Genomic DNA, 144179 nt, shown 5'->3' on the forward strand with positions numbered 1-144179 from the left:
TATTGAGCTCGTGACAGTGATGGAGGCGGGACACGTCTTGTTCACAGGAGGACGCAGATAATGTAACAGGGGCCGTCAAGAACGAGACGTCAAGAAAGGAAGATGGCGACTGGCCGTAGACAAGGTAGAACAGCGAGTAGCCAGTTGTGAGTTGTACGGTGGTAATATATGCGAACGTTACGAACTGCAATATTGCATCCTAGTTGGTGTGGTATGGCTCAATGTACATGCTATCACATCGGACAGAGTGCGATGAAAGCGCTCAGTGAGCCCGTTGGTTTGAGGATGATAGCTGGAGGTTGTCTTGTGGCTGGTGCTGGAGGCTTTGAGCAATTCCTCCACAATTTGCGAAAGGAAAACTTTTCCATGGTCATTCAGGATGACACTAGGAGCAACGTGTCGCAAGATCAAGGCTTCAAGCGTAAATGTAGCCACGTCAGAAATGGAGGCCGAATTCACGCAAGACATTTTAGCGTAACTTGTCATGGGGTCGCCAGCTGTTACTATCTATCGATGGCCACTTGGAGTTGTGGGAAGCGGACCATATAAATTGAATCTGCCAACGATTTCGAATGGTGCTAACGGACACGGAAGTGGTAGCAGCTCCCCGCATTGAGATGATGTCGGAAGCTTTCGCCGCTGAAAAACGTTGCAGGAGGCGACGTACTCTTCTACGCTGGCCGACATCCCTGGCCACTAAAAATGACCTTTAATGTGATCATGCTTTTTCTGAAAACCAAAGTGACCAGCAGTCAGGTCGTCGTGATAGGCCTTAAGAATATCGGCTTGAAAAGAGCGAGACACAAGGGGCACCTAGCGTTGATCATCCGGGTGATAGATGTGACGGTAAAGAACGCGGTCATCGAGCTTGAACTGCCTGAGCTGTCGCCGAAGGCGAACATTAGGTGGTTGCGATTTCCCCTGAAGGCAATCTATAACGCGTCTACAGTAAGCGTCAGCGAATTGATGGGTTATGATTGAGCCGTGGTCGTCAGGAGAGGTGTTGTCAGTATCGGCTAAGGACAAAACAGTAGGAGATGGGCTATCCAAGCGTTCATCGCTGTAGTTAGTAGCAGAACCAGTGGACAGTGCCCTAGGAAGTGGGCAGCGAGAAAGCGCGTCTGCGTCCTGGTGCTTTTTACCACAATTGTAGGTAACAGTGAAGTCGTATTCTTTAAGGCGTATAATTCACCGATCAAGGCATCCTGAACAATTTTTGAGTGTGGAAAGCTGCCATAAGGCATGATGGTCTGCAACTATAGTAAAATGACAGCCATGTGGATAGGGTCAAAACTTCTGCACCGACCACACGACAGCTAAAGACTCCTGTTCAGTAATGGTCTAATTCTTCTCGGTGTTAATCAGGACGTGGCTTACTCAACAGCCCTTTCACGTGATGATTCATGATGCTGAAGTTGAATTTCTTCAATTCCGTGACCGATAGAGTCAGTATGCAGGAGTGTGGGTGCTGTTTCACCGAATTATCGAAGTGCTAGTTCAGATGTGAGGGCATTTTTCAGGGGGATCTTCAGGAGAAACGTCTTGAAGAGTTACCACAGAGAAGGGCTCCGGTGTAGCGACGCAAGCCAACGTTGAGCCCTTCGGAACCAGAACTTTTTTGGGCATCGGGTTTGTTGCGCAAACGAATGCGAAGTCATTGTCGAAACGTGTGAGACCTGATGCGAAGGCTATTCCTCTGGTGACACAGCGTACCAAGAGTTGTACGAGCACATAACTGTAGTCAACGACATCAGAAAGAAGTGTAACTATTTGCTGACTGTGCTGATGTAGCTCAGAGTCTTCTGTAGTATAAAAACGAAGTGGTGCGTCATCTGCGTGAAGTGAATAGGCGGTATGGTTCATGTCTATAGGACGCGTTGCTGGCAGCAGATAGAGGCGGATGCCATTGAAAAAAAAGTCCCATCCTAATATTAGCTGTCGAGTACACAAACTAAGCAGTGAAAATTGTGCATAATGCAGACGTCCATCAATGTAGACACGAACAGTGCACATGGCAGAAGGTAAAATGGCGTGTCCTTGAGTAGCGAGCCACATTGGTCCATCGTAGGGCGTAGTAACTTTGCGGAGACGTGCACACGAATTTCTCTGAAGGACTGACAAACTAGCACCAGTGTCTATTATTGCATCCACTTCTATGCCTTCCACTAAAACAAATATCATAATATGAGGATGTTCTGGAGGAATTTTTCTAGCTTTGCTAAATGCAGCTTTCCCCCCAGAAGTTGCGTAATTTAGTTTTCCGGGCGATGGTCGGCGAACTGGGAGATTGGTCGAAGTGGTGACGTGGAGCGACGACAAGGGGATGGCGAGCGATGCCTGGCACTACCGTAGCGAGGAGTCATTTCAGGAGTTACTGATGGCGAGGAGGAGCGACCGTGAAGCATAGCGTAAGGACGGTGCTGGAAAGTGATCGCAGAGACAGTCATCCCAGTCATAAGTGTCAAACCCACGATGCTCGTCTCGCTGACGCTTGCGACAGATATGTGCGATGTGTCCACAATATACGCAATAGTAGCAGGTAGTTCTCCTCGGGCGCCATGGCTGGTAGTAGGGTTGGGTGTTTGGGCAGCGGACTATAGAAGCCAGGCGTGATGGCACGGGTCGTGCATAGTAAGGCTGGTTTGTCGTGTTGGGCGCCAGGGACGCCAGGTGGGCTGGCGTCGTCATCATTGGCATCGATGGAGCGAAGGCTGCAGTAAGTGTGGTGACTGGCGCGTACGCTTATGGGGCTTTGAAGACGTGAGGGTCTGCGGACGCATTACCAGCCATAGCCGCCAACTCCTCCCTAACGACGTCCTGTAAATATGTACTGGGGGTGGCCGAAGGAAACTGACGTGCTGGAAAGCCGAGCGAATGCAGTTTCTCTCACATCATTGCGTGCATCACGGCTCGTAACGAGGGTCAGCAGTAGGGTTGTCAGAGATGGCTGCAGGAGAGTTGTCCAGCTGTAGCCGTGCGCATTCGAGTTCGTCCAGACGCTGGAACATAGCTCCAATGTCAGCAACGGTAGTTGGGTTCTTTGCGATCAAGGCCTCGAAGGCAACAGGCTCTAAGCCTTTGAGCAGATGGTACACTTTGTCTGTCTCGGTCATGGAGGCGTTGACGCGTCGACACACAGAGAGAACATCCTCAATATACGAGGTGTAAGACTCGCCTAGCTGTTGTTTGCGACCATCGAGATTTCTCTTCGCCAGGCTGGCTCCAAATGCCAGAGTAGCGAAGACTTCTCGGAGATGTTCTCTGAAGACGTTCCAGTTGGGAAAGTCAATCTGGTGGTTAAAAACCCAAGTCTTCTCCACACCGGTAAGATAGAAGGAGACGAGGCGGAGCTTGTGAGGACCATCCCAACGGTTTAATGCACTCACTATGTCATATTGGTGTAGCCAGTCGTCGACGTCCTCATTTTGGAGTCCATCAAACAGAGCGGGATCCTGAGGGGGTCCACTGACAATTCAAGAGTGAGTAGCTGCGGCAGTCGTAGCCGGAAGAGTAAAGAGAGAAGCGCCTGAGGGTTCGTCTTGCGGCATGCTGGTGGACACGTAGCCCAAACGGTGACCTGAGCGCAGCTCCAGGAGGTAAAGTGGGCGAGCAGGGACGGTGAATTGAGGAGCAATTTCCACCACTTGCGACGTAGTCTTTTACACGCCTTTATTATGCCTGGAAGACGTGGCCAAAAACCGAATACAGTCACTTTGTTGTGATGGAAAACTACGCGTTACTGATTGGTTTCCCCTGTATGCAACCGAGAATGATCACTGTCTAAAGTGGGGGGGAGATCAGCACCCCCAACTCTTCTCAGGGGGGGGGGGCTCGCACTCTTCTTGCCCCATCCCTGGCCGATACGCCTATTTCTTGCTAGATTCCAAAGCGATGGCTGGAGGGAGAGGAGAAAGCGATTGCAGCAGGCGACAAAACTTTTAACTCTAGTCGTACATTGTGAATTCTCAGAAATTTGGAGTGGTTAAGTTATGAGGGGATTAACTCCGTTAAAGGTTACTTGAAAAGGTGTGGCAGGGCAGTTTTGGGTGCGCAAGAGTCATTCGAGAATCTCGCAATTTCACCTTTCGACATCGATACCTGTCACATACAGAAGGCGACAAGAAGAGTGCGATAAAAGATCATGACGGCATGCATAGCTTGGCGTATAAGATCAAGGCTAGAAGATGAGAACAGCAACGTCAATAATGTAAAAAAGAAGACGAAGCGTGCCTAGGTGCTCTGGGGGTTCGATCGCGAGCGCATGAGCTGGGCGCAATTTCCCGGCGTTCCAGGTCTTGTTATCGTAGGTCATCGCACCGTGGATTGGGGCTTTTCAAGGACAAGTGAGAGGAATCGAATGGGAGTTGCGACAACATGCCGCGGCCATTGAGCGTCATATGGTTGTGTACCAAGCATGGCACCACACCGTAAGTCTTGTCTGAGCTAGTTCCTGTCCCTGGGAGTTGCTGGTCAACGCAAGTAGCTGCGACACATGGATCATGTAACTCGTAGTCTCCTAGCATCACCAACAATGCCAGCTGACATTCCTCACAGGAGTAGCACTGTGTCACTGACTCGCACACCGAAGACAACAGTCACCCGCATTGCTTTGTCTCTTATTGTATCGGGTCGGAACGCATAAATAATTGCCTATAAATTCATACAGAGAAGTTCACTGTTTTGAATGTTTTGCTAGTTTACTGTTTTGACTTGGTTGTTTTGTTTGTTATCAGAGTGATAGCTTTGTTTAGCGCTATTATTACTTGGTGTGCCAGTTTTGATATGTTGGCTGTTCTTTGGGGGATGTGTGTTTTTCCTTATCATCTAAATAAAATGTGCTGTTTAACACTATAACCTTGTCCATTCTCACAGACTGACCAATGTCCTGAGATCTGGGACTATATCTAAACCAAATAAGTGATAGAAAGGTGCGCCGTCAGGAAAATCAGTGCTTTTCCGGTTGACACTATATGATTACAACAGACGCACTGCAAGTGGGTGCTCGAACATGTAGCTTCTGTCATCTTTCAGGTAAATTTTAACTTGCCGCTAGAGTTAAAAACATGCCCCCCCCCCCCCCTTAACGCATCTACCAGTACTTTCGAAGGATCATTGCTAAAAGAGACAGAAACGAAAACCTAATGAGTGTGGCAGCACGATAACACATGGCGCACCCATTGCAGCGCGTCTTATTAGGCGCTTGATTACTATGAGAAGGTTCTGTACAATGGCCTATGCTTGTACGAGGCAAAAAAAGTGGAAAAATTGCATTTTTAGTCTCTTTTTCTTACGCCATGGGAGGAGTGACACAACGCTTCAGTACTAGTTTTCACAAGCGACTTTTTTCCCCCTAATACTCTACATTCAACAGAGCTAATTTTATGCTTTTTCAGTGACATAGCACACAGGCGATGACGCGGCAGTTGCAGTCGTTGATCGAACACTACATCCCATCGCAGCTCTGCACCTAACTCCTGCATCCAACCCCGAATCCTCACAAGAAGTGGTGATTGCTCTATCCCCCATTTTCACTGAGGCCCTGTACGTTCTTTCCGACTCAAAAACCCCAATTCTAAATTTTGCGCGAGGCCGAGTCTATGAGACCACTTTTGGAATACTCGGCTCGCCCCTGAAACATCCGGCTCGCCTTGTGGAGCTGATCTAGGCGCCTGCTCCCTCTGGAAATCCCGGCAATGAAGCCGCCATCGACCACTCCCGAGGTCTCATCAACCGAACGGTGTTGGACTCCGAGTCGTGTTCTTCTAGGGAGCGCACGCATTCCTTCAGCGAGATGACTGAAGCATACCGCGTGGAACGCCAGCTATACCCTCCTTCCTACCGATCCCTGGACAATTTTCATCAAATAATATGGCGTCATCTCGAGACCCGCACGCATCGCTCCCCCTATTAGCTTTCCCCTATCTAACCAGGAGCATAGTCCCCGTTCTGTGCTCACTGCAATCACCCCCATGCTTCTCTTACCCACATCCTCGTCGAATGCCCGGCAGGACTCTCCCTCGCGGTGCCCGCAGCCACTGACCACATGGGAGGAGTGGGAGACCCTGCTGCGCTCGATGGACCCGGCCAAGCAGAAGACCGCCACCGACCGGGCCGCCCACGTCATGGAACTACATTAACTCATGAACGCATACAGCAGTGTGGGTCGTGCGGGCACCCTGGGCCATACGTTCCGGAATACCTTGGTCAAATAGTTTTTACCATTACCACCACTCAGTCTCCAAGTTACGTCAATTTCGCTTTGTGTTAGCGGGCGCCTTCTGATGATTATGCGCCCAAAAAATGCAAGATCTTAAGCGACAAAGCTCAAAGTGTGGGATTTTCAGTCTGTGGTCTTCACACAGCCTGAAAATTCTCTTTCGCGTTATTAGCGACTTTTTGATTTTTGTCTCAATTTAATCTCCTACAATGACCTTGAATTGTGCGAGGAAACTTGGACACGCGGAAAATAAGGTGTGCACACCTTGTATTCGCTGTTTCAAATTCTTCTAAAACGGCTGCTACTGCATTTTAATTTACTAAATTATCACTACGATAGCAATAATTCTACTGGGAAAAAAGCAGCACTCTCTACGTCTCAGCAAAACAATGCGTGAAGATTCACACTTATTTGAAACTGTTCTTTCTGCTGGTGAACAATTAGACCTGAGCATTGCGTGGTGTGTCGGCATTGAAATTTTTCACTCTGCTTGAGTCATATGCTGTAAAACCTGGTGCAATTGTATCCCTGTGCCAAGTAATAATAGATGGGTTATTGGCACTCCTCGGGCTACATGACGCCTTAGGTGTTTTCTACCGACGCTTCCGCTATCTCTTCGGCGTTGCACCTCCAATGCAAGCCACTTTCATTGTTTTTGCGACAATAAATTGTGGGTATTTGGTGAGTTGGTGTGTCAAGCACTATTTTATGAGTTGGGAAATCAGCAGGGGGCCCTTTCTTGTGGTAACGAACAGTTTCATATTTGCTTTTTTGCCCAACTGCCGGAACAAGAACAGGAAAAAAACAATTGATAGTTTTTGCCCAAATACGCAAACAGAGATTGACGAATGAGCTGTTCCTAAAAATGAAGAAATGATAAAATTGCGGACAAAATACAATTGTAACGTTATTTGAAGTCAACCCCAGTCATTGATTCCGGAGACACTTAAGATTGGCCATTGTTAAACCACCATATAAAACAGGAAGCAAAGGTTATGGTGACATTATATACGTTTATATGTTTTGCCAGTGCTCTGCGAAGTACAGAAAGAGAGCGTTACTTGTCGTACCACATACTTCTACGAGAAAAAAATATTATTAACACGAAGGTAATTCAAACTTGTTAATATATCAACTAATGTAAGATTGCTAAAATCGTTTACTGTTAAAAAAAGTTGTACTCATAACAATTCATTTTGATGCCTTGGCTGCATTTTTGTTTGTTATTATCTTTCCTAGGTTTTTCGTGGCAATACGTATGTTATTGTACGCATTATCAGGAGCAGTGACGGTTCCTTTTATAAATATCACTGCATTTTGCACGCATTTCTTGCACGTTACTTTTATTCTTTATACACGCTATATACACAACTTGGTTCCGGAAACACTGCTTATATATTCCTTACTCGAAAACGTTCACTCAGTTGCCTCGTTGAGTATTCGATGTTTTTTATAGCACGTTAAGGTCCCCAAAAAGCTTGGTGTATGTAAATACCCTTGGTAGTTTTACGTCGCTTATACTGCTAACGTGAAAAATGCCATTGCATTAGACTTGTTGGCGCGCTATACTTTCTAGTACTTGGCCATAAAAAGACTACTGACATTTACCGATGTTGGCCAGCAAAGCACCACTGCGTCTTGAAGGCGGGGAGCTTAACGTAGCTATTGTTCTAATGGAATGGCGGAATGATAGATAATGTAGAGCAAAGAACACGATAGCTAAACGAAGTAAGCAGTTAGATACTCTCTAATACCGCTGCCGCGTTAGTACGCACGAAAGGTTGCGTTTTGTGTGATTTGCAGTGGAAGATTTGTGTGAGGTGATGAGATGTTGCTGTATTGTTTCCAATGTGCTTGTTCAGTGACAACTTCGTAGCATGCTTGACGTCTTGGAAACACTGCACAATTAAATATACTTAATTTAGGATGCAAGACACTGGTGATATAGAAGCACTTAGTAAGAAAACAATACTTCTGAGGAGGTCCTGACAATCTTTCCTGTCCTAAAATTTCTCTGTCCTCCCGATGCATCAAAATTACCAGCGTGAAGTTTTCTATGACTTCTTCTATACTTCTGGCTCATCAGTGTAATAAAGTGAATGCTTCTCCCCTAAGTAAGCTTGTAGCATCTAATGCGATTTTCGTACCATCCGACAAATCGGAAACTCAATTTGATTGATATGTGGGGTATAACGTCTTAAAACCACCAAATGATTACGAGATACGGCGTAGTGGAGGGCTCCGGAAATTTTGACCACCTGGGGTTCTTTAACGTGACCCAAATCTGAGCAGCCGGGCTTACACCATTTCCACCTGTATCGGAAATGCAGCCACCGCAGCCGGGATTCGATCTTGTGACCTGTGGGTCAGCAGCCGAGTACCTTAGTTACTAGACCACTGCGGCGGGGCGAAACTCAATTTATTCACTTGTAACATGGTCCTAAATCCATTCATACAAATTGCCATGCAGATAGCAGCTCGCTAGCCACCCCAGATACCGACGGTAGTGCACATTGTTTTGGTGCCACTCAACACCGTCAGCAAAGTGGATCACATTGATTTGATTGTAATGGGGTTTTAACATCACAATACCAGCATATGATTATGAGATACGCCATAGTGGAGGGCTCCGCAAATTTCGACCACGCATGGTTCTTTAACGCGCACCCAAATCTGAGCATACAAGCCGACAGCGTTTTCGCCTCATCGAAAATGCAGCCACCTCATCCGGGATTCAATCCCGTGACCTGGAGGTCAGCAGACGAGTGCTTTAACCACCAGACCACTGCGGCGGGGCCAAGTAGAGTGTGCCACAGTTCTTTGGGCTGCGTAAAAAACTTGTATGCTAGCTTCACAGTTACCATGTTACCATCTTTACCTACTATTGCGCACTCTGATTGCTTTCATCGCTGAAGAACTTGTGGGGTCGCATGTGTCAGTCACTTTTTTGTAGACGTTCAGTAATAATGAACTCAGTACGTTCGCCAAAACCTGATACGACACCAATGCTCTCCTCTCGCTGTCATCAGCCAAATAGTAATCACCTGCCATAGCTTCTTCTTGGGAGTGTGGACTCTTAAGTCATGCCCCACAGCTTTCACTAGTTCAACACCAGATTAGCAGAGGCAGAAAAGCGGACCCTTTTGGCTCACACGAAGGTCTGGGCTCATACAGCCGCAGTAATTTTTGGTGGTTAAAATGTTTGACTTCGAACGCTGTGCTTCATCGACAGCTCAAATGAACACCGCATCGCCGGGTTGTACCCAATACAGCCCGCTACGGGGTGTTCATTGCACAGTACGCAATTCTCTGATAACGGTCTGTTCGGAAGACCAATGATCTGTTCTGGCCGTTGATTTCGAGCGTCTAAATAGCCACTTCTTTTTATTGCGCATCCGCTTCAACGTGTTATTGGACCACAGAAATGAGGATTCGAAGAAGCTTTCCTCTTAGGTACAATTCCGTCAATTAGGGCTAAGAGTTTGTTCTTATATTTTAATTATTTCTTTTGAACTGATCGCTGCTAATTTAAATCAACAAAATATTGTAACTATGTATTTCTTCTATCATATCCGCTTTGCTACAGAATTGGAGAATTTTCGTTGTTTTCTTGGTGGAAACCCGCGCTTTTATTGGTAAGTGATTATACATTGGTCACTAATTATTGGTAGTTAAGTAAGGGGCGAAGCTAGGTCAGGCGTAGTATTAAGTATACTAGGTCGAATACGGAAGCGGAAGCAGAAGTAACGCGAGTCAGAAAGCAAACAACCTGGGTAAAGGTAATGTAGCTACAAAAATTCCAAAATTGCCTGCTTCCAACCGAGTTGTGCTTTAAGGTAAGCGGGTCTCTTTCCCACATGATGTTTAGAAACTTGAAATCACCATGAACGAACGAAGGTGAACTTGTGCATCTGACAAACAACTGATTGAGTACATCGCGCAGGTCACAGCAAAATGATGTTCATGCAGTTTGTCACTGATAGCAAAAAGCAAATATTATTTCGCGAGAATGAATAAACACGCAGACGCAGACAAGTTCAACTGAAGACATAAGAGGAATAAAATGAGAAGCAAGATGATCGCCAACTGCCAGAAGAACACCCCCACCAGACCAATAATTATGACCGCATCGGTAAAATTTGCGGCACTGCTCATAATTCAAGATTTCTTCATTTTTTTTGTTACCTTAGAAGAAAGCCAAGTCGTGTGAGACCCGCAATGTCTGCGTAACAGAAATAAATAGCAGAAGACAGCTCGACGCGTTTATTCGCGACGCTGCGCACATTAGAAAAGAAAAAAAAAATAGACGTTTTCTGCACAGCGATGACACGGGCGTAGCTTTGAAGTGATACACCTGCAGATACAAAGGGTTCTTTGTCCCCAGCTTGTAGCGAGTTCATTTCGCAAACAATGTCGCTTTCTGCGCAGTAGACATAGGTTTCTTTTTGTTCAAGATAAGCGTGTTAACTCGTAGCGAGTACGTTTGCCCGGCTTCTTCGGGAAATTTTATTAGTTTCCTGCTTGAGTTTTGCGAGCTTTTGGAAAAAGCTGTCAATGCCAGGTTTTTCTTAACGAACACGCGTTAAAACTGCCCACGTGTGTTCTCGTCCTCCCTGGGTGATATTGACTGTAAATCACCTGAGGCACATGCCCGCATACCAGGGACAAATACCCACTCGATTGTATGAGTCACTCTTTGGCGGGAAGTGATTGACGACGTGACCACTTCGCTTTCCCATACTAATTTTGGTTCAGGCCAAGTCAAGGGGTGATCACGAGAGCCCCCATACGTAAGCAGCTAGATAGATAGATAGTTTTGTGGTTCATGACGGCGTCCTTTACAAGAAGAATTATTCCGGACAAGGCACCCGTCTGCTTCTGGTTGTTCCACGCACTTTACGGGCTCACGTCTTTCGGTCCTTACACGACGACGCAACCTGCGGCCACATGGGCTTCGCCAGAACGCTTCAACGAATCCAGCAAAGGTTCTATTGGCCCAAGATGCGACACGACATGGAAAAATACGTTGCTGGATGCGAACAATGCCAACGAAACAAACGTCCCACGGCTACGCGGCCAGGACTTCTCCATCCTGTTCCATCTCCTAACTCTCCCTTCGAGACTGTTGGTGTCGATCTCATAGAATCAAGCATAATATTGAAACGCGCTAGCGAAGATTCGACGAAGAGGGGGAAGAGACTCGACTGCCTCGCGAGCGACGCTGTTGAGCCTTGGCTGAGCTACACATCTGCATTACACATCTTGTAAATAAACGCATTCCATCGTCACAATTGATAGATAGATAGATAGATAAAAGGATAGATAGATAGATAGATAGATAGATAAATTCACTCAAAGTCACCGAAGTTTACTGAGAAATGCTTCACATTTAAATGAGAGAAAGAGCGAGCTGGCAACTGCCACCTGGAGGGGCACAACACTTGATTACTCATTCGGGTAGAGGAACGAGAGAGAGGGAAAGAAGATAAGAGAAGACAAGGAAGAAGGAAGCGAAGCAATTAAAAGAAATGAATGACAAAAGCTTAGACAAGCAAAAGAAAACACTAAAAAAGACGTCCATAAACAGGTGGCTATGTACGTTTGGTCCATAAAAGTCAGTAGAACTCAATGATCCTGGGGCGTCAAGGGAGAGAGCCTCTCGGAAGGAGGTAATTGCTTATAATCGCGCAATTTATAGCAATTTATAGTCCGTATCAGAAAAACCAGCTGCGTCGCAAATTTGGGACAATCTACTGCAGCAGGCTCAATTGCTTTACAGGAGCTGGAAGCTGCCCAGAAACACTATCAACACCTCCTCAAAGGTATAAGTGTTCACGCATCAACATAGAGCTGACCCTTAGTTGGCTTGCCTCTTGAACGACGAGGCAAGCCACGACCACGAATTTGAGAGGGGAATGATTCGTTCACGACACGATGGTTTAGGTGCTGCTTTGGGAGATCTCAGTGTATTAGCGAACACGCATTGTCTATCATAGATAAACTTTCCTGACGCTCACAATTCTCCTGAATACTAAACAAAAGAACGTGATCCACAACATAATTTACAGCAATGCCCACGGGGGATTTACCCACTGAGCTGCTTCAGACACCCCCCTTGAAAGAATTTCTTTGGTGGTTACTGTCATTATGCATAGAATAGAGTTGTCGTTCTCCTTTAGGGCGAGTCTACTAACGGAACCATGAGAATCTCCAAGGATGAGAAGCCCCAATGATGGAAATCCTTTTTGAACATATTTTAGAGGGTTATCAACTGCTGCTAGTTCCGCAGTCACTGACGACGATGGGTGCGGTATTTTAAACACCTGCCTGACATCACTTACATAGCCAAAGGGGTGTGCAGAAGCGCCCAGGCCGCCGCTGCATACTTATGCGTACACAAATTATTCAACGTAGTCTCCATATTTTTCAAATAAGTGTCACTGGGATCCTTTGTATAGTGATGATGAAGGTTACTCAGTATGCCATAAATGATAACGTTTGTAGATTTCGAAAATACCAACTACGCCAATTTTCATAATTCTGCAATAAAGTACTCGTTACACATATGCAAGGCATTATATTAACTTTGTTCATTGCGGTGGCTAACGACTAAGACGAATTATGGCTGAGCCTTCAGTAATGGGCTTGACGATTTAAATTACCAACTATTAACGTTATCTCAATTGTGCGGTACGTTATTCCTGTCCGGTCATTACGTTAACGTGAGAGAAAGAGACAGAACAATTTATTGGGGGCTTCAGGAAAGGTATTATGGGGGCCATATGGGCTTTCTTGACAACGGGTACAAGTACATTTCTGAGGTAGCCACTACATCATAAGCCATCTACATTTTCGCAAAGTAGGAAATCATACTACGCCTTGATTGTTTAAATCATAATTTTTGTGAAGTAGGGAATCATACTACGCCTTGAATTTTCATTCTACGGAAAATGTGGTATGGTTTGCTGTGATGTAGTTAACTTCAATGACGTCCTGCGAGAGCGGCTTAACACGCAGTGAGCTGCTCCTGCGTAGGACCAAGAAGTCGAAGCCTTCCCGCCGCAACGGAGGCGTGCTGGACAGCCCAGAGATGGCCCGGCAGAGGAAGGATATTGATGGCCGCATTACACCTATTCGAGTCGTTATCAACAGTAGAGTGTGATCGGGCACATCACTGAATAGCGTCTTCCAACTTACATATTCTTCCGGTGCCCGATGAAGATCAGTAACACATATGCGCTCTAATTTGCTGAGTGAGAAGGCTTACCTTGTCGGCCCAGCTGATGGGACGCATTCAAGAAAGACTGACATATGGAAATACTTTGTGTCAGACGAGAAGTTGACACACGGAATAACATAGCAGTGATACGTAGTTAAAAAGAGATAGCACACAGAAAGGTTCAGATAGCACACAGAAAGGTTCCTTTCACGGGAAACGATAGTCTTAATAATAACAGTCTAAGCGCTTCCCTCCCGTGGAAGTCTCCATAAACACACACACATGCACCGTCGTCATGGTGATTATAGCACCGGGTAACGTGGCGTCGAGTTTGTCGAGGTAGCGTGGACACTGGGAACACTCCTAATACAACTGGCTGGCTCAAGATCGAAGTCGATGTTCAAATGCAAGCGTGTAATTAGTGTTTCACCCACTGGCGCCAGCGCACATTACGAAGCTCACTTCATATTTTTCAGAACGAAAAATACAAGATCAAATTTTCTGATCCCCCTGATGAGAATTTTGAAGCCACATGATAGAGCAAGAAACTCCTCATCTAGTTTCACGGCGCTTTAAGTCGTTAAGCTTCCCAAAAATGAGCGCTAATCGAACATACGTTATGTTTACTAGCTTATCTAAATACATTGTCTAGCGCCCGTCCTTTTACGCGTCTCTTTATTTCGTGTTTTTTTTTGCTACGGTTGCTTAAGATGCACTAGGATTAAAGTAATTTGATGTTTTGCCCTTTGTATACTGAAAAAAAAAACAAAAGAATTATTCTTCCGAAGAAATCACTGCAAAGCGATTTAATTAGTGAAATAGTGTAGTTTTGTGATAAAGAGTATTCAATTGTTGGTGTACTTTTTGGAGTACACTCTGATTTATTGGGCACATACATGAGAATTTCGTAGTAGATCGTCTCAGAGATAGAACCAAATATTATATTAAGAGTAATAGCGTTTTAATGATTGTGTTAGGCTCGTAAAGCTGAAAAAGATATATGATAGGCCGTGTCTGTTGCCATTGTTACGCAACGCGTTAACATAGAAATTGATGAGAAGAAGAGAGATTACGATGGTATAGATGAATGTATGCCCTCTGTCTGTGGGGGGAAAAATGAAAGGGAAAAATTGTAGAATACTGCTTCTGTTTTTATCCAAAAATGACAATCTGGTCGTAAAGAGCAAGGACAATAGCATTGTTGCTACAGCATCGAAGTAAGACTTAGTCCAATACATTATTCTGAAGAAACATATGGTCATTACTCAAAATAAAAAAAAATACTAGTGCCACCCGCAAACGTCGTCAACAGCTGCAGCAATGTGATGGAATTCACCTCCACAATCAAGCAGCGTATAACAACGAAATTTTCATTTTTTGGGAATAATGGTGGAGACCCCTATTCAAAGAGATATTTAACATTGCTGCACTCTCTACTCTTGATTAATCTGTTAACCTACTGAAGATTTACACACCCACGATACGTTGACTGTTGGCAAGAAACTACCTCCGCCTCCCTGAAACTAACAGAGTCATCACGGAAGAACCGGCGGCCATTATGCCTGCTATTATCCTCTACTCATGCGGCTATTTCCACAATAAGCTCGACAGACGGTAACTTTACTGTCTCTAAAAAATATTATTTTGGTGTGGCGAAAAGTGTGGCTTCATGCTTAGCAGAAGCGTCGATGCTATGAAAATTTGCAGTAGATGTTGTATACTTCAGTTTGGTAAATATGAAAACCTTCAGTTTAACCGCTACTTCTTGTACGGTCATATTAGGTTAAAGTTATATAATTAACCAATAACCTGAATTTCAATATCACCTTTACCTTTAACATGTTACGGCAGCCGAATTTTATTGAACTAGCCGAAAATACAGCCAGCACCCGAGATATCCTCATTGGCTTCCAAGGTCTTGAAAGCAATCATGGGCGAAATAATATTTTTTCTGTGTGTCTTTTTGTCAAGAACAAACAACTACATTGCTCTAAAACGCCTGGGGGCAATGCGAATTTGATGACCTTTAAGAAATTCATAAAATAAAATATTTACGTGATTGTAATTCTCCCACAATTATGACGCAAGGGGTGTGTTCTCATTGCCCCTAGAAAGGGAAAGGGACATTTTGGTATTCGATTGTAACTAGAGAATGCACCAGGGTTCACTTTAAAGGCCGAAAATTCTGAAAAATAAACTCGCACTGCATTCGCGTGAAAAGGGTAATTGTAAACTCTTGTAAATTTACATTGCATCGTGACATGTGCACAAAACATTGTGGAAGGCTTGAAGTGTGTAGATATCTCGGTGATACTAAATATCAAATGATAAATTCTGCTGAATAAGTGAAATTTTTAAGGGCAACGCTCCTGAGGGGGTGGGTCGTTCTCTTTTTGCTTTTATGTAGTAGTATGTATGTAGTCACCTCTAGTTTATGAATTGCTCACTAGATGGCGTTGTGTATATAGTTCTATTTTTCAGAATTTTTGGCCTTTAAAGTGAACCCTGGTGCATTCTCTCATTACAATCGACGACTGTATACAGCTTTTGAGGGAGATATACCGAGAAAATACAGTTTGCATAGAGTGGGAAGGAATGCGTAGCAAAGAGAACGTTGAGGTTAGCAGGGGTCTGAGACAGGGATGTCCTTTGTCCCCGCTGTTATTCATGCTGTACATGGTGAGTATGGAAAAAGCGCTAGAAGGTAGCAACATTGGTTTTAATCTGTCACACAAACAGGGCGGCATGATGATTGAGCAGAAGCTTCCAGGTTTATTTTATGCGCACGATATCGTCTTATGTGCGGACAGTCGAGATGATATACAGCAGCTGGCGAATATATGCGGAAGGGAAGGTGAAGCTCTTGGACTAGGATTCAGTGTAACGAAGTGTGGATTGATGGTATTCAATGATCCCTGTGATCAGACGGTGTCCATACAAGGCCAAGAAATACCGAGGGTAAGTGAATACAAGTACCTTGGAGTATGGGTAAATGAGAGTGATAGATACATGGAGGTACAGGAAAAAGCCTCGGCAGCAAAAGGAAAGAGGAATGCGGCAATAATGAAGCACAGAGCGTTGTGGGGATACAATAGGTATGAGGTGCTTCGAGGTCTGTGGAAGGGTGTAATGGTTCCAGGGCTTACTTTTGGGAACTCAGTGGTGTGCATGAGGGCAGAGGTGCAATCGGGAATGGATGTAAATCAAAGGACTGTGGGACGCCTCACGTTGGGTGCTCACGGGAAGACGACAAACGAGGCTGTAAAGGGCGATATGGGGTGGGCAGGTTTTGAGGCGAGGGAAGCGCAGAGCAAAATAAGGTTCGAAGAAAGGCTAAGAAATATGAAGGAGAGTAGATGGGCAGAGAAGGTGTTCCGTTATTTGTATAGGAAGAGCGTGGACACACAGTGGAGAAAAAGAACTAGAAGACTCACTAGTAAATATACGGCTGGTATTGTGAGCCATATGTTAACAAAGAGCGTTAAGGGAAAAGTCAGGGAGGCGGAGAGGATTTACTGGATGGCAGCTATGGAGAAAAAACCGGCTTTGAGTAACTAACGAAAGGGCAAAAATGAAATAAGGAGGGAGGCATTTTACGATAATTCAAGGGGAAGCGCTTTACTGTTTGAAGCGAGATCGGGCTGCCTTAGAACGCGTAGTTATAAAGCAAGATTCAGTAAACAAGAAGAACAATGCACATGCTGCGGGAAAGATAAGGAAACGGCGGAGCATGTTCTGATTGAATGTGGAGATATCCACCCAGGTGTACGTTTGGGCACGAGCCTACAGGAAGCCTTGGGTTTTAGGGACAACAATGGAAAGCTGAACACACCCGCGATTGAAATAAGTAAGAGATGGTTAGAGTATTGGTGGCAGAAAATTAGAGAGAAAGGACAAAAATAAATATTGGAAAAATAAAATATGGACAGTGTGCCGTAAATGGCAGAAAACTTAAGCTGAAAATTTACCTTTTTTCCATTAAGATAGAATTTATCGAAGTAGAGGCTTTAGGCCAACATAAAAAAAAGAAAACAGGTTTTTTTTTGGTTTTTTTTGTCGAGCCTGGTGGCATACTTGTCACCACCCCGTTATAAAGGGGACGCTCATAGCATCCATCCATCCATCCAAAATATACGTCTTTTGATGGCGTTAGTCGTTCTCTTATAGTTGACGACCAAAGAGGATAGATGGCGTTGTTATAATGAGAAATTCTCAGCATATTCAAGGAAGCAAATGATGACGAGTGGGGCCAACTTCCACTAATAATCAATTAGGAGTGGGGCAACCATCCGACGCGTGCTCTAGTGATAGAACTGGACGAACAGACAGACAGACAGACAGACAGACAGACAGACAGACAGACAGACAGAAGACAGACAGACAGGCAGACGGACGGACAGACTCACGGACGGACGGACGGACGGACGGATGGACAGACAGACAGACAGACAGACGGACAGACAGACAGACAGACAGACAGACAGACAGACAGACAGACAGACAGACAGACAGACAGACAGATGGACGCTTTGCCACACTAATCATCATTCACTCCGTGGACATCCTGTGAAATTCTTTTTCCCTTTCGGAACATTCAATATGGCGAATATTCGCTTAGAATAGGTGGAAGCATACACGTAAAACTTTTAAAACAAGAATCTTCATTACTGTTGAACAGCATTTTCGCACCTATTTCGTCAGCTGACAATACTTGACAACAGATATCTAGTATAGGCTACTGCTAAGTTGTGTATGAAAAACCCAGTTCCCCTCCCGTTAACCTTTTTGTGTGTGAGAAGATAAAATGGCATTTACAGGCTCAGCGCCAAATACGTGCAGATAACCTACCTCCCGATAATAAACATACACGTCTGATAAAGTGCTCGCTATGACTGAGTAAGCACTGCTTGCTGGCTTCTGTTACACTTTTCTTGTTCTTGTCAAGTATAATAACTCTATGCGAACTAGAAAATGCAGGAGCGCCAAAGAACATGTAAGTTGGAATGTTGATCACTTCCTTAGCAAGAAAAAAACTTTATATGACCCGTATGACACGCATCCAATACTTATGATCGTATGAGAATGCATAGGATTCACATGTGTTCATACTAGAATAGTGGATGAGAGCCCTGTATGTCATATCAGTATTTTCATGGGATAATTTAATGCGACCCATGACATCTGTACCAAAGTACCTGATAAATAAACTACATGCTTTATCGTTTTTTGTTTGTTGCAGTGCAATTTTCAAAAGGCCATCTTCCAGAGAAGTTCATAAAATATGACACCAAAAGACGTTGCCACGATAACCCTTTTTCTCGGTCTGCTGTCATTTACATATTCGTGTAAGTCATCATTTGTGTAACCCAAGATGAGAACTGCTATTTTATGTAGTTATTACTGCTAATAAAGCCAGTGAGAGAAAATTGAAGCAATTCAGAAGAGCAGCAGTATGGGCGAACTTGTACCCCATAGGATTCTGAATGATTAGCGCAACTTGAACACCATAAAATGGAACAAAGTAAAAAGCACGACGAGACAACTGCGAGGACGGTCACTTTGAGCTGCTTTCTATGAGTCCGTTCAGGATGATAGCGATACGCAGGTCATGTGTAAAAAGCTAAAACAAATTGGCAGATCCCACATACAGTAAGAATTGATGATATGTGAAGCACGAGTAAGGAAGGTTGATGTGTCACTTCAAAACCACCACAACGTTAGGAGGCGCATGAATGTAGTAGTAAGTAAATAAATGTAAAATTGTTAAGCCCTCTCAGTTATCCGGATAAGATGCAAGTATGTTGTTTATAGTCGCGTAATGTTGGCACCACTAACTTTGCAATACCAGCTCCAGTATTGGTAGGCATGTACATTATTGCGTGCATGACTAGCATGTCATGATTATCATGTGTGTGCCTGGCATTTGTGCTCGTTGTCCATTCACGACACGTAAAACCAAATTTGGTGTTTGTGAAGCTAGAGAAACCGCCGCGAGTGCGTTAGGAGCGTAGGATGTAGCCATGTTTTACATGATACACATGTCATAATTAGCAGGTTTGGATGCGTAATTTACCTTCGTCATCTATTATTGTCACGTGATGTTCAATTCGGCACATGTTAAGCTAGCGAAACGGCCGTGAGCGCGTTACGAGCGTAGCATGCAGTCATGTTTTACATGACACGCATATCATGATTATCGTGTTTGAATGTGTCATTTACCTTCCTCCATTAACGTCACGCAATACGAAATTTGGTATATGTGAAGCCAGGAAAATGGCTATGATCGCATCATGAGCACGGCATGTAGTTATGTTCGTACATGACACGCATCTGACAATTATCATGTTTGCACCAGTCATATACCTTCGTCATCTATTCACGTCCTGTAATACCAAAGTTGGTATATGTGAAGCTAGCGAAACGACCGCGAGTGCACCCTGACAGTATGGCGTGTAGTCATTAGTTACATGACATGCATGTCATGATTTGCACATTAGGGCCTGCCACTTATGTTTGCCTTGTAGTCAAGTGATAACATACTTGTTTTCAATATGTCATGTGAACGAAACCCCTGCAAGAGCAGTAAGACCAGGACATGTAAATCATTGTATTCGCGACACACAATTCATGATTTTTACGTTATGACTAGTCACTTATGTTCGTTATACTGTCATGCCATAAAAAATTTGTTAAGATTCTGTCGTTGAAACAACTGGGAGAGCCAAAATGCGTAGGTGCCTACATACATAGATAGATAGATAGATAGATAGATAGATAGATGGATAGATGGATAGAGAGATAAATAGATAGATAGATAGATAGATAGATAAGCTTAAATTCACCGAAGTTTACTAAGAAATGCTGCGCATTAAAAAAAAATCACAGCATATCCATGGAGTGAAGCATGATGCGTGGAGCGATGTGTCCATCCGTCCTTCCAACCATCTGTGATAGCGTCCATCCGCTCGTCCGTTCGTCCATCTGACTGTCTTTGTGTCTCTCTCTCTGTCTGCCTGTATATTTGTGTCAGTGAGTCTTTTTCTTTGTCTGTCTGTGTCTCTCTGTTTCTCTGTCGGTCAGCCTGTATAGCGACAAGCACAAGCTGCCGAGGCCCTCAGTGCCCACCGCTCCGCTAAGTCCATGCCCTACCAACGATCTGTCACACACGATGGTGATCCAGAAGACGGAAAGAGGCACTCGTTCTCTGCGCAGCCAGGCGGAGGCGAGCGCGAGTGACCGCCACCCTCCGGGTCCGCCGCTTTGCTTTGTCCTTGCCCCACCAACGATCCGACACGTCGGGCGACGCTCCAGAGGACTTAGAGAGTGCTCGTTCCTCGCGCAGCATGGCACAGCCCGCGCAGCAGCCAATCTGACAGTAGGGGTAAATCGCCATCTATAATATCCTCACTCAATCAACTGCAGTTTCTACGTGCTTCTATGCGAGAGTACCATTTGTTATACTGTTCAGGGGAAATGCTGCGGGTTACGCCTGACGCAAGACAAGGTTGAACTAAGAAGAGATTTACTCATAAAAAAATTGGCTCCTCATCTGCATGTTTCACTGCAAATGCCGTCGAAAGACGATAGTTTTGCGTCTGGAGAGAGTGAACAAAACATTTATTGGATGGTGTGTGCGAGGAAATCGGTGAATTGTATTCTGGAGGCACTGGATTAGAGAGTCTCAATCCGTGCAGTGAAGGCGAACGAGCGCATCGAGGCACGTTAGACACGAACACTATCTGGCAGTTATCTTCGAAAACGAAGGAAGGCATGCGTCCTATCTCAGAGGCGATAAGGTGTAGAACGCAAGGCAGGTGTCACCACCGGGTCGTCTTAGTGTTGGAAACCCTTTCCTTCTCGAACATCGCGTTGCATTGTCAGCGCAGCGTGACAAACGCTACAATCCTTAGAGTTGCTTATGTATGGCTTCTCTAATATTAAGACACATACAAAATATTCACGTGCTGTTGAGGTGCCTGAGATATGCGCCAGAACTGCATTTGAATTGTCGAACGCACAAGCATGAACGTTGAAACGTGAGTGATATAGGTGGGCGCTTTGGATGGTGTTGGCCGTTTGAGGCATCGTTTAGGGCCGTTTGGGGCATCGTTACGGCGGACAAAGAGACAAATAAACAGAGAGACAGAAAGACAGCCAGATAGACCAAACTTTTTGCGTCGAAGTACTCCAAGGAATACTATCGTCTTTAAAATTGCAGATCCCACGTGTCATGGGAATTGATGTTAGACGGAGCACGCATCAGAAAGGTTATCATTGCGCAATTTTTAAGAGGAAAGCTCTTTAGGATTTCATAATGTGCGTTGACGTTGTTGTCGCAGCTTCTGGTCGGACTAAACACAGCTCTTACACACACCGTACCTGCCCCGCCACGGTGGCGTTGTGGCTAAGGTACTCGGATGCTGACTCGCAGGTCGCGGGATCAAATCCTGGCTGCGGCGGCTGCATTTCCGCTTGCGGCGGAAATGCTGTAGGCCCATGTGCTGATGTTTGGGTGCACGTGAAAGAATTCCAGGTGGTTGAAATTTCTGAAGCCCCTCACTACGGCGTCTTTCATAATCATATGGTGATTTTGGGACGTTAAACCCAACATACCAATTATTCAATCATATACCGTACATAAAGTGTTCATAGCATGGATGCAGGTTTAAAAACGGCTGTACCTAATTCGTGCTTCTGTTGGTCCATGCATCCGCCCACCCGTCCACCTGTCTCTCCTTATACTAGTCGGTGCCTAGAACGTACACATAATGAACGTTAGGACTTACATTCGCTTCATCATCAGCAACCACTTCGTGAATCTACGCCAATCTCGTAGCATACTGAATGGTTCTAAATATACCTAAAAATTGCGCCTAATATACCTAGAAGTGTGGTATGCACAAACATAACTCAGGGAATCTTTTCGTTTTTTAAGATTACCACCATATGGCACTCATGCGTCACGCAGCGCTTACAGAATTCCATTCACCAATTTGCTCGCGTGTAACGTCAATTAAATGTTTTATTCTGTTCAATCTCTTCAGAAAGAAGATTATCGCCTTTCGACAACATTTTCAGAAGAACATGCAAGTACGGGCAAACTTTTTCAAAACGCGCACTTCACTGATTGCAACATCAAGGTAACACAGCCGTCCACAAACAGGCCCAAGTACTCTTAAACCAGGCAGTGGATGGTCGGCCGTCCTTACAGAGTGCTCGGGAATACCAACTCAACTACAATTTTAAAGACATTATATTACCACAATTCCCGCATGATCTATCCACCTTCACATGAATCTCTGTCTCAGGCTCAAAAATTGTTTGGGACTGATTTCAAATGGGCACATTGATATCCCACTACATCGATTCTGGAGTTAACCTGGGTGACGTCTTACCCCAATACCATCTCAGCTCTAGTCTGCAAACAAATTTTATTCAAATATGTAGAAATTAGCCACACAAGCCCAATCTCTGCTTTGAAAAGACTGAGACATAGGAGCGTTAGAAGGCTGCATGCTCTGTGCAGCTCACTACCAGAAAAAGACCAACCCCGAACGTTGGCTTGGCCATGCGGGTCGTGATAGCCCAAGTACTTTCAGCCACCTGGAGGGTCCTCACGGCCCATCCTGTTGTTCTCCCCTGGTCCACTGTGGTCGACATCACTTTTCTCGAAACGATAAATCCTAGGCTTGAATTCCGTTGACAAAACTTTGTCTTCCAGTCATTTGCATTTTAGAGGTAATTTGTTCAACGTAAATCTTTCACTCAAGTATTTTTGGACCCCACCATAAAATAACTTCTTGTAGAAGATCTTTTTCAAAAAAAAATTCCGAGGAAGCTGTAGCGTCCAGAGTGTGGTTCTTGTGGACTTTGTCATTTTGCGAGCAGTACAGCCCTCCCTCTCACTTTGGTGTTGGTGTGCTGTTTATTCCCATCTTCTGTTGAAGCTGCAGACCCATGTGACGGGATACCGCGTGGATGGTTACCGCACTGCGTAGGTTTTGTTTCATATTGTTACGGCAAAAAATGCACCTGAAAAACGTATTTACTGAGGATAAACAAGTAGGCATACAAAATGGAGTCCTGTCTGCACAAGAGGCCAAACATCATCTTCTTCCCTTACGAGTTCATCTGTGGCACCCCATAGCATCACCCTCGGCGGCAAAGGCACCGTTTCGGTACTCGGCTGGTCCGAGTGGTATCTCTTCAGCCGAGTGACGGTAGTAACGTCAGAACACGAGCGCTCGCAGGTGCTGTGAAGTGGTTCAATTTCATACGTCACGATGGTGACTTGGCGGACGACACAATATGGACCCCAGTACGATGAAGTCAGCTTCACGCGCAGATCAACACACCATGATGACATGCTGAAAAGAACCGTGTCACGACGTTGGAACTTGTCGTCACAGTAGGAGGCATTGTAGAGCAGTCGAAGGCATTCTTGCGAAGCAATCTCACATGCCTGTAGAGCTCTAGAGATAACATCACGGGAGTAGTCAGATGTGTAGGTAACGGTAGGAAGGAAGAAGCGTGTTAAAAGGTAACATGGTTTCTCACCCGTACCCGAGAAAAAATGGTGAGAAACCCGCAGTATCATGCCGGGACGTATTGAAGGCAAATATCACAAATGGGAGTGCAGCGTCCCAGTCACGATGGTTGGAGGAAACGTACATGGCGAGCATTTCTGATATAGTTAGAATTAGCCAATTCTGCGTGCCCATTGATTTGAGGGTGATAGGCTGCTGTGAACTTTTGTTTTGTAGCAAAAGAATGCAATATGTCTTGTATAACCTGGGATAGGAAGTAGCAACCACGACTTGTAAGTAGTTGTAGAGGGGTGGCGTGGTGTAGTATGACATCTTCGAGAGAAAGTCGGCGACGTTGTTTGCAAAACTGGTAGGAAGGGTCCGCGTGATAGCATACCGGGAGGTGTAGTCCGTGGCGGCTGCTATTAACTTGGTCCCACTGACCGATAAATGGAAAGGTCCAAGTAGGACAAGACCTACCCTATAAATTGGTTCTGATGGTATTTGAAGGGGCTGAAGGTGTCCCAGTGGATGGGTTGCTGCTTTTTTGCAGTTCTGACAGGATTTGCAAGAAGCGACGTAGTGGTGGACAGTCCGGTACATACCAGGCAAAAAGAATCGACGTCAAATGCAATCATAAGTTCTTTAGGCCCCCAAGTGACCAGCCATTGAAATATTATGTCACTGCGAGAGGGCAGTCTGACGCATGAGTTGGGTATGACCAGCAGCAGCTAAGGCTCGCCAGGAGGCACGCTGTAGCGATATGATACGCCATCTCGGAGCAGGAACATACGGAGAGACGGAAGAGTTGTGGGACCAGTCAGCCGATACATATCTTTTAAGTGAGGATCACGACGTTGCTCATCTCCGATGTTGACGAAGGCGGAAAGTGTCAATCCGCAAGTAGACTCGTCGCTTTCCGGAACGTCGGGTGGGTCGACTGGATGACGCGACAATCAGTCGGCATTTTCATGGTGGTGGTCCGATTTGTAGGCGACTGTGTACGAACATTCCTGCAGCCATAGAGCCCACTCGCCGAGACGTCCACTAGTATCTTTTAAGGACAACAGACAGCATGAGCGTGATGGTCAGTGACCACTGTGAATGGTCATCCATGCATATATGGCCGAAATATACCCACTGCCCAGACTAGCACAAGGCATTCGCGTTCGGTGATTGAGTAATTTTGTTCCGCTGGCAATGACAGACAGCTAGCATATGCGATGACGCACTCGCAGCCATGCTGTCTTTGTGCCAGAACTGCTCCGATTCCATGGCCAGTTGCGTCGGTGTGCACTTCAGTTAGAGCGGATATATTAAAGTGGCCGAGAATCAGCGGCGTCGTAAGTCTGGTGGCCAGTTCAGCAAATGCTTTAGCTTGTTGAGATCCTCACACAAAAGTCGCATCTTTCTTGAGTAGGAACGTGAGTGGGCGAGCGACATCAGCGAAATTCCGCAACAATCTGCGAAAGTAGGAGCAGAGGCCCAGGAATCTTTGAACGTCGTTCACGGAGGTCGGCAGGGGGAAATCTTTGACTGCACGGATTTTCTCGGGGTCTGGACGAACGCCAGCAGAATCAACAAGGTGACCGAGGACAGTGAGTTGGTGGCAGCCGAAGTGACATTCCGATGAGTGTATCTGACGCCATGCTTTGCTGAAAACAGAAAGAATGGTCGAGAGGCACTCGAGGTGTGTTTCGAAAGCCGGCGAGAAGACAATGACGTCGTCTAGGTAGCACAAGCGGACTGACCATTTAAAACAATGAAGGAGAGCGTTCATCATTTCTTCGAATGTAGCAGGGGCATTGCATCACCTGAACGGCCTTACTTTAAACTGATGGACTTCATCGGGGGTTATAAACGCTGTCTTTTTCGGTCCGTGTCATCAACTGCTATCTGCCTGTAACCAGAACGGAAGTCGATGGAAGGAAAACATTTTGCTCCACTAAGGCATTCAAGGGCGTCATCTAACTGTGGGAGGAGATACAGGCCTTTTTTGTCACCTTGATAAGGTTCCGGTAGTAGGCACAGAAACGCCAGCTGTTATCTTTATTTTTGACGAAGACGACAGACAAAGCCCAAGGGCTTGAAGAAGGCTCAATGATGTTTTGAGCGAGCATCTTGTCAACTTCTTTCTGGATCACGTGATGTTCAGTGGAGGATATCTGATAGGGCCGCTGATGTATAGAATTTGCATCGCCGGCGTCAATCCGATGCTTTTTGGACTGTTGTATGGCCGAGTGGTTGGTAGTGGAGATCAACGATATCTTGATACGACGCAAGAAGGCCACGAAGCGTGTTCAAATGCTCGGCCAGGAGATCACAGGCGATCATTTTTATTATGCCATTTCGTGGAGTGTCCAGCTCAAGACTGGCAGGTTACGGTGCATCCTCTGTTAAGGCGGAAATGTAGTAGTCGCTGGCCGGGGCAAAGATTGCAGGCATATTTCTCGGGCCGTACTTGCGAGGAAAGTCCAAAGTTCACAAAGGAGAGACGTGCCACGTTGTCCTTCAATTATTGTGTGCGGGAACGTTACAGGGAGTGAACAGAGGATGGTAGCGTTAGGAGACACGACCTAATCTCCGTCGGCCACGGGTGGATTAGAGGCGACGTTCTTATACATCACATCTCGACAGAATACGTGAATGTAGTCGACAGAGCATAGCCTTGGCGGTGCAGGAGCACGGGAGTCAGCAGTATGTGGTAGAGCGAGCTGAACAACACCAAAAGAACAGACAATTAGGGTGTGATGTTGTGACAAAAAATCTAATCCAAGCATTATGTCATGCGTGCGGTGATCCAAGACGTAAAACAGAACAACAGTATAAGATCTAGCCACAGTGCCGTGGGCGGCACACATCCCTGTGATAGCTGTTGTTGCTCCATTGGCTAATTGGAATACAAATGATAGGAGCAGGAATGAGCACTTCCTTTAGCCGAGCACCAAGGCTAGAGTTCGTTACTGATATGTGAATTCCTGCGTCAATGAGTGCTGTTGCAGGTGTGCCTTCTACATTTACGTTGAACAAGTTATTGTGTCCGGGTAGCATGTGCAGAGGAATTTCGGGTCGGGTCGTCAAGGCAGCTCACCTCTAGGAGCTGGGCCTGTTAGTTTTTTCTAGGACTGGCGGTGGTAGGAGGGTGAGGCTGAGCGGTGACAATTACGTGTGTGGGACGGGCGTGCGGATAGCGATGGTGAGTGGATTTGTCGAGCGGGCTTCTGTAGCAAAGCGTTGTCGCGGTGAACGTGTATTTGCAAGCGGGAACCGATAGGCGGGCACCGGGTGTTGGCGTAGTGCGTCCATGGCTGCCAATTTAAGGAATTACAGAAATGACGTTGAATGTGGCTGACTCGTCCGCAGCAGAAGGAGATCAGTCTGTCATGGGCTGTCGTACGGGTCACGAAACATATCAGGTACTCTGAGTAGCCGGTCGGGTCTGTTAACTGGACAGAGCATGTGTAGTCCGGCGTTGGCCAGTTCTTGGCGCACGGTGGTCTGCATTGAAAAAATTGTTGCACGATAATTATCAGTTGCACGGGTATCGTCAGCAATAGAGATGAAGCTCCGCTTTATTTGTGAATGATGCGCACAATATTGTCGAAAGCAGCAGCGGCAGGTGGGAAACGGGTGTCTTCGCAGATAGATTTGGCAGCTTTGTTGAAAAACCGCAAAAATTGGGGAGCAATACGCTCAATACGCCGACCACTCACGATTCGCAGTCATGGTAGTTGATTGGAAAGGGGAAACAAGAATAGCGGCAAGTATTCGATGTGACCACGCACAAGAAGCGGAGGAAGTAGCAGAGGCGCTCGCACTCACGGATCCGTCATGCACTACTGTCCTCTGTGACTCGAGACAAGAGGTAAGAAAAAGGATGGATCTCACAACGAGCGACCAAAGTCCTGAGCAAGAGAAAATTTTATCAAGAGGTAGAACCACGCCGACGACCGTCATCTATGGGGAAACACCTAAGACCATTTGACAACCTATAACAAAATTACGAAGGCTTTCTACCTGGCCCGCCAAACCTTTCCTCCACCCAGCGAGAAGCTGAACAGGATGCAAGCGGTGGCCTTACGACAGCTGCAGACGCACATGTGTCCCAACCCATCACTGTTTAACAGGCTGCACCCCAATATATATCCGACAAATATATGCCTGATATGCCATATTGAGGTTGCCACATTAAATCACATGCTCTGGAACTGCACCAGAAATTCGTAAGGTATGAAATCCGGATACCTTCCACCGCAGTTGGCCGCTGTCCTGTGCAGCCCCAGCCTCGGTGACCAACTTTGGGCCGTCCAGCAGGCCCGCGAGGCGGCGGTCACGCAAGGTTTTGACGTCGCCACGCGGGAGACTTTAGGCCCAGTTGATGAAAGCTCTGTCGGACTTTCAATAACGCTGTTACCAACTAAGGACGAATTTTCGCTCCTTCAAAGCATCGGCATTCCTTAATGACGTCGTCCACTGTCGAAGAGTTGCGGAACACGAGGAGAGTGAAGTCAGCATACGCGATTCCTTTGAGGATGTGCGCGACCTTTTCGGATTCCGGCATCTTGTCGTCAACCCTGTGGAAGTGGGCGAGCACATACTGAATCTATGTCACGCATGACTCGGTTCAGGACTGCAGTCGGCACGTGAGTCTTTTCGGCGCCGAACGACGTCACCCAATGGGCTTCCCAAAGAGGTCGGTGAGCTTGCGTTTGCAAATGTCCCAACTCCTGATCCCTTCTTCGTGGTTGGAAAACCAAACTTTGGTCGTTCCCTCAATTTAAAAAAAAGAACATTGGCCAACATGAGAGTCGGGTCCCAGTTGTAAAGTGTGCTCACCCGTTCGTATAGCAGAAGCCAATTTTCAACATTTGCTTTCATTGCCGTAAAAGGTGTTTGCGTCATGTGGTTGGTTCAGCACAACGGTGCAGTTCGTGACGGCCGGATGTGACGCTTTCAGGTGCTGCACGGTTGGACGAGGCACCCTTGTTGAAGTTTCCGCGAATCCTCGTTCTTGTTGTGATCAGCCATCGCAGAGGCAGCCAAGTAACGTTCGCTGTGTAGGATCATCATGGATGTTGCTTCTGGGAGGACCTGCACTCTCCACCAAAATGTTACGGGAAAAAATTGTCTGGAAAATATATTGACTAAAGATAAACAGGCAGGAATACAAAAAGGGGCCCAGTCTTGCTTGATGGATCCTGTCTTGTGGTTCTTACCTACTAAGGGGGAGTAGCCAAGAAGCCGGCGGTTAATGTAAGTGAACAATTTACGATTATCCAGGCTAGGAAAATATGAGAACACGAGAGCTCAAACATCGTATTCTTTCCTATCGAGTTGTCTGTGGCGCCCTATAGCAATATGTTGCTGAATTTATTTTTAAAGATAACGGAGATTTCTATACGTAGTAGTACGCAGCTGTCCACAGACAACCGACTGCTCTCTACTAAATTCTTTGTGTGGAGGGGGATGAGTACATTTCAGGGATATTTGGTAATGCGAGATTGCGAATATCTGACAGCCTTGGTCTTCCTCTTAATTTATATGTGGGGTTTAACGCCCAAATTAAACATATGATTATGAGAGATCCCATGTTGGAGGGCTCAGGAAATTTCGGCCGCTTCGGGGATATTTATGTGCACTCAAATCTGAACGCATGGGACTACAATGCTTTCACCCTAATTGAAAATGCAGCCCCTCCAGTCGGGATTCAATCCCGCAATCTGCGAGTCAGCAGCCGAGTACCTTAACCACTAGACCACCATGACGGAGCCGCGGGCATCGTCGCCTCTCTCTCTCTGTGTGTGTGTGTTTTATAGCCTCTATAAGCACTGTTATTTGTTCCGCGCCGTTGTGAGCCAAACAGTTGGCGTATATTCCTACATTGGCGTCACTATGCTGGTTCCCTCTCAAAGTTTTCTGGCCTAGTGCCCACGTAATGAAGCAGCTTGAAGAAGCTCATTTATCTAGCCTAGAGAATGCGGATGGTAGTCGGGCATATGCTGCTGCTGCTCTACGCTCCACGCACATTTTGTGTCGCGGCAACTATTTCTGCAGTGGACTCTTCACTTTGGTGCATTATAGCTTGTGTGATCGCTACTTCTTCAGCCTAGAGGATGCTGTTCCTATTTATCAAAGCGCTGTTGACTTCCTTCAGCTTGGGATCAACAATTCTCCCTACGACCACGGAGTGTTCCTTGTGTGTCTACTGGTCTCATGTATTTTCGCGTAGATTTTTTTGCTATCGAGTTGATTTTAACCACGTAAGAAACATCTGTCGGTATGCCCTTCTAGCGGTTATTTTTTAAAGACGATAGTCTTTCTTGGGGTACTTCGACGCCAAAATTTTCGTCTATTTGTCTGTACATTTGTCTGTTCGTCCACCGTAACATTACTTCAAACGTCTTCGAACGATACCCTAAACAGCCAACCCCATCCGCAGCACCTACCAATACCGCTCAAGTTTAAGCGTTCATACTTGTGTGATTGCCAATTGAAAAGCTATTATTGCGCATATTTGAGGCACCATAACATCACGTCAATATTTGGTGTGTCTTTACACAAGGGAAGGCATACATAAGAAATTTTAAGGATCATGGCATTTATCACGCAGCGCTGACAATGCAACGCTACGCTCAAAAAGGCAAATTTTTCCAACGCTCAGCTAAGACGACATGGTGATGGCACCTGCCTATCGCTTTGTGTTCTTCACTTTATTGCCTCCGAGACAGGCGTGCACGCCTTCTTTTGATTTCGAAGATAACTGCCAGATAGTGCTTGTGTCTAACGTGCCTCGATGCGCTCGGTCGTCTTCACTGGACGAATCGAGGCTGTCTAACGCCGCACCTCCAAAATACTATTAACCAATTTTCTGGCACGTAACATCAAACGAACGTTTTGTTCACTCTCTCCAGACGCACGACTATTGTCTTACGACGACATTTCCTACGAAACATGCAGATACGGGGCCTACGTTTTTTCTATAGCATCCCTGCTGCAGAATACGCAGCCTTTTGCTGCACGTTAGAGTGAGTGTTATTTTGTGCGCAAGAAGATAGACTTCGATGTGTTTCTTGCACTTTGACGTTTACGTCTAGTTTAAGGAATACTTCAATCTCAGAATGTAATGGTATGATCGTTTCAAATTGCTCATTTTTCTTCTCGAGCACGTCAAAGAAACATTTGCTGCTCCTCCTGCCTCATGCGTCCTCCTCCTTCATACCTTATCTTCTTTTGGAAGTTAATTGGATCATCCTCATTATATGCACTGTTGTGTTTTAGCGCTGTCTTATATTGAGGTATAGAAGACAGCTCCTTCGTAACAGAAAAGATGTTTTATTTTTTTTCAATTAAAATCATGAAGTTTTTGTTTTGACAGATATAACCACTTTCGCGATCAGCACATCATAGCCTTGCGCTTACAAAAAAGCGGTGTACAGCATAACAACTATGTCTGCATGTTTCGCTATTAGGAGCGGCCTCCGTCTCCTCAGTGCGAGAGAATCCGGGTCATTGTAGCCAAGGCGTCAAGCTGATTGAGATCACACAAATGAAAAAGCTTTCACGTGGCAACCCAAAGGCCACCCGATGGGGTAGCGTGGCATCGGGAGCGCTTGGCTTCAGGGGTAGCATCAAAAAGTGGTCGCACGGGCTGTTATAAACTCTGTTTCCTAGCAGACGACATCCACTGAAATTCGGGACAGCCGCTGTCAGCTCTCCACTATAGAAGTGCTGTTCTATCGGCCGCGAGATCGAGCAGAGTCACCGACTTGTGGCAACTGGCTGAAGCGCGCAAGTGTGCGCTGCTCCGTGCATCGTCTGCTAGCCACGTCACGTTTCTATGTAGGCATACGTCATGCACGTTCTCAAAGTGTGGTTTGTCTGGTCATGTCGGCGAGAGTGTAAGTGCTTCTACGTATACCTGAAACGACGTACGAAAGCAATTGGTCTCGCTCAGCTGCTAATACATTCAAATATTATCAGCTAGTTCAACTTTCCAGAGTGCTGTTTGTTGTCGTCATACCCTCTATTCGCCATAATAATTTCAGATTGGGTGCCGCTTTATGTTTCAAGGACGTCGTAAAATACTCTTGGCATCCTCCCAAACATGAAGGCTAGAAAATGGTGTGTGAATGCAGCATTTTATTGTGACTCGCTTGTAAGCAAAAACGTGGCTCCAGGCAACGCACTTTCGCGCTGTTGGTCTGTGTAGAACTGCGGCACTGTAGTTTATCAATCTTGCGAGGAGCCTTTGTGGTGTTTATTAGGCCGTGGTACCATTATAAAGGACTATTACTATCACATAAATTGAGACACTTCGTTACCTAAACTGTACCTAAAACAGTTACTGCGTGCTACCGTGTGCTTAGATTCAAGAACGCTTCGAAGAGGCCAAGCATTCAAAATAATTCAGACGGCACACGTTAGGTAAAATGTTTAAAATATTGCTGAAAATCTTGTCAATTTTACCTTGTTTTGAGCGTTTATGTGGCATCGTTAGTGACCATCACAAAGCAGCGGTCATTTTTTCTGTCTGAAAAAACAAAATGAAAACATCCCTGTCCCAATAATCAGACCTTTGTTGTACGGTCATGCACGTAATCCACCAATGGAAGCTTTTTGCGGTACTCTTATACAAGATTGTTACATTTTTACCGGTAAAAGAACATGTGCGTATACGTGGTAAACGCAGTGTAGCGCAAAGCGCCATCAGCCACTGAGCTTTTCTGTGTGGACTTAACGACTGTCCCACATTTTATGAACCGAATGAGAAAAAAAAGCATGGTTGTCTGATCATGAACGTTTTGTTCACTATGCACCAACCGCAACACTTTTGAGCAAGAAACAGTGGCGACATCTAACGCTTCGCCAACAGCTACTTTACGGCACACATAAATTGCTACTAGAGTAATGTAGAGACTCGACGCGCATTGTGAAAAAAAGAAATGAGTCGCGCCATTGCCACTACGCCACGTCACGCCATGTCATTTCCATATGCTCGCTGCGTGGTAAAACAAGTGGTGAAAACACGCCGTTCTGCCTCATGAGCCCGATTTTTTACACATACACAACTTTAGTTTCTTACTAAACCTCGTATCTTCATAATAAGGAAAATTCTAGCGTTCACGAATGACATGGTTGTTTCTAAAAAAATGAGAGAAAACAAGTCCCGTCTACCTATGTGTTGCGCTTCACAAAATGATTTGCTCGAGCAAATATGCCACTGAACGCGAGGGCCTGGTTGGTAGTGCATTATGGTAATGCTGATCTAGCCACCAACAGACGAGGTGGTGGTGGCTTTCCACCCGGACCTTCCTCCACCCTATAAATCAACCCTGGGTTCTCTTCGGCACGAATACTCGCGTCGGGAGACAGGGAGGCGCCACCGTGGACGTGGGTTCTCGGTACGTGGGCTTGCCTTCTTTGGGTGGTTTTTTGAAGAAATTTCAAAAGTTTAGTATGTCTATCTGTCTGTAAGAAGGGGGAGTGCATACAGTTCACCGTGTAGGACTGTATGCGGAGTTCACCTACAGACCTTCGCCGACATAGTTTTAGAGAAGGTGCCAATGTGTCTAGGCAGGCGGGGCAGTATTATAAAGGGGGAAGGGAGGTAGACTATGATGTGAGAAAGTACGCAAGCTGTTATAGAAAAGCTTGCAGTGAACGAAAGCATCGCGCCAGTACGCATACGCATCACAACTTAAAGAAGCGTTGTGTTGAATATGCGTCAGAGTCGCCGACAGCGACATAGCGCAAAGAAGCGAAGGGTGGGGAGACAGCAGGCGGCTTGGGCGCCGCTGAGGGGAAAAAATGACTAGGCATGAAGAGTTAGAGGAAAGAAAAGGGAGGAGGGGAAACACCACGGTTACGTGAAGAATAGACAAACTTCGGAAGAACACGGTGAATATAAGGACAGAGTTGTAGTAGGCGCGTTGCTTATAGATGTACCTTGCCTGTAATCAGCCGAGCAATTTCAAAAGTGCTGCTTTTTTGTAAGATTTGAGGCTCTGATTTACTAGTGTATGAAGTTTGAAAAACAGCAAGTGGACGAAAACGTGGTCTAGCTATTTTTGACAAAAAGACGTAATTCCATTCCCATGCATTCCAGGCAAACTGTGCCTAATTATATTCCTTCAAGCATTGTCCCCATTATGATCCAGGGTCGAGAAAATGTGGAATGATTCTGGAATCATTCCCGTTTCGGAGTGGCAGCTTCACAACACTGATCCCGATACGGTGCGTGCCAAGGAAGCCGCTGCGAAACGGACTCATCGGGAAGCGAACCGCGGAATGTGAGAGCGGAAAGCGGCGATGTTCTCGAAGTTTTGTCGGGTGAGGTTCTCGGAGGATTCACGGTATCACCAAAAAACCTCCGGAGCTTCCTTCGTCCATCTCACTATCATCCACTCCGTGGTGATACTGGGATTTTTTATTTGTTTGTATCTGAATTCAGTCAACGTGCACCTGGTCATTGTCTTCATCTGGGTGTGCACTCCACTCCGTGGTGATACTGGGATTTTTTATTTGTTTGTTTATGAATTTAGTCAACGTGCACCTGGTCATTGTCTTCATCTGGATGTGCACAGTTGGCCAGCTGATTCAATAATAAAGGGAAAGGCATCTCTATTATAGACTGCAGAGTGTGAGAATTACGATTACCATTTTGTTCGCTTTCGGGAGCCAGGGTAATTTGTTGTCATGCAAAGGTTTAAGAAGTAGTTCTGCAACTTTTAGACAAGCATTCAAAAAACAGTAACACTTTCCATTTTCTCTGCAGATTACTGCCCCCTAGAAGTTTGCAAGCTAGGATTAAAAGACAACTGCTACAAACATGATGGACACACAACCTACAGGCGGTGCGGTAAGCTTTCAAATGGGCAGAAACAACTGAGCCAATATAGTGTGGCCTTGAAATGGAGGGAGGCAAATTGTAAACGTTGTCGGCGTTGGCGTTGCCTCGAACGTGGGTCTTACGTGCATAGTGCTTTCAACGTATTTGAATACAAAAGCTAAAAACATCATTCGCCTTTCGATTGTTATTTCAGTACACTGAAACGTATTTGACGGGTAGGTTATGTTTTTAATAGCATGCCTACAATTATGTGTGTATTTTTTACGTGAATAACCTGTATTGCATATACGCATGAACATGGTATATCTATCGCAACTTAAATGTTATAACTTAAAAAAAACATGCAAAACTTACATAGCAGTGAAAATTACGCCTGAAGGCATGAATTGAAACAAGTTCATAGAATATAGTGGCGACCGTGATTGCTGCTGTGAAAGGTTGTTGCTCCGCAAAAGTCACAAACCTTGAACGATGCTTGAGCTTCGTCTTTAACAGTAGAACGAGACATTTAAAGCCAAAGTTGCATCTACATCTCAGTTACATGCCATGGTTTGCTTCTCGGTGGATATTTCACTCTTGCAAAAAACAAAAACAAAACGGACTGTGAGCTCCAATTGGTCATTCCGAATTATTGAAAGACCATAGAGGGACCAGCTATTTTGCAGTGCTACAGTCATGGTTACCACCAGCGATCACGGCAGCGTTCACGCATGGGTCACTGGCATCCAGCAATGCTTACCAGTAGCGTCAGTCAGGTGGATGTTCTGAATGTTGGTGCACATGTTTGAGATGACGTAGGCTAGCTTCTGTGGGTGCCGTTCACCATTTCGCCACTGCTTCGCATCCACACATGGTTCTCTTTAGCGCTAGAAGGCTTGACGTACTTATTTATGAATTTACTTACTATTATTTATTTACTAATAAAGAGCCTTTTGTAAATAACATGGAGACAGCTTTATGGAAGGTAATTTGCATCTGTGATGTGTCACACCATGAGTGGATTGATGCAAATTATACATTAAGAATGATGTGATCATTGTAGGTTTTATTCGCATGGTACAAGACGCAGTCATCAGCATACATGCGAATTTTAACGGGAAAAATATATGGTAAATAATTTATGTAAATTAGAAAAGGTATAGGGCCTAGTATGGAGCTTTGAGGCACGCTGAAAGTTACACTGGAAGCAGATGATTGCGAGGTCTTAAATTGTACGTACTGAAACCGATTAGAAAAAATAAGAAATTCAATTACTTAATACTTGATTGTTCAGGATGACAGAAAGCGTTTCAATAGTTTGAAGTGCGTTACAGTGTTGAATGCTTTTTGAAACATCAATGAAGATTGCGTCAATTTGGTCGCCTACATCGAGAGCTGTGATGATATTATGAGTGAATTCACTGAGCTACGTAGGGTGGTGCGACCACGTCAAAAGTCATGCTGAGCACCGCATAAAATGGTATTTAACTCCAAAAATTTAGTGACCTGTTTGTATATTATGTGTTCGAGATTTTTGCATGAATGGGATGTAAGAGAAGTTGGTCTATGATTCAGTATTGACTGTTTGTTTCCGGACTTAAATAGAGGGAGAATTCCCGCGGACTTCCACAATTGAGGAACATTCAAGATTAAAGAAAGATTTTTGAAAATTGATAGCTAAGTAACGACCACTCCGTAATGAATATCTAGTGAGGAATGCATTATTTATATTGTCTTGAGTACCTTTCATTTTGGAATCTAATTTTCAAATCAGGTTCAGTACTACCTGATTTGGAACAAAAATAATAATTATTGAACTATGAGACTGTTGTGAACCACGAGGAACGACGTGGTTGTTATGGGTGAAAACAGATGTAAAATAAGTGTTAAATGCATCAGCAATGACTGAAGAATCTCTCGTAAGTGTTTCATTTATCCACGAAAAATCGGCTGTATGTTCTTTCGGTATTACGGTGCTCCAAAACACTTTAGGGTTATTGCTTAGCAATGCTAGAAGTTTTATTTGAAAGTAAAAGTCACGAGCTCTATTAACTTTCCTAAGAAGTTCCTCTTTGGTAGAAATAAATTGAGCCGTAGGAATGGCAGCATCAGCACGTTCAGCTCGCTGCAAATGACTGAGTCGTCGCGACAGATGCAATATTTTTCGAGGGATCCATGATAGTTCTGACTTGGTCTTCTTGGTTTTTACTGGAACGAAACCCGCAAGACACGACTTAGCAAGGTCACCGAAAAATTTCGTTAAAGCATTAACATCATCAGAGAGACTAATCATGTCAAACTTGCTGAAGGAAGAACTAAGTGTATCTATGATGGAAACATCATCCGCGTGGTTAATGTCATCAAAAGCAGTGTACACATATTATGGTTTAGGAACAGGAGAAGAAGCGGATGCAAATACTGCCTTATGATCCCATATCCCGTCCACTACAGCGCACTCATACCCACAATCGTAGACCCGAGGGCTAAGAAAGATTATGTCTAAAATCGCCACACCTCTTGTGGCACCTCCAACTATTTGTTTTATACCAGAAATCAGTGAAAAGTGCGATGATTCTCTGTTCACTTGAGAGTCATTATTGGCCGATGACAGTGAAGACCATTGTGTATCTGGAACATTAAAGTCACCCATGCATAATATATCTGGCGCACGTGGTGCGAGTTTTTGAATGAACGCAATTAGGGACATCAAAGGATCTATGGCGTGGTTAGGTAAGTGGTAGAAGACGCCAACAACGAGAGTAAGCGATTCAAAATACACTTTTCACCTAACTGACTCAATTTGCAACAGAGCATCAAGTACGGAAAACTTCAGGTCATAGCGCAAGTTTAAAGCAAACCCTCCACCTTTGCCCTCAGCTCTATCAGTTCTTATAAGACTAAAACCTGACAGTGACACTTAAGCATCAGATATGTCCCGATGAAACCACGTTTCAGTAACTCCAATGATATGGGGGAAGAAAGATAAACTCAATGACAAGATGTAAGAAAAATCAATAACTAAACTTCTAGCATTGATACTTACAATGCAAAGGTTATCAGGGGAGGGATGGGGACGTCATTGACGGTCAGATGTAGCTGCGGTGCATGCCTTGGTGCCTCGCTCTTGAGACTTCACAATCGTGTCATAATGTAGATCCCAGCTGTAGCGCACATCGTCAATAAACACGTGATCGTACACTATGCGCACAGAGGAGCCACTACTGCGGTGAGATTTTGTTGCCTTCCATAGCTTTCTTCAGACCATACATACATTGTCTGAGAAATCCTCTGTTATGCGTTGGCCAGAGCTTTTCAGCTTGGATGCATTCTTCAGAATAGGAGCTCTCGCGCGAAAATCTAGGAGTTTCAATATAATTGGCTGCGTGCGATCTGTACAACGTCTGCCAATCCTGTGACATCATCCAATTTGTGGACAGTATATCTGAAGTGTTTCCGTAAAAAAATGTTGAAGTAGTGTTGGCCAGTGTCGCGTTGTCATCATTTGGAGTTTCTGCAATTCGAATCAGTACCAAATTATTACGGAGCAATGTATTTTCTAGGCCATCATTTTGAACCGTAAGCTGATTAACCATGTCGCTAAGAGATACGATGGTACTATGCAATTCATCTAGCATCACTTTAGATATACCAGACACGGCAATAGATGACTCGAGAGCAGAAAGAGCCCCGCCGCAGTGGTCTAGTGCCTAAGGCACTCCGCTGCTCACCCGCAGGTCGCGGGGTCGAATCCCGGCTGCGGCGGCTGCATATCTGATGGAGGCGGAAATGTTGTAGACCCATGTGCCCAGATTTGGTGCGCGTTAAAGAATCCCAGGAGATGAAAATTTCTTAATTGTCGTTGCTTAGTATTCGAAATAACGTGCGGGGGCACAAGGTAGAAGCCGTGACGGAAATTTCGAGTAATGATAAGCCGCCTTGATATCGTGGTTGAGCCAACGCCGGATTAGATTACAATTTTGTGCCACCAGACCGAAAAAAAATGAACTGATGCAGCTTTGCACTTTCCTGCAGACGTGGAGCGGTAGTTTAACAGAATGGCAAGAGTAGCACCATTTTCCGAGGTACACTGTTTGAGATAAGTATCGGAGTTCCAAGAGGGGGAAGTCGAAGTTTCTGGCTGCTTTCACATCACCTTGAAGAGTTTGTATAACACATCACCAGACGCTGCCCTGTGCACCAAATGCAGTGAATGTAACATATGTATTCGATGTCATCAAGGACGACTAATAAAAGAGCTTACATACAACCTACTACTACAGCTACCCCTCCTCCGCTAGTGTCTATCTCCATGAAAAACAGAAAAACAGTGTAGGACGAGGGGCAGACGTCTTCATCGAGAAAATAACCATGCAGCCAATAATCATAATAATCGTAATGATAACCAATATTGTGAGGAACCGGTTTATTATACCAGGCTCTAGCTAAATCACGCTGGTGATAATAGTTACAGATGAAGATGTACAGGTGATGATGATATCAAAGAGAATAAAGAGTCATTCGCTTGTCGCGCTCACACTAATTCTCCCGCGCGGTGAAAGCGGCCGCTCGGTCGCTTGACAGTATTATGAAATGCGTCGCGCATAAGGCTTTAAGCGAGATACGTGCACTATCTCTGTTCCTCGGCAACGATGATCAGGATTAGCGCATAAAGAAAAAACGCGGTAATTGACAGGAGATGTCTGTTGGACCACCGTGTACGGGCCAATGAAGCGACTGATGAATTTGTCGCATAGGCCGGGGACGCGTATTGGTGTCCGTAGAAGAACTTCGTCACCAGGGGAAAAACTCACCACATGGCGAGACGAGTCGTTGCGAGATTTTCGAGTGTCTTGAGAGAGGCCGGTGTTAGCAAGGGCCTGGTGACGGCAGTGTGCGAGACGAGATAGAAATTCTTCATAGAATAGAGCCGGTGAGGGTGCAGAAGCCGAAAGGAAAGAGACATCCAGAGCGAAATTCGGCGAGCGACCATGGACAAGAAAAAAATGGAGAAAAGCTGGTAGTGCGTTGAGCAGCCGTATTATAGGCGAATGTCACGAAGAGTAGAATTGCGTCCACGTTCGTGTGGTTGGGGTGAATGTACATGGCGATCATGTCCGATAGGGTCCGATGAAACCGTTCAGTCAATCCGTTGGTCTGTGGGTGGTAGCTAGAAGTGGTCTTGTGAACAGTGTTCGAGGTACGCAAAACTTGCTCGACAATGGAAGAGAGAAAGACTTTGCCATGATCGCTAAGGAGAATGCATGGAGCTCCATGACGCAAAAAGATGGGGCAAAGAAAGAAATCGGCGATCTCAGTGGCAGTCCCAGATGGTATAGAGGCTGCTTCTGCGTAGCGGGTTAGGTGGTCGACGGCCGTGACAATCCAGCGATTCCCATTGGATGATATAGGAAGAGGGCCATACAAGTCGATTTCAACGACTTCTAAAGGCGAGGCGGGGCAAGGAAGAGGTTGCATTAAGCCAGCCGGAGCAGTTGTCGGTCGTTTTCGTCGTTGGCAATGGACACAGGAGGCGACATACTTAGCGACGGCTGAAGAGTGGCCAGGCCAAAAACAACGACTTCGTATTTTGTCGTAAGTCTTGTGATAGCCTTGATGAGCGGTGGTTGGATCATCATAAAAGGCTTCCAGAACTTCACGTTGCAGAGAGCGTGAGACGACGGGTACCCACTTGTTGCCATCGATGTGGTAAATGTAGCTACATAAAGCATCACCGACAAGCCTAAATTGTTTAAGTTCTCGACGGAGTCTGGCGTTCGGAGGAGTAGTAGAGCCGGTAAAGCGGTCAACAATGGTGCGGCAGTATGGGTCGACACGTCGTTGTGAAACAAGGATGGATAGGGCGGCAGGTGATGAACTTAGCGCTGCGATTGGAGAGGTGCTGTCGTTTTGGAGTATCAATGGTGAGTGGCCACCACTGGGCAAAGGACAGCGCGATAGAGCATCAGCATCTTGATGCTTCTTCCCAGATTGGTAGGCGACATCGAAAGCATACTCCTGCAAGCGAAGCACCCAGCGGCCGAGGCGACATGATAAGTTTTTTAGCGATGAAAGGCAGCTTAGGGCGTTATGGTCGGTCACGACGGTAAAATGACGGCCGTGAAGATATGGTCGGAATCTTTGCACTGCCCAAACAACAGCAAGGCACTCCTGCTCGGTGATAGTGTAGTTCTTTTCTGGAGCGGTAAGAGCATGACTTGCGTAAGCAACGACGCGTTTGCGTGAGTTTTTGTCACGCTGCAAGAGTACCACACGAAGTTCATGACTACTTGCGTCGGTGTGAAGGATGGTGGGTGCGGTGGAATCGAAGTGGCACAGTACCGGATCCGACACGAGGGCTTGCTTCAATGCCGTAAATGCGCTTTCGCAGTTTTCGGACCAAATGAAGGGAACGTTCCTTGCAAGGAGTTGATGGAGCGGAGACGCAAGTTTCGCGAAGCCACGTATGAAGCGCCGGCAGTAAGAAGATAACCAAAAAAGCTGCGCAGGTCCTTTTGACGTAGTGGACGAGGAAAATCGAGGGCGGCGGCAAGCTTCTCGGGGTCGGGCCGAACTCCTTCTTCGCTGACAAGGTGGCCAAAAACCTTGATTGTCTTGCTAGCAAAGGTACATTTCTTGGTGTTAAGCTGTAGACCGGCTTTTGCAAGACATGTGAGGACTTCGTCAAGACGTTGTAGATGCTGCGAGAACGTGGCTGAAAACACTACTATGTCATCGAGATAGCACAGACATGTTTTCCATTTCAAACCACGCAATACGCCGTCTATCATGCGTTCGAAGGTGACGGGCGCATTACAGAGTCCAAAAGGCATCACATTAAACTCCTACAACCCATCTGGCGTTGAAAAGGTGGTCTTCTCTTTATCAGACTGCGACATTGGTATCTACCAGTAGCCTGACCTAAGGTCGAGGCTAGAAAAATACTCTGCGCCCTGTAATGAATCCAGTGCATCGTCGATCCGAGGAAGGCGATAAACATCCTTGCGCGTCATTTTGTTTAGCTCACGGTAATCGACGCAGAAACGCCCTGTACCATCTTTCTTTTTAAACGAGAACAACTGGCGATGATCAGGGACACGAGGAAGGACGTATGATGTTGCGTCGTAGCATGTCTGAGAGGTTTTCCTCGATGATCTTGCGTTCTGCCTGATACACGCGATATGGACGCCGATGTTCAATACGAGAGCCGTCAGTCTGGAAGCTGTGAATAGCGGTGGTAGTCATGTTGAGGGTGGGCGAGTTCACGTCAAACAGAGAACGGTGTCTATTTAACAGGGCGAGCAAATCTTCATTTTGATCAGGTGTTACGTCAGTGCTTATTGTTGCCGACACAGGTGTGGCAGAGGCATTGAATGGCAGTGATTGTGACTTTGGGACATCAATGTGGTTGTTCTTCGGAAGAGTAACAATCGCAACAGGCTCACTGTCGACCGCGCAAGATACTGTTGAGCCACAGGGGAGCAGTACACACTCGGGCGTTTATCTATGGCGGTTAGGTACGTAGACCCATCGAAGAAGCGAATAAGCCCTGGTGTGATCACAATGCCCCTACGTAGGATATGGCTGTAAGGGAGAATTAGTACGTCACCTTCCACAATGTCGGTGCAATTAGCACTTATAATTTCTTCGATGTATGGCCGAAGTACATAATCTGACATGGTGACAAGGCGGATGCGTCCATCGTGTTGAAGCGGAGAAGAGTCAATGGCATTTAGATGCAGGAGGCGCTGATGACATGATATGAAAGCGGACGCAGAAGACAAGAAATCCCACCCCAGAATGAGAGCGGGGGTGCACTCACTAAATACCGCGAAAACAATGTGATGACGAATGCCTTCTATGCAGACACGAACGGTACACTGTGCAAGTGGACGAATGAGAGCGTGGGTCGCCGCACGTAGAGGTGGGCCGCCATAAGTCATGGTGACTTTTCGAAGGCGGGAATCAGCACGAATAATCGAAACGGCAGCGCCAGTGTCTGCAAGAGCCTCAACGTGTACACCTTCTACAAACACTACTATCAAATATGATGACCGCTCTGGAGGAATTGTTAGCTGTCCGGTGGATGCAGTTTCCCCTCCTAAAACTGCATTAGGTAGTTTTCCGCGTGGGTGTTCGTGGAATGGGAGGTGGGCCACAGAGGCGACACTGAACGGCGACCTGGCGAAGGATACCTACGGCGAGACGTACGGGAATTCCCAGGCATGTCCGTATGGTAGGTAGGAGACAGTGAACGGTAATAGGATGATCGAGAGGGTGGTCATAGGTAGTTCATGGTCGGACGGAAGCTTTGATGTTCTTCAGGAGCGTAGCCGTGTTGCTCGTCTTGTTGGTGCCTTCGACAAAACTGAGCGATATGTCCTGGATAGCCGCAGTAGTAACAGATTGGACGAGGTGGGCGCTGAGGTGCGTAGTAAGGTGGTGCACGCACTGGTGGTGATAACGAAGCCACAGGCGTATGGTCTGATGTTGTAGGCACAGAAATGGTGGGTGCGGCAGAGAGCGTGGCAACTTCGGCGTACGTGTGCGTCTGGCGCACGCAGGGACTGTTGGAACACGTCGCACGCGATGCGGAGACGATCTCTTGTTTAATCAGGCCTCGCAAGCTATCTTTTCCAGAAGGGAAAGTAACTTCCGCAGCACAAGAAGAGCAGCAGCGCCCTTGAAGTTCTTCACGAACGATGTCGCGAATAAGCGCACGCAAGTCGAGGAGTGCAGGCAAACGAATATCGGTGGCATCGTAGCAAAGGCGAAGAGACTGAATTTCGTCAAGTCGCTGACAGATGATTGTCACGTCCTGGGTGGTGGCAGGATTTTGCGTGGCGAGAGCGTTAAAGACGACGGTGTTAATGCCTTTAATAATGTGGCGTATTTGGTCGTTTAGAGACATGCCGGGGTTAACGCGCTTGCACAGTGCAAGGACATCCTGTATATATGAGGTGTAAGATTCACCCGGCAGCTGCGTGCGTTCATCGAGCTTCTTCTGTGCTGCCTCAGTGCGAACTGCAGGGGCACCAAATATCTGACGAATTTGCTGCTCGAAAGTCTCCCAGTCGGGAAAATCCGGGCGGTGGTTCCAGAACCGAGTTTTCGCAACATCGGACAAGTAAAATGGGACGCTGCGCAACTTCTGTGGATTGTCCCACCTGTTCAAATCGCTGACGAGGTCGTATTTCTTGATCCAGTCTTCGACATCATCACCTCGGAGACCGGATAACACAGGTGGATCACGCAGGCGAATGTCGTTGGGCGGAGCGGGTGGCGGTGGCTGCAGTAGGACGGCGACGTTGGATGGACCAGGGTTTTTTTGGGCCGCCTTGGCAGGGGGTTGTATGCGACAACCCGAGCGGAGCTCCAGCGAGAACGAGCGAGAGGACTTGAGGGAACGAAAAGCACCGTCCACCACTTGTGAGAAACTGGTTTATTCAGCCAGGCTTGGGCTAAACCACGCTGGTTATGATATTTACAGATGAAGAAGATGTACAGGTGATGATGATATTAAAGAGAATAAAGAGTCATTCGCTTGTCGCGCTCACAATATTCCTAATCAAGTTCAGAGAATAACCATGATGAATCAATACTGTTGAAGCAGAAGTACTTGAAAGGGTTATTTTTTGTTCACAATACCCTTGCTAACATAATTAGCACCATTCAGTGCTAGTTACATGGCGCTGCAGTAGGATGTAAGTGTGGCTTGGAAAAATGAGTCTTCTGCCCTTACTTGTCTGTTTTGTTATTCATCGCTATAAAAATGCTCCTTCGTAAACCATAATTAAGCTCGTCATAAACAAAAATTGCCTTTTGTTGTTGCGGAATTAGGAAAAAAATTTGGGAGATCCTACGCACCTTCGGAATCTCTTGTAATGCAAACCACGGGGATAAAGTGGGCAGTGTTGTAATTTTCTATTGAGTGAAACATCACAAAGTGGTGCTATAAATATGTACATATTCGCGCACAGGCTTATGTTAAAGAGCCGTTTGTTTCACATGACAAGCTGTTTATAGTTGGGGAAGGTTGCCAAAAGTAACATGAATATTATCAACACCAGAAGCAGTAAGCTGATATGAGGCGCTGGTGCCTCACATCAGCTTACTGCTTCTGGTGGAAGGTAGCCATGGACACTGCTACATAAATCAACTTCAACGGATGGCACCTAAAACAATTGACTCTAACTTGACGAGATGACTGTATCTTAGGAGTACATATGTAATGTTTTAAAAATGGCATAGACAGCACTGCAGGTCCAATACACGTTTAGAGAACATCAGGGTCTTTTGGAAAAATTTTCGCGAGACCTGGTGTGTCTATGTGGCCGAATACTTGAGTGCTATGCAGAATGCATGGTTTCGATTCCTGCTGGCGCCATATCATTTATTCTTTGCATTCGTTGGGTCGAGGCTGCCGATGTAAGCGTTTTGTTAACGCTCAGGCTTTAAATTAACCAGGTCTGTTCTCACTGTTCCTGGGTGGATATAAACTGTCGATCACTTGCGGCACGTACTCGCACACTTCAAGCGTTGTGTGCCACATGTCTGGCGGTAAGGGTTTGACGACGTATTCACGCGATTGTGACAATATTCCTGTCAAAACCAGTGGATCATTTTCGCAATTCATCTTACCCTCGCATGCTCATTTTGATTTATCCCTCGTTAAAAAGGTGATCACGAGAGCACCCAAACGTAGGCGGCTACTTAGAGGAATAAATAAATGCTGAAAATTCCTGCCGTATACGCAGAAAAACGTGTGACATTTTATAATTTTTGTGTATTGTTCTAACTCAGCAGATACGAGCCTAGTTGTTTGCTCTTTGTCGAAAATAGAACCAGAGTACGCGTAACAATTTCTGGGATCGTTTCAACAAACTTAATTCAGGGGGAAAATACATAATAAAAAGAAGTACCTTGTTATCGTGTTTCGGAATTTTTTGAAGCTGCGCATGTTTGTTAAAGCTGCATGTGCGCGTCGAGTGTGTTTTGTCGCATAGCCTACTAGCACTCTCGAGGGGCCATGGATGTTTCGCGAGTGTGTCGGAGAAGGAGTCGCCAGCACAAGGGCCGTCATGCATTTCGAATATTTGCAGATACAAAATGGTTGCCGGTGGTTAAATTGATCTTAGTACTAATACCGATCCGTGTTTTCGGCACGAAACTCTGACGTACAGCTCTTGGGTCAGCTCTATGAGCTATCAGGAAGCGCGTGTCGACAAGCACGTCGAGTGCATAAATAATTATTGATACGAAGCGCAACTATAGATAAAAAGTGAGTTTTCGCATCCTGTTCTTCTCAACGTGTCTTGTAAGATTTCATCTAAATAGCCACAATCTATGAGGCTGAGAAGCAGTCAAGATGTTAATCGTTTATCTTCGATACCTAACAAAATATAGAAAGATTTTAGCATTAGAAAAAAAATAGATGTTCAGGCGTGCTCACCATGTGGCACGGAGTCTACAACACCAACAAGAAAAGAGTTATCTATAATATCCCTGGTTGATGACCATGCCTTATACAGTAGTCATATATTGCATTAAAAAGCATGAATTTAACGAGTTTTCATTCCAAATCTTTCATCCATTCATAAATTTACTTTTATTGATGGAAAGCCCCACAAAAGCAAGCGCGTTTTCAATTTTCCGGAATGTAACTTAGTGTGGGGTGATGCAACGCCTATTTGCTTCTAATTTCTAGTGAATTCTTCGGTGAAATGTGGTGAAAAGTGGAAAAGGTACTGCCCCAACTACAATGGGAGACGCTTCCTGCACTGCGAAGAAACATGCGAGCAGTGCATTTGCGAATGCTGTGAGTACTACCACTTCAACGCAAAGCCGATATAGTAGTTGAGAAGTAGACGTGGTAGGTTGTTTGGGTCCTCGGAGTATAAACCGAGAAGGTATTTTGAAACGAAACCTCTTTTCTTGGGTTTAACCCACCGTGAAAGATCACCTATGAAACGTGTGGCAGGATTTTCTGAAAAAAAAAGGTGCCGGATGGTTAAAAGACATTTAAAAGCATTTCTGGGGACAGCCCAAAAAATTAGTAACGTTCACATTATAATCATGGAATATAAAAAAGGTATTATGAATTTTCAAAAATTAAAAAAAATGGCAGTACCCACGTACAGTGGGAACCGATTATATGCGAAGCACGAATGAGAAATGTTGATAGGTTACTTCAAAATAGGCACAACGTTACAAGGTTGTAAGGTAAATGATGCCGTACATGGCATCCGTGTCACGATTATCATGTTTGCTTGTGTCGTTTACCTTCGTCACCTATTCACGTCGCGTGATACCAAATTTAGTATATGTAGAGAACGTGAAATGGCCGTGAGCACGCTATAGGCGTAGTAGGTTGTCATGTTCTTACATAACACGCGTGTCAAGATTATCATGTTTGCACCAGTCATATAACTCGTCATCCATTGACGTCACGTAACACAAAATTCGGTATATGTTGGACTGGAAAAACAGCCGCGAGCGCATCATGAAGAGGCCAATATACTTCAATGTAGCGCTGACACGCACACACGCTGGGCACAGCGACGCTAAATTAGCAAAAGGCGAGCACTTCATAGTCTGACGCCAATCGCGACCAGCGTCTGTAAGCGCGGCCCAACGGCAACCGGCGCGAAATGCGACATGCTGTATTTCGCGCCGATGCGTTACCCAGAAAACTCTTCGTCTCCCTTTTTTCTTGACAGAGGAACGCTGGACGCGCTGAAACGCGCATGCGCCAACGCACGCCTGCGAGTATATATGGCAGGACCGGTACCTGGCGTGGCAAAACCGGCATCACGCAAGGAAATGAACGCCGGCATGCGCACCGCGTCACGTCAAAATTTATTGATGCCTTGACTGTGGCATGTAGTCATCTTCTCACGTGACACGCATCTGATGATTCTCATGTTTGCACCCGTCGCATACTTTCGTCATCCATTGGCGTCACGAAATACGAGATTTGGCATATGTGAAGCTAGCGAAACGGCCGCGAGCGCATCATGAGGGCAGCATGTAGTCGTGTTACATGACACGCATCTCATGTTTATCATGTTTGCACCAGTATCATACCCTGTAGGAGTCTAAAATTGGTGAGCGCCACGCTGTTCGAGTGAACAGACACAGTAGACACGTTCGAATCAAACCAAATAATGCACACATTTATTTTACTAGTTAGGAACGACGATATAGTCTGCCGAATTAATACAACATGAATCGAGATCAACAGGCTAAGACATTCTTACACACTATTACTATACACGACAGAACATGACAAATGCAATAACACACTAAGGCGTTGTCGCCAATGCTTGACTGACCACGAGGGCTCCCGACGCGCAACCTGTAATGCCACGCACCGGGGACCCACGCTAGACAACCACTCGATACAACCGCCACGCGCAGAAGAGACCAGCTTATTTCTCGCTCGCCGCCACCTAGTCTTGCCTGCCGCCAGGGGTCACTGCTGGCGCTACCACTTTAACAATCATCATAATGATAGTGGTTATCACCGCTCACGTACACAATGCCACCTACCACCCGGCAGTTATAACCCAAAATACGGCTTTTGGGCGAGACATGTGCGCCACCCACGAGACCTGCCTACAATCCACGTGCTCTAAGCTTTGCTCACCCCAAGATTCCGACCGCATGGCTCTTGTCCTAACTGAACAACGTTCTTGAAACTAACAACAACAACAAGAACATCAAAACCACTTGCAAGCAGAAAAAAAAGAGCAACTCAACGTGCCAACAAGTTGAAAGACGTCACAAAAGCGATCTCCTCGTTCCTCAACAAAACACATTGCCGTCGCAAGCAAAGGAGTCCCCCTAGGCCTACTCTACTCCGACTGTAACAACAGCTTGTACCGAACCGCGAAAACTGTCGTCCGTTGATCCAAGAGCCCCACGTTGGGCGCCAGTGTAGGGGTCTTGAATTGGCGATCGCCACACTCTTGGAGAGAACGGACACAGTGAACACGGTCGGATCAAACCAAACAATACACACATGTATTCAAATAATTTAGAACGACTATATCGTCCGCCAATTTAACATGCATCGTGATCAACAAGATAAGACATCCTTACACAATATTACTATACACTACAAAAGACGATAAACACAATAACACACCCAAGGCAGCGTCGCCAACGCTTGACTTATCACGAAGGCTCCCGCTGCGCGACCCGCGGTGCCACCCACCGGGGACCCACGCTAGAGACAACCGTTCGTTCGCTGCAACCGCCACGCACAGAAGAGAACAGCTTATTTCTCGCTCGCTGCCACCAAGACTTGCCTGCCGCCAGGGGTCACTGCCGCCGCTACCGCTCTAACAACCTTGATGATGATAGCGGTGATTACCACTCGCATACACAAAGCCACATACCGCCCAGCAGTTGTAACATGGAATGCGGCTTTTGGGCGAGACCGGTGCGCCACACAGCGCAAACATCTTTACAGTGGGTGTCAGCAACCCTACAACCTTCGTCATCCATTCACGTGCCGTCATACCAAATTTGGTATAAGTGAAGCTAGCGAAATGGCCGCCAGGGCATCATGAGCGTGACATGTAGTCATGTTGTTACATGACACGCATTTCATGATTATCATGTTTGCACGAGTCACATACCTTCGTAAGCCATTCACGTACTGTAATACCAAATTTGCTATATGTGACACTAGCGAAACGGCCGTGCGAACATCATGAGCGTGGCATGTAGCCATGCTGTTACATGGCATACATGTCTTAATTTTCATGTTAGGGACTGTCGCTTGTGTTGGCCTTGCAATCATGCCATACCACACCAGTTTTGTAACATGCCATGTGAATGAAACCACCGAAAGTGCTGCAGGACCATGAAATGTAAATCATGCCATTCATGACACACTTGTCATGATTATCATGGTATAACTAAACAAATATGTTCTTCATACAATCATATTATGTACTACCAAGTTTGGTAGGGATACCATTATCAAAACGGCCAGGAGAGCTAAAAGTCGTAGGCGGCTAGATGGAGAGATAGATAGATAGATAGATAGATAGATAGATAGATAGATAGATAGATAGATAGATAGATAAATAGATAGATACGCTCAATGTTGCCGAAGATCGCTAAGAAATGCTTCGCAATTAAAACGTATATTTTTGATAAATTGGAATACATACACTATGAAAAAAAAATCAACAGGTCCCACATACCTTGGCAATCAACCACATGTGAAGCTGTGCAGTGAAGGTGACCGTGTTGTATTTTTTATCGAGGGACACGTCACGAGAGAACGCTTGATATATGTACAAATGACGCAACCATAGACATATATTGAATACTTGCAGATGCTTACATAGCCACTTGTTAGCACTTGCTCAATGATGCCAACAGTAACATAAGTATTAGCAACACCAGAAGCGACAAGCTGATATAAAGCGCTGGTAGTCGCGAATGTCGCCGCCCAGCACACTGCTACATATGCCAACTTACTCGAATGTCACCTAACTACAAATGACGTTAGCCTTACGTGATGGCTGTATGATAGCGGTATATATTAGGGCGCAGCTCATTAATCCGTGGGTCGTGCACCCGCAACTTAAGTTGTGGTAGCAGTAGTAGTACTAGTAGTGCTTGTGTAGTAGTCATAGTAGTAGGAAGCCACCTCTCCTTTAGTCCTTAAATGTCCGCTTAATGTCGGTAGTTCTATATGATGGATATAATATAAAAAGATGTGAGATGGCGGTACTTATAGTGTTCACTAGATGGACAGACAGACGGACAGACGCACGGACGGACAGACTGACAAGTAGGCATAGAGACGAATGGATGGACGTGTGGACGGAGGGACGGATGGACAGACAAACAGAGGAGGTGCAAAGATGAACGGATGGACAGACGCACGGAAAGACGCACGAACGAACGCAGGGACGGACGCACAGATGGACGGACAGACGCACAGACGGACGGAAGCAAAAATCAATGAATGGACGAAAGCGTGAACGTACTTAGGGACGCTTCACCCTAGTCATCATCATTCACTCCATGGATATGCTGTGATTTTTTGTGACAGAGTTTCTCGGAGAATTTATCTGAAGGATTGTGCTCCCGCGATCTCCGACGACAACGTAGCTCCCGCCGACTGGTTCGCTCTCCGCGGCCTCCTGACGCCGTGAAGCTCTCGCCGAGAGGCGCCCCGTCCTTAGACTGCTTCTATTGGCTCTCAACTTTCCTATCTTCTATTTCCCATCGCTTGCCTTCCCTATTTCATCATTTATTTTATTCTATTCTTTTTCCCTCCTCCTCCCACCCTTACAGAGCACTTGCCATGTTGCCAATGGGCAGAAAGAAATTAGTGTCTGTTGCCTTTCTTTCAAGAATCACCATATATGTTATCGAGGGGTGAGACACAGGCGGACACCCAGGCGCCGGAAAAGGAACTCTTGGGAGACTCCTTGTTAACACAAAGAACATATGGTCAATTTACGTATTTATAGGCGCTAAGCACACCAGGCGTCGAGACGATCTTTTAGACGTGGCACCACCAGCCATAAGGAAGGCCAAAGAATTAGCACTCAGCGCACACGCGACGCTCCTTTTATATCTCTCGGTCCATGAACTGAAAACCAGAGTGGTGCCTTCCGTGTTGTGGCCAACAAGGAAAATACACCAGCTGTTCCATCAAAGTAAGATGCCCGCAAAGTAAGATGGTGCGGTCTTGTGGTGTAGACACGGCAGTGGCCCCTGTGTATGTGTGACCTAGACAGCGGTGGGACGCCACCATGCTGCTACAGCTCACAGCTAGATTCAGAAGCAACCATATTCTATGTGAGGACATTAATACTCATCACACCGTCTGGGGGAGTTGCACCTCTTCCTCTCGAGAAAGGGATTTGGTACACGTTATTCACCAACTGGGCCTTCAAGTGTTGAACACCGCATCCTTTACCTTCGTCCGCAGAACAATACGATCGTCATGCTCTGCCGTCGATGTCACCCTGGGCAGTGAAGTAGACTGGTGCAATTGGACAACAGAGCTTAACTCCTGGGGTTCAAAACGCCTGCCAATCGTCAGCTCACCTGTGGATGGAAAGATCCCAAGGAGAACGCTGTGTAGTGCCGTGGATTGGCGGGCTTTCCGAAGGCAGCTTCGAGATGTCTCAGAGGATCAGGATTTCCTGAATCTGGTAGTAGTGGCAGCGCAGGCAGCAATCATCCAGTCCAGGGTGCCAAAGCATGAACCTGTGCCAGACCTCCAACACTTGACCTTACGGGCTGCAAGGCAGGTAACTACCTACAGGGAACTAAAGGCGCAGGAGCCAGCAAACCACACACTCTTCAACCGGGTGGATTCGGTATGTTGGCGACATGCCAACCATGGCAGGCGGCAAAGCTGGTATGGTATTTGCGACTCTCTTAGTGAGGCAAGAGAAGGCACGAAAGCATGGCGCCTTCTTCAATCCCTCGTCACTGGACCACTAGTATGGTAACCTGTCATTGCAGTTGCCCTCCACTTGGGCATTAGTGAACAAGAACCGTCAGAGCGGCTGGCCGATCGCTTCACATAACTGCCACCAGCCAATCCTGCAGCCCTCGCCATCGCGCCTGCGACCAATTTTCAGTGAGTTCCGACGCTATCGAAAGCCCCGCCAGCCCATGCTGGTGCACTTACAGCGCGCGATATACTGCAATCAAGCTTTTTACGAGAACGCCACACGCCACACGGTCACCAACCTACCTGGACGACCGGCGAAATTGCAGCTCTTTGCCAGGAGCCTATCTTGGAACACGAACTGAATGCTGCTCTAGCCTGAACCAAGCGCCGTAGTGTTCCTGGTGCCGACAGCATCACATACCAGATGCGGCGCGACCTGGATGCAGCCTCACGACGACACCTTTTGAGTTCTTTGAATAAATCTGGCAAAGTGGCACCCTACCTGAACCCTGGCTGACCACTGTTGTGGTGCCGGTAGAGAAACCTGGTCGCACAATTTTGAATGTTCGTATTTACTGGCTTTCGCAAGTTTTTACACATGAAAAAAAAAAACCTAAGTAAGCAACTTCTATTTTGCTAACATGTCTTTTTATAGTTCTTATTTTGTGAATTTTAAATTAGGAGAAGTTCAGGAAACGATTGACTTGCGTTCGTAGCACTTGCCCCCTGCTCCTTCTCGCCCCTTACTCAGCAATACTAGATGTTGGATCGCCCTCAGTTATCTCGCTCGGTCGCCCTGTCAACTACTGGAGAGATAAAGACAGCAAGTTGTGGCGGGCAGTGAACGAAGGCCGCAGTGAGCTACGCCGAACAAGTCAATCATGCATTCGTCGAAGATGGCTTAATCGAGCAACACATGTTTCCCGCAGCTCTGCAGTGGGCTGCTAACCCGAGGATTCCTAGTTACGCGAAGGTTTTTGAGCGTTTTCTAAAGGCAGCGAGGGAGCACTAGAATTTGGACCCATTATTTGAGCAGATATTGATTTTGCATAAGTACGCGTGAGTAAATCTAGTTCTCTGCAAGCCTGACTGCACTGAAAGAAGTGCAGTGTCGCTTGACTTATAGGGAAAGACGGCAGCCAAGCTCTTCTCAAAAATGTGCTTATTAAGGCTTGAGTTTGAGTTGGCTCTGCTATATATTTTAAATGCGAAGCATTTCTTAGCAAACTTCGGCGACTGTGAGAGTATCTATCTATCTATCTATCTATCTATCTATCTATCTATCTATCTATCTATCTATCTATCTATCTATCTATCTATCTATCTATCTATCCATCTAGCCGCCTACGACATTTAGCTCTCCTGACCGTTTCGATAATGGTATCGATACCAAAGTTGGTATGACATAACATGAGTGTATGAAGATCACATTTGACTAGTCATAACATGAAAATCACCACATGTATGTCATGAATGCCATGATTTACAATTCATGGTCCTGCAGCTCTTGCGGTAATTTCGCTTACATGGCATATTGCAAAACTGATATGGTATGACATGATTGCATGGCGAACACAAGCGAGTGACTCTAGCATTTAAATCCTAATATGCGTGTTTTGTAACAACATGACTACATGCCACACTCAGGATGTGCCCGCGGCCGTTTCATTTGCGTCACATACACTAAATTTGGTATTACGGCACGTGACTGGATGATGAATGGATGTAACTGGTGCAAACATGATAATCATGGAATGCGTGTCATGTAACATGACGACAAGCTGCGCTCATGATGCACTCGCAGCCGTTTCGCTAGCTTCACATGTACCAAACATGGTATTACGCCACGCTAACGGAAGACATATGTAAATGACACATACAAACATGATAATCTCGACACTTGTATCATGTAACATGACTACATGCCACACTCATGATGCGCTCGCAGCCGTTTCGCAAGCTTCACCTATGTCAAATCGGTATTACGTGACGTCGATGGATAACGAAGGTAGGTGACTGGTGCGAACATGACAATCATGGGATGCGTATCATGTGAGAACGTGACTACAAGCAAATATTTAACGTGCCAATACAATTCGACGTGATGCGGTGCGCGTGCTCGCCGGCGTTCATTTTATTTATTTATTTATTTATTGTACCCTCAGGGCATACAGCATTATAGAGGGGAGTGGGTTTAGAAGACAAAAAATACAATTGAAACGTGAAAAACAAATCACATTCAGTACATGCGTACAACACTCGAGAACAAACGTGTAAATGACAATTAACGCTTACACAATATCTAAAAACACAGGAAGCACCGCGAGAAATCAAACAAGGAAGCACCGCGACAGAAAAAACCCGTAATAACGATCTAACAAAAAAAATGCGTTGAGCACATCAATGCATAAAATTTTTCGAGTGCCGACCGAAAGCGTTCATGATTAGTAATCGTGACTAGTGACGCAGGCAGGTTGTTCCAATCATGGCATGTTTTTGGTAAAAAAGAACGGGAGTATGTTACGGTGTTTTGGCGCGGAATATGAACCTTGTAATGATGGTCGAGGCGTTCAGATAGGAAAAAAGGAGGGTTTAGCCAACGTGATTTAAGTATGGGATTATGGTGATACGCTTTATGCAGCACACAAAGGCGAGCAAGTTTCCGGCGAGTAGCAAGAGTAGCAAGGTCAAGGCTGGATTTCATGTTAGTAACACTGGAAGTACGGTGATAGTTAGAAAGTATGAACCTCGCGGAGCGGTTTTGCACAGCTTCAGTTTTATTAGACAGTGTTACATAGCCAGGGTCCCAAACTGAGGAAGCATATTCAAGCCTAGGGCGCACGTAGGTTATATATAGCTGCTTTTTTAAGAAAGACGGGGACAGCGAGAAATTTCTTTCCAAGTAGCCTAGCATGCGGTTTGCATTAGATGTTACATAGTCAATTTGGCGCGCCCAGGATAGGTTATTGGTTATGTGCACACCGAGATATTTGTAAGATTCAACTGACTCTAGTAAGGTATCTTTAAGAAAGTAATCAGGGCTAGGTAGTTTGTTTGTTTGTTACGCGAAATTCTCATTGATTTACATTTAGAAACGTTCAGATCGTTTAGTCGCATCAGATCGATTAGTCGCGTCACGCCGGCGTTGCCACGCCAGGCTCCGGACCTGCCATATGCTCGCAGGCGCCCGCTGCGTTCCTTTCACGCATGCGCGTTCAGCGCGTCCCACGTCCCTCCGTCTCAAAAAAAGGCAGTGCTTTCTGGGTCACGCATTGGCGCCAAGAGAGAGATAGAAACAAGTTTATTTAAGTTAAAAAAATTTCAGAGCAATGGCGATCAGGCGCCAAATGCAGAATGTCGCATTTCGCGCCGGTTGCCGTCAAGCAGCGCCGACAGACGCTGGTCACGCCAGGCGTGAGACTGTAGAGTGTGGTGGTGATAAAAAACATTTATTTCAGAAAAAAGTTTACTAGAGAGTGCCGACGTGGCCCATCGGCGTGCTAGAGTGGCAAGACCCTATTCCGGGACGCCAGTGGAGCTGGAAGCTGCCCGTGCGCGCTCCACCAAGGAGCGTTGTGCAGCCAAGGTAGAGCAGCCGAGCAGGTGCTCCTCCCAAGCCTCTCTAGTTGGGATAGGAAAAGGGGATGAGAAAGGGACGGGATTAACTGGGCACGATGCTACGACGTGATATGTGTCGGCGAGCACATGACAGGTCGAGCAGGTGCCATTGATTTCCGGCAAAAAGTGCCTGGCGACCGCCGGACTTATAAAGGTGTTCGTCTGCAGGCGGCGTAGCAGTCGTTCGTCCGCTTTCTCCAAACCGCGTGCGGGGTCCGGGTAGAGGCGGCGCGAAGCCCGGTAATAAGCCAAAATTTCGCGAAAGCGCGTCAGGTTGGTATTGCCAGATTCCGTCCCGGGACATGGAGGGGCAACGGCCCGGACAGGAGAAGCGCGGGCAGCGGCATTTGCCGCCTCGTTGCCGGGCAGGCCCGAGTGGCCTGGGGTCCACACTATACGAATGGGATGAGGGTTAAAGCGCCAAGAGGCTGCCTGTAGTAGGCTAGCCGCCAGCGGAGCAATGGAACCCTGAAGGTACTGAGAACAGGCCGAGCGCGAGTCCGTCAGGATGGTGCGTGAGGCAGGGTTAGAGGCTGCCAAAGCTATGGCAACCTCTTCAGCGTGCGTTACTGTGTCTGCTCGAAAGGAGAGGCCATCTACGTGTTTGCCCTCTGTAATCACGGCAGCCGTGAAGTGACCCGAGGGGGAGGGACCCGAGACGTCCACGTAGAAAACACCAGGACGATCGGAGTGTCGCGTATGAAGGGCCGCGGCGCGTGCTAGTCTACGGGCAGGATGGAGGGCAGGGTTCATATTACGGGGTAGAGGTTCCACCCATAGCTTTTGACGCCAGAGCTCAGGTACCGGCTGCAGAGGGTCTTGGTCAGATATCGGGTTAAGGCCAAGTCTGTGTAGAAGACGGCGCCCTGAAGGCGTCTGCGACAGTCGATTGATTTGGTTAACGCGATGAGCTTCGCGCATCTCTGCAAAGGTGTTGTGTACCCCCAGAGCCGTGAATCGGCTGTTGGAAGTTGCAATAGGTAGGTCCAGAGCGCGTTTGTATACTGAACGAAGAAGGACGTCCAGCTGGTGCTCGTGTCGACGACGCAGGTGAAGGTAAGGCAAGGCGTAGAGGACGCGACTGGTCACAAACGCGTGGGCCAATCGGAGGGACTGAGACCCGCGGAGGCCGCCGCGCTTGGTAGAAACTCGCCGTATCATGCGGCTCACCTGTTCGCTGGTGCGTCTGAGGCCTGCTATTGTGCCCTTTGGATCCAAGGACGATGTGAGGTGAAGGCCAAGAACCCGAATATTTTGCATTGACGGGATGGGCCCGGACGGAAGAAAAATTTGAAGCGGCGGTAGCGGAGAGACTGAAAGAAGAGCCGATTTAGCTGGAGAGCACTCCAGGCCGCATGAACCTGCGTAGGTGTCCACCAGAAGGGCAGCCTTTTGCAGGCGTTCTTCGATTTGCGCTAAGGAGCCGGTGTTGGTCCAGATTGTGATATCGTCCGCATATAGTGCGTGTTGTATTCCCTCGACCTCGCTTAGAAGAGAGGGGAGGTTCATCATCGCCAGGTTAAAAAGCAGAGGAGACAGAACTGCCCCTTGAGGTGTACCCCGCGTGCCTAATAAGTACGGGCCGTGTTCGGTAGAATTAAGGCGAATGAAGGCGGTGCGATGTGATAGAAAGGCGCGAATGTAGTTGAAAGTCTTCTGCCCGCAGTTTGTGGTAGACAGGTTAGTGAGTATAGTGCTGTGTTTGACGTTGTCGAACGCCCCGCGGAGATCGAGAGCGAGCACGGCTTTATCGTTATGGCGCATAGTAGTCGGCTCTATGATATCGTGTTGAAGCTGGAGCAGGACGTCCTGCGCCGACAGATGCGGGCGAAAGCCAAACATCGTGTCGGCAAAGGTGCTCCTGGCCTCCAAGTAGGCTGAAAGGCGTTCGCGAACCATGGTTTCCATGAGTTTGCCTGCGCAAGACGTAAGTGAGATGGGTCTCAGTGCCTCAATACTAACGGACTTTGCCGATTTGGGAATGAATGTCACGACCGATGTGGTCCATTCCGTTGGAAGCGGAGAACCGTCCCATATCGAATTTATAAGCTGGAGTAGCGAGAGGTGTGCTTGGTCGGGAAGATTTGCCAGGAGCGATACTGTGATTCCGTCGCGTCCAGGGGCCGTGCCCCGTCGCATTTTCGTGAGTGCAAATCGTAAATCAGAAAGCGTGTATGGGGCGTCGAGGTCAGTGTTAGGGGTGCCGGAATACGTATATGCTGGGCCTGCGGGATCAATTTTGCGGCAGATGTAGCGGTCACAAAGTTCTCGCGCGAGTTCATCCGTAGTGCCCTGAAATGCATGCAGAACACGGTGAAGCTGGCGTTGCGTTTCTCCCCTGGTGGTGGAGGGATCGAGAAGGCTTCTAAAGAGTCGCCACGCACTCTTAGAGCTCATCTGGTTTGCAGCCTTCGAACAGGTGTCTGCCCAGTTAGCATCGGAAAGTTGTGCGGAGTATGCGGCCGCCTCTGCAGTGAGCGCCTCAATGCGAGCGCGAAGTTTCCGATTAAGTTTGTTGCGTTTCCAGCGCCTTATGAGCCCGCGGCGAGCGTGCCAAAGATGTAGGAGGTGTGGATCGATTGCAGGAGTCAAATTAGAGGTTGCAAGGGTGCGAGTGTTCGCTTGTTTCATATGAAGAGCGTATGATGCCCACGCTGCATATTCGGTCGAGGAGAGGCCAGCGGGGAATGGTTGCATTCTGAACTGAGTCCAATCGGTGAGACGGGCTTGGCCCCAGTGTTGGCGCATTTTCTGCCGCGGTGTGAACGAAATGCGGAGTAAAAAGTGATTGCTGCCTAGGTTTTCGCCTAAATTTTCCCATGTAGCATCGCGGATGTGACGGGTGAGGGAGAGGTCGGGGCATGTGTCTCGCGTGACCGAGTTGCCGGAACGTGTGGGTTGTGCCGGATCGGTAAGAAGCGTCAGGCTCAGCGAGGAAATGAGCTCCTTGAGCTCTCTGCCCCGGGCCTTCTCGTAGTGGTAACCCCAGTGAGGGCGGGGGGCATTAAAGTCCCCGACAATCACCAGTGGTTGTCGGGCCGCTATACGCAGTGCCCGATGGAAGAGATGTGCAAACGAAGCCCTCGCAAGGCGAGGGGGACAGTACACGTTTAAGATATGTATTGATGGTTGGCCCCTCCGCTGAGACAGCACTGATATCATGCAGTAGTCGTAAGGAAGATCCAGATCGAGGTCGATCTGTATCGCCGTGTAAGCTTTATGCACGAGGAGGCATGTGGTGGTGCCGCCTACATAGGAGCAGTATCCAGAAAGGGATGGAGCAGGGCCAGATTCTTGGAGCGCCAAGACGGCCGGCTGAGAGCCAAGTGAGCTGAGGAAAAGGGAAAGATGTGAACGCTTTCGCCTGTTCCCGAAGCCTCCAGGGTTCCACTGTATGATCTCGAATTTAGACGCAATGTTTGAACGGGACGTACGATTGGTAGCCATCGTGACTGTCCTAGGTTTTATATTTGGTCCTCCATGTCCCACTCGGAATCCTCAGAGGCAGGGAGGGGCACGGAGGCCGCATTGTCCGACGACGGGGTGGTGGTAGCCACCTTACGACGACGCCGTGGAGCTGTACCCTCACTGCTCACCGAGCAGGAGCGGGAACGCGATGCCTTGGGTTGAAACTGGGTGATTGCCCAGGCTTGAATAGCCTGGGTAACCTCTACTACTATGCGTTGGACCGAGAAGCTGGTGAGGAGGTGATTAATCGAAGCTTCGACGCGCGTGAGGCGTTCCTCTACGCACGGGGTGCGCTCTTCGCTAGGGAGAGTTTGGTTAGCGGGCAAGATAACCTGAGGTGCCCCAGGAGCCTCAAGAGCTTCTGGAGTAGATGTAGCACCGGTTCCGAGTGCTGGAGTACACATGGCTGCTTGAACCGGCGGTTTAATGGGAGTGGACTTAGCGCGAGGACTAAGCTTGGACATAGCTGGCGTAGCCGCCTGGACAGAGGAGGCAATACCAGATGGCTTTGCAGTACACTGTTGTTGGGGTTGAAGTCGCTTATTTAAGAGTTCGAGTTGTTTAGTTAAAAGAGAATTTTGCTTTTGAAGTGCCGCAACTTGCTGGCGAAGGGCCGCAAGTTCGGGAGAAGGAGGATCGACAGAAGGGGGTGAGAGAGGCTTAGAAGCAGCTTTCCCTGCCCAACTGCTCACCTGAGGTACCGCCGCTGGTGCTTCGAGCGGTGGGAATGCTTGAGAGTCGGCGTGGAGTGGTGGAGCCGAATGATGCAGGTTTGTGCTGCTGTCTGGATGTGACGAACATGAGGTGGTCCCTCGAGGAGATGTTGAGGGCTGCTTGCGTTTCCGATATTTTCGGTATTTTGCCGTGCAGCCACTGGTCCCAGTCTCATGGGCGCCATGGCAGAGGAGGCACTTGGGGTGGCAGTCGTGGGCATCTAGACCTGCAGGTGCGGGGGTTCCACATTTGGCACACTGGGTTGGAGCGGCGTGAGGGCACTGAGGTGGTCGATGACCGATGGTACCGCACTTGGTGCATACAGGGACCGTTTTCTTATAGGCGCGGATATACGTCGCCACGCAGTGGTAGAAGAGGAAGCGGGGTAACTTCGTGCCCTCGAAAGTCACCACCGCCGCCGCGGAATCTCCGAGTTTGCGGACCGCAAGGATAGTACCTTGAGGCCAATACAGTTCAGACTTTATCTTTTCCGGGCTTTCAGCAGGGTTTACATTGATGACGCCCTTGCATGTATCCCCTGGTGCCTTGGCGTGGCCTCGAACGGGCAGCTGCTGATCCCCCACTTGCAGCTGGAAGTCCCCGAGGAGTCGCTGTGCCATAGGCAAAATGGTGGTGCTACAGACCAAGATGTTCTGTTCCCAGATTGGCCACACTTGAATTTGCGTGGTAGTCCGGTCGCGGAGGTAGCTGCGGATGGCGTCGCCCGCGCGATCGGCCGGGACAAATGTGCGTAGCTCGCAGGGAACGCGAGGTTTCAGCACTACGATGTAGTCGTCGCGAGAGAGGCGAGGAGTTTGACGCGGACGCCACTTGCGTTGCTTCGCTGGCTGCGAGGACGGAGCAGAGGTAGGCACACCGCCGGAGGGATGGCGCGCCGGCGTTCCTTGCAAGGCTGGGGAATGGTGGCCCGCCGTGGCGTCTCGTTGTTGTTGAGACGCAGACTTCGATTTTGCTTGCTTGCGTTGCCACAGTTTCACCATGTCGTCGAGGTATTCATCTTCTGATGGCATAGTGTTTTCGGAGGATGAAAGCTCCATGGACAGCATTTGGCTTGAGGTAGGATCATAGCCCGTAACCACGTTAGCGGCCGCTATCGCCGGGCTGAGAGCCCTTAGCGAGGCGGCGTTGTAGCCGGGAGTGAAGGCTGTCCCTCAAGTTGTCAAAACTAGACCCACCTGGACGAAGGTGTTGTCTAGGCGAAGCGGAGAACTTGGCGGTGACGATAAATCCAAGTTTCAGGGGTACCAAGGTGGATGTCCGCAGAAATAGCAGAAAATCTACGGAGGCGATGTGGAGTGCGTCCGTCACCATCGAGCGCTCGCCAGACTGTAGAGTGCTTGCGTTTTGCTAACGCAGCGTCGCTGTGCCCAGCGTGCGCGCGCGTCAACGCTACAATGGAGTTTATTGGGCCCTTCATGATGCGCTAGCGGCCGTTTTGCTAGCTCCACATATACCAAATTTGTGTTACATGACGTCAAATGATGACGAAGTATAAGATTGGTGCAAACATGATTATCCTGACACGCATGTCATGTAAGAATATGACAACATACCAAGCTCATAGCGTGCTCACGGCCGTTTCTATAGCTTTACATATACTAAATTTAGCATTACGTGAAGTGAATAGATGGCAAAAGTAAACGACACAACTAAACATGATAATAATTACACGGAAGTCATATATGGAATCATATAGCTCCCCCTCGTAACGTTGTGCGGATTGTAAAGTGACTTATCAACTTTTCTTTTTCGTACTTCGCATATAATCGATTCCCACTCTACATGAAATCTGCCAATTTTTTTGTTTTTTTTACTTTCAGTGGGTAGTTCCAGCGATGTTAAATAAGTATAGGCTAGTTCGTGCTCATTGAATTCTTGTAGCCCTGTTTTGAAAATTTGTGAGCATTTACTTTTAATACTGTTACTCAAATACACATGATAAACTAAATGCTTTTCAAGTTACAGAGCATGTCGATGAAGCCAACGTTTTCACAAGTGAGCTTTTCTTCCTGAAGGCAACGCTGGTGTCCTGACGAAGAAAAGTGCATTTGCCGAAAGACTGTTTTCAGAGACATTCTTTCTCGTAAACTTCTAATCACTTCAAGCCTCTCCGTGACTATGTTCTTCTGTCTCGATTGGTACTCAAGTACTGTAAGAAAACTATGCGCGCATCATAACAAATGCTATTCAGTCAAATACGACGTGTCTCACTTGCGCTTGTTGTGCATTGGTTCAGATATTCTGGGTTCAACGTTTATGACCATATGTTAGTTGTTAACAAGAGCTGCTTTTTTTATATTGACACTATAACACTACTGTTTTTGTTTTTATACGTAACGTTCTATTAAAAAAGTTTATTTTCTTTGTGCCGATGCAGTTTCGTCTTACTGAGAAATCAGTCAGCTTAACTCTTGCCTCTTCAGAGAACACAAACGAATTTTGAAGAAAAAAATATTGGCAGATCCCACCTACCTGGGAATTCCTTTTATGCGGAGCACGCGGAAAGAAGGTGACCGTGTCGCATTTTTTTTATTGAGCGACACGTCATGAATTGACGCTAAATATAGGTACAATAATTGCACGCAGAGGCATTTGTTGAAGAGTTGCAGATGTTTATATAATCAGTTTTCCACTTGCACAACGCTGTCAGCTTGAAATGTGTTTTAGCAACACCAGAAGCTGATATGAAGTGCTGATGCTCGCGAAGATGCTGCCCCTGACATTGTTACTTAAATCAATTTCAGCCCATGGCACCTCAGCACAATTGACGTTAGCCTGACGTGACGGCTGTATGAAATGAGTACATATGTAATGTTTACAAAATTGAATAGGCAGCACTGCAACCACTATTGACGTTTCACGAAGATTAGCGTCTATTTGAGAAGTAGTTCCGAAACTGGCATAGCTATGTGGTAGAATGCTTGACTGCCACGCAGAATGCCTCGGTTTGATCCCTGCTGGGAACCTGTAATTTATTATTTGCATTCGTCAAGTGGGCAACCCTGCCGATGTCAGGTTTGTTTTTTAACACTGATATTTATTCTATGCCTTCGTTGGGTCGACGCTACCGATGTTGGATATTGCTTAACGCTCATGCGTTAAAATTGCCCATGTGTGTTCTCGTCGTTCCTGGGTATATAGTATAAGTGTCAATCACCTGTGGCACATACCCGCATACTAGCAACACATACCCGCCGGTGGATATGTGTGGCTGTCAAGCGGGAAGTGTTTCACGACGCGCGCGATAGAATTGTGACATTATTGATGTCTCGATCAGTGCGTCATATTTGTCAAACTATCTTACCTTCCTATGCTAATTTCGGTTCACGCCAAGTTAAGGTGGTGACCACGAGAGCACCCAAACGTAAGCGGCTAGATAGATAGAGACGCTCAATTTCGCCGAAGTTCGCTAAGAAATGCTTCGCATTTAAAAATTGACGAATACTTTACAATTGGTGGCATTGACCAAGCCGCCAGCTGACATGAAAAGGGCACGAGCGCATTCCGCTTGCATGCGGAATGCGCTCGTGTCCTTGGAAAGGAGTGCTTCCGCGGCAACCCTCCTCCTCCTATCAATTTTTTGTCATTTCTTTCTATTTCGGGATGTCACCTGTGACGTCATGAAATAAGTTTTCTGTTCGCGATTTATTTCCAGTAGAATACCCGGCAAGTGCCAGAGGCAAAAGCAGTGCTGTCGCTGATGATAACAAATACATAGGAGGTATAGGGAGTTTCCAACCCCTGCTCGAAGCGCGCTGTTTACACAGAAAGGAAGACGCACGAAACGAGCGCACAAGTATACGCAGGACAAGTACGAAAAACTGTCACAATTCGTCCTGCGTGGTGTAGGAACAGCGCGCTTTTTTAGTAAACGCGGCTGTGGCAGCGTACGAAGTGACCCTCGCACTCTCCCAAATTACGAGTGTAATAAGCGCGTGCAGGAGAGACTATGCTCCGTGGAGGCGGTGCTTCGTGGATGTGACGACTTTCAGAGCGCACCCAACGTGAGCCCGTAGTGCCATCTTGCCCTGATAACAAAAACGCGCTAAAGTTTCGAAGCCCTGAGGACTGGCAAACCGTGTATGTTGTATATAAATGGCTTGAATTCCCAATAGCATTCTAAATAATGTATGCTCCGTCACGTAGTCGTTAGCGCAGAGCGCTGGTAAATGAGAGGTTGCTCGTTCAAGTACGCACGCCAAATGGTTGCCTTCTAGTTTCTTTTTATTTTCAATATTTTAGTATACTTTTCAACGTCGCTTCAATGACGGAAGTACATCAGCGAAGCCATGGGGGACTGCGACATAGAACACTTTTATGTTAAACTTCCAAGGTGGGATTCTGCATCGTAATTTTGGTTACGTTACGTCAAATATTCTTGTTTCATAACATAAAGTATACGACTTAAACTTAAGGGGCTTCAAATCTACACCGTTCAGAAGGGCAAAGTTCGCATGCTCCATTTCGCTAGCGTAACATATACCAAATTTGGTATTACGGCACGTGAATGGATGACAAAGATATGTGACCGGTGCAAACATGATAATCATGAGATGTGTGTCATGCAACAATATGACTACATGCCACGCTCATGATGCACTGAAGGCCATTTCGCCAGCTCCCCTTGCGTGTCATGTAACATGACTACAAGCTACGCTCATGAGGCGCTTGCGGCCGTTTCGCTCGCTTCACATGTACCAAACTCGGTATTGCGCAACGCGGACGGACGAACTGAAGCAAGTAATAAATGTTTGGCCGTACAAGCATCAGAATTTGGTAAGCAGCGCATTGACTTTTGTACTGCCAAAGTCCAAAAGAAATATAGAAGTTTCAGTGTAATTATTGAAGAAATACAAATTTTGACCTTTCGTATTGCCACAATAATTGTTATTGATTCGGCTTGGAATATTGGCATGGAAGTGGGCAGTTGAAGTGGAAACGACAAGTTTATTGCTGTATAATAAATACCCACTATGCTTTCTCTATATAAAAATAGCCTATGTCGCTATAACTGAGCTAATCTCTAAGCTCTTAAAGTGGCCGTTCATTTAAGTATCGAATCGGCAATGGTTTAGCACTTTTGGAAATATACTGATAAAACAGCGAAATTGCTGACTTCTTCATAATCAAGACTACCTCTATGCATACATTGTTGTAAGCGAGAAAGTGCTTCTTCAATATATGGTGTCCGCAGTCTGCCTAATACCCCTGTCACACGGCCATCACCAAACTTCGTTGAACACCGTCAACGTAAATCTCCCCGAGGGGGTTCGACGGAGAAGGAGTTGTGGCAGTGTCACACGGCAATGACAAGGTTGTAACAGTTGCCGCGAGGGGGCTCAGCTGGCGCTGTTTGATTTTCGAAAAAGTATTCTAATTTGATCCCTGTTGATTTTTTTGTGAATCCTCGTTATGCGGTTTTTACAAAAAAAGCACTATAAAGTGCGCCGGCTGGCCCGACTCTCGAGGCACGGTGTGTAGGGCATCGGTGTTGAGAGTAAGTGAACTCTGGCGGGCGTAAATATTGTAAACAAACACGCGTTGTGAATGAGTACTACAACGAAAGAACGTTTATTATTGCGAAAATGTATTATTCTTTCACTGCGGCCACTTAGTGCTCGAAATGTTTCTCTGACCTCTAGACTGCTGAAGACAAGAGTACCTCGTTTCGCTGCGAAGGGAGATCGTTGAACGTCCGTTGCGAAATGCTCCGTTCACCTTCGTTTGCGTAAGGATGGTCGTGTGACACCAACCGCATTTTCGTTGTCGTAAAGAGGAGGGAGTTAAACGGCCTTCACGGGTGCCCGTGTGACAGGGGTATAGGTGTATTGCGTTCAGAAAACACATGAAATCTCTCAGCGGTAGAGGTGCCAGCGCCAAGAGGTGGTACCACAACCAGATGCAGTGGTGGCTTAGACAAAGGTTATTTCAGCAGCGCAGATAGAAGTTTCTATGCGAAAGTGAGAAGCAAAGCACGTATTACTGCTACACCCTTTGTAAATTCAGAAGCCAGGAACATGTTCCTGCCGAAATGGTGCCGATGAAGAGGGGGAGCCTCCGTGCTCAGGTCGCCTTCTGCAAAACTGCCGAATTTATAGTGATCGTCCTCTGTAATTGCTCTATTCTTTCTAACACAACAAGGCTACGCTGATTTGGAGTTCGCTTACATAAAAAAAAACACCGACCATTGAAAGACTGCTTTATATAACCTATTAGCACAGCTTCGTCCTGCACCCACTTCAACTATGTTTGATGTTATGGATTACCACAGTTGCAGCAATGCAACCTTCTTTACAAACTGCTACTGAAACCTTCAGCACTCGAGTATTAGGCACACCACTCTTTGAGTTGCTGGCAATAGAGAACCGAGCGAAGGCTGACAGCCTCGTCGTGACGAATGAAGCAAGCCCTTGCATATCGCGACCGAGGCGTGAGCGCACGTGACTGAGGAACAATATAAAATCAGAGGCGAATTACAAGTGAAATGGACAAAATTTCCGGTCTCTTTTTTCCAATCAGTTGTGCAGACGCTAGCCAAAAACAGCTACGCCACTCAACAGAGGCACATGTGCCTCTGAGGCGCGCCATAAAACAGCCTAGCCAAAACAAAACACTTTGGTGTTCTGATACCTTAAGGGTGTCCTAATGGAGCCTCCGAAGCATTTAGTTTATTTCGATAGCAGTCAAAAATGAATGTCTTGAAAATTTTGAACAGTAATGCAGCTCTTGATTCCGTAATTGTATCGATCGATGTGTGACCACGAAGCCTACAGAAATTTGGAGGGTGATATCTGGAGTCCAACCAACATGTGTCGAAAGCGTGGAAACTTGACCAATAAATATGTGACTATTGTCACTATCTGACTTTTGCAAATCAAACAAGGTTTGTTAGTAGGACCCCGGTAGGAAAGTACTTGGCTGGAACACAGAATGTCTGGGATTCATTGCGCCTCAAATATTTGTTTTTATTCTTACTTTCCATCACAATTTTTTGTTCGTGGTAATCATGCCCACAAGCACAGCACCATTTCTCGAGGTGCAAACATCAATATGGTATGGCATTGAAATTTAAGCTCCTATAGTGTAAAAAGAAAACATCGTTGATATCCGCAATGTCCAATAAAAACTGGAGCAAGCAATAGAGAACACGGTTGTTTTTATATTATCGGTGGCGTCAGTGACGGTATTCCGTGCTGTTCACTACCACTTGTACTACGACAAGAATCGTTCTAACATCGGCAGTTGCTTGGTGTGGACATTATTATATACTGCCTCAAATGCAGCATCACATATTAAGATAACTGCCATGTCATAGATACCATATCATCATTAGCCAATAGTGGTAAAAGGACCTCATCCTGCCAGTGAAGAAAAAAAAGTACATTTACGGAGCTGTACAAGAGTGACCCCGTAATTGAAATAATAGTACTGCTCGACTTTAGATATTTTTTTATATTTCGGCTAGAGCTCATGACTAAGCTATTTGGCCGCAATATCTGCTTACCATCTTCCGATGTGCTTAAACGAGATCGCCAATAGTAAGTTAGGTGACCTTGTGGCTGCTACCTGTCATATAACCAAAGCACCAATATTTAAAACAGCTTATCAACATAAAAGCCAAAGGCACAACAGGACGGGCTGGAATCGTTCGCACATGTATTCTTTCTTCTTAATGTTGCTGTGGTGTCTTAACACAAAAGTGCTTCATGCCGAGGTTCACAACGGCTACGATGACTTATTTCCATCTCTTATATGGCGTTGTAAAATATATACTAAGAGATTGCAAGAAAGGAGGCAATGTGCAAAAGTGCTGCGGGGTGTCGAACCAGTGACCTGTCGAACTACAGCACGCGGCTCTAACTACTACGCCTAAATGCGCAATCTATTTATATACACACCTTATACTATTTGGCGGTCCTCAGAGCTCTGTAGATTCAGAGCTCTTTTCGTGATCAGTAGTGAGATGGAGCGACGAGCACGCGTTTTGCCAATTTTAAAGGTAATCGCCTCTTGCATTTCAAAGAGCGCCGCCTCCACGGAGCGTGGTCTCTCCTGCGTGTGCGCTTATCAGACTAGTGATTCAGGAGAGCACCAAGCTCACTTCTTCGGTCACTGCGGCCGCATTTACGAAAGGAGCACCCTACTAAGAGGTGAAGAAGTAAGGATTGTGACCGTTGTTCGCGCTTGTCCTGTGTATATATGTGCGTTATTTCTGTTTACACTTCATGTGTTGAGCTGTTACAGTTCTTTGTGCGCGCTGGTCCTCCGTATGCTGTTTTTGTGCGTGCTTTCTGCTTGAGGTTCGTGCTGCAAGTTTAGACCTACTTCTTGCCGTTTTTCGCATGGCTTTTCGATTGTTGCTGCAGAATTCACTTCTTCGGCCTTTTGACGGAACAGTGCAATATGAACGCTCAACTGAATCTGTGAGGACACGTTTCACTTTCGTGTTTTACCGATTCCTAGAAAAAGTGATCAGCCACATTTTTCTCAGATAACTCCCCACCATCTTGACAAGTTCTCTGTATTATTACACACATAAGTTAGTCATTGTTGTCGAACTTTATAATAGCGATGGCATGAATAATGTCGACAGCGGCAAGTATCAATTGCTTCATTAAGAGACCTCACGGAATATTGTGAAGACTCTCGCACATGAGTACTCTTAGCCTTTAAAAAATACGTTTCAATGATTTTGTACTGCTATTTTTTTTTACAGTTAAAGGGCGTGTAATTATTTTACAGGCAACCGGGACAGGCTTTCAACTGAGTGCTTTGATGTCGATGACCAGTACCCTCTGGAATGAAGTGTTCTCTACGATTAACACAGAATGTACTGTGGCTCATACAAATCGATTTACTACAAAGATTATATTAAATAAGAGTGAGATCTCGGCATATAAAATCCTTTTGCTTTAAAACATACGAGCCGAAACATGAGCTTCTCCCTTACACCATAAATTTTCCAGCCTGGACAACATCATGCCTCGATAAGCAAGAAATTGCCCACACTGAAATAAAAAATAAATAAAAAAAATGTCCGCCTGATATAGATTCTCTGCCTTTCGTGGCACCATGTACCTCATTAAAAAATTAAAACTTCTACTTTTTGCGTATAATTATATTCTGTCATCCCCTTCATAATGGCTAGAGATACAGCCTCACAAGGAATGGAAGACCTAGTAGAACTTTTCGCAATCGAGAGCCTGATTTGCAAGCTGTATTACCACTTTCAAAGCTTTTGCCTCTGAAAGTGAGAGGTATACGGAGACCATATAAAAAAAACGTCGCAGCTCTGCCGCCAAGCCGAATCAATAAACGCGATAGAAACAAATTGGAAGGTCACGAAAAGAATCGCAAGCAGATTGAAACGTGCCCCGCGTTTCTCACGCACAAACCACCATATGATTATAAGAGACGCCAATGACAAATACTTCGCAATTACTTTGCTAACCTACAACAAGCCACACCACGTTGGTCTAGTGGCTAAGGTACTCGGCTGCTGACCCGCAGATCGCGAGATCGAATACCAGCTGCAGCGGCTGCATTTGCGATGGAGGCGAAAATGTTGTAGGCATGTGTGCTCAGATTTGGGTGCACGTTAAAGAACCCCAGGTGGTCGAAATTTCCGGAGCCCCCCACTTTATCGTCTCTCATAATCATTAGGTGGTTTTGGGACGTTAAAACCTACAAATCAATAAATCGTACAACACGTGACGCCATCATCAAATTACGTACTGAGCACATTTAATTCACTTCGCTTCGCGTCGTGAGTAGTGACTTGACGCTTTTGCTGAGAAGCTTTACGTTAGTAAAAAAAAATTAGGAGTACACTGCTATCCTAAAATGTGTTACGTTACGAAGATATCGTCCATTTTCATAACAGTGACGCCATTTCACGAGACCACAAGAGCAACACACCCCCGTATTCACAAACGCTCCTCGACTGGACTTACACCCTTCACTTGACAGAGTTCAGCACTGCGCCGCTGTTCGGCTGAAAATGACGCTGCACTACTCAAGAATAGCTGCAAATTATCACTGATATGCAGTGAATTGCCCTGCCTAAAGGTGGCGCTCCCATCGGTTTTCTCAAGTGAAGGTGGAGCGTTGAGTGAAGGGGCTTTCTAGAATACGAGGGTAGTCTGCTTCGGTGAAACAGGGGCTACGATGTTCGGCTTCTGATCGCGAATTTTACCGCTGCCACGGTGTTTAGATTTCAATAAAGGCGAAATAGCGGAGAACCGTATATTGTGCAATGTCACTGCATGATAAAGAACACCAGATAGTCGGCATTTCTGAAGCCCTCCGCTATGGCATCTCTAACAATCATATGGTGGCTTTCGAGCGTAAAAGCACAGGTATTATTACAAGAATTAACATAATATATGCATCATCTCTGTTCACGGTCACGATGGCCTCATGACGAATCTAAAGCTTTACGCTAATAGCAAATAATGTACAAGTACTTTCTTTGCTGAGAGAACTGTTCTTATGATGACAGCACGTGATGAATATATTATTTGCATCGCCTGTGCTAACACCCACAACGGTCACTGTTAGAAATGGTGCTCGCGCGGAGCATGACAGACGACGACGACGCGAGCTTGCACGAGCAGTAAGTAGAATGTGGACGGTGGGCTTATGAACCATTTCTTCGCCATTTCGGGACGACTTAGCGCTCTGGGACAATAAAGCAGGTAGAAGTGTCTTTTTTTCTGGTATCATGTTTTTCTTTTTGGTGCCGAATGACCTGAGAAGCCAGCCAGCGCCTCTAGATCTTGCGGGTTATTTTGTTAAAGACCACTGAATTGAGGCGTCATTGAGCGGATCAAGAACAAGAGGGCCGCTCACCGAGCGCAAAGCTCGAAGATTATTAACGAGGTGCGCAAGGTCTTTCGATCCAGACAGAATTTTTTGCGCTTTGTTTCCTGCAAGGACGGTCAAAGGCGATATAGTCGGGATTGAGCGTACTCAACACCGAATAGGAAAAAGTCATGACCGACGAGCAAGTCATAGAAGAATTTAACTCCGTCATGGAATACGATGAAGCAGCCGTGAGCGCGTTGGCCTTGCTCGAGCACAATACTGACATGCTCAAGACTTTCTCTTTGCTTCTGTCAACGAATTCACCGACTGTAGCCGACAGAAACCGACCGGCTGCCACCTCAACGGAAACGACACGTTCACAGCGTGAATTCGGTGCCGGGTTTTCCAAGTAAGCACTTGTGCGTTTCGACGGGACCATCTTCTAAGGGCAGCCATTGTGGGATACGTTTCTGGATCTGGTTCAAGAGAACCCGAGGCTTTCTGACACGGGCCGCTTTCATGACCTGGTTTTCCAGCTTGACGGAGCTGCTGCTAAGCCGTCGGCGGTATCCAAGTGACGGAATCAAGTTACAACGGCGCTCTTGGAATATTGAAGCAGCACTACGGAAACTGCAAGTTGATTGAGCAGAAACTCTTGAGAAACCTATGAATGCTTGGGCTGGTGCCAATATCAAACAGCGTTACGGCTTTATTAAAGTAATTGAACGACATTCAACTTAACAACAGAGTACTTGCCATGCTTTAGTTAAGGGCTTCATCTTGTGTTTCAATGCTATGCGAAGTACTCCTGAAACCGATACCTCAAGATATAGTAGTAGAGTAATACAAAAGTGAAAGCATCGAGTCCAATACCTCACTGGTAGCCGCATGAAGCGGTACGGATTTAGTAGAACAGGAGTCATAACACCTGCTGATATTGTTCATGTCGAAGTTGAAAGTAGAGAGAAGTGCGCTAGACTAGAGAACCAAGACTAACGAAGCACGCCCTAAACTAAATCTGAGCTTAACCATCACGTCGACTCCCACGGGAAAAGTTCTTCACGATAAAGCAGAAGTATTAACCGAACCATGCTTCTGTCAAAGACCATAAGACTTAACGATGCACCGGTGGCATCAACCTCAAAGACAAGCACAGTATGCTCAGGAAGGAGGGTCAATACTCTGTGTGTACTTTGAAAAGACATCTTGTTCGGGACTGTTGTCGCTGGACCCAGTGTACAACATGGAAACGTCCGCTTGCGTCCACGAAGTACCACGCTGACGTTCTCAAGAGAACAGCTGACGCAGGACCAAGAAAGGCACGAAATGTCGCCATAGTAGCGAATGGCCTTTACAGGCACCGGAGATCCGGGATAATCATGTCTAACCAGGAGGAAGCTGAACCTAATCGAGGGTTTATTTAAATCATGTACATGGCGAGCCCATTCGTACGTGGCGATCTCCCTTTAAATAAGCCGGGTGGCTTATTATAAAGGGTACGTTTCCCCAGATCCCTAGATCAGGGAATGGGTGCAGATCGCACTGTGTAATATAGTGTCACACATAACCTGCGACGGCGACGCGCATACACGTCCAAGTGAACGACCATTAATGAGGCGTGGTCACTGCATTGCTCTGTGGCACAAACGAAGCTCTTTCTTGTCGCGCGTGCGCCGTTGGGTGAGGGTTTCGAAGCTCACGACAGCATACATCAAAAGAGCCACCGCAGTAGCTCGAAAGGGTCCGCCGAACTGCTTGCTTAGTTAGCGGGGCAATTCGCAGCCGCTGCCGCTGTCTCTGCCATAAAAGATGTTGCTACCGCGTAAACACTTGTCGTGTCGTGAAACCGTTTACGACACCTCACCTTCCAGCTAGGAACGACAATACCTGGCTCACATAGGCCACCAGCCATTCGGCGACTTGTTTGAGGATCAAAAGAACGCCACTCCATCGTCCGCTGAGGCATCGGTCGCAACACCGTGCAGATAGCAGCCAGCAGTACCCAACATCGACTCTCATCAAAGGGTCTCTTCACGACGTTCCATGCCTGGTTGATGGCCCCTATTCATTCATGTCATTTCCGGGTATTTTGAGCAATGGCAGCTAAAGTACAATATGCGGAACGATGTATGCAACGAGGTCTATTCATCTCCCATCCGACATATGAATCTAGGCGTTAGCCCGTTTCGACGTGCTCCTCCACAACATGCTCAGTGGGCTAATGTAGTGAGCATTTCACTTCGCAGCTAGCACGAGCACGAGAATATCTCAGGGGAAAGAAGCGATCGTCATTGGGTTCATCTGAGTATGTATAACCGACGGGCCCCAAAACCAATGCACTTCGCAGCCAGCACGACAATATTTCAGTGGAAAAAAGCGATCGTCGTGGCGTTCATCTGAAAATACATGACCGAGGTGCCCCAAGACAACCACTCGTTTCTTTGCAATCCTTGCGACAGGCAAGCCGCTTAGGTCACAGCTTAGGTCACAGGTTTTCCCTTAGGTCACAGCTGACCATGCAGTGAGTCTGTCGATTGGTTTTGACCAGGTGTGCAAACTTAGGCGGAATGCAAGCGAGGTGAAACCAGACACCGAAAAGTAGGCGAAAACCGTTCTCTGGTAACGATCAGCACAAACTTTGGATGAACTCTTCAAGGACCCGGGTGTTCTCAAAGAAAGTTATTCGGAATACGAGCAGTCATATATTGTCGTTACGTGAAGACAGAGGTCGTATTTGAAGAAGCTGAGAAAGTAGCAGCGGGTTGGTCTTTTCATTTACCACGCGCCAGAGTTCCTCGTCTTTCTCGTTGTTGCGTTCTGCATAAAAGCGTGCAGATGCGTGTATGCACTGTCGCCTTCGTCTTTCTCGCAGGACGCACGTGACATTTTCCTTCCTCCAAAAAAATAGCATCGTACCGATGGGCAGCCAAGGCGCTCTACTTATAAAAATGCACATATGCACCGGCACCCACAAGACGAACGAGAGTTAGCCGGACAAGTAGGGTTTCACCGGATGACATTCACAATCTTGGGTGAGCGGTTTCGGCGACTGGAACTGCAATCGCCGTCGAGAATAACTTCGTAGTTGATGTCGTTCAATCGTCGGGTGACTCGATATGAGCCGAAGTATCGTTGTAATAGCTTCTCTGAAAGTCCGCGTCGACATATTGGGATCCAGACCCATACTTTGTCGCCTGGTGTAAAGGTTACCAATTTATGTCGTAGGTCGTTTCGCTTCGCATCTTTGTGTTACTGGTGAAAAATGTGCACGTGTGCTAGCTGTCGGGCTTCTTCGGCACGCTGACAAAATTCTTCGGCGTCAGCATGAGTGTCGTCACGCTCGTGCGGCAGCGTGTCTACCATTATAGTGAATTCGCACCCGTGTATTAAACTAAACGGCGTCATTCCGGTAGTTTCCTGCCGGGCGGTATTATAGGCGAAGGTCAAATAAGGTAAGATTTCATGCCAGTTCTTGTGTTTTGTGTCGACATGAATGCGGAGCATGTCTGCGAGGGTCTTATTAAGCTGGTCTGTTAGTCCGTTAGTTTGTGGATGGCACGCCGTTGTTCTCCGGTGAGCTGTACCACTGAGCCTGAGAACCGACTCCAAAAGTTCTGCCATGAACGCAGTTCCTCTATCCATGATGAGAACTGTTGGAGCACCGCGCCGAAGGACGATGTTTTCTATGAAGAAATGGGCCGCTTCTGCTAATGAGGCCCTCGGCATGGCTTTAATTTCTGCGTAGCGAGACAAGTAATCGGTAGCGACAATGATACATCTGTTCCCTGTGGTAGAAGTTGGGAATGGGCCTATGAAATTCATTCTGATTTGGGCGAATGGCTTTGCTGGTACTTGAACGGAATGTAATAAGCTTGCCGGCCTGCCGGGGGCTGCTTAGCGTCTTTGACAGTCGGCACAGGTTTGGACGTGATGTTTTACAGCAGCAGGTAGGTTCGGCCAGTAGTAACTGTTTTGCGGACGGGACAATGTTCTAGTGTAGCCGAGATGACCAGAGGTGACTTCATCATAGCAGGCTTTCAGAATTTCTTTTTGCAGTGATGCAGGGACGACGAGCAAGTATGAGCTGCCAGTGGGAGAAAAGCTTTAGGGGCGAAGCTCCGTATAGCGGGACCCGTTTGTCCCTCACAGCGGTCGTAGTGTGTAACCATTGTTACATTTTGACCTCCAAGGTGGTGCCGGTGGGATATTTCTTCTGTGCGTTCTTGAACAATAAAAATAGTGCTCAATGTACACAATAATGGCTGATAATGGGGATTGAGAGACAGGAGCGTTTGGAATTTAGTTAACGCGCACGCTGCGATCCCCATTAGCAGCCATTGGCATGTACATTGAGCACTATGTGACAAGAAAGGGTTGCTACGTTATACTCGCTGGTTGTAACCTCCTTAGTTTTAGAAAGGTTTAGCGAGCGTTGAGCCGCAGTGCCATGAATACAATGAACTAGTATATACCATGAACTCGAGGTGGTTAAAGGTGGGAAGTAGATACGACGCGCAAGCCGTAAGAAAATAAAAGCCAAATTCTCCTGTCTCTCATTTCCCATTAGCAGCCATTGGCATGTACATTGAGCACTATCTGACAGGAAAATGTTGCTACGTTATACTCGCTGGGCGCAACCTCCTTGGTTTCAGAAAGGTTTAGCGAGCGTTGTGCCGCACTGCCATTAATACAGTGATCTAGTATATACCATGAACTCGAGGTGGTTAAAGGTGGGAAGTGGACCCGAAGCGCAAGTCGTGATAAAGTGTGCGTGTGCCACCTCTAGTTTAGTCCTTGGAATGTCCGCTGGATGGCGGTGCTTCTATATGGGGAATATATGATGAAAAGATGCGAGATGGTGGTACTGGGAGTGTTGAATAGATGGACGAACGGACACAGAGACAGATGCATGAATGGATGCATGAACGGACGCAGGAGCGGATGCATGGACGAATGCAGGGACGGACGCACAAACAGACGCACACATGGACAGGCAGATGAACGCATGGACGGTCACACAGACGGACGTATGAACGGACGGAAGGAAGAACGAATGGACGGACGAATTCTTCCCCCCACTCTCCATCCGTGGTATGCTGCCAATTTTTTTCTTGTATAGGACGTCGTTCCTTAAACAAAAAAGATGGCAGTCCTCTCGCGAAAACTCGCGGCACGTCTTCACTTCATCCTTTTAAGAAGTCAATAAGCGAAAGCAGGTCAGGGTCACTGCGCTGCTCTTGTGAAATAGTGGCCGCGTTGATGACTCCCAAGAATGTGGCGTCCATAGACTCGTCATTAATAGCGGCAGGCTCGACGGGTGACTGCGAGAGACAGTCTGCGTCGGTGTGCTTCTTGCCTGATTTATAGATTATGGTCATATCAAACTCTTGAAGCCGAAGGCTCCAGCGTGCTAAACAGCCAAATGGGTCTTACAAGTTAGTGCTTAGTGCGCCAGCAAAGCGAGTGGTGATCGCTGATGACCTTGAATGAGTGGCCGTACAGATACGGTTGAAATTTGAGAACCGCCCAGACCACGGCGATGCTCTCTTTCTCGGTAGTCGAGTAGTTCTCTTCCGTGCAAGAGAGAGGTCTGCTGGCTTAGGCTATAACTTTCTCGGAGTTATCTTTCCTTTGTATTAGTATGGCACCCACGCCAACATTGCTTGCGTCGGTGTGAAGTGCTGTTGGCGCTTCCTGTTCAAAGTGCCCAAGAACCGGAGGTGTTTGGAGGCGTTCGCGTAATTCGTTGAATGCAGTTTCTTCCTTTTCGTCCCAAATAAAGGGGACATCCTCTCGTATGAGCCGTGTCAAAGGCGCCGCAATAGACGAAAAGTGTGCGATGAATCGTCGGTAATAAGCGCAGAGGCCTCAGAAGCGTCTCACTGCTCATTTGTCATGCGGTGTGGGAAACTTTGCGACAGCGTCGATTTTGCCCGGATCAGGGCGAACACCTTCGTGGCTGACCACGTGGCCTAAGAAGCAAAGTTCGCTAAAACCAAAATTGCACTTCTCTGGTTTTAAAGTCAGGCCAGCCGAATGTATAGCTTGTAGAACTGCGAATAGTCGACTTAGGTGTTCTTCGAATGTAGTTGAGAAGACAATAACGTCGTCTAGATAGACCAAGCATGTCTGCCACTTCAGTCCTGATAGCACAGTGTCCATTAAACGCTGAAAAGCGGCTGGCGCTGACCATAACCCAAATGGAAGCACTTTAAATTCACAAAGAGCGTCGGGCATCACGAAAGCAGTTTTCTCACGGTCTCTCTCGTCGACCTCTATTTGCAATAGCCACTTCGCAGGTCCATCGATGAGAAATAGCGTGCATGCCACAGTCGATCAAGAGAGTCGTCTATGCGTGCCAGTGGGTAGACGTCTTTTTTATAACTTCGTTTAGCTTGTGGAAATCTATACAGAAAGGTTAGCTGCCGTCTTTCTTCTTAACCAATAGCACTGGGGATGCCCAGGGACTTTTGGAAGGCTGTATCACGTCATCTTGGAGCATAATCTAAACTTGCTTTTGGATCTCTTCGCGTTCTTTCGGAGCCACACGGTAGGGGTTTTTTGGATCGGTCTCGTATTTTCTTCAACGATGATTCGGTGCCGGGTCAGGGGTGTTTCCTTGACTTTCGACGTGCACGAAAAACAATTTTCGAACTGGTGTATCAGCTCTAGTAGGCACTGTTTATCCAAGCGTGACAGGGTAGAGCAAAGGTTGATAGAGAAAGGTGTTGAGACTGGAACGGTCGTGTCGTCCGGCTGCAAAGCGAAGCAATCTCTGGCTTGGTCCACATCGTCGTAGTAGGCAATTGCGGTACCCGTCTGGATGTGATGGCGCTCGTTGCTGAACTTAATGAGGAGCACTTCTGCCCGCCAATCAGTAAGTGCCAGAACGCCTTTCACTATTGAACAACCTTGCGTAAGCAATAGCGCATCTATTTGAGCTATCACTTCGTTACAGCACGGCCATTCACATACCACGACACAAGGCAGCGAGATCTCGGCAGCAGCATCACATCATCTGCTACACGTAAACGTTGCAGTTGTTCTTCAGAGGTGGCGTCAACGTAAGGATGGGCGGAAAAGGTGACGATACGTTCTGGAATGTTGTTGACAGCACCATACTCTCGCAAAAAATCCATACCCAAAATCAGCTTTTTACAACAGTCCGGTAAAATGACAAAAGTGGCGATGAAGCTCGAATCACTAATTACGAGCTGAGCGGTGCATTTACCGATTGGCGTCATTAGCTATCCACCAGCACTCCTTATGCTCGGCCCATTCCACGGCGTCTTGATCTTCTTAAGGCGGTCGGCGAGCTCTTGTCGCATAGTAGAGATGTCAACACCACTGTCAACCAGTGCTGTCACGTAGTGTCCATCTATAATAATGCTAAGGTCGGCACGTAAAATTCATCGGCAATAATACTCGTGGCTGTCGTCATCTTCGTCATCACCATCGTCATGTCGTCTTTGTGTAGAGACAAGGGGGTCTTTTTGGTGTCTCGGCGATTGGCAACCTTGCCCCCGGAGGTCACGGCAGTTAGTTTGCCTGGCACGGGCTTGGGGAGCAGTTTCTGACGGCGTCAGCGTAACTTTGGCGATTCGGGGAAGTCAGACCTCATGCAAGTGAGGGAGACCACCAGCGACGACTTGGTGAAGACGATTGGTTGGTCGTCCGGTGATCAGCACCATGGTCACGAGGGTCTTCAACATAAAATGTAGTGGGACGAGAAAAGTTTCCAAACCGGGCTTCTCGATGACGGCAGTAGCGTGAGATGTGGCCTGGTTCGCCGCAGTGCAAACAAAGGGGTCGACGGTCGGCAGTTCGCCTCAAGTCGCTCCGGCTTACTGGTGGTTTCCGCACAGGTTCCCGCTGCCACCAAGGCAAGGTAACGGGCCGTGGCTGAAAGAGTGTTTCTTCTGGGGCAGGTATATGACGGCGGGCGGACGGCATCAGCATAGTTCAATGGGCGTGGTTCAGGTGGTGGCGCCAGCGATGGAAAGGCTTGCCGTAGTTCGCGCCCGCTCGATGACAGTCGCCTCTTTGATAAATTCATCTACTGTTGTTGGCGGATTTCGTACAAGGCCGGCGAAAAGCGATTCCTTAACTCCCCGCATCAGGCGACGAACTTTTCTCGACTCGGTCATGTCAGGGTCAGCGCGGCAAAATAGATGGGCCATGTCCTCACCGAACATGGTGACGCTTTCGTTCGGCTTTTGCGCGCGGGCTTCAATCATCTGTTGTGCGAGATCTCGTCGGTACGCACTGAAGAACGTCTCGAGAAGCTTTTGACAGAAATTGTCCCACGTTTGGAAAGTAGGCTCCCTGTTCTCGTACCATGTGCGAGCGCTATTTTCAATGCGGAGTAGGCATGGCCAAGTTTCTCTTGCATGCTCCAGCAATTCACCACAGTGATTCGCTCGAACAGGTCGAGCCAGACCTCCACATCTTCATACGGTTTTACACGGAAGACTTCGGGAACACAAGGAGGCTCAAGAGTTACCTGGTAAGGAAGAGTCGTCCGGGCCGGAGGAGGATTCTCAGACGTTGATGGGGCGCCATGTTAATAAGAGGAGAGGCAGTTAAGAGTTCTGGACTTAGGCCTTGTAGGCGCTGGCTAAATTGGTGTACTGGAGTCGTAACAAGATGTTGAGGCTCCAGACTGGGTGTACGGTCCCGAACAACGCTTGCCTGCATCAGGTTGCAGGCCCCAGCACCTCCACCAGTGTCGCGACGTGAAGACAGAGGTCGTATTTGAAAAAGCTGAGAAAGCAGCAGCGGGTCGCTCTTTTTATTTACCACGTGCCAGAGAGTTTCTCGGCTTTCTCGTTGTTTCGTTCTGCATAAAAGCGTGCAGATGCACGTATGCACTGTCGCCTTCGTTTTTCTCGCAGGACGCACGCCATAATATGTGTCTTGCGAGTAGACACATACGACAATTGTTTTCTGTCTGAAGACATAGAGAGAGAGAATAAAACGTTAGCGTAACGTTCAGCGCCAGATGATGAGCAAGTGATGCGACGAGTGCCTCGATGCGCGCGCTCCCGTTCAGAGTGCGGTTATTCTTGAAAAGAAGGGTCGGCGCCGCCTCGCCACTAGCGTGTGCCCGATTTTGGCCCACGCTGTGCTTGTTTAAACGTGTACGTAGTGCCTGATGTCTTGTCGCCCATTTGATTCATCACAAATTCGGCAAGATGACAACATGCTGCATGCCACGCAGTGCAAGAACCATTCTACAATTGAATGGAAGGTGTTTTTTTGCCCAAGCGATTCCAAAAGAAAGCTTTTATTGACAGTGAGAGTAAAGAGTGACAAGTGGTAGTCGACGAATGCCTCTCGTGTGTGCAGCGTGATTATTACAAGGCTCGTTGCTGCTTACTATCACCCTTACTTTGCCAAGTCGGGTTCTTAAGAGATGATTTTCGAAACGGCGTGTATATCGCTAGTAACACAGTCACAGATTATACTATTACAAGGCAAGTGCGTGGTTTTGACTTGGAGTTTGAGCACGTATTGGTTGCACCTTAACACGATGGAACGTTGAGCGAGCGGGTAATCCCAAATGGTTGTTTAGAAAAAAATTATTGCCACAAACGTCAATAACACTCAACAGAACATTTCCGTCTTAGACATACTCTAACGATGATGACAAGACAGACGTCATTTACAGGAACATGGATATGAGATGACGTTGAAAAAACATGGTTTCATAGCCTTTCAGCTTTTCTCATAAATTTGGCGTTCTTTTCGGGGTATGCTTGAAATAGAACTGTCGCTGTCGCGAACATCTCCTTTGGTTTGTTTTACAAACGAAGGCGTAATTATAGGATTATCGGCTCTCGAATTAACTGCAAGAACTCACCCCGAGCTGTATTTTCTTACGGAGTAAGAACTTCAAATGAAAAGTTCGGCGTTAATGCTCACATTGTTCCCTATAGTACGTTTTGACTGCACGTATCGGCCCGCAATAACTCGCACGCCGCTTGACTGCTACCTGCCGTATGCATCTTCCTAGTACAATATATTCATTGACTCAATAATATCCGCTAATACACAACGAATGTTTTCGCGTGTCATGCGTAGAACAATATTTCCTTACCTGTTTTCAGATTTCTCACTAAAGCTTTGGTGCTTTATCATGAAATTCATTCAATTGTTTAAGCATACACAGATACACTTTTGCCGCTAAGATGTCTACCGCGAACATTCCAGAGGAAACTTGTTCCAGTGCTCTGTGTGAAGCAAAAGAGCCAAGAGATCGATCTACGAGCTGAAGGCTACAACGACAGTGTGGATGCGATCTTTTCTTCTCGCCTCCATGACGTGAATGTTCATGGCCCCCGCGGGACGGCCTTACGCTCTCCCATAGTAGAGTACCCAGTTTTCTAAATCGTTAACCACTTCTTCTAAACACAATGTAAGTACCTAACAATTAGATCTTTACGTTTCATTTGCATATTCTTCATTCACCATGTAATGTACATATGTAAACGACATTGCGGATGCGACATTTGTTATGCGATGTAAATACCTAACAATTGGATCTTTACGTTTCATTTGCGTATTCTTCATTCATCATGTAATGTACATATGTAAACACATCTCTTTGTAAAAAGTTTTTGGTGTGTTTGTGTATGTTGTGCTCCGTGTACATATGTAAACATATCTTCTTGTCACAGTTTTTGGTGTGTCTGTGGACGTTGTGTTCCCTCGAGATGTTCTGTTGCATTGTAATTCATGTTCTTTGTTCATGGGAATAAATTTTCCTTTGCGACGCATGTTAGGCAGGGACGAACTCCGAGGCCGATAGCTGCTATTGTCACCACGCGTGGGCAGGGGCCGGCCTCCGCCGAGGCTGCGTCACCGTCGCCGATCGGCGGTGTCGGCTGCGCTTCCGCTGGGAGGCGGCACTCACCAACGACAAGCTGGCCGACCAGCTTTGTGCCATTCGGCAAGCTGAAGATGTCGTACGGGTGCAAGAACTTCGAGCGTTCACCTGAGGCACCGCCATCATAATCGACGGAGAGTGGGAAAGGACAGGGGTTGATCCCTTCTTTCCTCGCCTCGCCGGTAAACTGCCGGACTTAAAAAAAAGTCCATTCATTCATTCATTCATTCATTCATTCATTTATTCATTCATTTATTCATAAACACATGCATAACTTGATTCATTTTATGTTTTTTTTTTAACTTACAACATTCGGATTCACCCCCCCCCCCCCCCACACACAGAGAGAGAAAGAAAGTACATTTGGTCCGGAAGGAACAGAATGAGATGTGTCTACATCCAACTCCTGACTAGACCCATGTCGGGACGGGGAAGCCGAGCCATCCACTAGATAAATTGCATTTTAGTATTCATTTGTAAAGTGTATGCTCTGTCTTTGCTTGGGTTCGATATTTTGTTTGTGTATGAACGAGCACCGCCGGGCAAGAGAAGTGGCAGTCCGGCCGTGGTAAAAGGTATGTCTACGATAAAACTTCCTTTTCAACCCCCTGCTCGAATTTCATTGACTGCGAAACAGTCGTTATGATGAATTATGAGGAACATGACTATAGTGACAGCTGCTCACCTGCATAGCCAAATCATATCTACTCTTACTACCCTATAAGTACTACTTGTATGGCATACAATTTCCCGTTGAGACATAAGGTAAATTTCACAGTTTGCTTCTAATCGGCGTGTCAGCGACACATGTAGACAATCCGCACGACATATCCAAGAAGTGCATTCTCAAAGAGAAACGAAAACTAAGTCTTCCTTTGAATAAACTGGAACTGTCTTGATTCACTCGTCATCGGATTCATAGCGCAGAGGCGAGAGCGTAACGCATTCCTCGGGAGCCATTTTTGTTTTTTCTCATCCAGGCTTTTCTGTCTTGCTTTGTCATCTCCCATTTGTTGAGCGCTTGCACGACCTTTCAAATTTTGCTACGGCAGATGGTTCCAGTAAATGAGCCGGAGCTACAAATGCCTTATCAAATTTCTAAGGTAACCTTCGGCAGCACTACTTTGGATGCGAATATATATATATATATATATATATATATATATATATATATATATATATATATATATATAATATAGTGGCATTATACCATGACGTCATCCCGATGTCACAGAAAAACCAAAATATGTGACGTCATTAGCAAGTCATAGTAATTCTAATGACAATAATATATGACATCAAGTGATGACGTCATCATAGGACATCTTAACTTGGTGACCAGCACTCCAGAAAGCTTAAGATTTTATTATTTATTGTTAATATTTATTTATTATTATTGATATATTCTAATATTGGTAATAATACAGTCATCATTGTTGGCATCCCTATTATTAATATACTACGACCTAATTATGTTTCGATAGCTACAGGGTCTTCTAATATAAAATAATCCAATTATTTCACAGACGAACTTTCAGTGCTTTATCGCTAAATAACATTAGTTTTTCTGCCTATCTTCAGCTACCATTCACCTGCTCACACTTTATTGGTTTATACTGCCGACTGCGTTGCCGATGGATAGGTTTGTGAAGGCGCCATAACACAAGCTAAATGTAGCCACTGTCGGCATTCAATGTACGTTTAGCGAGATGTTTGTAGTCACATACTAAAAATGTTAGCATTCAAAATTAAATGATTTGATTTTAAATATTGAAAACTGTGCCATAAATAGCAAAATTGTATTTGCTTTCCGATTCGTATGTATTGCCCCTCAGGTCAGGTGCAAATAAATGAATAAATCAACTAACTCGAAGATCATATGAAGACAGTTTGTTCACAATAGATGTAGTTTTTGGAAAGGTAATTCTGGGCCAAATATTTAGCACCAACTTGAAAGTTGAACAAGTTTTTTTTTCGAGAAATCATAGGTTACAATATTACTAGTCATTCTTGGAGCAATAAAATCCGGTGAAAGATCAACCGTCTATTCTGATTTTGTCACAAATATTTATTTGACACGCTGTGCTTCCTAATTAGACTCTGGCGTCAGCAGTGCGATATATAGCCAGGCGTTTCGCTACATGCTCACGTCCCTCCGTGTTTTCAAACGAAGAGTCGCTCATCGGGTGGCTCAATTAACAGTAATCGTCGAGGGGAAGAGGGGCAGGGGAGGAGGATGCGTAGGCAGAAGACAACTGGGCCAAAAATCTTGCAAGCAATGGTTGCTCCTTAAGTTTGCATGATGTGTTATCTTCAAATTTTACAAAGAAATTGCCAATGAATGCTTCCAAGCTCGAGAAAACTAAAAAGAGTCACTGTGCTGAATTGACCTTTCTCTCACCAGACAGCGTCAGGATATTGGTACGACAAGCAGACCCTGGTACGCAGCAATATCAACAAATAAATGCAAGATAGATACAAGCACTCTCAAATTATGACAGGTAGATTGCCACTATCCCTCATGAGGAAGGTATGTAACAGCTGTATCTTGCCGGTACTTAGCTACGGAGCAGAAACCTGGATACTTACTAAGAGGGTTCAGCTTATATTGAGGACGACGCAATGAGCAATGAAAAGAAAAAATGGTAGGTGTAACCTTAAGAGACAAAAAGAGGGCAAAGTGGATTAGGGAACAAACGGGGGTTAAGGATATCATAGCTGAAATCAAGAAGAAGAAATGGACATGGGCCGGGCATGTAGCGCGTAGACAGGATAATCGCTGGTCGTTAAGGGTAACTAACCAGATTCCAAGAGAAGGCAAGCGGGTTAGGGGGAGACAGAAGGTTAGGTGGGCAGATGAGATTAAGAAGTTTGCGGGTGTAAATTGGCAGCAGCAAGCACAGGACCAAGTTAACTGGCGGAACATGGGAGAGGCCTTTGTTCTGCAGTGGATGTAGTCAGGCTGATGATGATGATGATGATGATGATGATGATGATGATGAGATACAAACGATGACCCAGATCACTGGCCTGTTTAAAATACCAGTGTTATCCTAAAACGCTACGGTTTGTGGAAGTATATGTATATTGATGGAATGTGTATGTCCTTATAAAAGAAAGAAAACATACCCTGTCATTTCCTTACCTTCTTCGGGCATGTTCGCTTGCGTTTTCTGCTTCTCTTACTTAAAGGGGGACCGGTAAAGGTTACAGCCACACAGAGCATGCTGTGATATTCTTTTTTAACAGCGAAAGCTTCAATGAGATCACAACAGCCCTTCTTGGCCCCGCTGTCCACGAACAGTGCCTGTAACCGATATTGCTTTAAATAAAAAACACGAAAATAAAAAACACGCAAAGTAAGCAACGTGTTTTGAGCAGGAGCTTTGTCCTTGCCAGCGTCTTATTCTATTACGTAGCAATATCATTTCTTGAATTCATTTCGCAAAAGATTATTTACTGGCTTCATGTCTGGTACAAACTGCAGTGGGATATAGGGATAATACACACGAAGAACAGCAAAGTGACAGCAAGGCGTGACACAATGCAAATAGTTGGCTTGTTATTTCAATATTTCGTTTCATATAAAAGACGCACGACGGCGAGAAGTAGCTGAACTCGTTAGTGGGCTGGGTAACAAGGAAGCACCGTAACCTTTATTCAAACACTGCTCTGCAAGCGCTATACTGTCATCATCATCATCGGCCTGACTACGTCCACTGCAGGACAAAGGCCTCTCCCATGTTCCGCCAGTTAACCCGGTCCTCTGCTTGCTGCTGCCAATTTATACCCGCAAACTTCTTAATCCCATCTGCCCACCTAACCTCCTGTCTCCCCCTAACCCGCTTGCCTTCTCTGGAAATCCAGTTAGTTACCCTTAATGACCAACGCTTATCCTGTCTACGTGATTCTTGCCCAGCCCATGTCCATTCCCTCTTCTTGACTTCAACTAACATATCCTTAACCCCAGTTTGTTCCCTAACCCCCTCTGCTCTCTTCTTGTCTCTTAAGGTTACACCTATCATTTTTCTTTCCATTACTCGCTGCGTCGTCCTCAATTTAAGCTGAACCCTTTTTGTAAGTCTCCAGGTTTCTGCTCCATAACTAAGTACCGGCAAGATGCAGCTGTTATATACCTTCCTCTTGAGGGATAGTGGCAATCTACCTATCATGATTTGAGAGTGCTTACCAAATGAGCTCCACCCCAATCTTATTCTTCTAGTTACTTTATTCTCATGGTTTGGCTCCGCTGTTATTAGTTGCTCCAAGTACACATACACTCTAAAAAGAGCGAGTAAAAAGGGTGTTTTTTTGTCCCACAACAATAATTGTCATCTATATTGCGTTCCATCCTTGCGCTATTGCCCCGCGCCCGGTACATTCCGGTCACGATCGACATGCCGATTATGAGGGTTACATTGCATTCTCGATAGGAAAGTGGCCAGTGCCGAGTTTTCAAGAAAGGAAGCGCACGCAAGTCTGATGATGATTATTGTTCGGGACAAAAGACACCGTTTTTACTCGATATTTTTATAGAGTGTAGTCTTTTACAACTTGAAGTGCACTATTACCTAACTCGAAGCACTGCTCTTTTCCGGGGTTGTTGTACCTTACTTTCACTTTCTGTATATTAATTTTAAGACCCACCTTTATGCTCTCCTTGTCTAACTCCGTAATCACGAGTTGCAATTCATCCCCTGAGTTACTAAGCAATGCAATGCCATCGGTGAAGCGCAGGTTACTAAGGTACTCCCCATTAACTTTTATCCTTAACAGTTTCCATTGTAGGCCTCAGAAAACCTCCTGTAAGCACGCGGTAAATAGCATTGGGGACATTGTATTCCTTACCTTACACCCCTCTTGATTGGTATTCTGTTGCTTTCTTTATGAAGCGATACGGTAGTAGTTGATCCCCTCTAGATTTCTTCTAGGTTGTTTATATATACCACATCGACGCCCTGATTCCGCAATGTCTGCATCACTGCTGATATTTCTACTGAATCAAACGCCTTTTTGCAATGTATGAAGGTTATGTATAGTGGTACAAAAGTTCAAACACTTACTACGCTCTCGATTGCAGCTTTGCTATCTCGAATAATATTCACGTTTGGTGAGACACATGTGGCTTTGGACCTAACACCGAAATCTGTGAGAGCAAACGAGTGTCACAAACGAATGCTAAAGAACGCGCGCCTTGGAATTCTAACTCTTTCGTGAAATCGAGGCACCAGACTGTCGCGACAGAAACCAGCAAAATAAAAACAAATATCAAAAGACTCTTCGGTCACGCTACTTCTCCTCCTTGTAGGCGCCGTGCTATGCTGACCAACCTCCTCGCAATCATCGCCGAGTCACCTGCCGAATCATAGAAAGGGGAAGAGTGAGCAACTCCCTACTTGCATCACGTGTCGCAGATAGTTCAAAAAAAAGTCTCGCCTGTTTCCCAGCTTTGGCTGTACAGGTCACCGACGAACCTTCCAGAACCTAGGGGGAACTTATATAAGCGAGCGGCGGATGGTAATGATGAAAAGATGCAGAGAAATTTTTCGCCGTGGGGCGAAGGCAGGAGATGAAAAAAGTTATGCGCCAGCGTGCGTAGAGCAGGAGATGAAGAGTGTGCCACCATCAGGTTAAGAGCTGTTTCTACAGTGACCAGGCAGATGAGATGAAGAGGTTTTCCACCTGCAGGTGGAGGCTTGTATTTCAAGAAAGAGAAGAGTATGTGTTTATACCGCAAGTGGGCAAAGACGCGTTCTGCGGATGCAGCGCGTGAGTGGCCGAAGTGTTACCGGTCAAGAAGTTTTCTTATTGAAGTGCGGGCATTTCACGACGTGAAGTGCCCAGAAGAAAAACATCGAGAGCTACGGAAGGACAATCAGCGCTGGAATTTAAGTGAATGGTTCCTTCAAGATAATCATTCAAACTTTGTTCCAAGAACTTTAAACTGAATTCGCTTGACAGTCATGTTAGTATATAAGTGTTTTGGTCAGTGCATGAGATTGCATAGAAGCGCGTGTTGTTGTTTTTGCCTGTTGTTTTGAGTATATATTTCTACGTAGCTGACACATCAGTGGTCAGAAGACGACAACGAGGAAGTGGCCTGTAGGTTGTGCGTGCTGTCCCTCATCTTAGTCGATGCTATACGTATCAGTTTGAATATAGATTCTAAATATACACGCCTCGTGTCATTTTTACGTAACATCTTTGTGGTGGACGTGCTGGGTACTTCCCTGTCTTCATCACGAAGCTCAACAACAGTCGCATCATCATAGATCCAACCATGTCACAGGTTGAACAACCATCGTCTTCACCACCTGCCCCTTCCGTGACTTCTACGTATGTCGTTTTACCTCCTGCTCGTGATCCCGATGTATTTTCCGGTCAGGATGGCGTTGACGTCTACAAATGGGTCAACCGGTACGAACGGGTCAGTGCAAGCTATAGGTGGGACCCGCCTCTTATGATTGCCAATGTGCTTTTTTGCCTCGATTGCCCACCGCGGGTGTGGTTCGAGAAGCACGAAGTGGAGATTACAGGCTGGGACTCCTTTAAAGAGAAGATCCGCGAACCTTTTGGCGACGCCGTTGGGTGGCAGATTTCAGCGCGAAATCAACTGGCGGCTCGTGCGCAGACGTCGACGGAGTCTGCTGAAAGGCACAGCAGACGACGCCTTTAATCTTCTAGTATACTACAACGTTGCCACCATCTACGCCATCATTAAAGGGTACCAGCAGTTCGAAGAAGCCAAGAGCCGCCGTATTACTCAGCGATTCACCAGGCTGCCCAACATGGCCGTGACCTCATCGTGTGAAGCCGCCCGCTAGCCCCCCCCCCCCCGTATGACAACATCACGCATATTGTTCGTAGGGAAATCGAAGCCGCTTGTCCGGCTTCTCTTCAGCCACCCGTTTTAGCAACGCTCGCCGCTGACAACAACAGCCGTCAGTGGCGTTAATACAAGCTGGTGTGAGGCAGGAGCTTGCGAACCTCTGCCTTCCATCAGCATGTGCCTTGATTCGCCCTGAAGTCCCGTCTTACTCCCCAGGACACGCTCGCCGTTCACCTCTTACAATGCCCTTCCATAAACCTTCGGAATGGCGAACACCCGACGACCGGCCTATTTGTTTTTCCTTCCACCAGCCTGGGCACGTTTCTCGCTATTGCCGCCGCCGTTGGTCAAACCAACCACGTCAGACCTTTTATACCTGGGCGCACATGCACCCCACGACCCCTCGACGTTCGGTCGCTGCACCCTTCAATTTCTATTCATCGTCATCTTACGAGCCTCACACTGACGCCCATTTGCCGAGTCGCCGCTACACTGAAGCCCCTTCGTCCGGTCGCTGCAGCTCTCGGTCCCTGTCGCCGCTACGTTGCCAATCCCGCTTTCCGCCACCTCGGCACTTTTTCTTGCCGAGCTTCTCTGGACGACCGCAGCAGGAAAACTAGATATTGCAGCTTATAGAGGTGAAACGGCCATACCAATGACGGCAGGAAATTCTCTACTGACGCTTTCCACGCACCACAGCATGTTTGAAGTACACGTCGACCATGTTCCTGTGACCGCCCTCACTGACACAGTTGCGCACCTGTCTATTATGAGCGCTTCTATACGCCGCCGCTTGCAAAATATTATGAAGCCGTCTACGCCGCAAGCAAAACGTGTTGCCGATGGCGGTACTGTACCAGTAATCGAAATCTGCACTGCTCGTGTCAGCATTGCCGGTCGTCACGCCGTGGTCCTTTTTATCGTGCTAGCCTGCTGCCTTCATGACCTCATACATGGCCTTGATTTCCTTTCGGCACAATTGGCCTCAATTGATTGTTCGTCTGGTACACTCAGCCTCGATCTTCCAATCTTTGCCGACTACTCTGCAAAGCCCACCAGCCGTTTGAGCTCAACTACTTTCGTTCGCCTGCCACCTTGAGCCGTCACGTACGTGTCTTTGTCATCGGCCCCTTCCGTTCCTGACGGTGATTATATCGTTACGCCGAATACAGACGTTCGGCTGACACGCAGTGTTACTGTGCCCCATACCATCGCGACCATAGCGGATAACTGTGCGTTCGTTCTGCTCCTTAACTTTCGTTTCACCCCACAAGTGTTGCCCTGCCAGATGTCTCTAGCCCAGCTAACTGACATGATAGAGGACGATGTCAGTGTTGTCGCTGTATCTGCTCCTGATTGAAGCGCAGTCTCACGGTCACCAAGCTCAGACGATGCTATTTTTCGAAGTCTGATTGGATCGGAGCTTTTGCCTCACCAGGCCGATGCTCTCTGCCAATCTTTGGACTCATACAGTGACATTTTCGACACCGACGATCGTCCTTTGGGCTAGACTAAAATTGTCACTCACCGAATCAACATTGGTGACTCTGTGCCCATTCACCGTCGGCCGTACCGCGTGTCAGCGTCCGAGCGAGAAGTGATTCAGAAAGAAGTGACCAAAATGCTTACGAAAAACCTAATCGTACCATCACCGAGCCCTTGGGTATCTCCCGTGGTATAATTAAAAAGAAAGACGGCTCAGGGCGTTTCTGCGTTGATTATCGCCACCTCAACAAAAGAACCAAAAAAGACGTGTACCCTCTACCACGCACTGACGATGCCCTCGATGGCCTCCATGGCGCTACCTTCTTTTCATCTCTCGACCTCCGACCTGGCTTCTGACAAATTGCTGTAGATGACATAGACCGAGAAAAGACCGCCTTTGTTACCCCTGACAGTCTTTACGAATTCAAGGTCGCGACCTTCAGTCTCTGCAACGCTCCAGTGACCTTCGAGAGAATGATGGACACGCTCCTACAAGCATTTAAATGGTCGAAATGTTTGTGTTACCTGGATGACGTGATCATTTTCTCACCTACCTTCGCAACCCACCTCGAACTCCTTTCGACCATTCTATTCATATTTCGACGGGCCGGCCTGCAGCTCAATTTCTCCAAGTGCCCAACACGGTAATCGTCAGATTACCGTGTTGGGTCACCTTGTTGACGCTGCCAGCGTACGACCAGACCCGGCGAAAGTACGCGCTGTAACAAACTTCCCAGTCGCACGCACTGTCCATGATGTTTGCAGTTTCATGGGCCTGGGCTCCTACTTTCGCCGGTTCGTGAAAAACTTTGCCGCACTCGCACGGCCACTCACCGACTTTCTCAAACAGGACGTCCCATTTTGTTGGGGCCCTCTTCAAGCTGACGTCTTTTCTCAGCTAATCACCGCTCTAAGGACACCTCCTATTCTTGCACATTTCGACCCTGATGCTCCTACAGAAGTGCGAACATACCCGAGTGGTCACGAAATTGGTACAGTTTTGGCGCAAATTCAGCGGGGCAACGACCGTGTAATCGCGCATGCAAGCTGTCTGCTTTCTAAGTCTGAGCGCAATTACTCTGTAACAGAACGGGAATGTCTCGCCCTTGTCTGGGCAGTTTAGAAATTCTGTCCTTACTTGTATGGCCACCATTTTCGTGTCATCACGGATCATCACGTGCTGTGTTGGCTTTCTTCTCTGAAAGACCCCATTGAACGACTTGGCCATTGGACATTACGCCTACAGAAGTGTTGCTACCTGGTTGCTTATAATCTGGACGTCTTCATCTGGACGCCGATTGCTTATCCCGCTACCTTGTTGATCAGCCCAACGAATCAGACATTGAGTCTAGCCTCAATGTCATGTCAGTGTCCCAGTTTCTTCAGATTGGTGATGAACAACGTCGTGATGCTTCTCTGCGACAACTTATTGACCGTCTCGAATCTGCTCCGAACGACGCGTCACTTCGCATGTACGTCCTCCTGAACGGCACGCTGTACCGTCGTAGCCTCCAGCCAGATGGCTCTGAGCTCCTTCTTGTCATGCCGAAACATTTGCGTTCAACCGTGCTGCACGAGCTTCACAATGAACCAACTGCTGGTCATCTGGGTGTATCTCGGACGTACGACCGTGTGCGCCGCCGATTCTTTTGGCGCGGTCTCATCCGGTCCGTTCACCGTTACGTGTCCTCCTACGATAAATGCCAACGTAGGAAGCGACCTACTGTGCCCCCGGCTTGACTTTTTCAGCAAATCTCCATCCCAACCGAACCTTTCTTCCGTGTTGATAGAGATCTTCTCGGCCCTTTTCGCGAGTCGAAATCGGGGAACAAGTGGGTCGCCGTTGCTATAGACTACACGACTACGTATGCCAACACTCGAGCGCTCCAAACCAGCACCGCTACTGACGTTGCAGACTTTTTGCTCCACGATGTCATCCCACACCATGGCGCTCCTCACCAATTACTCACAGATCGTGGCCGTGCATTTTGTCCCGTGTAATCGACGTTCTTCTGCGCTCTTCTTCGACGCAGCACAAGTTGACCACTTCCTACCATCCTCCAACAAATGGCCTTACCGAACGGCTAAATCGCACCCTCACGGACATGCTCGCGACGTATGTGTCCTCGGACCACCATGACTGGGACCTGGCGCTATCTCACATGACCTTCGCGTACAATTCTTCACGACACGACGCCACTGGTTATTCACCCTTTTATTTGCTCTATGGCTGTGATCCAATGTTACCACTCGACACCCTACTTCCAACCACTACAACGCCGTCAACCGAATATGCACGCGACGCTATTGCTCGTGCCGACCACGCACGTCAGATCACCCGCTCTAGACTTTTGGCTTCGCAAGCCACCCAGAAAGCCATTTACGATAGCCGGCATGTTGACGTTCGCTGCTGACCCGGTTATCTTGTTCTCCTGTGGGGCCCAGTTCGTCGAGTTGGGTTATCAGAGAAGTTGTCTCGCTACATGGGTCCTTACCGTATCATCCGCCAGGTAACCGACGTCAACTATGAGATCATTCCTGCATCTGAGACCACAAGCCTGCCTGCAACCACACCCAGTGATGTTGTGCACGTCAGCAGGCTTAAACCTTACCACCTGCCTGCTGAAGACCGTAGTTAATGTGCACCGAAACGGCGCTTTTACCGCCGGAGGCGGGGGGTAATGCTACGTAGCTGACATATCAGTGGTCAGAAGACGACAACGAGGAAGTTCTCTGTCGTTTGTGCGTGCTGTCCTCCTTCTTAGTCGATGCTATACGCATCAGTTTCAATATAGATTCTAAATATACACGTTTAGTGTCATTTTTACGTAACAATACCTTGCTGTGTTGTGTACCCGTCGTTTAGAGTACCTTATGATTAGAGACGCATTGTATTAGACTATTGCAGACACTGCCTATTTGTGTGTTGTTTGTTCTCCCGTATTTGAAAATATTTTCTTACATTGTTATTGACTCTCGGCTCTGACTCGTTCTTTGGACCAGAGCCGGCGTTCACTGGCACGCTTAATAGAACCAAATCTCTCCGTGCTTTTGTGGTGCAGTTCGAGGAGCTGATGCGTGGGTCCTTGGGATAAGCTCGGCAATTGCCTCCCCAATTAACCGGACCAGTGACAACGGGGAAAGTGGAGGCCACCACCACCAACTTTTACAAACCGCCTTCTTTTCATGCGCTGGCTACGCTTATGGTGAAAGTGAACGAAGTAGCGCGATGTTTCTTCAGAAAATGTGAAGCCTGTACACAAGAACTCTGTTTGGGTGAATAATGGTCGTTCTGAGATTTGTAGTTACGGTAACACGAGGGTTCTTCAGAGCTCCGTTTCAATAAAAGCGAGGCACTTCATGCTGTGCTCTGTGTTGTGCTCCTTCTTCTCTATCTTTTTTTTAATTCAATTGACGTGGTTGCTGATCTATTCTTGCAGTCCGCAAACGTTCGGCCAAAATTTATGGCTGGAAAATACTGGTAGAGAGGATTGGAATACAAAACCCCAACCAAAATTTACACTCACTCAGCCCAAAAGCCTCTTCTTTTTTTTTCGTTGCCGTCTCATTCTCAGACTAGAACACGTTTGAAGAGAGACAGTGATAATAGTTTTCAAACAGGGATGCTTCAAAACTCTTTCAATGCTTTGGCCACCAAAGCACTGCCGCCATGGCAATAATGTTGTCTTTGCATATGAGCCGTCATCGCGTGATGCGAATTGAACGTGAGCGTAGTTAGGTTCAGAATGAACAGTGAAGCGATGAACCTCCAAGTATGCCTCGTGCACAAATGCTCGGTCTTTCAAGACCTGTGGCATAGCGGAAGCTTAGCAACAACTTACCCCACATTCAGTTAAGGTCATCGCGCATGCATAAAATTGTTGGAGCCTACTTTTACAGAATAATTTATAAACTTTGCGAAACTTGGGTAAACGCAAGTACACCTTTCACTAATTTGTTTCTTTTGTGAAGATGGCTTAACACAAGCATTCTAAGAGATGAGGCCTGCAAACACGGGTGCAAGAAAAATGTCAAGGAACCAAAAACGCCGCCTAACCATGAAGAATGGCGGAAAAAGCCGGTAGCGCATAATAATAATAATAATAATAATAATAATAATAATAATAATAATAATAATAATAATAATAATAATAATAATAATAATAATAATAATAATAATAATAATAATAATAATAATAATAATAATACCATTATAATAATAATAATAACAAAAATAATATTAATAACTTTATTTGAGCATCTACAACAAGGACTACGACACTGGTGAGGCTGCGGGGATCGAGCAAGAAGCCTCTAACGGCTTGACAAGAGCCAGCGCCCGTTTACAAAACTATACAAAGCAAAACAGCAGTGGACAACAAATAACCACAAAGAAGAAAAAAAAATTGGCAGATCACACGTACAGTGGGAATCGATGATATCCGAAGCACGAATGAGAAATGTTGATATGTCATTTGAAAATCAGCACAACGTTACGAGGTGGAAGTGAACGATGCCGTACACAATTTTCGTTACATGATTAGCATGTTTCGATGTGTTGTTTACATTCGTCATGTAGTCACGTCACGTGATACCGAATTTCAAGTATATGTGGAGGTAGCGAAACGGCCGCGAGCACTCTATAAGCGTGGTATGTTGTGATGTTCTTACATGACACGCGTGTCAGGATTATCATGCTTGCACCAGTCATTTACTTCGTCATCCATTGACGTCACGTAACACCATATTCGGTGTATGTGGTGCGAGCAATACGGCCGCGAGCGCATCATGAAGGGCCCAATTATATACTCCGATGTAGCGTTGACGTGCGCGCACGGTGGGCACAGCGACACAACGTTCGCAAAACGCGAGCACTCTATATTCTCACGCCAGGCGCGCCCAGTGTCCGTCGGCCTGACCCGACAGCGACTGGCGCGAAATGCAACATGCAACATTTCACGCCGATGCGCTTCTTCTTTTCGTGACGAAGGGACACTGGACGCGCTGAAACGCGCATGCATCAAAGAAACGCAGCGCGGCGCGCCCGTGCGAGTATAAGACAGGAGCGGCGCCTGCCATGGCAACGCCGGCGTGACGCGATGAAATGAACACAAGCGAGAACGCGCACCGCGTCACGATGAAATGTACTGGTGCCTCGCCTTGAACATGACATGTAGTCATGACAAGACACGCATCTCATGATTATCACGTTTGCACCAGTCACATACCTTCGTCATTCATTGGAGTGACGTAATACCAAATTTGGCTGTGAAGCTAGCGAAACGGCCACGATCGCATTATCAGTGTGGCATGTAGTCATGTTATTACATGACACCCATGTCGTGATCATCATCTTTGAATCTGCCATTTACCTATGTCGTCCGTTCGCGTCGCGTAATACCGTTTGGTACATGTGAAGCCAGCGAAACGGCCGCGAGCGCATAATGAGCGTTGCATGTAGTCATGTTGTTACATGACACGCACCTCATGTTTATCATGTTTGCACCAGTATCATACCTCCGTCATCAATTTACGTCTCGTAATACCAAATTTGGTGTAGTAGCGGTAGCGAAAGGCCGCGAGTGCCTCATCAGTGTGGCACGTAGTCATGCTGTTGCCTGACACGCATGTCGTGATTATCATGTTTCGATGTGTCGTTTGCCTATGTCTTCCGTTCCCGTCGCGTAATACCAAAATCTGTATAGTTTGGTTGATTGATTTATACGTGTGGTTTAACGTCCCAAAAATCTGTATAGGTTAAGCTACCGAAACGGCCGCCAGCGCATCATAAGCGTGACATGTAGTCATGTAGTTACATGAGACGCATGTGATGATTTGCATTTTAGGGTCTGTCGCTTGTGTTCGGCTTGCGATCACGTCATACCATACCAGTTTCGCAACATGCCATGTGAACAAAACCACCACAAGTGCATAAGGACCATTAAATGTAAATCATCACTGTAATGACATACATGTCATGATTTTCATGTTATGGCTAGTCAGATATGTTATTCACACAGTCATGTTATTCGATACCAAGTGTGGTATCGATATCATTATCAAAATGGCCAGGAGAGCTTAACGTCATCGGTGGCTAGATAGATAGATAGGTAGATACACTCAAAGTCGCCGAAGTTCGCCAAGAAATGTTTCGCAATTAAAAAAAAAACTATATGCATACACTGCGACGGCTTATAGGTACTATCGGCGTCAAATGAAAGCCGAACATCAGCAAGCCTTGGTGATAGTGTATTGCGTGCTGTACAGTTACCACTATTGACATGCGCGCGCATCCTCTTCGGCAGCTCTGCACGTATATGCGTGCATGTCCATGGCGATAAGTGAACGGCGTGCACTATAGCATCACGACAGCTTGCCGGTGTTCCAGTTTCATTTGACGCTGAGTGTACAATACCTCATTTACATTTACATGTCAGGAATAAAAATTATGGGGGAGGGTAGAAGTTGCACTTACCTCCCATGTTATGGCAGCCTAAATAATTGTTTGCTTATCGTATAAGTGGAGAAGTAAAGTCTGCGGCAGCAAGTACAACAGCTTTTGGCAGTCATATAGGTTGTATCTGTGCAGGGGACATATCTGCACATGTTCAGATTATTGTGGAGCCCTAAAAGTAGGAAAACTATTCGGTTGTTGACCTTACGTTTTTTTAGAGGCATCAGTAATGCAAAGTGGATTAACACGGGACAAGCACTAGGAAGTAATCACTATATCCTTTCCACGACGTTTAGCGCTGCGAAGCATAAGGACAATGTGAGGGGGCCTAAAATTACAGATTGGGAGAGATTTGGGAAAAACAGAGCAGACACTGTGATCGGGAAAATTAATTACCTGGGCGCATAGGTAGATGCGCTCAAGGAGGATGTAAATAATACCACGGTAGAAGTGCCAGTCAAGCAGAAGGAGTTTACCGCTGACTCTAGACTATTACACATGTAGGAAGCGCACGCGTGTCTCTTGAGAAGGTGGAAGAAGCAAAAACATAACGGCGTCTTTCGCAGAAGCTTGCCAAGTTAGAACGTAAAATTGAAAATGATACAATTGAGTTGCAAGCAAGCAGTGGGGCCAGCTTTGTGATCGCATGAATGGACAGTTTGGATGTAAAAAGACATGGCAGCTGTTAAGGCATCTTTTGGATCCGGCAGCAACAAAATCGGCGCAATGGGGATAAATAACTCGGTTAATGCATCAATATGAAAGCACAATTGGAGAGTTTATACAGGAACTCCGGAATCGGTACATAACTGATGGAGTAGACGGTTGCTTACCACACTACTCGGGGGTGGAAAACTCAGAACTAGATTAGAGTTCACAATTGTGGAGTTGGAGTATGTCATAGGGCAGCTGCGTACTACGTCTGCCGCAGATCCGGATGGGGTTACAAGTAAAATGCGGAGAAACCTAGATTTCAAATCGGTCGGGGCGATCACTGACTTGATAAATGAGTATTGGGTGGCCGGGAAGATTCCAGCACAATGAAAGCATGCTAGGATTATATTTATTCCTAAGCCTGGCAAGAAACTCTGTTTGGAAAAACTGCGCCCTATATCGCTGACATCATGCGTGGGCAAATTGATGAAGCACGTGGTTCTCAATAGGCTTCAGAATTATGCAGAGGACAAGGCCATCATTCCCCCAACTATGATCGGTTTCAGGGCCAATTTGTCCACACAGGATGTCATCATACAATTAAAACATGATGTCGTCGATCCCGGGCATAACACGGGCACCAAAGCTGTATTGGTGCTTGACCTGAATAAACTTTGGACAATGTTACGCATGAGGTAATATTGAATAACCTATCGAAAATTGGCCCAGGGTTAAGGACATTCCGCTACATCAGATCATTCTTGGAGGGCCGAACCACAGAAGTTTCAATAGGAGATATCAAAGTGGACTCATTCGCGTTGGGAGGCAAAGGGACGCCTCAGTGTTTAGTTTTGTCGCCGTTCCTGTTTAACCTCGCCTTAATTAAAATACCTCCGAGGCTGGAGGAGATACCAGGACTCAAACACACATCTTATGCAGATGATATTGCTACGGTATGAGCCGGGCTGTAGTATGTGCCAGGGAGGTAGAAGAGGAAGACGACGTTATCTGGTGTGGCCTGAGGACTCCATCTTTACCGCGACTGCCGAACTTCATCCTCACCCTGTGAATAAATCCACCTATTCTTTAATTCAACCGTAAAAGTTTTGTGGTGGAGACGCTGGGTAATCAACCAAGCAACACGACGTTTCAAGCGTCTGATCTACGACGAAGCCGCCGCTTTACTGGACTGCCCCCGTTACCACTGGCAGCTGAGATGTCTCACGGCGTAGAAGGAAACCGAATCCCCGCAGCTGCAGACCTTCTACCAGTCCCAGCAGCACCGCTAGTACCAGGTTCACGTGCGGCTGGTCCCTGGTTGTGTCAGGATCTGATAGTGCCTCGCACATTCGGTGGCGAATCTGGCGAGGACGTGGATGCCTGGCTGACACACTACAAACGGGTGAGCAAATACTACAAGTGGGACGCAGCGACTCAGCTGACCAATGTAGTATTTTTCTTAACGGACACAGCACTCGTGTGGTACGAGAACCACGAAGATGCCCTCACGTCATGAGATCGCTTCGTTTTCGAAATAAGAGCGTGCTTCGGAGACTTCGTATCTAAGAGAAAGCAGGCGGAACAAACGTTACTGCAGAGAGCTTAGATCCCAGGACAGACGAGCACGAGCTATGTCGAGGCAATCTTGAAGCTCTGCAAGATTGTCCACCCTTTTATGTCAGATGAAGACAAAGTTGGGCACCTGTTGAAGGGCATTGCCGAGGACGTGTATCAGTTCCTCATCAGCAAAGACAGCCATGCTACGGTGACCGACGTCATAAGCCACTGTCGCACATTCGAGACACTGAAGATGCGACGTATCACCCCCAAGTTCGGTCGCCTACCGAATGTAACCACCGTGGCAAGTGTTGACAAATACACGCCGCTTGATCTCGCGTCGACAATACGCCAGATCGTTCGAGAAGAGCTCACTCGACACGCTCGCCCGACGCCGTACGAACCTACACCCGCACCGCCTCCCTCTTGCCCTTCTGTGTCAATTTCCGCAGCAGGCAATGATGACTGCAACTACAGGACACCCTCACCACCGAGGTCACAGCGCAATAACTACCCGCTGCCGAGGTACGAAGACCACTTCAGTTACCGCCATCAGCCACCCAACACCTATCACGACTCGAACGAAGATGCACCCATACCACCACCACGTCAGCGCAATGCCTTCCAGGAGTACAATGCATACCGCCAAGCCCCTGTGTGCTACTGTTGCGGTATCGCCGGGCATATAGCTCGGTTTTGTTGTCGACAGAGAGAGCCGACATCTCGATATCGTTCCCCATCAGAGTTTCCACCAGCGGGCACTGGTCACAACAACGGTCATTGGCTCGCCTATTCCAGGAGTACCGCACGGCGGGAAAATCACCGAGGCCGTTCTCCCGCTTCTGACCGAAGTTTGACGCCTCCATCTGGCCGACTGCATCGTTCCCCTTCGCCGGGACGACGCCTGTCATCACCGCCGCCGCCGGGAAACTAGCCAGCGCGACCGATGGAGGTGAGATCGCACAACAGGATTTGCCTCAGATGCCTCCGCCAGTTATAATGTCCAGAGAACAAGATACGTGTGAAAATAGATGGCTTTTGGTGGACACTGTAGTGGACACTGGTGGACACTGGCGCTACGATATTAGTTATGAGTCTTTCTTTCAAAAGTCGCATTGGGCGCAAAGTTGTGTTTTCTTGGGGCGAATCAACAAAGTTTCGTGGTGTTGGTGGGGAAGTACTTCATCCTGTCGGAGTTTGTGCCGTCAATGTCTTATTGGCAGGAACGGTGTTTCCAACAGAGTTTCTTGTGCTGCAACTTTTTACCCACGTGATTCTCGGCCTTGACTTTCTCCAAGGATGTGGCGCTTTCGTCGACTGCAGAAGCGGTGCACTTTCCGTCAGCGGTGACATTGTTTCTGCCCTCGTCGATGAGGCGCCGGAGGCCGCGAAGGATGCTCTGATTGTTTCCGATGAGCTGACAGTGCCGCGGTGGTCAATGAGGTCAGTTGCGGTGCTCGCCCCAGAATCTGCCACATCTTTTGACGCCATCGTTGAACCTGCCATCGTTCAATGTGCTAAAAAGGCATACTCGTCCCTCCTTGTTTGGTATCTGTTGGTGAAGGAGAAACCATTCTGTTGGCACTGAAATGTTCGCTAATGCCGGTTGTGCTTCCTCGAGGAATGAAGCTTGGCGTCTTCGATGATTCCACTGAAAGTTCTGTAGCGGTCGTTAACAACGATGAAAGCGAGAAAGGTATAGTCTCTGGCAAGCGCAGTTGCTCTTACGAGTCGCAGATCTTAGGCATGATTAGCGCCACTTAGCGGTCACACGAGCAGCAGACGTTACGCCATCTGTTAAGGCAACATGCTTCTGTGTTTGACTTTTGCCAAGAGGAGAAGCCACTACCTTCACCATGTTCTCGCGCTCACCATAGGATTGACACCAGCACTGTCCATCCAATCCGACAAAATCCGACAAAACTTACCGAGTGTCCTCATCAGATCGAAAAGGTATTGCCGACCAGGTTCAGGAAATGCTGAAGAAGGGTGTTATTGAAGAGTCGTGTAGCCCGTGGGCAGCACCGGTCATCTTGGTTAAGAAGAAAGATGGTGCCTGGCAGTTCTGCGTTGATTACAGAAGACTCAACGCCGTGACCAAAAAATATGTATATCCGCTGCCTAGGATTGACGATGTTATTGACTGCTTACACTCGGCTTCGTACTTTTCTTCAATAGACCTAAAATCAGGATATTGGCAGATACCTATGCACTCTTTAGACAAGAAGAAGACCGCATTCGTGATGCCTGATGGACTGTACTAATTCAATGTGATGCCGTTTGAGCTTTGCAACGCCCCCGCCACTTTTGAAAGGTTTATAGACTCTGTCCTTCGTGATCTTAAATGGGAGGTGAGCTTATGCTACCTGGATGCCGTCGTCATTTTTGGACGTACCTTCCAAGAGCACAACGTCTGTTTAAGCCTTGTTTTAGACTGTGTCGGAAAGGCTGGCTTGATTTTGAACTCTAAGAAGTGCCGGTTTGGTGAACGACAAGCTTTAGTCCTCGGTCACCTAGTTGACAAAGATGGTGTCAGGCCAGATCCCCGCAAAATTGAAGCAGTCGGCACATTCAAACCCCCCCAGACCCTGAAGAAACTTCGCAGATTCTTGAGCCTACGTTCCTACTTTCGCCGCTTTGTGCCGCGATTCGCGGACGTAGTACACCCACTGACGAGCTTGTTGCAAAAAGACAGCCCATTCGAATGGACACCTGATTATGATGCTGCATTTTCGGAACTGAAATTTCTACTAACATCTGAGCCTATTCTTCGTGATTTTGATCCTTCTGCTCCTACAGAAGGGCACAGTGACGCAAGTGGAATTGGCATCAGAGGTGTGCTTGTTCAGCGCCATGATAATGCAGGGCATGTTGTGGCTTATACGAGTCGATGTCTAAGCAAGGCTGAAATGAATTATACGGCGACAGAGCAAGAATGTTTAGCGGCTGTATTCGCCATTCAGAAGTTTCGATGTTACCTCTACGGTCGTCCATTAACGATTGTGACAGACCATCATTCATTATGTTGGCTTGTTACCCTCTGAGACCCTTCTGGCCGCCTTGATTGATGGGCTTTACGCCTTCAAGAATTTGACTTCAGCATTTCATACAGAAGTGGACGACGTCATTATGACGCTGATTGCCTTTCTCGCTTACCTATGACCAGGATGGAGGACAGTGCAGATACCCTTGACATCTGTTTTGCTGCGGTCTCTCACACGTTTCCTGACGCCAGTGTCTTCAAACGAGGACAAGTGAATGATTTATCTTTAGACCATTTGTTCGTTGACGCTCGGAATCTCAAAGGCAGTGGTCGCTTTTGCATTCGTGATGGACTGTTGTGCAAATCGATTTACTCAGCAACTGGCGCACGTTATTTGCTTGTACCTCAAAGTCTTCGATGCGACGTTCTCCGTACTATGCACGATGATCCAACGTCAGGCCACCTTGGGTTCATTCGCACCCCGCATCGAGTGCAGCAGCGTTTTTACTGGCCCCGAATGCGAGATTTTAAGAAAAAATACGTCTCGTGTGCGAGAATTGATAGCGCTACAAACGACCTACCAGTGCACCGCACGGCCTTCTTCATCCCGTAGAACCGCCTACTATGCCTTTCGAGCAAGTGGGCATCGACCTATTGGGCCCGTTTCCGCGATCTTCGAACAACAATCGCTGGATAATAGTGTGCGTCGACCACCTTACCAGATACGCCGAAACCGCTGCGTTACCATCTTCTACAGCTGATGGCGTCGCTGCGTTTTTGTTACGTTCCGTTGTTTTTCCTCATGGTCCACTTCAAGTAATCATCAGTGACCGTGGTCGCCAATTCATCGCGGACGATGTGGAAGAATTGCTTCGCCTCTGCACTTCACAGTTCAGACATTCGACACCATACCATTCCCAGACGAATGGTCTTGTAGAACGTACCAATCGAACTGTTACTAACATGCTCGCAATGTACGTCGCGTCCAATCACAAAAACTGGGATGAGATCTTACCATTGATTACTTATGCATACAATACAGCGAAGCACGAGACCACGGACTTCACGCCCTTCTACCTGCTCTACCCTCGATCACCGCGCATCTACCTTGATATAATCCTCCCATTTAAGCTCCATACCGATGAGTCCGTGGCCGAAACATTGTGCTGAGCTGAAGAAGCCCTCCAAATTGCTCGCTGGCGAACACTGGCATCACAAGATCACTCCAAGCAACGATACAATCAACCCCATGATGCCATTTAATTCCGCAAAGGTGAATTCGTGTGGCTGTGGACCCCCTATTGAAAACCTGCTTTATGTCAGAAGTTTTTACCGCAGCACACAGGCTCCTACGTCATTGTAGATCACTTGACTAACCTGACGTACGTTGTGGCACGCTTGACGACACCTTCTCGTCGGTCAAGTCGAACGCAGTTGGTGCACGTGGCTCGCCTCAAGAAGTTTCATTCCTCCAGTGACATAAACTCGCCCAGCGGGCTTTGTCTTTGAACGGGGGATTTCTACGGTATGAGCCGGGCTGTAGTATGTGCCGGGGAGGTAGAAGAGGAAGACGACGTTGTCTGGTGTGGCCTGAGGACTCCCTCTTTACCGCGACTGCCGAACTTCATCCTCACCCTGTGAATAAATCCACCTATCCTTTAATTCAATCGTATTAATATTACTTTATGGGTAACCAGGGGTAGTGACGCGCATCTGCAAGAAACATTACAACAGGCAGTTATTATTGTCGAAGAGTTGGCAGGGCAGGCGGGACTTTCTTGCTCTCAGCCCAAGTCCGAGCTCTTTGTGGTTCGGGACGAACCCAGAGGAATACATGCAAGACACTATATTCCGCCACCGCCATTAGAGGTAAAGGTAGGGGTAGGCCGGTAGCTGAAGTTGAAACGATTATAATTAATGGCCTATATCTGCAAACTAACAGGAAGAATAGGGTGGCTCTTGAAAAACTTAAGACCATGGTCAATGCTACTGTCAGGCTTATCAGAAGAATTGCTAACCGTAAGAGCGAGGTTAATGAAAAAGAACTCTGTAACCTGGTACAGGCGTTTGTGCTCAGCAGAAGTGCTTACGCGACACCTTCTTTGAAGTTGTATGATGCAGAAAAAGGCAAGGCCGAGGCTATGATCCGGCAAGCTTATAAGGCAGCGCTTGGGTTGCCTAACAACGCGCCTACAGAAAGTTTGTTTAAACTAGGGGTACACAACACCCTGGATGAATTATGGGAAGCGCATCTGGTGATGCAGCAAGCTAGGCTTTCGACAACCAAATGGGCAGGATCATATTGGAAAGGATCGGAAGTGAAGCAGAGGCTCCCACTGGGGACGCTGAAATTCAGGTGCGGCGAGAGTTACATAAGACCCTGTACATAAAACCTTTGCCTAAAAATATGCATCCGATTCACCATACGCAGCGCAGGCAGGCAAGAACCAGAGCTTTACACGTTGAGTATGGCTAGTGCAAAGCGGTAGTTATACAGATGTTGCGGAATGTAAGGACAAAGACGCTTTTGTGATTGTGGTGGTGGACCGGCGGGGACGCTTGGTCGCCTCTGGATCGGTCAAAACCCGCTCCTCGGAAACTGCAGAAGAAGCGGTAATAGCGCTAACTATAACTAATTCGCAGTCGGATCTGATTTTCAATGATTCAAAGAGAGCCATTCGAAATGTGGCGAGGGGCAAAATATCGGCGACCGCCGCACGATTTCTGCATGGGGCCACGGGACGAGAAATTAGAGAAATAGAAATAGCCTGGGTACCAGCACACACTGCGAACCCTTGGAACGAGGCGGCTCACCTGAACGCTCGAGGTTTCGTCAGCCGGGTAGGTGAGCCGCCAGTTCCGGGGAAGTCCGCGAGAGATGGGCTGGTGTCCTTTCATGACATAGCAAATCATTATAAACCAGAGCGGAGGTTTTATCCACCTTTGCACAAGCGGTTGACTAAGGCGCAGGAATTCTTCAGAAGAAAACTGCAGACGCGATCTTTTCCCAATCCTTACGTCTTGAACAAAATGTACCCGGAGGAGCTAAAGCCGCAATGCAAATGATGTCAGGCTATGGCCACATATAATCACATACTTTGGGAATGTAGCATAGTGCCGCCGCCAGTTATATTATGCGTGATCCCTCTCTTGAGCACTGGAAAGCCGTGTTGACCAGCTCACACCCAATCGTCCAGTTAAGGGTCGTGGAGTGGGTCACACAGGTCACCACATTGATTGGGTTGATGGCCATCTAACACGGAAACATCCGCAGTTGCTTTCTGATGAAATAAAGTTTTACCATCCATCCATATTCGGTCGTTACTTGACGCTTGCGGCGTCTGGACTTGTCTTTCGCCGTCTTTGCAGACCCTGCCTTTTACACCGAATGCTTGACAATTAGCTCACTTTTATTCCAAACATTGGATTTTCACGCTTTACTAGTTAACACAATGTATAATAATGTCTTGAGGCGGCCATGGCACTGTGAAAAATGTCCGCATTATCTTCAGCCGTGCTTGGCGAGTGATGATGTCTTGCATTTCAGCTAACGAATGTTTCCTGCATTTTGCATCCACGTATAATGTGTCAATAATTCTGGAGCCAAACATCTAACTTCCGCATTCTAACTACGCATCATCGCCACTGGTTGGCCAGCGATTATATATGGAGCCCATGTGGGTTTGTTACAGGGACACTAAAGTCAAATATTAATTTACGTCATGGTGAAAGCTCAATGTATGAGAACATCTTAAACGGCAATGTTATCCCCAGCAAGGCCCTACTTACCGAGAAATGGAGGTGAATGCACAAGAACACATGCGCCACAGTAGGACATTTTCAAAATGATCCCGATGACGACAGACGAACCACCTACAATTATTTGCTAGTAATGGATGTAGCTGCACTAAATGAATAACCTTCAGTGCATAAAGATACGCAATAAAATGTTACTTGTTCGTCTCTGTTTGATTGACGGGAAAAAAAGAACCGCCGAACGTTACGATGGCAAACGGTGTGAAGGGTCCAAAAGTTCCATTTTCGATAACTTAAACTGGACAGGTCGTGCCATCTAGCGGGGCTCAGCTGAACGAAACAACGTCTGACATCTGGGAGCCAATGGCAGGAAATTGATTAATGGCCGTTGTTGCTGCTGTGGCTCCCGCTGCTGTCGTTCTGCTGCTACTACTGTAGATCGACAACCACGCAGTAATGCTAGGCAACGTTGTCATGGCAACAGTGCTTTGAGATGCTCCACTTGTCTACGCGGCCCATTTAAAGTGCGCTAACCTAATGCGGATTACTGAAACGAGATAATATTTAAAAACAAGCCCTTCTTTCGCCTAAAATCAACGCTACCAGGTTTCTTGACCACTATTTCAGCCCTCAACGTCGACTTAATAGTAATTGTCAGTGTCGCTTTAAAAAAAGTTTTCCTTCCTTCCTTCCTTCCTTCCTTCCTTCCTTCCTTCCTTCCTTCCTTCCTTCCTTCCTTCCTTCCTGCCTGCCTGCCTGCCTTCCTTCCTTCCTTCCTTCCTTCCTTTCTTCGTTTCTTCCCTCCTTCCTTTTTTCCTTCCCTCCTTCCCTCCCATCCTTCCTTCCTATCTACCCATGAAACCCTCAAAAACCTAACTTTTCAAATGTGTATGTTTTGGAATTAGGTGTATGTTTTTGGAAAGGTGTATGTTTTGGAATTGGCATCGCAAAAGCAACACTCACACTAGAAAACCACTGAATTTCAAATCAAACAAAACAATTAACTCAGCTATAACCTAATTACAACTCAGAAAAGCAACCACAGACTGAAACATTACATTGTTCTTCTAAAGGTGACAACTGTCATGGGCATATCATCGCATAAAAGCCGCGTCATGTCGCTAAAAATGAGGCTGCTCAAGCCAATGTTTGCTCTGATGTAAGGGTTCGAATCATAATTACACCTATATGCCACAAACTGTGGACGATTGAAGCAAAAGTACGTAGATACTCGAACCGAATTTTCGCTTTTCACTGCATTCTAAGGTGTGTGTATTAGCTTGTTTAAATAAACTCATAAATTCGCAAACACTCAGCGAAGCACGTCTTTTAGCATCTTCCCGTATAGACGAAGTCATAGCAACCGTGGTGCTCAGCATGTCTCACAAAAAGCACTCGATATCCTCCTGCTAGCAAGAAAATCTATTACTATACTAGGACCAGGACACAATAAGAGCACATTGAGACACGCTGGCCTGAACGCGCCATCAGTGTAATGCGTAAATCACTGATAGTCCTGCAGGCACGCATCTTTATACGCAACCCTCCTCTCAGTTATACTAATTTAACCACTAGTCGATACCAGCAGTTCTATACCTTCTTGCACGTAGCTTATCTGTCTCTAAACACTTTCGACACGTCGTGCATACTATTATATCATCCTCTGGGCGCCTCACAGAAAGGAAACAACTTGCTTTGCTTTTGGATAAAGTTTTGAAGTCACTGAAGCCGCCATTAAGTTGAGGGGAGACTCCGCATTGTTTAGTTGGAAATATAACTTAGCAACGTTGCTTGTTGGGCGAGTTGGAACAGGTCAGACATAATGTAGTGCAGCGCAAAAAAGCAGACACCAAACGAGTGAGGGTTCTCGTCCCCTTGCTAGTTTGTTGTCTGCTTTTTGCGCTGCACTACATTATGATTAGTTTGAAACATTACCAGAATGCAACAGAACAGTGCGGCATATGAAACACTGGCTTATCGAACACGTACGCATATGCATTGCCTCTGTCAGTGTGCCGAAATTAAGTGCAAATGTTGCTGATATTTGGAGCTGCTTTCCAAATGTATTAGATATTACGGTACGCAAAGTATTACTAAAATATTACATGCATACCGCGGAGCTTTGCTCGCAACGCTTGTAAAATGATGACATACGTGAAACGCAAAGTTTTACGTGTGCTTTATTGAAACCCTGAAGCATTTTTAAGGCATTAAAAAGCACCTGATCTATTCTTGCAAATTTTTTCTTATGCAGGAAATAATTATTTTTTTACAATCGCAGGTTACCATAAACAGTTTCTGTGTGAGAACTGTTTGATTTACTGAACAAGGTGTGGCTTACAGCTAGTTGACTCTCCGTGACCAACGACTATTTGCGTAATATTTTTAGAGAATGGAAGACAAATAAGGGCGGGCGCAAACTTCTGTCTGAAATTATAATTGAAGCGAGGCATATATATGTGTCTATGACCAAACTGAAACACAAATGTCGCAGGTGCGAATTGTGACAGCGTTACCCCCCCCCCCCCTCCGATGTAGGAGCACTGTATACATTGGTCGGTGGAAGCATGCGTGTTTTCTTTTTTTGCCCACACACAAGATGAGATGGCTGTGCACGCTTGCGGCGTACGTACTTCAGTCGAAGAGTGAACCGCTTGCCTCACGGCCATGATACTTGGCCAGAGCTAACAAGGCTCATGGAATGCCGTCTTCGAGTCGGCGTTGTTCTGGTATAATGTGTAGCACAAGCCAAATTTATCCCAAACATGTTTACGGCGTGTTTGAAACATGTCGCCTGTTCGCTCTTTCTGGTCTTTAAACGAGAAAGCGCCAATAATGAGCACTTCGTTACACAAAGCGCTTGAGCATCGGCTACGAAAAGCGTCGAAAAATACCTCTTACTGTGACTGAAAGATGAACTTTAGTTTGTAAACCTTAAGTATGGAATAGGCTAAGGCGTTAAAAGATGGCCCCGCCGCGGTGGTCTAGTGGGTAAGGTGCTCGGCTGCTGACCCGCAGGCCGCGGGATCAAATCCCGGCTGCGGCAGCTGCATTTCCGATGGAGGCGGAAATATTGTAGGCCCGTGTAATCAGATTTGGGTTCACGTTAAAGAACCCCAGGTGGTCGAAATATCCGGAGCCCTCCACTACAGCGTCTCTCATAATCATATAGTGGTTTTGAGACGTTAAACCCCACATATCAATCAATCAATGGTTAAAAGATGAACGGAAAACCGAATAAAACAACTTGAATTCAAACGCTTTCTTTGCATAATGCAAGCACTTTTCTCGTCTTTATATCCGTCTATCTATCTATACATCTGTCTACCTATCTGTCTAGCCGCCTACGTCTCAGTGCTCTCGTGAGCACCCCCTTAACTTGGGGTAAAGCAAAATTAGTACCGGAGGGTGAAATGGATTGCCGAATGCGACTCGTTGGTCATCACATGAATAATGTCACAATCCCGTCATGTACGTTGTCAAACATTTTGCGCCAGACAATGGCGCACACCTACGGGTGGGTATGGGCTACAGGTATGCGGGCATGTGCCGCAGGTGATTGACACATCATATCTACACAGGAACGGCGAGAACGAACATTGGTGATTTTAACGCATGATCGCTCAGAAAAAGATCACATCAGCACCGTCGACCCGCCGAATCTGAAAAAAGTGTCAGGGTCCCAGCAGAAGTCGTACCCCAGAATTCTGCATGGCGACCGAGTATTCTACCACGGAGCAACACCAGGTCTCGGAACTGCTTTTGAAATAGGTCATAATGTTCGCGAAGTGTCATTAAGGGATGCAGTGATAGCTTTCTAATTTTATAAACATTACGTATTTACTCCTGCGTTATAGCCGTCACGTCAGGTTATGATAAACTGTAGTAAGGTGCAATTAACTGAAGGCTACTGACCGTTGATATCATAAAACTCCTTGACATTAACCAAGGAACGGCATGAAAATACATCCGTAATTTTATTCGAAAGCGTTTGGAAAAATTATTCCATCTTCACGAAGTTAATCCATCTTCACGCGCAGCACTATGTCCTAAGGTCCATAATGACTACGTTGAAGTCGCCAACTAGTATAAATGACAGACAGATGAACGGACGGACGTTCAGACGGATGTATAGGTGGACGTATGCACGAACTGTAGGACGCAAGGATGGATGGATGGATAGATGGGCGTACGAATGGATGGACGCACGGATGGATGGACGAACTGACAGATGCATGTACGAACGGGTAGACGAATGAAGAGGGGGATATTGTATTCTACTATATAGTCGATTACACAAATGTCGGTTGTTTACAATCATGTTTTTGTTTTTGGCTTCGCATGTGTTCAGTCTCGGTTAGGGTTTTGTGGGGCGTGATGTGCGCCAACTAGCTCGACTGTAAGGAGACCCGCACTTAAAAGCCTGCATCGGCAGCGTTCACCCAACAAATTCGTGACTCCAACTGAGCGCTCGCCGCCTAATGGCCGCGCCCGCACATTGCGCTAACAGGATCAACCTTGAATTGAGTTATGCTACCAAGGGGCACGTTGAGACGCAGCCACATATAGTTCTTTTATTTTCGCGATGACATACATGTTATATTGGAAATGAAGAAAGCGATGCCTAAACAGTATTGTATTCCGCAATGCGTGACATCGTGGTGGAAAGATGGTATGCAACGTTTTGTTCTAGCACAAGACGCGTGACGAAGAACGGCACAAATCAGAAACTCAGGCATTGGAATGAAGATGAAGGACACTACGGTAGTCTGTTCTATAATGAATTTACTCGCTGTGACATGATTCACCTCGGTGAACACACCATTAGTCAGCGTGCGTGCATTCTTAGAAATATCAGGACTTCGCTAAGTCCGGAGTATAGTTTCATTTATTTAGGAGAGCACCTCCCCGAAAATTTTTGCATCATACGTGGTCGAGTGTGTTTTTCGCATATGCTCGTTTTCTGCGCAAGTCGTAGAGCTACCCTCTTCTCAAATGAAGATGCTGTAATTCTTTCCTTCGGAATTTTTTTATTTCCAATGTGTGTATATTGCCGCGTTCCATTTCCCAAGTTTTATTGTCGTCCCAAAGCGCAAACCACGCCTTCAGTTTTCGAGAAGCTTCCGGACTGTAGTAGACAATTTTGATAAGATCACACCTACTCTGCGAACAGTACAGATTATTCTGGAACCTACGTCACCGCCAGCGCTAACGCTAGAGGATTCGACGGCAAGTGTATGAATGCCGATGCGCTTCGCCACTTGTCAGTAGTTGATCGACGGCCGACGCTCCGTTCGCTGCTTACCTGGTGCCGAGATTCCGTGACCAGGCACGCTGCCAGTCATCGAGTCCATCTTATCGAGCATCAAGCGAACCCCTGGACAACCGCCGGCATTGTCCAGGCCTTAATCGTGAGCCAACGCCCGGGCAACACTGCGCAAGCCGTTGGAGCCAGGGCCAGGACGAAAGTGTGATGGCTTTCTCAGCGCCACCGCCGAAAGCTCACTGCTTCAACTTCAGCGCTCCAGAGGGGAGCACCGTCGACGACATCATAGATGCCCTCGAAGCAGTAACCGGCCCAGCCGGTATCAAGTCCCTCCAGCACATGGGAGGTGCAAAGTTCGGCACCGCAGCCACAAACGTCCATGCAGCCACCAAGTTGAAGAGCCGGGGCGCCATTCTCTTGAACGGCGAATCAGCTCCACTAGTCAGCGCAGGTCCTGAAATAGTCCACGTCACAGTCTTCCGGGTACCGCTGTGGGTAAGCGACGCCGCCCTAGCGACTTTTTTCTCCGCCTACGGCAACGTGCAACATATCCACGAGTCAGTGTTCAAGGGCCGCCCTGGGGTTGGCACAGGTGTCCGTGTGGCGCGAGTGGAAATGAAAAGCCAAATACCGAACTTTCTGACTGTCCACGGCTACAATGCATGTGTGACTACCGGGGTGTCAAGAAAGTGTGCTCTAAGTGCAGGAATGCTGGCCAAATCGCCAAAGATTGTGCCACGCCCCGTTTCACGCGCTGCAACGTGTTTGGACATGCCACAGAAGGATGCGCAGAACCGTGCCTCAGGTGCTCGGGCAGCCATGCAACAGCTGACTGCGTACGTCCGAAGTCCTTCGCAGCGGCTGCAGCAGCGGCAACCGAAGAACAAGCGTGCACCGACCTCACGCCCGCATTGCAAGATGATTATCCGGCGCTCGAGCCTGCGAGCGACACTGACACAAGCGACACTGACGCCCATGCTGAACCACAAGACGCAGGAGACCTGCCTTCCCTGTCTGAGAAAGCCTCAACTCTTCACACCCCGTCCGAGATCAGCGACTTCTCGCCGGACGCCTATGAAGAACACAGCTCATCCAAAGCCGTAGCCCGAGTGCCCGTACTTAGCAGAGACCACGAGAGTTACAGCTCTGCCACAGTTGGCACCACCAGTAGCTCCGAGGCGCCGAGAGCTTCGATGGAACGCCGCACCCCAACGACGAGACGTGCAGACGCTCCGATCATCGGCCCAGACAAGACCACAACAGTGATTATGCCACCGACAACGACGAGCGCCCGCGCCAGCAGGTACTCGGCTCAGACCCGCAAACTGAGCCTGTCAAATCCAATTTACCAGATTACAGGTGCGGCCGCCGGTGCGAGTGTCGGTGCCAGAGCCTAGGAAATAGACCGTTCAGCCAGCAAAAGAGCCCACCCACCGACTACGGACTCTGAGGGCTCTACGGACAGTAGTAAGCCCCAAAAACTCGCTAATTCTCTGACGACGTCAGAGCATTTCTCTCTGTAGTTTCGTTCACTCGTTGAGCGCTCGCCCCACCCCCTGCAAGGGGTTTCTCTGAAGTTTGCGCGCACTCCCCCTATTTTCAAAATGGCTACGGTGCATTTTCTCTCCTTAAACGTCAGGGGTTTCAGACGCTGAGATAAGCAGAGTGAAGTCATGCACTTCGCAAGGTCACGTCATGTCGATATCCTTTTCTTACAGGAATGTATTTTTGAACCCCTTTTCTTGTGCAATCCTTCTGTTCACATTTTGGAGCCGAGGCCTTTTTTTCGCTGACTGATTCAAAGATGTGCGGAGTTGGAGTTGTTTTTTTGACACCAGCGTTACGTCGAAGAGAACACAGTGTTTGTGGTTTTGACGGCCGCACCCTAGCAGTAGACTTTGACCTTCATGGCAGACGAGTAAGGGCGCTCGTAATATAAGCCCCAGCTCATCGTGGGGGCACGGCCGACTTTTTCACTTCACTCGACTCATTTATGTTTGACAGTTACCCCACTTTCTTAGTTGGAGATTTCACCTGTGTTGAGGACACCGACAGAGATGCGTGCGGACGCAGACAAAGCAGACAGTATAGCGGAGTTAGCGCATTGCGACAACTCATCCGCAATTTCAAGCTCAGGGATGCGTGGGTCGACACTCACGGGAATGACTTCGTTGCAACCTGGCAACGGGGTCCAACATGACCCGGCTAGACCGCTACTATTTTCCAGAAGTGCTAGCCACTCATGTCCTTAGTTGCGAGGTCCTACATTTCCCACCGGACGTTCCATGCATTACAGACCACTTTCCAGTGTTTGTAAAACTTTTCTTTGAACAATCCACTACATTTAGAAACCATTAGAAAATAGACACCACACTCGTGCACGACCCGGAAAGTGTAGCATTACTGCGCAATGCACTAGAGCAAGCGTGCGATAGGCTGCCTGAACCCCGCAGCTGGGACGCATTGAAACACAGTTGGTGCGCCGAGCTTATCAAAGCGAGGCGCGAAAGGAAAGCGCGCCTGACGACAGAGATAAACGACACGCTACGAAAAGCGCGCATTGTACGCAGAGGCAAAACGCTAACGTTCGCAATGCACGACTATCTCGATCAGTTGGAGGCGCGGTACGAACATTTGCTACGTCTTAGTTCGCGCACGGCTGCGCAGTCTTTTAACAACGGACGACCGGTTTCAGATCCATCGGTTCTTCGAAGTGTTCGCAACGGCTTCTTGGGTGAACACATGCATGTTCCCTTCGTTCAGTTGCCGAACGGCGAACAGTCTACACGAGCAGAAGACATAATGAGGGTCTTTGAAACACATTTTTTGAATCTTTTCAGGGCGGAGAACGCGAGCGACGTGAACTACACCACCATAGTTAACGAGTTTTGCGCGGGAATTTCCCGCGTACCGGAGGAGCTCCGCGAAGGTCTGTGCAGCCCAGTGACGCTGGATGAACTACGCTTTGTGCTTCAGCACATGAACGCAACCGCCGCCGCCGACCCTGACGGGATACCTTTAAGTTTCTACAAAACCTTCCTTGAAACAATACAAGACCACCTTTTGACAATGCTAAATGGGCTTCTTGCTGACGGAATCAGACCGAATACGTTTCGTGAGAGCAGAGTTATACTCTTGCTTAAAATTTAAGTGAGGAAGAGCCGTCCGACCCAACGGCGTGGGGGCCCATTTCCCTACTTAACTCGGAATATAAGATATTGGCAGCCATCCTTGCAAACCGCATAACATCCATTCTACCGGAAATAGTAAGCGACATACAAACATGCTGTGTCCCAGGTCGTACGATCTATACCTCGCTTGCGCTGACTCGCGATTTATTCACGTACGCTTTAAGAACACAAATATCTGGCGTTTTCGTTTCCTTGCACCAGGAAAAAGCTTTTGATCGCGTAGAATGAAACTATCTCTTCGCTGTGCTTGAGTGTTCTGGCTTCCTAGCACATTTAGCTGACACCCTCCGTTTACTCTACACAGACTTAGAAACGTCATTAGTAGTGAATGGCTATACATCTGAACCTATTGCAGTAAGTAGGGGCATTCGACAAGGCTGTCCTCTCTCTACAATTCTCTTTGTATTATGCATAGATCCATTATTGAAACAAATCCAGAAATGTACTACGATACTTGGTTTCCCTCTTCAAGGCTTGGGCGAAGTGAAAGTATCGGCATACGCCGATGACATCTCGTTGTTTATTCGGAACATAGATAGCTACAGAGCCTTTCTTCGAATATTCCACACGTATAGTTACCTGTCGGGAGCACTTCTTAATCCCGGAAAAAGCAAGGCATTGTGCTTTGGGATGCACATCGAAGAGTTCCCTGATGGCGTCCAAATCGTCCAAGGCGTTAAAGTCTTAGGTGTAACTTTCCTTTCGACTGGTGAGGTAGCCCGCACCGCATGAAAAGAAATCCAACACAAAGTGGACAGACGCATTGAAGTCGCCAGAATGATTCAACTACCTTTTACTGAAAGAGCTTATCTAATTAAATTCAGCATAACAGCGCCACTGCTTTATGTAGCCAGAATTGCACGACCACTTCGACGGGTTTTGCTGAGAGTGGCTACTGCGTGCGGCTCCTTTTTTTGGGATGGCCACGCTGAAGCTGTTGCCAGAGCCTTGGTCCGCTTACCAGTAAAATAGGGAGGGCTTAGTGTACCCAACCTTGATGTAATGTGCCGCATGTTGGCTCTCAAAAACACCTGGGCACTCTTGAAGAACTCATCGTATCGAGGCAGGCAACTTGTAGTGTATCTGCTAGGAACCTCTAGAAGACTTTTTGGTTTAGCAAACGACATGGGACCAGCTGCTGAGCAGCCACCAGCGTATTACACACATGTTATAAAATCTTTGCAACAATGGCGAAACGATTTTCCTGTTCAAGAACTTATAGAAATGTCCCCCATCGACATGAACGAATTAATAGCATTTAAAAGCCTATCTGAAGAACAACGCCGAAAATGCCGGGCGAAAAGACGCTGGGCTCTTACAAACACGTCTCTCCCCTCCGAGGTCCGTGACCTAAACTGGCTCAGTGAATGGGGGGCTTTACCAACGGCCGACCGCCTTGCGGCGTGGGCCGTGGCGCCGTCTGCCACATGTCCGCGATGCGGTCGCGTCAAAACACTGAACCATGTCTTCCATGAATGTATAGTAGCGCGCACCTTTTGGCGCATGGTTACCAGAATGTTCCAAACAAGTGTGCAGTGGAAGTCTAGCCACATGGATAACTTTGTCGTACTCTTAATGGCTATCGGAGCTTTTGTCTTATTGAAACAAATGGGACTGGCCTGCCTGAGGGTACGCCCCCAGAGAGCCATGTTTCCCCTACTACATCGACTAAGAAACATAATGCTTATGCATCTTAACGCAGAACTAGTCATGCTGGGAGAGTAGGCTTTCCTCAGACGGTGGTCTACGCGATTTATTATCGTAAAAAACAACAGAGTGTCGATGCCTTTTCTCCCTAATTGAGGAGCTGGGCTAGAGCTTGTACCACTGTGACATTACAGTGTGTATTTTTCTTTTCTTCTTTAGAAACACGCATTTTTGTGCAAAATTGTTCTTGAGCGCGAGAGCAAATTGTCCTCCAGGTGAATGCAAAATATCACGCTACACTGTGAATGACCTCACCTTGTTTGTTCATATAGCCTTACTGTTCATTTAAGTTTAATCATCTCGATGTCATGAATGTCCTGTCTTTGTTGTACAATTTTTGCATTGTACGTCACTGCATACGCTATAAGTTCTTTCGCTGCATATAACAGCTTGCAATGTACATACGCAATGTTCACCATTGTTCATTTTCATGTGTGCACATAAGCTGTGTAAGATATATCCGCAAATAAAAATTTCTTAAACGCTATCTGTGCAAGACATCTACTGTAATCAAACTTTCCGTTTACCAGGCGCAGGTTCGCCCAAATAAACAGTTAAATCCCAACATAAAGTCTCCTGTCTTCGGCCACGTCACGACCCCGTGACATCTGGCGGAGGTGCTGCTTCGTTCATGTACCGGACGCCCTCGTCAAGCCGTGAACCCAGCCCACGTCGCGGAGAAGACACCGACGCCCAGCAGGAGCAGCGAACAAGCCACCGACAGCAAGGGCTACCACCAGAGTACGGGCTTCTACAAGACAAGGTGGCGCGGAAGACCAAGGCCATGACCGCGACTGCTGCGACAATGACAACCACAGCGTCCCAGTCCACGATGGTCATACGTCAATCCAGGGAACCACCACTTTTCCATGTGTCATCGTTCGAAGACCCGGAACCCTGTCTAGAAACATACGACCGTGTTGCCGCCTAAACCACGGGGACCATGACGAAAAGCTCCGTCGTGTGTTCTTCCATTTGGAAGACACCGCAAGGACCTGGCTCGAAAATCGGGACTCCACGCTCCGAACGTGGGATGTTTTCTGCGGCGCATTCCTGCAATTGTTCGCGAGCGTCGCTCGCAAAGAGAGGGCCACTGCTTTATTAGAGACCCGGTTGCAGCTACCAAATGAAAATGTCGCCATTTTGACAGAAGAAGTGACCCGACTATTCCATCACGCTGACTCAGGCATGCCTGAGGAGAAAAAAGTTCGTTTCCTCATGCGAGGGGTGAAACAGGAGCTCTTCGCGGGACTTATGAGAAATCCACCGAACACCGTCCAAGAATTTGTAGCCGAAGCGACCACTATCGAAAAGACCCTGGACATGCGCACCAGACAGTACAATGGTCACCTGACTCGAGAATGCGCTGCTGCTCAAGCCAGTAACTCCGAAGACCTGCGTGAAACTATCCGAGTGATCGTGCGGGACGAGCTGTGCAAGCTGTTGCCTTCGGCGCAGCCTCAAGTGGATTCGATCGCCGCCACTGTGCGAGAAGAAGTTCGGCAATTGCTTCGAATTCCCCAAGCATCACTGCCTGAGCCGCAATCTATGAGCTACGCCGCTGCAGTGCACCACAACGCTTCTCCCCGTCCATGCCAAAACGCCGCCCCATCGCACTTTCGTTCCCACCGCCGCCACCACCCCCACCGACGTCATACCGTTCGCCAGCGGCCCAGCGTAGTGCACCGAGAGAGACTGACGTCTGGCGCACTCCTGATCACCACCCACTCTGCTACCACTGCGGCGAGGCCGGACACACATACCGCCGTTGCCAGTACAGAGAGATGGGACTGCGTGGCTTCGCCGTCAATGCACCGCGTCCACAGCCAGGAGAACGACCACGTGAAATAGCCGACTACCTGAAAGGAGCTCAATGGACACCACGAAGCCCTTCGCGTTCGCCGTCACTCAGCCGCCGCACGTCACCGCCCCACCGGCAATACTCTGGCCCAACGCGGGGCCGGTCTCTTAGCCCGTATCCGGGAAACTAAGGGCAGCAACCGATGGAGGTGCCGTCGCTGTGCGACGAACTACCAAAAACACTCCGACGACGACGACGCCACGACGGAGCTTTCCGAACACAACGCCAACCAGGCAAAGCCCTGACGGCAAAACCTCACTTACCGAAGGTGACCTGACGACGCAACACGGAAGCAGCGGAACAAGCCGACGCAGCCGTGACCCGACGCCACGCCCTAACTGTAATGCGAGACGGCGAACTAGCGACCTCAACGTTCTTATCGACGGCCACAGTGTGACCGCTCTCGTCGATACTGGAGCCGACTATTCCGTCATCAGTGGGTCGTTCGCCCCGAAGTTAAAGAAAGTTAGGACAGCTTCGGAAGGCCCTGAAATCCGCACAGCTGGAGGTCATCTCGTAATGCCTGCAGAAATCTGCACAGCGAGAGTCACCATTTATGGCCGTATTTATCCTACAGACTTCGTGGTCCTACAGCGTTGCTCGAGAGAAGTCATCCTTGGCATGGACTTCTTATGCCTCTATGGTGCTGTCATCAACCTAAAAACAAAGTCGATAACGTTATCCACAGAAGAAGCACTACCGCCGCGCACGCCGTCAGGACACCATGCCTTGAATGTGCTGGAAGAACAAGTCACCATTCCGCCGCGCTCAAGCGTCATTATTTCAGTCGGCGCTCCTAAATCACATGACTTGGAAGGCGTCGTTGAAGGCAGTCAGCATCTCTTGGTCACCCGAAATATTTGCGTCGCAAGAGGAATTGCAGAGCTGCGGGGAGGCAAAGCAACGGTTATGCTCACGAATTTCAGCAATGAGTACAAACATGTGAACAAAGGAACAACGGTCGCATACATCGAAGAAATTGTCGAAGCCACCAGCGCTTTCGCCCTCGCCGATTCTGCGGAACCTACTCAGAGGAACCAAGCCCCTCCCATAGCTTAACGATGTCAATCCCAGACTTCTCAATCATAAGCAAGAACAGCTCAAGGCCCTGCTTCTGCAATACGAAGATTGCTTTTCGTCGTCATCGAAAATTCGACAGACCCCAATCACGAAACATCGCATCTTAACTGAAGAAAATGCCAGGCCACTGCGTCAGAGTCCGTACAGGGTTTCGACGCGAGAATGTGAGGCCATGAAGAGACAGGTTGATAAAATGCTGCTGGATGACATTATCCAGCCGTTCAAGAGTCCATGGGCTTCCCCCGTAGTGTTAGTGAAGGAAAAAGATGGGACCTTACGTTTCTGCGTCGATTATCGCCGCCTGAACAAAATCACAAGAAAGGACGTGTATCCTGTCCCACGAATAGACAACGCACTTGATCGGCTTCATAACGCCAAGTACTTTTCGTCAATGGGCCTCAAGACTGGCTATTGGCAAATCAAAGTCGACGAAAAAGTCTGACAGAAGACGGCGTTTATAACAACGGACGGCCTCTTCGAGTTTAAGGTGATGCCCTTCGGTCTTTGCTCAGCGCCTGCAACTTTTTAACGCGTTATGGATTCAGTACTGGCAGCATTGAAGTGGCAGACTTGCTTTGTGTACTTGGACGACGTCGTCATGTTTTCTTCGAGTTTCGACGAGCACCTTCGGCGCTTTGAAGCTGTACTTCAAGCCATCAAGACGTCCGGACTCACACTGAAGCCAGAAAAGTGCACATTTGCGTACGAGGAGCTCTTGTTTCTGGCGCACGTTATTAGCAAGTCTGGAGTTTGTCCCGATCCACGAAAAACAGCCGCCGTCGCCGACTTCCCGACGCCAACTCACAAGAAGGCGGTGCGCCGATTTCTGGGCCTGTGTACCTATTATAGGTGGTTCGTGAAAAACTTCGCCCGCATCGCCGATCCTCTCACAAACCTTACCACGGCCGACGTGGAATTCAAGTGGGAAACGCCGCAGGAACAGGCTTTCCACGAGCTTAAACATCGCCTACAGACGCCTCCGTTACTTGCCGATTTCGACGAATTCGCCGAGACAGAAATACACACTGACACAAGCAGCGTAGGTCTTGGCACCGTTCTTGTGCAGAGGGCTACCGGACTTGAAAGAGTTATTAGTTACGCCAGCCGATCGCTATCCAAAGCAGAAGCCAATTATTCCACAACAGAAAAGGAGTGCCTCGCCATTATCTGGGCTACGTCGAAATTTCGCCCCTACCTCTACGGCAGGCCCTTCAAAGTTGTGAGCGACCACAACGCCTTGTGTTGGCTAGCCACCTTGAAGGACCCTTCAGGTCACCTCGCACGATGGAGCTTGAGACTTCAAGAATATGACATTATGGTCGTTTACAAGTCCGGCAAAAAACACTCCGACGCCGACTGTCTCTCTCGTGCGCCTGTCGACCAACCACCACCCGATGACCCGGATGACGACTACTTCTTGGGAACGATAACTACCGACGACTTCGCTAAACGAAAGCGGGCCGACCCGGAACTTAAGGCCCTAATAGAATACCTCGAAGGCAGGACAGCCGAAATCCGGGAGGTATTCAAGCGCGCACTTGCGTCATTTTTCCTGCGAAACAGTCTTCTCCGAAAGAATAACTTTTCACCGATTCGAGCCAAGTACCCACTTGTGGTGCCTTCAGCTCTGCGACCAGAACTCCTGCAGGCCCTGCACGACAATCTAACAGCAGGGCACCTCGGTGTTTCTCGCACGCTCGCGAGGATACAAGAAAGGTACTATTGTCCACGTCTTACCACCGACGTCACTCGTTATGTGAGGACATGCCGGGACTGTCAACGACGCAAGACACCCCCGACAAGGCCGGCGGGACTTCTGCAGCCAATTGAACCACCTCACCAACCTTTCCAGCAGATTGGTATGGACCTACTGGGGCCGTTCCGAACCTCGGCTTTCGGAAACAAATAGATCTCGGTAGCTACCGACTACCTCACCCGCTACGCCGAGACAAAAGCCCTGTCAAAAGGCAGTTAATCCGAGGTAGCCAAGTTCTTCATCGAAAATATCTCACTACGTCACGGTGCCCCGGAGGTCCTTATCACCGACAGAGGAACGGCATTTACTGGTGACCTAACTCAAGCGATCTTGGCATACAGCCAGACAAACCACCGCCGGACGACAGCGTACCACCCACAGACCAACGGCCTCACCGAGCGGCTAAACAAGACGATCGCCGACATGCTGGCAATGTACGTCGATGTCGAACACAAGACATGGGACGCCATTCTTCCGTACGTGACCTTCGCATACAACACGGCGGTGCAGGAGATGACGCAGATATCTTCATACAAATTGGTCTACGGAAGGAGCCCGGCAACGACGCTCGATGCCATGTTACCCAACGTCACCGACGAAGAAAACCTCGATGTGAGTTAGTACCTTCAACGCGCCGAAGAAGCCCGATGTGATGAGTGAAGAAAACGACAACGACGGAAGTGCGGGGCAAGGCGCGTGTAATGTGCGCGTGAGTGTCAGCGAATCAGCTGATGACCGGTGGTGGCCCATGGAGGTGGCGTGCCACGATTGGGCCTCGGGCGACCATCACGTGGCAGTAGGCTGTGTGGCTGGGGACGAGCCGGAGCAGCGGCAGACGGGAGACAGCGGGCCGAAGTGTCGGACGCAGGTGATCCAGGTTCCGGCCGGGGAACGCGGCCGTCCACGCTACTGTCGTCCAACTACCAGCTGGGGCGGCATTGCCGGCACGAGTACTGCATCTCGGGGCGCGGCCTGGCCTGCTGTTCTCTTCCTTGCCGAGGGCATCGCGGATCTCGGCGAGGCGTCTCCACGGTCAGCTGTTCGACACAGCGATGAACGTGGCCTGGCTAATGGTCACGGTTGCGTCGAGCATCGCGTCTCGGCGCACGCTCTTCGCTGGACGGACTGGCCATGCCCCGCATGGAGCATCGCGTCTCCGATGCGGGTTGACTGCTCCGTGGCCGCACCCATGCCATCAAGTGCCGGTGTCACCAGAGCGTCGCACTTCGGCAAGGGACGAGCGAGATGTTCTGCCGGGCGAGACGCGGGAGTGCGCACAGAGGAGCACGGAGCCGGGCGAGGATTCAGGGTGGCCGAGTATTCAGATGCCAGGTAAGTTGCTGGCGGAATCTAGGATCGCCGAGCGGTGCCGAGCGATGCGCCAGACTCGGACATGGGCCACGAGCTCATGAGCTGCAGGGTGCACCCGAGGGTACCTGGCGGTGCCCTGGCCAAGAAGAAGGAACGTGCTGAAAAGAGAGCTCGAGGGTTGAGGCCACGAAGGCAGAGGAAGCGGTGCGCCGCTCGAGAGGACGAGTTCCTGGCAGCGTTCCTGAGCCGGACGTGAGACCCGTACGTGTCGGCCAGGTCGAGCTCCGGTGTGTCTGGTCAAGGTCCAAGGCCGAGACCTGCCGAACGGCTCCTGCCTGGGTGCAGTGGCCGGGAGCAGGTTCGAAGACGAGGCCTACCGGGTGTGGTCCTCGTGAGTTGTGGCCTGATCCTGGACCTCCGGAGTTCCGACCCTGACTGCTGGGTTGGCCGCGACGTCCGACTCAACGGCGCTGCACACGTTAGCATATCCGTGCGTCGTCAGCCGTTCCACCCATGCCATGAAATAAAAAGTTCATGTTAATCCTTTCTCGTCCGCTATCAACAAACATAGTGACGAACGTCCGGTAGTCATCACCCGACAACTCGCGCGTCTCCGTATCAAGAATCAACAGACGACCGACAGCCGCCGTTACAATCTTCGACGACGCTTCGTGGAATACCAGCGCAGTGAACGTGTTTGGGTGTGGACGCGGATACGCCGACGTGGCCTAAGTGAAAAGCTTCTGCGACGGTACTTTGGACCGTACAGGGTGATTCGACGTCTCGGCACACTTGATTACGAGGTTGTCCCCGACAGCATCACGAACTTTCAACGACACCGATCGCTACTTGAAGTCATCAGTGTCGCACGCTTCAAGCCGTTTCGTGCGCATTGACAAACTGAAAGAGTGTTTTTGTATTATTATTGTATCGTAATTTACTAATTGTACTTTATTGCATTATTGTCGTACCTTCATCTTTAGTTAAAGCATCGGGACGATGCCTTTTTCAGAAGGGGGCAATGCCACATTCCATTTCCCAAGTTTTGTTATCATCGCAAAACACTACACAATTCTCAGCGCAAACCGCGCCTGCAGTTTTCGAGAAGCTTCCGGACTGTAGTAGATCATTTAGATAAGATCACGCCTACTCTGCAAACAGTACAGATTATTTTGGAGCCTACGCCACCGCCAGCGATAACGCAAGAAGATTTGACGGCAACAGTATAAATGCCGACGCGCTTCGCCGCTTGTGAATAGTTGATCGACGGCCGACGCTCGGTTCACTGCTATCTGTGCAAGACTGCTAAGGAATGCTAAGGAATGTGCTAAGGAATGCTAAGACTGCCAAGGAATGTACAGGGGAAGTTATTCCCTTGTAACTTCCCTTGTACATTCCTTGGCATTACTGTCTGTTAGAACTCATTAATATTGAGTTAAAACACGGAAAAACGAGCCCTTAGATATACACTTCTTTCCCTTATTTCATTGAACGAGGGTCTCATAATGGCAGACTTGGTGTGTTAAGGTTGTATAAGAGGGACAATTAATCAGCTGCCCCCTCATAAGTTCACGTGCTACGTGACGCCAAACATACGCATAAGAGTGTTTTCACACTCGTTGTTTCGCTTATAGATGGCGCTGACTGTCACTCCTACTTCTAAATTCACATATAAACCCCAAAAAAGTGGATGGAGGGAAGGCCGCTGTGGTAGCTCAGTGGTTAGAGCATCGAACGCGTTATTCGAAGGTCGTAGGTTCGATTCCTGCCCACGGTTGGTTATTTTTTCATCCACTTTTCTTTCTTCTTATTTACATTCCATTGGTTCTAATAACTTCCCCTGTACGTTCCTTGGCATTACTGTCTGTTAGATCTATATATATTGTCACGGTACAGCGTGAACCAAAGGCAGATAAACGTTGACACAGGGACTCTCAGCAGCCAAACAGCAAGATCGCCTTCTTTATCTTCAATCAGCCAGAGCTCCACTACCTGGTGTCCGCCAAATCCCCTTATCATCGTTTTGGTCCACCAGTACACACGCGTCATTTCCCCCCCCCCTCTTAATGAGCATCGCCCCGATGCTAAACCAGTAGTGCAGTTTTTTTTTCTGTTCTTTAAGAAGTTTCTTGCGCAGTCACTACCTTTCATAAGGCTTCATGCGCACAACGTGAACTAGTTCTGGACGGTGCTGGCGAAGCCTCGTACTATGTGAACTGTCGGGGACGACCTCGTAGGTAACATCACTCAGTCGTCGCAGTACTAGATATGGCCCAAAGTATCTCCTTAGGAGCTTTTCAGAGAGTCCCCGTTTCCGTATGGGCGTCCAAACCCATACTCTGTCGCCGGTCTGGTAAACGACTGTTCTGCGGCGAGAATTGTAGCGGCTCGCGTCGTACTCTTGTTGTTGCTGGATTCGCAGGCGTGCTAGTTGCCTTGCTTCTTCCGCTCGTTCTGTAAACATCTCGGCGTCCGGTTCGATGTCGTCGCATTTGTGCGCTAGCATCGCATCTAACATGGTTCGTACTTCCCTTCCGTGAATTAGGCTGAACGGGGTCATCTGGGTTGTTTCTTGCTTGGCAGTGTTGTAAGCAAACGTGATATATGGCAAGATTTCGTCCCAATTTTTGTGCTCGACGTCTACGTACATAGAAAGCATGTCTTCAATTGTTTTGTTCAGACGCTCTGTAAGCCCGTTCGTTTGCGGGTGGTAGGCGGTGGTCTTACGATGGGTTGTTCCACTCAGCATGAGGACTTGTTCCAAAAGAGCTGCCGTAAATGCGGTTCCTCTGTCTGTGATTACGACGCTTGGTGCACCATGCCGCAGGACAACGTTCTCGATGAAAAATTGTGCCACCTCCGCTGCTGTACCTCTCTGGATAGCCTTTGTTTCAGCATAACGGGTAAGGTAATCAGTCGCGACAATAACCCAGCGGTTCCCAGCAGTAGAAGTAGGAAGTGGGCCCAAAATATCCATGCCAATCTGGTCGAATGGTGTTCTTGGGACCTGCACGGGCTGCAGGAGGCCAGCTGGTTTAGTCGGCGGTGACTTCCGTCGCTGGCAGTCGAGGCAAGTACGAACATGGTGTTTTACGGCTATGGTCAGTCTTGGCCAGAAGTAGCGCTGCCGTACTCTGGCCAACGTTCTTGTGTAACCTAAGTGGCCTGAAGTCACCTCGTTGTGGCATGCTTCGAGTACTTCGGAGCGAAGGGCTGCTGGGATGACGAGCAAATACGCAGATCCTGTCGAAGATAAGTTTCTTTTGTATAGTACCCCGCTCCGTAAGCAAAATGATGACAGCGCTCTTATGAAAACAGTTGGTGCCTTCTGAGATCTTCCCTCCAGGTAATTAATTAGGGCATGTAACTCAGGGTCGCCACGTTGTTGCTGTGCAATAGCGGTTGAGTCAAGCACGCCGAGAAATGCTGTTTCCTCCTCATCGAATAGAGTTGGCGATTCAATGGGTGAGCGGGATAGACAGTCGGCGTCCATGTGGCGCTTTCCTGACTTGTATACGACAGTCATGTCGTACTCCTGCAGCCTGAGACTCCAACGCGCTAATCTCCCGGTAGGATCTTTAAGATTTGTCAACCAACACAGTGAGTGGTGGTCGCTGATGACTGTGAAAGGGCGGCCGTATAAATACGGACGAAATTTTGTGACCGCCCATACCACGGCGAGGCATTCTTTCTCAGTCGTGGAGTAATTGGTCTCGGCGAGTGTTAGTGTTCGGCTTGCATAGGCGATTACTCTTTCTGTGCCCTCTTGCAGCTGCACAAGCACAGCTCCCAAACCAATATTGCTGGCATCAGTGTGTAGCATCGTTGGCGCTTTCTCATCAAAGTGGGCAAGCACTGGAGGCGTCTGTAGTCGCTGGCGGAGGTTCTTAAAAGCAGCTTCCTCTTCGTTGCTCCATTGGAAAGCAACGTCTTCTCTCGTGAGGCGGGTCAACGGTGATGCGATGCGTGCGAAGTCTGCGATGAATCACCTATAATACGCACATAGTCCGAGGAATCGTCTGACAGCCTTCTTATCAGTCGGCACCGGGAACTGTGCAACAGCTGCGATCTTTTCAGGATCAGGACGAACGCCTGCGTGACTGACAACCTGGCCAAGAAATTGCAGCTCTTCATAGCAAAAGTGGCACTTTTCAGGCTTCAACGTCAAGCCCGCAGACCGTATGGCTTGTAAAACTGCCTCAAGTCTTTTAAGGTGCTGGTCAAACGTTGCGGCGAAAACTACGACATCATCAAGGTAGACCAAGCAGGTTTTCCACTTCAACCCAGAAAGTACGGTATCCATAAGTCTTTGAAAGGTAGCAGGCGCTGAACATAAACCAAAGGGCAAGACTTTAAATTCATATAAGCCATCTGGTGTCACAAAAGCAGTCTTCTCGCGGTCTCTTGGGTCTACCTCGATTTGCCAATACCCACTCCTTAAGTCCATCGATGAAAAGTAACGAGCATGTCGAAGTCTGTCGAGAGAGTCATCTATACGAGGAAGTGGATACACGTCTCTCTTTGTCACCTGATTGAGTTTTCGGTAATCTACACAGAAGCGCAGGCTGCCATCTTTTTTTCTAACGAGGACTACAGGTGACGCCCAGGGGCTTTTTGAGGGCTGAATGACGTCATCTTCTAGCATTTTGTCGACTTGCTCTTGGATCACTTCGCGTTCCTTTGCAGCCACGCGATAGGGGTTTTGGTGAATTGGTCTCACCATGTCCTCGGTAATGATTCGATGCTTGGTGAGAGGCGTGCGGCCAACTCTTGATGTTGTCGAAAAGCAGTCTTTGAATTCGGCCAGTAACTCAAGAAGCCTCTTTCGCTCGTTCTTAGGCAAAGCAGTGCTAACGTCAAGGACTGGTGTCGAATCAAGTTTTGGCGCCTCGTCGACTACTGCCAAGCAGCCTTCTGCGTCTGTGATATCGTCGAAGTAAGCGACGGCCATGCCTTTTGGAAGGGGCCGGCGCTCATCACTAAAATTTGTCAGAAGCAAGTCCGTGCGTCCAGTGGCGACACTGACGATACCTCTTGCGACGGAAATGCCGTGTGTGAAAAGGAGCGAGGTTATTCGATCTGCTACTCCTTCGCCGTCAAACTGGACAGCGGCTGCCACAGAAACAAGCGTGCATGACCGAGGAGGGAGAACCACATCGTCATCAGTTAGACGCAATTGGTTTGGTCGCGCCTGTGTACAATCAGGTGCGCCCGAACTGTTGCGGAATGTAATCAAACTGTCTGGGATATTGATGACGGCGCCGTACTCTCGTAAGAAGTCCATACCAATAATTAGATCCTTGCAGCATGCGGCGAGAACGACGAACGACGCAACGAAAGAAGAACCTCCTATGTCAATTCTCGCTGTACATCTTCCAGAGGGCATCAATAACTGACCACCTGCCGTCCTTATTTGAGGGCCTGTCCACGGTGTCTTCACTTTCTTGAGGCGGATGGCGAGGTCCTGACTGATGATAGAAAAGTCGGCACCGGTGTCGACTAAGGCTGTTACTTTCTGGCCGTCAAGAAAAACACTTAGGTCAGCGGTCACAATGTCGTCGCTCTCACGTCTTGTCGGATTTACAGCGTCGTGTAATGGGGGCTTTTCGTCGTCATCTTCATGGCCTGCAACCTTACCCCCGGAGGTCGCCGCCCTCAGTTTCCCCGTCGCGGGCTGGGTGACCTTCTTGCGTTAAGGTCTGCGGAGGTACGTCGGTGTGACGAAGGTGAATAAGCAGGAGAAGGAGAGCGGGATTGACGTCCCAAACCTGGCTGGCGGGTAGGTATTGCCTCCTCGTCAGAAGTACGGTATTCGTAAAAGTGAGAACGGGCTCCATGGAAAGAGGCGTCCTCCCGGCGTGGTATGTATTCTTCGTTCGCACGTCGATCGTCAGACCATGTTCGAAGAGGGCGGAACGGATCACTGCGGTGCCAGCAATGACGGGCAATATGACCTGCACCTCCGCAGTTAAAGCATAGTGGACGTCGATCGATTGTGCGCCATGCGTCTGTTCTTCGGAGGGGTGGACGTCTGAACCTCCCTTCTTGCGACGATGTCCATGGTGCTGCTGTGGACGCCTGGTGGTACGTCGGTTGGCTTGGCGGTCGGCTCAGGGTCTGCTCTTGCCGTGGTGACGTAGGGGCCGTCGGCACTGGGTGATATGGCGGCGATGTACCAGATGGTGAACGTCGCAGAGCATCGGCATAGCTCATGGGACGGTGCTCGTCACCAGGACCAGTGGTAGAAAATGCGTGGCGGATTTCGTCGCGTACCAGTTCAGCGACGGACGCAACGGGGGTTTGAGCAACTGGATTTCGGAACTTTTGCAGTTCTTCGCGAACTATCTCCCTAATGAGGTCTCGCAGGGAGCTTTGATCCTCAGGTATGGCGGCAGCATTGATTGGGGTGCTGCTAGACATTCGATGATACTGCCGGCATCGTTGATGGAGCGCCCGCTCGATAGCCGTAGCCTCCTTGATGAAGTCAACTACGGTACTTGGAGGGTGGCGCAGTAGCCCGGCGAAAAGTTGCTCCTTAACGCCGCGCATGAGGTAGGTCAACTTCCTATCTTCACTCATGTTCGGGTCAGCTCGACGAAAAAGACGAGTCATATCTTCAGCAAACATAGTAACGCTTTCATTGGGTTGTTGAACCCGTAGCTCCAACAGCTGCTGCGCACGGTCGCGTCGATCGACATTGGTGAACGTATCGACAAGCTGTTGTCAGAAGTCGCCCCAAGTTAACAGACTGGGTTCTCTGTTCTCATACCAAATTTTCGCACCGCCGTCAAGGTAGAAATAGGTGCGTGAGAGCTTTTCTTGTTCAGGCCACAGATTAATCTTGGCGACACGCTCATAGTGCTCAAGCCAGTCGTCCACGTCTTCATGTGCGCCGCCACTAAAGTGATAGGGAACCAGCGGTTGAAAGATGGTTACCTGTGAAGGCTGTGTTGGCGGGGGGCCTTAGGGCGCCGGTTGCGGACTGGTGTTGGCCATTTGGAGAGGTAATCGGCACTTGCGAGGTTCCGTGGAAGGCGTGAACTCTGGAGCGAGGCCTACCAGCCGCCGACTGAACCGGTGCACGGGAGTTGCAATGGGTGACAATGCGTCCGAGCTAGATGAACGGCTCCCAGTGGGAGTATGGAGCATTAGGTAGGGTTGCGTCCCAGCACTTCCACCAGTGTCACGGTACAGCGTGAACCAAAGGCAGATAAACGTTGACACAGGGACTCTCAGCAGCCAAACAGCAAGATCGCCTTCTTTATCTTCAATCAGCCAGAGCTCCACTACCTGGTGTCCGCCAAATCCCCTTATCATCGTTTTGGTCCACCAGTACACATGCGTCAATATATATATATATATATATATATATATATATATATATATATATATATATATATATATATATATATATATATATATATATATATATATGCGCGTGTGTGTGTGTGTGTGTGTGTGTGTGTGTGTGTGTGTGTGTGTGTGTCGAGTAAGTATCATTGTGTCAGCAGGAATCGAGCCCCGGCATTTTGCGTGGCAATCAAGTATTCTACCACACAGCCACGCCGGGTCTCTGAACTGTTTTTCAAGTGAACCGTTATGTTCGAGAAACGTCAATTGCGTTTGCTGTACAAGCTATCCAATCTTATAAACAGTACATACGCACTCCTGTCATACAAGCATCACGTAAGCCTAGTGACAATTGTAGTAAAGCACCGTTCACTGAATCTCTTCTATCTAGCAGTGCCGAGGGTTGCCATTCTCGTAGGGATATGCGCTACGTATCAGCTCACTGCTTCTGGTGTTCCTAATACCCATGTTGCTGTTGGCATCAATATGCAACAGTAAACATGCACTGTTTAACATATGTGTGTGCGTACAACACTTGTACCTATCTTTAGCCTCACTTCTTAACGTCTCGCTCGATAAAAAAAATACAGCAGAATCATATTCCCTCCTTATGCTTTGCATGATATCGATTCCCATGGTACGTGAGATCTGTAAAATTTTTTAAAGAAGCCTTAGCAGTGGTTAGATATTTGTACATCTTTGTATAATATGTCTTCATGAAGAAGGTTTTTTAATTTCATAACCGTGTGAAAAAGTAGGCACAAATACTTATTTATTTATTTATTCTGTGAAAACAATGGGTCATTAAGAAGTGGGTTGACTGCAGTGATGTAAAAAGAAAAACAATTCAACTTTCTTTCTAAGATGAAAGCATACTCTGACGAAACTGTGATACTTCGGAATTCTTCCTACACTACTGACAAGCATTGTTCGCAAGTAGTGTAGGACAAATAGCAAACAAAGTAGTTTTCCGTGGGCACTAATTCACATATGACCGCATCAAACTGCGTCTGTATTGGCGACAAACACGTGAGAACCATCGCACACTGGTACAAGATGGCGGTTCTTACACATTGCTAGTGCACTAGCAGTAAACAAATTTTGACTAGATGGTAGTCACACACCTTTCAAATATTTCGCTTACAGCGATGAATATTAAATTTTACCTCACTAAAACAGAACCAAGAATGTCTTTTGCGACTATGATCACTGCCGCCTATCATAACTCAAAATAGGTTCCACGTTTACTTTTATAACAAAATTAAGGAAGGAGATACCACTCAGACTGTATTAACAGTCGATTTGACTCCGCTTAATTCACACTAAATGCAGTGAGGAGCCTTAATTATGCGTTGTTAGAAGACTGCGTTGACCTAAGGCATGATAGGTAAATAATCTGCCTAGATTGTTTTCGTAGAACGAGTAGCGTTCGCGATAAGCGCTGTTTATTTTCTGCAACGCATAAATCTGGTTGGGAGTTTACTAAATGTATGCTTCTATCCATTAAAACGTGCTTAGCGGTGGTCCTTGTCTTGGAAACACAGTAAAAAAAATTGAAGGTGCACATTTTCAGTATACCGCTTCACTGTCTTCGTTAGGTCGAAGAGCCAACCAGTAAGCACGCAATCAACAGACCTGGTAAGAGCCAACTAGGGGCATGGCTTGTCATCTTCGGTTTGGCATAGTTCCGGTATGACTTGATTCACGTGCTCTATTTTTGTTAGGGCTGAAGCTCCTTACGCAATAGGCTGTTCGTCCCGTGTTTGTAGTATTAGCCGCCTTTCGTTTAGTCCTTAAAATGTCCGCTGGATAGCAGTACTTGTATATTATGAATACATCATGAAAAGATGCGAAATGGCGAAACAGACGGATGGACGGATAGATGGACTTACGGACGGACGGACGGACAGAGACAGACAGACAGACAGACATACAGACAGACAAACAGACAGACAGACAGACGGAGGGATAGACGGACAGACGGACGGACGGACGGACGAGCGTACAGACGAACGTACAGACGAACGTACAGATGAACATACAGACGAAGGTACATACATACGGACGGACGGACGTACAGACGAACGTACAGACGAACGTACAGACGAACGTACAGACGAACGGACAGACGAACGGACAGACGTACAGACGTACGGACAGACGTATGGACGTACGGACAGACGTACGGACACACGTATAGACAGACGTACAGACGAACGTACAGACTTACAGATGAACGTACAGACGAACGTACAGACGTACCGACGAACGTGCAGACGAACGTACAGACGTACAAACGAACGTGCAGACAGACAGACGTACAGACGAACGTACAGACAGACAGACGTACAGATGAACATACAGACAGACAGACGTACAGACAGACAGACGAACGCACAGACAGACAGACGAACGTACAGACAGACAGACAGAAGAACGAACGTACAGACGGATGAACGGACGCACCGACGGTCGCACGGAAGAACGGAAAGATGCACACACGCTTTGCCCCACTCATCATTACTGCGTGCATATACTGTAATTTTTTTCCCAAGACATGTTGACGGAGTCTGTACTAACTTGCGGAATGTTCTCCGCTTCAAAGCAATAATGGGCACGTTATTGCCACATCTTCTTCAGGGTTGTGCTATAGAAAAGCGTCAAAAAAATTCACTCCCATTACCTGAACGTTCAGCTAATTGGCAAAGATTAAACAAAAAAAAAATCGGCATATCCCATGTACCGGGGAATCGACGTTATGCGAAGCATGTGGAGGGAAAAAGGCCGTGTTGCAGTTTTTCTCTTGAGCGACATGTGAAAAATGACGCTAAATGTATGTACAAGTGTTGCACGCACAAACATATGTTGAAGAGTTGCAGATGTTTATATAACCAGCGGTTTGCATTTGCGCAACGATGCGAACTGGAACATAAGTATTAGCAACACCAGAATCTGATAGGAAGCGCTAATGCTCGCGAAGATGCTGGCCCCGGACGCTTCTACACAAATCAACTTCAGTGCATGGCACCTAACCACAAGTAACGCTAACCCGACGTGACGGCTGTATCAAATGAGTACGTATATAATGTTTATAAAATTGGTAGGCAGCACTGCAACCACTAAGGAAGGTTCACGAAGATTGGCGTCTATTTTAAAAGTAGTTCCGAGGCCTAGCATAGCTCGGTGGCCGAATGCTTTATTGCCACGCAGAATGCTGGGGTTCGATTCTAGCTGGGACCCTGACATTTATTCTTAGCATCGTCGGGTCGACACTACCGATAACGGGTATTTCTTAACGCTCGCGCGTTAAGATTGCCCATGAGTGTTCTCGTCATTCTTGGGCAGATATTAAGCGTCGATCCTCTGTGTCACATACCCGCATACCAGTGGCCCATACCCGCCCATGGGTATGTGCCACTGTCTGGCGGAAAGTGTTTGATGAAGTACGTGACGAGATGTCAAACCATCTAATCCTCCCAAGCTTATTTTCGTTCACGCCATGTTAAGGAGGTGGCCTCGAGAGCACCCAACCGTAAGTGGCTAGATAAATAGATACGCTCAAAGTCGCCCAGTACGCTAAGAAATGCCTCACAGTTAAAAAGCTATGGCGTATAAACACAGAAAGTGTGCCAGATAAGAATACCTGATCGTGTTTACATCTCTTACAACAACATAGAATATCCTTTCCTGTTTCCTCGCTTAAACGCATTACAACCAACTGTGTGAAAAAATTGTGCCGCCACGGCGCCGTGTCACTCAAGTTAGCGAAATTGGTATGAAGTGAGCATATTGCTAAATACTTTTAATTTCTGCATTTGAAAACAATTGTCTATGTGCCGCCTTTTGAGATTTTGATCTCATGTCTTATTTTTTGTTTTTTTTTATCTTGACAGCTCGAAAGAGTAAGTTCGAGCAAGGATTAGCAACTATGCAGGCCGTTAAAATCTTCCGATGGGCAATCAATGCTAGAAGGACATCATAAAGAAAGGGGAATATTGTCGTGCCAAGAAATACTGAAGTTTTTACGGCATTTTAATCACACAGAACAATACCAAACACGCCTCGCTCCTGCGCGAAAGAGTGTCGCATCACGATGGGAAGACAGCTACAGAGGTCGCATCACAGTGCGACTATCGACCAAATCACAGAGAGCTCGCATCTCTAGCGACGTTTGGATCGCATTAACACACATTTACCGGACAAAAGCCACGTGTATATCCCCTGTTTGTGGGAGCCGAATTGATCGCACGAAGTCTGCGTGTGCGATTTCAGGTGAAGAAGTCCAGAATACGGAATCATAGTCATGTATTGTATTCATATGGGATGTAGCTTTGGGACCTTTTGAAACACACTGTCGAACTATACAGCGCTCAAGGTTGGAACACACTCCATGTTGACCCACACTGCGTTCGTATTCAGCCCCTATGTCCCTTCCAAACAGTGAATCGAAAAATAGTGTAACGGATTCATTTCGGTACATCACATTATGTGTAACAAATGACTAGTTGGTGCAGCGAATTGAATTGAAAGGTACTTTAACGACGCAGAGAGTGATTATAATGATGTTAAAAACTTCGCACGCGTACAACAAAATCTGGTCACCCAGGACATTGTCAGTCGTAGATCATTGCGGAAAGGTCTTCATTACATGTTCCCAACACAAAATAAAGACAGGGAAGTGAAACGAATTGTAACAAACAACACTCTGTGTATACCACTCCATGCACGTCGGGAGCCGAGCCATCTTTGGTTTTTAAACGCACTTTGTCCTGATGAGAACGATGCCATCTGCGCTTAACGGAGATGAACTACTAACAGCGTCTTCTGCGGTCGGGCAGGTAGTCTCGATGATGCGTTCACAGCATTTGGAAGACTGGTACATTTTGTGGCTCGACTAAAGGCAGTTGCTCCAAAAGCCCAGTGTATCTTCAGTACTTACTGTATTTTATTGCGCTTACCTTTCCTTTAACTTCATAGACAAGCAACTTGGAGGAGAAGGGTGGCTCCATGTCTTCCCATGTAAAGAGTCTGCACAAACTACCCATTTTTTCTTTGATCCCTTTACTTAGCGAAAAGCTGACAATTGATCTCCCCGTTCACTGCTGGTGGAGTTGCCACTACCACCTCACTAAAAAAACCTGGCTATGACCCTGAGAAGGCGCCTGAGGAAATGCCAAGCTTGTGCGCGAGATTTGATGCCTTTCTGCCACATAGCAGTTTGGTACTTGGCTAATATGGTAACAGCAGTGTCTGCACTAACGTCCAACGGATGTTTCGTATACCGCATTTATCCTCTTCAGTGAATGCGGAACAAGCTGAAATTGATGTTGCACTGAAATACGTACCACAAGCGTTAAAAGAATCGAAGGTTGTCATACTTACAGATTGCAGTGCTTCCTCTTGGAGATTGTTGAGAAAAGACTCAATTGGCCCAAATATAAGCTGCATTGTTCAATGTAAAACAAAAAACTCGCGGGGTGTCCCTAAATTTTCATGGGTGCCTTCACGTGTTTGTATTCTTGAGAATGAAGAGGACGATCGCCTCGCTTCAACTTGTGCCCACAACGAGTGTAACTGCCCAGAAATTTCATGCCGGTTTGACAACGCTCCTACGCTGATGCACCGATATCTACTAAAGCGGCATCCCGATCAGCATGTCGCAAGTGGATCGTTTCCTCCTGGTATTCGGGGTCATGGATTGAGTTGTCGTGACAGAGCCCCGTTATACAAGCAAAGAGTCGGTTCTTTGTCAGTGGGTGAACGGTTATACCGTCAAGAACATGCTGACAAAGAGACACTAAAACGCGTCAATTACAGAACATAAATGTGATTTTGGAGGTATTATTGTATATTGACATGGATGGCATGGCTAACTTTCTTGGAATGCTTTGTGAACTGTGATATCGAACAAAGTGTTTTTTGGTGTAGAGCTTAAGCTCAAACGCTTATCAAAGGTTTATGTAAATAGGTGACCCTCACGTTCATTCCTCATTCGTGTTTACGTGTAGGATTGACCGCAACAACAGACGGGCCATTCGAGAACAGGCACCTCCGGTCTTTGAGAAATGCGACCGACGAGATGGAGGGTGTTAGCACTCTTCCGACGAGCATAGCGAACCCACACATTCGCAGAGCCAGATGCGTCCAGTTCGACTCCGAGCACACGCATTGTGGATACAGGAGTGAGGGTTGGCCATTTAGGCTTAAACAAATCGGCGTCTGCAGGAGGCGACGGCGACCTCGTCTGTTGGTGTAGACATGAATGCAGTCTTCGTGGCAGATAGTGTCAGTTCTATGCGCGCACACCAGTACGACGCATTGTTCAGAGCACTCTGGAGGCCTCCTGCTGGCGTTGCCAATCTGGTTGTAGTGTCCACACAGTCAAGTCGTCCGCATACAAAAGAAAGAAGGCATCTGGAATGCGTGCTAGTTGCCCCGCGAGGGGCAACAGGGCAGGTTGAAGAGTATCGGGGCCAGCACGGAGCCCTGCGGTACACCCCGCTTCATTACAAAGTGTCCGGTTCGTTTCTTGCCTACTCGGATGCAGAAGATATGGCGTACCGGAGAAGACACCACAATGTCGCTGACGCGAGGCGGAAGTTGAAGCCATCGCCTTATGCGAATGATCACAGAGTGGCTGACGTTGTCGTAGACCTTATGAGCGTCCATGGCGATAAGGGCTCGAATGTTGCTTGATCCTCTTCCCACAAGCACCATGGACGTCAAATGATCTAGGCCATCTTCCATGCCCAGATGAGGTTGAAAAGCAAGCTGAACCGAATGATACCAGGCGTGCTTTTCCAGCCACCAGGAGATGCGCGATGCCAACATGGGTTCAAGAGGCTTGCACAGCGTACACGTTAGAGCAATAGGCCTAAGATAGAGAGGTTGCTCGAATGCTTTCCCGGGTTTGGTATCGGCAACACTTCGGCATGTTAATACGATTTGGGCAGCTCCCCGGTCGTCGAGACTACGCTAAGCATGTCCAGCAGCCACTGTGCTGCAGAAACATCGATGTTTTTCAACACTTCATAGGAGATCCCACCTGGTCCTGGTGCCTTGCGTACTTTTGCCGGGTCAATCGCTGCCTTGAGCTCCACCATCGTGTACAGCGCTTGCACGCCTTCAATGTCTGATGAAATTGCAGTAACGCCAACCTTCGGAGGCAGGTTACATGGTCAGTTGAATTGTGGTGGGGCCAGGTTGCAGGCTGGGAAGAAAGCCTTACCTATATCTGGTGCGAACTGGCTTGGTGTGCAGCCAGAAGTGTGACATGTACTGACCACATGGTCTGGCGTACAAGTGCCTAATTCCATGCTCCAGAACGTTCGCCATATTGAGGCGGATGAAAGCGATGGACCAAGTGACATACACCAGTCCTTCCACCATTTCAGGGCGAGACGCTTCTCGCAGCGACGCACTCCAGTGGCGAGTCTGACGGGGTTGTCAGGAAGCTCAGTAGCGGCTGGATCTCAGTGTAAGTCTAGCGCTGCATGACGGCGTGCTGCCCACAGATGACGAATATGTAAATTTGGAGGTGGCTCCTCTACCCAACTTGACTGCGTGGCTGCTTGTACAGCGGTGGTTAACACCTGTGATAGATCAGACGACGTATCTGCAATAAAGGGCCTAAGTTTCTGCGGAATAAGTCCCAGTTGCGTGTGTAGCATCGACGTTGGTGGCGGCGCTGGTTATACGTGGCCGAACAAATTATCAACGGATGGTGATCACTTCCCCAGCAGTCTGAATCTAGGTCCCACGAAACGTCACACATGCCCAACACCGCAAGAGATCGGGCGCATACGGTGGAGCACAGGGATAATCCCACCGACGTGCGAAATTGGCCGGGTCATTCAGAAGGATAAAGTGCGCGTCTTTAATAGTGTCTGGCACGATTTCGCCTCTAGTACTAGAAGAAGAATAGCCCCACGGCTCATGAGGTGCATTGAAGTCGCCTTCAGCTCACACTGGGAACCCAGGGTAAGTCTGACGCAGAAGAGTCAGCCACCTAAACGAAATTGAAGAGAGCTGCCACAATACGGATGTACGTAAACTGAAACCACAATCACGTTACTATGCGGAAATCTAACGAGTACTGCCACCAATTCTTGCCACTGGTTACACCACGGCAGCAGGGGAACTTGCGTTTGAGGATATGTAGTCACAACATACACTGCAGCCTTGCCTGAAGGTCCGAACGCCTTGGTGCAGCGCCGATCCGGGATGGTTTGGGAAGTATACGCAGTGAAACCATTGATGCGTGGAAGGGAATTAATTTCCTGTAGAAGCAAGTACCAAGCGGATAGCTTCCCCAGCTCAAGGCAATAGCGAAGCTCACCAACTTCATTCGCAAACTTTTGGCAGTTCCACTGCAGGACACAGTGGTGGCACGTTGCTTTCGAAGGAGTGGTCATTGCGGTAGGAGGTTGGCGAACAACGTCTTTGACAGCTCTTGCAGTTGCCGCGCAACGAAGTGGAAGAGCTCTGGCGTTGTCATGTTGACTGGTGCTGACGCGCTGGCGGAGGATAATTCAGACACAGAAGCAGCGTACGGCACGTCTGTACCGCACATCGCAGTTGGTCCAGCGCGTCGAGCGAGATGGGTTCTGCGTTGAGCGAGGTGCTTGTCTTCCATTTGGAGCTGCGATATCTGTTGGTGAAGCTTCGCCAGATCGTCTGTCACCATAACACTCAATTTAGGCACGCTCGCAGCCTGCTGAACACATTTTTCGGCCCGCTTGATGGTGTCGCTGTACTTGGGGGCTTCATAGCAAACATTGTCAAGGTACACCAATACTGGTGTGCTCTCTTCGGAGGGGGACAACAGTTCAAACGGATTGCTTGTCGGAATGTAAGCATTTCTTTCTTTTTGTGTCACTGAACGCTGACGGCGCTTGCGTTGGCGATGAGTTTTGAGAGCCTTCTGTTTAACTGGACAATCTTTGGACGTCTTATTCTCATGTGCTTGCTCAAAAAAGACGATGGCAGTTGTGCATGTGCCACGAAGAACTATCAAATGGACGAAAAAGGAAGAACTCGCATGCGCGTTCTAATAAAAAGACTGGCCTGCTTCTGGTGTTTCAATCTCTGCGGCAAGACCTCTATTTTGACGTCGTGACACTGATGGAGGTGCTGGAGCCTACCACCTGCAGATGCAGGACAGTCTTGCTCGGACCCGTTCACCTAGTCCACAGACTCAGCCCCTCGTCAGGACTCCGGTACACCAATTCAGTTTGCGCGTACTAGCCCTAAGTCCGGAGTCAACACCCTTTCCGCCTCTTACCAGCATGGCAGCTCCTACCATATCCATGGTTATCCTTCCATCGCATTCCACTCTTTCCTTGCAGGTGACTCTTCAACATTCTCGCGTTCCTGAAGTTTTTCGTGGGGAAGAGTACAAGGACGTCGAGGAATTGCTCGAACAGTTCTAATGCATTGCTGTATCTAACCACTGGAGTTAGCAGCACGAACTTGGCTTTGCATATTTCACACTGGAAGATTGCACTCGCACGAGGTATGAGAACCGCCAGGCTGCTTTCGAATCTCGGGAAGATTTCCGTCGAAAGCTGCACACCACATTTTTGAACTCGAACCAACAAGATTGCGCACAGCAACTGATTGAGGCCTGCGTGCAAAAACCCAACGAAACAGCCGCCATGTACGGCGAGGGTATAATCCGTTTGTTTCGACGAGATGACGCTGACATGCCCGAAGTGAAGAAGGTGCGTCACCTATTGCAGGATGTTCAGGAACCAGTGTTTGCGGGCCTAGTATGAAATGCACTTACAACAGTAGATGACTTCATAAGAGAGGCGACTGTCGTTGAGCGCGCACTGAAACAACGATGCCTACACTTTGACCACCTGCCGAATCACACCGCAGTAAGTGCTGCAGCTCAGAACGCTGTCGTCTGCGAAAGTTCCCTGCGACAAAGGACTATAGAAATACTGCATGAGGAACTTCAGGCCCTCTGCGTTCCTCCTACCCAACCGCCAGTCACATCGGTTACCGAAATCGTCCGCCAGGAGTTGAGCCAAGCCGTTACACTACTTGCGCCAAGTCCTGAGCCACATCCAGCGAGCTACACTGATGCGGTCTGTCGTCCTCCACCGTCATTTGTGGCGACGCCCTTCTAGCCGCGACCCGCTGCCGTACCTTGGTGGCAACGGAATTCTATGAGACGACGACCGTTTCGCCGAACTGAATTATGGTGCATGGCCGACTGTCAACCTATTTGCTTCCGCTGCGGAGAACCAGGTCACATTGCTCACTATTGCCGTCATGGCAATGCCGGCCTCGGGAACCTTTCTCGTCCCGCTTTCTTCTACTCTGAAAACCATCGCTCCCACGATGCCGATCAACTGTCAACTGGCCAAGCAACTAAACCGCGTCCCTGGCGACCTCCATCACTTGCGCGTGACCGTGACTTCTCTCAGAGCTAAGCAGACGTCACCAGAGGCCGCTCGCTTAGCCCGCGCCGGGGAAGCTAACTGCTGCGACATGCGGGGGCAAGGTTGGCGATCATCGAGACGCCAAAAATTTCCCCTTATCATCGAGAGAAAATATGACAACGACGACGAATACGTCGATGAATACGACGATGAATACGACGATGAATACGATGACGAATAGTAATGCCGAAGAAGTTTCACGTGCCGATCTTGGCGTTCTCATTCACGGACATCCTGTTACAGCGCTGGTCGATACTGGCGCCGACTTCTCAATCATGTGACAAGAGCTCGCTGACCGCCTTAGAAAGTCCAAGACACCGTGTACTGGGCCACACATAAGGAGTGCTGGTAGTCAGCTGATGACTCTCACGGGTAAATGCACGACTCGACTTCTCATTGATATCCTAGCTTCGTGGCCACTTTCGTCCTGTCGCCAGACTGCGGTAAATAGCTATATTCGGGCATGTATTTTCTTCAAGATCAAGGCACTGTTATGAACATCCCTCAACGTATAGTGAAGTTTTGCGCGCATCCGTATGTCGACAACAGCAGCGACGAACCACGCGGCTGTTTACGAATAGCTGACGATGTGACGCTCCTATCGAGATCCTGCTGCCTTGGGTCGGTGTCCGCTGTGTGGCGTTGCTATAAAGAGGTGATAGCGGAACACATAGTTGCTCTTTTGTTCATGCAAGGTATTTTCATCACGAGAGGCGTCCTGCCGCTTACTGGTGGACAGGCAGAAGTGCTCCTCACAAACTCCAGAACGACCGCCGTCAAATACAGAAGGGTACCGCGATTTCCTACTACGACGATGTAGACCAAGCCGGGGATTGTTTTGCTTTGCAACCAGATGACGCGACTGTCCCTGCCTCGACAACTTTGTCGGTGGACATCTGCTCCACGCTACCACCCTCTGATAGGAAGCGCCTGCTTGAACTTATACACCAGTTTGAAGACTGCTTCTCACGTACGTCAAAGGTCCAGCAAACACCATTGACCAAACACCGCATCATTTCTGATGCAACCGACTCAGTCATCATTTCTGATGCGACCGTGCCAAGTCGGTCACGTGACCGACTTGGCAGAACTGCTACTGTGTGACTTCGAAAGAACGCGAGGAGATTCAGAAGCAAGTACAGAAGATTCTCGTCGATGATGTCATACAACTTTCGAAATGTCCTTGGGCGTCCCCCATGGTTTCGGTCAAGAAAAAAGACGGCAGCTTGCGCTTCTGTATGAATTATCGCAAGTTGAACCAAGTCACGAAAAAGACGTACTACTACTGCCTCATATAAACGATTCACTCGGCCGGCTGTGTCATGCGCGCTATTTCTTTTCAATGGACCTCCGAAGAGGCTACTGGCAGATAGAAGTCGATGAGAGAGATCGTGAGAAAACGGCCTTCGTGACGCCCGATGGCCTTTACGAATTTACAGTGCGTCGTTTTGGGTTGTGCTCGGCGCCAGCCACTTTTCGGCGTCTCATGGACACCGTACTATCGGGCCTGATGTGGCAAACATGCTTGGTCTATCTGGACGATGTTATTGTATTCTCAGCATCATTCGAGGAACATCTCAGCCACCTATTCACTGTCCTCCAAGCGATACGTTCGGCCGGCCTTACTTAAAAACCGAAAAAATGTCATTTTGCTTTAAATAAACTTAGCTTCCTAGGCCACGCCGTCAGTCACGAGAGTTTTCGACCTTACCCGGCCAATATTGACGACGTAGCGCAATTTTCTGCTTTACACAACGAAAAGGCGTTGAGACGCTTATTAGGGGGTTTCGCCTATTATTGGCAATTTATCGAGGAATTTCGTCTATTGCGGCGCCATTGACACGACTCACACGTGATGACGTCCCCTTCTTTTGGAGTGAATAGAAGCAAATGACATTCACTTAACTACGACAACGCCTGCAAACAACTCCAGTACTTGCGCACTTCGACCACGAAGCCTCTACAGTACTTCACACAGACGCCAACAGTGTAGGTCTGGGTGACGTTCTGGTGCAGTGGCAAGACGGCCGTGAAAGAGTAACAGCCTACGCCAGCAGAACTCTCTCGCACGGAGGAGAACTAATCGACTACCGAGAAAGAGTGTCTAGCCATGGTGTCGGCGGTCATCAAATTTCGTCCAAATTTCTAAAGCCGTCCCTTCAAGGTTTTTATTGACCATCACTTTTTGTGCTGGCTCACCAACCTTAAAGATCCATCTGGCCGTTTGGCGCGCTGGAGCCTAAGGCTTAAAGAGTTTGACATGGCCATCGTCTATAAATCTGGGAAGAGGCACACCAATGCCAACTGTCTCTCATGGTCACCAGTAGAAAACGTCGCTCGTGATGACGAAATTATCGACGCGGCATTCTTGGAGTTGTCGACACGGCCACTATTGCATGAGACCAGCGCAGTCAACGTGAGCGGTTACCACTCATTGAATATTTATAGGGACGATGCAAAGACATTCCGCGATTATTTGCTAGAGGACTATCATCTTTTTGCTTGCGAAACGTTGTTCTCAATAAGAAAAACTTTTCACCAACCGGCAACCCGCACTTGCTCGTCGTACCTGCCTCTTTTCGAAAATAAATTATGATGAAGCAACTCCTGGTCATCTAGGCTACACCCGAACATTGTGCCGACTACGATGCAAGCTGGCCAATGTTACTTGCTACTGGTAAACATCACGTGCGAACTTGCATCGACTGCCAAAGACGCAGAGCGCGTCCAAGCAAGCCAGCCGCTTTTTTACATTCAGTCGAAGCACCAGAAAAGCCATTCATACAGATTGGAATAGATTTTCTGTGTCTCTTTCCAACTCCCACAACAAGGAACAGATGGATTATTGTGGCCACCGATTACCTCTCCCGTTATGTGGAGACTAAAGCTATGCAGCGCGGCACAGCATCAGAAGCAGCTCAATTCTTCATCGAAAACATCGTCCTTCGGCATGGTGCTCTGACAGCAGTGATCACAGACAAAGGACCGATATTCACCGCAGAGCTTTTGGAGTCGGTTCTCATACTCAGCGGTACAGCTCACCGGAGAACAACTGCATACCACCGAAGACAAACGGACAGACGGAGCCCCTCGATAAGACCCTCGAAGACATGATCACCATGTACGTTGACACGAACATAAAAACTGGGATCAGATATTGCCGTACGTGACCTTTTCCAACAATACCGCTCGACAAGAAACCACTGGATTGACACCAATCAGTCTGATCTATGGTCGTGAAGTCAGGACAACGTTGGATGCCATGTTGCCGCTTGAGTGTGACGAGATCCTTGTAGACGCTGAAGATTTTACTCAGCGCGCCAAAGAAGCCAGACAGCTCACGCGCGTGCGCATCTGTCATCAACAGCATCAAGATGTACAACAGTATACGAACACCGACACAAGTTTATTAGCTACACACCAGGCGACAAGGCCTGAGTGTGGATTCCGATAAGTCGACGTGGACGGTCTAAAAAACTGCTAGGACGGTATTTTAGCCCATATAGAGTCACACGATGCTTGAACGACGTGAACTACGAAGTTGTTCCTGACACTGATTGTAGCTCTATGCGTCAAAAGCATTTACCCGTAGTCGTGCACGCCATGTGTATGAAACCGTATTTATCGAGTTAATTACTGTTTTGGTATGACCACTTCATGCGCCTGGTAGAGCACCTAGGTTGCGCATCGGGACGATGCCTTTTTTAGAGGGAGGCTGACGTCACGTGCTTGCTCAAGAGAGATGATGGCAGATGTGCATGTGCCATAAAGGACTATGAAATGGACGAAAAAGAACTCGCTTTCACGTTCTATGAAAAAGACCAACCTGCTTCTGGTGTTTCAATCTCTGCGGCAAGACTTCTGTTTTTGATGTCGTGACAATATCATGATCGTCCGTTTGGCAGCCCGCATTTGTACGTGCGCGTCTCGGTGGACTCTACGGAAGTTTCTGCGGGTGGGCGGCAAGAATCTTGCATGTGACCGGTGCGGAAACACAGATTGAAGTGTACCACACAGGGCTTGTACACATAAAATTGCAGGATGCGTCCATAGTACATACTGTGGCTTAGTGGCGTTAGATGATCTTGGAGAGTCCTCGAACGAGTTGTTACGGCCTTGTGAGTCATAATCATCATCATGATCACCCTGACCACTTCCACTGCAGGACAAAGGCCTCTCCCATGTTCCGCCAGTTAACGCGGTACTGTGCTTGCTGCTGCCAATTTATATCCGCAAACTTCTTAAGCTCATTTGCCCACCTAACCTTCTGTCTCCCCCTAACCCGCTTTCCTTCTCTGCGAATCCAGTTAGTTACCCTTAACGACCAGTGGTTATCCTGTCTACGCGCTACATGCCCGGCCCATGTCCATTTCTTCTTCTTGATTTCAACTATGATATCCTTAACCCCGTTTGTTCCCTAATCCACTCTGCTCTCTTTTTGTCTCTTAAGGTTACACCTACCATTTCTCTTTCATTGCTCGCTGCGTCGTCCTCAATTTAAGCTGAACCCTCTTTGTAAGTCTCCAAGTTTCTGCTCCGTAGATAAGTACCGGCAAGATGCAGCTGTTATATACCTTTCTTTTAAGGCATAGTGGCAATCTACCTGTCATATTTGAGAGTGCTTAATTTGAATGTGCTCCACCCCATTCTTATTCATCTAATTACTTCAATCTCGTGGTTCGGCTCCACGGTTATTACCTGACCTAAGTAGACATAGTCGTTTACAACTTGAAGTACACTATTACC

General features: G+C 47.5%; 1 protein-coding gene across 1 annotated transcript; it reads left to right on the forward strand.

Moving 5' to 3' along the window:
* The first annotated feature begins 6920 nt into the window (after positions 1 to 6920).
* On the forward strand, positions 6921 to 69150 carry LOC142771374 (uncharacterized). The gene is made up of 5 exons (XM_075872851.1): positions 6921 to 7326; positions 18676 to 18781; positions 34737 to 34820; positions 46495 to 46605; positions 68791 to 69150. Exons 2-5 carry the CDS (start codon positions 18718 to 18720, stop codon positions 68850 to 68852), a joined length of 321 nt encoding a protein of 106 aa, XP_075728966.1. The 5' UTR covers positions 6921 to 7326; positions 18676 to 18717; the 3' UTR covers positions 68853 to 69150.
* Positions 69151 to 144179: the final 75029 nt, after the last annotated feature.

Source organism: Rhipicephalus microplus, chromosome 9, assembly GCF_043290135.1.
Source record: "Rhipicephalus microplus isolate Deutch F79 chromosome 9, USDA_Rmic, whole genome shotgun sequence".
Lineage (NCBI taxonomy): Eukaryota > Metazoa > Arthropoda > Arachnida > Ixodida > Ixodidae > Rhipicephalus > Rhipicephalus microplus.

What these genes read in the sequence shown, in the direction of transcription:
- LOC142771374 (XM_075872851.1), top strand. Translation starts at nt 18,718, where the DNA reads ATGACACCAAAAGACGTTGCCACGATAACCCTTTTTCTCGGTCTGCTG. An exon ending in GCTGTCATTTACATATTCGT is followed by an intron (nt 18,782 to 34,736) that starts GTAAGTCATCAT and finishes TTTTCTCTGCAG; the next exon opens with ATTACTGCCCCCTAGAAGTT. An exon ending in GCAGTGCATTTGCGAATGCT is followed by an intron (nt 46,606 to 68,790) that starts GTGAGTACTACC and finishes ATTATTTTACAG; the next exon opens with GCAACCGGGACAGGCTTTCA.